Below are 141,870 nucleotides of genomic sequence, written 5' to 3'. Positions count from 1 at the left end.
CAGTGGCTACCTGGAAAAAATTGGTAAAAAGCTGATATTTGCACCAGACAAGCAGAATATATCATAGAACATCATAACCAAAATCCGAAGAAATCCTCCTTGGGGAATTCTTTTTATCCAATATGGCCGCCAAAATGGCCGCCACAACATATAATTAGCTGTATCTTAGCTTCTAAAGCAGATATGATGATGATTTTAGTGTCTTTGAATAGGTTTAAGAGGTCAGAGAATACAAACTATTATTTATCCATGTCATTAACCGTGTGTTTGGTTTTGATTTTTAATGTAGCCAAGCCTCATTCATGGACAGAGTGAAAAACGGGCACATTTTTAAAGGGGCATCTACAACAATTATGAGCGGATTGAAATAATTGTATTGGTCTATTAAAGCTAACGATTTAAGGTTTCTTTACATACCGTACCAAAATACATTTGATCAACTTTTTAGAAATAGGAGAAAAAGAGGGCGCAATGAGGGTTCTGTTTTTACTGGGACACCCTGTGTATTTCAAGCATTGCATAACGCTCCACGCGTTAACATCAAAATGGATAGGTATGTAAATTGAATTCCCATAATAAACAGTTTCTAAAATTTAAAATGTAGCCTATGTGAAGAAAAACAAAACATATAGTACACTCTATTAAACGCGTAGTGTCATTTTTATTCAGGGTGTCCACGATTCCAAAAATTAACTTACTGAAGTTGGGTATTAATCATCAGTTTTGTCTCAACATCTTTTTACAACCTATGGACTCAGCTAGTACTGACGTTGACATACTGTTCTTTGATGCGATGAAGTTACTAAAAAGTATTGACGCCGACTTTCCTGATTAAGTCACAAAAATATCAATATTTATGTTGACTTTCCAGTTCCCGAATTAACTCACACAAATAGTGACTTTCGATATCTCACAAAAATACTGCAGACTTTCCTATTCCCGGATTTTGTGACATTTTCCAGTAAATATCAGCAAAAAAAGCCTATTGACTTTTTTTTTTTTTTGAGAAAAGTGGGTGGGGGATGAAGCTGTGGATCATGAAATGCCCTTTTAAAATATTATTGACGCCGACTTTAATGTTACCGGACTACCTCAATAGTCGAGAATCTACGCCTCAGGATGATTCCTATAAGCATGATAAGTAATAACGTAATTTGGCAAAACCTTCTTATTTCAGCTTACCGAAGTCGTCTGTATCTGGAAATGACCATGTGACATTTGAACCGAAGTATGAGTAGATGCCTATGTAACAACATGTACAAATAGGCTCGTCATTGTGGGACTCCATATAAAGGGGAGTTGAACCACTGACACCATCCGAATATAATGTCATTCCATCATCTGAAATAATAATGATAATAATTATTAATGTAGCTATTGTCTGCACTTGTTTTGCGTTTTGTTTCTTTGTTTCTTTATTTATAAATTCCTACCATATTTTATTTATCCAAAAGTTTAGATGTAATGACTTGCGGCAGCGCAAAACAAGTCATTTTATCACCATTGACCAATATGACAATCTATCGTAATGCATCTAATCACGGTATTACAGAAAGGGAGCACTTTTAAAATCATATTTTTCCCAAATATAATCTTTTGTAGTAAAATCAATATGTATATGTGTGCTTCCATGGAACTAAATAATTGTTAGGGTTAATACAACCGGGAATACAACATTTTTCGAGCTTCTGACATAAAAAGTGATATATACTGCGCCAATAAAGTATCCTTACACTTGGAAAAATAATCACAATTTCCAAACTAAACAATATTGTAGTAAATTGTTTTTTTAATAGATGCACTATCTAATCCTGCACATTATGACACCACCACATTGAATCCAATGTGACTTCAAGAAGTAAAGTTACAAGCATTTGATTAGACGAAGGTCCAGTTTCAAAAGTGACAATTATTCAAAACTCCACAGGCCACAAATCTGGTTTGAGAGTGGTGAATGGCTAATGTATGCTTTGGCTTTAATTTAAAACAAAAGGAACAAAAGAAAAGTTATGAAAAGTACAGAGAAGTAAAACTGAAATAAAAACTGCTTTAAATAACGCTTCATTGAAGAAACTGTGTTGTCTCTTTGTTGCGCTTGTTGGAATCTTTTTGCGCCTTGTATAGGCCAGTTTGTCACTTTTAAAACTAGACCTTCGTCTATTCGATTGCTTGTAACTTTACTTCTTGAGGTCAAATTGGATTCAATGTGGTGTCATAATATGCAGGATTAGATTCTAACAAATTTACCCCCATATGGTTCAGTTTTGAAATTGTGATTATTTTTCCAAGGGTAAGGATACTTTATTGGCGCAGTATATAATGGCTGGAGTGCCATCTATTGGATACTTCAAGTAAAATGGGTGGATTTAAATCAACTGAGTAGGCTTACTTGAAAAATGCGAAGGTAAATATTTGCCAAAACATGTTCTTCTTAAACATGTTAGAATAGGCAATATATGGAACTGCCATTAGGCCTACTTTGGGCAGTGAAACATGTCCTCTAGTAGTCGGATTCTAAGAACATTTGTTATATAATTTGAATGCAGAGGCAGTTTTCAATGTCATTTCAGCACTGTAAAAAACGATCGTAAATTAACGGACGCCCGTATTTCGAAATTTCACGTCATTTTACGGGAACCAGCCGTAAGCAAAACAGCTTTTTGTGATTAGAACCACCTACCTACCTCCACACCCACCCACACATTTACATGTATTGCAAACCCATGTGTAACTCCCACTTAATCCTCCTTAAACACACTGAAAGTAAAATCTAAATTCTTTAATTTTACTGGTCCCCGTAAAAGTACGGGGAAACTACTGGCAGCAAATTTTCCAATTATCTCGTTATTTGTTGTTTACCCATGTATATCCTAAATGAAGATAAATATGTCGAAATAAGCAACCAATACCTGTACTCTTGAGCTCTGATTTAAGACCTTATTTATTGAAATTGGTGGAGAATTTAAGAAACGATGATCTAAAACCTGATAAAGAAAGGAAATCAAAACTTGCACTTTTGTGTTCTAATCAATGAAAGCAGACGCTAGTTCTCTTGTTCGCGAACGCTTTGTGTACAGATCAATAGGGCATGCAATGGAGCAAACTGTGTTTTTGGATAGTCGTGTCTTTATTTCTTGAACAATTTCAACAAATGATGTCTTAAATTCGCAGCTGGTTTCAATTATGTCATATCTATCGTTGTAAGAAGGATATACAGGGGTGAACATTTATTTATTTATTTATTTATTATATCATATTTACCCAGGGTAACCCGATCAGCAAAAATGCTGTTCTTACACGGGGCCCTGCATCATATAACAATTGCACAACAGAAATTTAAAATTACATATAATACAACAAAAATTATTAACACATATCAAATCAAACCAGCATGACAAAATAATATAGCACCAACTAGAGAAATAGTTATTTGACCAAAAACAAACAAACAAATGAACACCTCTATATATAAATACACTTAGCTTAAACCATGGAAGAACTTCTAGTATTTCCTTGCTTAAACCTATACATATTCTTAAAACATTTTAAATTTGAGGCGTTCCGTACATCATAATCAATTTTGTTCCATACCTCAACACCACTGTACGAGAAAGAAAATTTAAAATATTCGGTATCATTACCATTAGAGCAAGGTGGCAACGCTAGCAGACCAGCTGCAGCTTGTCTTGTATGAATGCCATGCTTATCAGATACATATTTACATTTAGAAGAAAGATATGATGGCACCAGGCCATTTAAAGATTTAAACGTCAGCAGTGCTTTAAAATAATTGCAACGATCATAAAGTGAATTCCATCCTAATACTGGAAACATAACATTGGACGAGGTTTGGGAATTAACGCTCAAAATAATTCTAGCACATCGTTTTTGTAAGACATTGAGTTTGTGTACATCATTTTCATATCGACCAAACCATACAACACAGCAATAGTCAAAACAGGGTTGAATCAATGACTTACATAACATAATTGGTACCTTAGTTCTTTGGCTTACTGTATTATAACATTTGCTGAGGAGGACGCCTTCAATATTTTTACAAATTCTGTTTTTTTACACGATTATATTTTGTACTTTATTAAACCAACATACCCTGCAAAAATCAGGACCCTTGGTGCTGTGGTTTGTCAAAATCCGATATTTTGAATAAAAAGCAGGAACCGTCGTTTTATTATTACGATGGAAATATTAGTCGAACGCATACGCTGGTCGATCCTTCATATAATTATTTCGTGTAAGCTAATCCTAACTCTAACCCTTATCCTAATCCTAATCCTAACCTAACCCTAATCATAATCATAACTCTAATCCTAACCCTAACCCTAATCCTAACCCTAAACTAACCCTAACCTTAACCCTAACCCTAATTTCGTGTAAAATTACATGAAGGAATAACCCATACGCTATGTTTATAATACAGTACGGTGACCTACACAAAAAAGGATTGTACCGTAACACAACCGAAGGAGTGATCGCATTGACGACATCGGCGCTAGTAGTAAATTCCTATTTTCTTTGCTTTGCCTTAGTTGTTCGGTTCAAAATTAAAAGGGATATATCTGACAGTAAAAGCTAACATTTTATGGCAAAGAAATACTAATCTATTTTTTATGAAAATGTTATAATATGGCTTTAAGCATAGGTACAAAGTTTGTATGTCCAAACTACATCAGAGATGAACAATAGTAACATTTCTTGCAACGAGGGATTTTTATGCTAAGCTGTGTTTGAAATGTTTATGGCTTGATCGAGGGCTTGATCTGGCAATGTGCTAATTGCCCTTTGATTATTTGATATAGCGGCAGTAAAAACTATATGTAGAGCAAACATTGATATTGATTTATTTGTAAAAGAACTTTTTAGGCACAAATTTGAACATGTTGAATATCTGAGGTGTTGAATACATTTATGTACATCAAAATGGAAAACATGGACAAGATGGGCGGAATTCAAGAATAGCCTTACTGATTTCCTATGCTTCAGTACAAGACACCACTTTCACATTATCTTGCCAACTGAATCCAGATTTTATTATCATCATAGATTTGCATTGGCTTATTTTGGGGATTCACCCTGGTGCACACCGACATCGCCTGGCTAATAAGGGCTAATAATTATTTGGTGCATCAGAGACACTAAAATGAATACACGGGATCGATACACGTGAATTGCTATGCACGATTTTGATATCAGACGAAAATCTTCGGATACCGGGTTAGAAAATGATGAATATCTCCTGTAAATGATTTTTTTCTCAAGAAACCAGATTTGGTCTCATAAACTTGGAAATACGTGTTGAACAGATATGAAAGTCGTTAGTTTGCGCTTTGACAAACGGCCATGCGTCTTGAACTCAAAATCTGACCAAAATTCTAATTTTATATTGCGTTGGTCCTGTATGGACTACAGCGTGTAGTACAGCTGCACTCACTACTAGGCAGTATAAAGTCGATGACCATTGACCTCAATGGGGTATACAAGCTTATTCACGCACAACCAAGATCAATTACCGGCTATTGTGAGTAGCCTTAGTCATGTCCCTCGACTAATTATTCGTCTCAAAGAGCTTCAAAGGTCTGAACCAAATGGCCAATCGTGGCTGTGGATTCAACCTACCATGGCGATTTCTGCCATGAAGATATAGGGTCGATGACACTGTGTGGTGTTAGAAATTTTTTCAAAATATGGGTCACAAACATCCATTTCCCTCTATTTTATCACAATTTTTTAACTTCACCTAGGATTATTGGGGGGGGGGGGCTGAAAGATACTCCAGCCCCGCATCAAAATTATTGAGAGGGATGAGCCCCCACAGTCAGCTCCCCGGTTCCTAAGCCTATGATTTGTATACAAAATCAAAAACAAAATCCCATATTGATATAAAAACAGGTATACAATTTCCATGGTATATGTGATACGACCGATATTTAAGATACCGTATGATTTATACTGACTTTGTAATGTAAGGGTGAACTCCACATCCACTCCATCCTGAATGATAGTATTAGACCCTGCATACTCGGCATCCCGACACATCCAGTTATAGCCTAAAGCATGGCCTCGTGGAGGCCAGGTGCAACCAAGTAAAGAATTGATTGCTGTTGAGAGCCAAAACGAAAAGAAAAAGACAACAATAACAGATCAGTCCTTAAATTTATGTTATTACATTTACATACATTCACCAAATGATATCACGGGGCTTACAAACAACATAATTAACATAATTATACGCAAACCAATCAAAAGAAACAAATTCAAGCGATCCAAGCGCAAGTTAAAAAAATTGTTTCATGATGCAGTCATGTCTACAGTAGAATTCACCACGACCTTTGCAGGACTTAAACCCCATTAAAAGCTATTAAACCAAGATAACACTCATTGAAAACAGCTCAACTGATTAAATCAGATCTTCTCTGGTTAAATCTACACTACACATGTTTCTGTTTTACCTGTGCAATGAGCAATGAGCTGGTATTATAGTTTCAGTTGGGTGAACGATTATAAAGCGAACGCAAGGTAACAATATTGTGTGGGCTTTGGTTTACGAAATGAGACAATAGTGTGCTTATTGTTAACCAGCGTTCTTGAAAATGAGAAGCATAATGGTTTGCAGACTTAACACGGTTTGGAAATAATTTCTTCATATTTTTTGGTGTTATCTGTCGTTTACATATCCTTCCTAAAACACAAAAGTGCAAATATTTCTAAACACCTAAATTAGCTAAATATTTAGGACATATTACAAAACTATATTTTCTAGAATTTCAGAGAATACTTTAAATATTGGCCGGTTATTTTTCACACATTGACGTTAACTAGGCAACGGTCCTATTACCTACAACATACACTAAAACACCAAAGTGCGAATATTTCCAAACACCTAAATTAGCCAAAAATTTAGGACATGTTACAAAACTATATTTTCTAGAATTTCAGAGAATACTTTAAATATTGGCCGGTTATTTTTCACACAGTGACGTTAACTAGGCAATTGCCTATACTTCTAACATACACTACTTGTAGAGGTCACGCGTGAATTGTGAGAGCTCTGTGTATTGTGTATATAGGAAAACGGACAGTAACTGCAGTATGTATAAATTGCCTAAAAGTGAAGGATAAGTCATTCAAATTGTCATTTGGTATTTTTGATTTTTTTTTGAAAATTTGTCAAAGAAAACAGCATCGCTGTCACCCAAAGACCCCATATTTTTTACGAACACATGCTCTGTCAACCAAAGACCCCCTATTTTTCCATTTGATCTGTCACCCAAAGACCCTTACAAGTTCAATTTGAACAGCAACTTTCATTTATCACTGATTTTGTTACTTATTTTGAAAAAAAAACCAAGAAATTTGAAGCTATTTAGAACTAGAAATTCGATTTCTGTAGCGCTATTTCGATTCTCACCCAAAGATTTCATTTAAAAAAAAGTCATGTTCTCACCCAATGACCCCATATTTTTTACATTTTGCTCTCACCGAATGCCAAAAATCATGCTCTCACCCAACATGCCCAATGACCCCATATTTTTTACATTTTGCTCTCACCAAATGCCCCTTAGTGCGAAGGTGCCAGCCCTACACCTATATCCATTTCAAATTGAAGTGCCCCCCCCCCCGGGGGTAAAATGCATTGCAGTAGTAAAGGCGAGATGATATGAATGCGCGGACTGCATAAAAATGTATGCCAAGATGATCTGGATAACAGAATTGTGGAGTTGAACATTACACTAATGTTCCGGCACAAGTCTTGACACATGGTCGATCTGGTGTGTGTTGTGATAGAAGCTACAGATTGGCCAAGTGTTTTTTAAAATGCGTAAAAATAACTTGATTTTAATTCTAATCTATTGCACATGCTAAGGAAACCTGATTACCTTTTTGAAATATCCGAATGGGTGGGTTTCGATGAAATATTTTTTGTGTAAAAAATGAAGCATCCTATGTATAAAAGAATGAATATTAACTGCACATCATTTATAATGATTCGTGATACTCAATTGTGGTACTCGTTTTCACCTTCCGCGAAAACACAGGTAGACAAAAGAATGATTAAAGTTTACAACACAATACAGTTCCCTTCGGCAAACCACACAGCTTCTACATGGTCTATTCACTGTTGAAGTGACATAATAATCGGATGAATATTTCCAATTTCAGCGTGCAAATTGATCAACCATGGCGGTCTCATACACCATATCAAACGATACAAATGGATGTACTTGCGAACAAAAGGACTATGTATGAATAGATGCGATGGGATTACCTTCGGAATTATCTCTATTGTATTATATTATTCTATTAACCCTCCTCGTCCTTGCATCTTCTCTAGGTGTTAGGCGGCTTTTATTTGAACAATTGACGCTCAAAACACCAGGTTGGTGCTAGAGGGTACCCAAAGATGGCCGACCAAATCCTGACCATGACTTGGCTCGTTGGATTCGTCTATATTCAAAAATTGTTTTCACCTATTGCTATGGTAGTTAATCCTATTATTATGTAACTTCGCCAGCGTATACTGATCTATATAGATGAGTTGACTTCGATGTTTATCAACAAAGGCAAGGGACCGGTATATGCTTGAGTGACCCCATGCAACCACTACACTGTTCAATAGTCTTGTTGTGATGTGGCGGGAGTTTTAAAAACACGAGCCTTGAACAAAATATGATGCGCGCCCATACTGCCAGGCAAAAAACAATGGAAATTATGATGATGCGTGCGCATTCTGCCAGGCATTGACGTCAGAAGTCAACTCATCTATAGCCAGTCCCGTGTGCCGTTCGGCGAGTCAAAATCGATAATCATATTTCTGTATGTAGAAAACGCAATTCTAGGCGACTCAATAAAGATTCACGCTCAGAAATAATGCAATGGTGAGCTGACAGAAAGGTTTCGTCAATTGTATTGTACACTTCGACATGATCGAATAAAATGCCAATAGTTTGTGTTTTGGAACCTCAACATGTTGAACACGATTGGTAGACAAGATTATGTCGGAGAACGTAAATGTCAGATTTGTGCTGGTTCATAAAAAGAACTCTATACAAGTACGAATACAATTAAATACTTCTGAAGAGGGGGGCTATACCCAAAACAAAAAATGTCCTATACCTCAGGGATTATGTGAAACAAAGGTGTCCCAGTGATAGTGTGTCTGGGATAGTTTGTTTTGATTTGATTTGGTGTATTATCAATCTAGTAACCCAGCTAATAATTGATCTAAAGGCCAACTGATTTTTATTTATCTCATGAAATCTGCAAAGAAAATAAGTTATATATATCTCACCAACTAAGTAATGCCGAGCAATCAAATCAGGCACGGGTGATATTACCAAGAGAACGTCACGATCTCCATTGACGGTAAACTTGAACGTCCGTGGTGGGGAAACATCAGTCCATGCTAGAGTAAAGTTTACTTTTTCTTGATCTTCGAAAAATCCAGAGTCTCCTGTAAAGAAATCTCCTAAAAACGAAAAACAATAAACGAAGAGCTTATTTCCAAAACCGTGTTAAGTCCACAACCACAAGTTTCTTATTCACTTGTGTGATACAATCACAATTTATACCGTTGTTTTTGTACAAACGTAATCGAGTATTTTTACCCCTAAACGCAAATAGTTTTATTTATAGGACGTCATCGATCTTTTGGTTTGTTCCCTAATAGCTATAGCATCACAACCTATGCAATCTACCAAAACACGTTTCAAAACGTAAAAAGGGGCCAAAGTTTAAAAAATCTTTCCTGTGTGGCTTTTCACCCTTTTTTAAACTTGGTCCCATTCAGTAAAGTAGTAATAACATGAAGAACGAGTCCTAATTTCTACATGCAACAATTAGGTTTAAGACTGTTCGAAAGCATAGGCTATGTATTATCAAAAACATTTGAATGCTTATGTTTTATTATATTGCGTGTTCATAAAGAGTAGTAGAGTATTATATATACTTAGCAAATTGACTGTCTGTCAACCTGCTACATATAGGCCCTACATCTGTATATGAGGCGCAGAATCGCACAAAACGATGAAGAATTTAACAAAGTGAGTATTTGCTACTTTTGCTTAAATCAAAATACATTATAACGTCTTTACGGAAAAACTTCAATCACGTACGAACATTAATTCATTTACTCTACAAAAAGAACACTGACAACTAAGAAAACAAACAAGTAGCCTAAATATGACTTCGTATGGGTCTTTAGAAACTTTCATAAATGGGACCAAGTTTAAAAAAGGGTGAAAAGCCACACAGGAAAGATTTTTTAAACTTTGGCCCCTTTTACGTTTTGAAACGTTTTTGGTAGATATTAATTCTTTTTTGAGGTAAAAATATTGCGCAGTAAGTGGTTCTTTGTAGCCATGCGAGGCGAACAAGTTGGATATCCATATTTCGCGGTTAATGGTTCTTTGTAGCCCTGCGGGGCAAACTATTTCGCGATGAGTGATTTTTTGAAGCTTCGAGGGGCAAACTAGTTGGATATCCATATTTCGCGGTTAGCAGTTCTTTGTAGCCCTGCGGGGCAAACGAGTTGGATATCCATATTTCGCGATGAGTGGTTTTATTGAAGCTTCGAGGGCCAAACTAGTTGGATATCCATATTTCGCGGTTAGCACTTTTTGTAGCCCCGCGGGGCAAACTAGTTGGATATCCATATTTCGCGGTTTGTGGTTCTTTTAAGCCCTGCGGGGCAAACTAGTTCGATATCCTCATTTCGCGGTTAGTTGTTTTAACGACCCGTAACCACGCCAATCAGCTGCATGGGGTAAAAGAATTATTACAAAAATTAATAATTAAAAAATTACAAAAATAAACCCAAGCGGAACGAGAGCTGCTAAGTACCGGCTATCCGAACTAGCTCGAGATACTCTAGCTAAAATACAGGTTTACATTTACTATCTTACATTATCTTGCTGTAATGGTGTTGTTCAACGTTGTTTTAATATAAAATTATACACTGACGTTTCGTACAAAAGTACTTTATCAAAGTGAGCAAAAACAACCATGACACTCCCATCACGCGCCACTACAACAAGATTCCCCATATTCCGTCTGATCTTAATGTCACTGGCCTTCTCCAAACCTCAGGTTCAGATCACTGGCGTTGGTTGAAGGAACAACATACTATATACCATTACGGCACCCTTGCTGGCCCTGATAGCATCCAACTTAATGTCCAATTTTCTGCATTCAAACTTTAATTTCCTTTTGGTCACGCCCTGCCCATTTGGTAGATCTTCATTCTCTCCATTATAGGAGTTTTTTGTATTAATTTCCTGTGTTTTCTCATTTTCTTTTTTCCTTCTTTCTTTCTCGCTTTCTTTCTTTCTCTCCTTCTTTCTTTCTCTCTTTCTTTCCTCCTTTCTTTCGTTTTTCTTTCATAGGCCTACTTTCATTATTCCTTTCCTTTTTAGTTCTTTTTCTTTTCTTTTCTTTATTTCTTTCTTCTCTTTTCCTTCCTTTCTTTTTTCCTTTCTTTCATTCTTTCTTTCTTTCTCTCCTTTCTTTCTTCCTCTCTTTCTTTCTTTCTTTTTTTCTTTTTTTCTTTCTTTCTTTCTTTCTTTCTTTCTTTCTTATTTTCTTTCTTTCTTTCATAGGCCTACTTTCATTCTTTCCTTTCCTTTTCTTTTCCTTTCTTTATTTCTTTCTTCTCGTTTCTTTTTCCTTCCTTTCTTTCCTCCTTTCTTTCTTTATTTCTTTCTTTCTTTCTTTCTTTCTTTCTTTCTTTCTTTCTTTCTCTTTCTTTTTCATTCTTTACTTTCTTCCTTTATTTTCATCACTCTCTCTTCCTCTTTCTTTGCATTTCATTTAATATCTAGAGTTTGTCTGTGTTGTCTGCGACCGCTTTCGCTCGCGCTGCTTTAATTTGCGTGTTGCGCCATTTCAGTACGCACCTTTAACATCGCGTTTCTCATTTTTGTTTTCCGCGCTCGCAGACATTCTCTATTTGCTCACTTTGATAAAGTACTTTTGTACGAAACGTCAGTGTATAATTTTCACAGAATAATTTTATATTAAAATATCGTTGAACAACACCATTTTGTTCAATTACTTTTCATTATTTTGTGGCATGGTGGTGATTTCAGGATGTCACCAATGGAAAGAGCGCCCTCGCATTACCCATGATATGGATTTATCTCAAAATGTCCAAATTTCAAGTTATTGTCAATTCATTTTAAGTCGCTGGTAACCAGTATTTAAAAAAAGAGCGTAGCTTTGAATTTTTATTCAATATCTATGCTGACCAACAGATCGTTCTACGGTTTCACGATTTAAATTACTATAGGCCTATGGCCCTAGATTGCCGAGAAGGCATTGATGCAAACATCATGCATGTGAAATGTTCCAAAGGTTAATGAACGAGAATGAAAAGAACAGATTAACTTTATCATGTTTGTCTCCGTATGCGTATATTTATGGCCTTTACAATATTTCCTTATGTTCTTGTTAGGTATGGGGTATTATTAAAATAAAAAATAGTTATATTAAATGAAATCCTGGCACAAATGAATCGTCTTCATTCAATTGTGCTCTCTTTAAGGGCTGGGGTATGAACGTTTGGACAGTATTTATTGTGGGACATTAGAGCACATCAGACATATCGAATTTCATTCTGAATACGAAGAATGTCATTCTGATATCAAATAATTTTGATTTTTTGAAATTCGCAATTTAATAGACATTTTATGGCAAATCATTAAAATTGATATTTTTGATATTTAACAGTACTTGAAGTAAACTTTATAAATCTGATGATTTATACTTAAAGTGTATGTAGGTGGGATGAAAAGCCGACGATCAATTGAAAATTTTGACCTTTCGTATTGAAGATATGGATTTTTTTCCCAAAACACCAAAAAAAAAATTAGGTCTTTTTGGAAAAAAAATCCATATCTTCAATATGAAAGGTCAAATTTTTCAATTGACCGTCGGCTTTTTCCTCCCTGCTACATACACTTTAAGAATATATCATTAGATTTATATAATTTACTTCGAGGACTGTTATATATCAAAAATTTGAAAAATATCAAATTTTTATAATTTGTCATAAAATTTGTATTATATTGTGATTTTAAAAAATGAAAATTATTTGATATCAGAAAGAAATGCTTCGTATTCAGAATGCAATTGATAGGTCTGAGGTGCTCTCATGTCCCACAAAAAATACTGTCGAAACGCAATAAACGCTCATTTTGGATCCCTTAAAGCAAGTAGAAATAGCTTGTACACTTTCAACATGGGAACACGTTTTGACGTATCAACAAAAAGAAATTGTCTATAGTAGGCCCTATACGAGAAACAAGATTTTCTCTCTGAATTGGCCGTATTTTTACGTGTAAGAAAATCAATCGCATTATCGAGTTCACTCAAAAATTTAGAAAATAAATGGGCACTTCTGGGTTGGGTATCTATAGATTCTATTAGACTATGCCATAGTCGAATTTTATTAAAAAATATGTTATTATTAGTCATGATGAACCCATTTCGTTGAACTCAAAATTATACTGATGTTTATTAAAATTAAAGTATTCAATAGTAAAATGGTCATAAAGAGTTAAACATATCAGACGATTAGTGACAATAAAAGTAATTGAATGCAACATTATCTTGCATAATTATAACGGCTCACTTTAATACTGAACAATTCTGATTTTGGAATCTACCAGTTTATTGATAGCGAACCCCGAAAGCTAACAAACAGAGGGAAGGGAGTAGGGTGACTGATCAGATGTGAAAATCTATCAATTGAGCAGACATTAATTAAATCAGAGTTTTAAGCTTAAATACAGTATCCAGAGTATGCACAATGGGCAAGTGGAATACGGGGTAGTCTATAGATTCTATAGAATTTAAGTATGATATATTTTCGATGGTAACATATTTTCACTTGAAAAGTTAGTAGTTTTCAGAATTGCAATTTCTGAATATTATATAAAAAGCACTAATAAGACTATAAATGTAAGAGTATGGGATCATTTTGAATGTTAATAAATGCGAAACGCCGGCGGTAGACACCAGCAATATCAGGGATTGCCGCGATTCTTGCAGTAGCTTTTATGAATAGAATACAATAGTGGATACAATAGCGGATACAATAGCGGAACAATAGAGCTCTCTTACGGGCAAATAAACCTCGTCGCGTTTTGCTAAATTTCACTTCTTCTTTTTCATGAACTAACCGTTATTTTTTAAACTTGTGGCAAAACATCGACCGATGTTTTTAATATCGCACAGGTGTTTGTGGACTTAACGCGGTTTGGAAATAAGCTCTTCAAATATGTTTCACGGGATTTTATGTACAATCAGACTTTCATAATCGCAGGAGCCGGAGTAAATCTGGAATATCCATACTTATTTCATTTGTGAAACTATATGGGAAGTAAAGAAGCCTTTAATTGCCTGACCAGCGTACACTTCTTAAACTCAAAATGTGAGTACTCAAATGTCTGTCTAGTTTCATGTCAATCGAATCAGTTGTTTCAAAGCACCGGAAGTTATTTACCATCAACATAAAATAAATAACTCAGATTGGTCTGAATGCAAATATTGTTATGCAAGAGCCTTTGTTTTAACCATCAGTGAAGCGAAGTATACAAAAATGACTGATTTTAGGAAATCCTAATGGCTTTATGAATCTAATGCAAAACCTTAATATTGAAGAGATTTGTTTTCAAAACCGGTGAACCGAATCGAAGCTGCTGCAAACTTCCCAGAAGCTTAACTTTCTGTAAAAAGAAACATATGGATAAGCTTTTGCTTCTACCCCCAGACGGACACTTTGCTTCATACAGGATATTTATATTGATGTGCGCCAGGATGCAGGCTGCCATCTAAGCTCTGATTAAAAACACATCTTTTTTATGTAAATGTAATTTGTAATTATTTCCTTATGTATTTTTTTGTTTGTTTTTATTCCAGCCTTGGCTGTAGTTTGTATAGGCGCTTTGACCTTTAATTAGATAATATGCGCGGTATAAATTGTATATGTATGTATGTATGTATACAGGCATAAGGGGCTGTGCAATGATTATGAGCCCTGGGGGGAGGAGGGTAAATTGGGGGGGGGGTGGGGGGGCAAGACATTTTGCGAGCCAAAGGGGGGGACAAGCAATTTTTGGCAAGCCGAAGGAGGGCAAGCAATTTTGGGCACACATTCTTGGGGCGCCTTTAAAATAAAACGCTCTGAAAAGGCTTAGGAAAACCGTACGGAAACGCTTAAATATGCAAATTGTTCTGCTCGCTGCGCTCGCAACATGCATATAGACCTTATTTTGTTGGTTATCTTTAAAAATAAATAATTGCAAACGCTTTAACCTTTCACGTGCGAATAAGAAAACAATAAATATTTGTTTTTGTTCCAAAAGGAGCTAAATCCAATGGTAGGCATTTTAAAACTTTACATTGGAGAGTTTTTAGGGGTCAATAATGATGTTGAAAATAGTTAGAAAAAACATATTCATTCCAATCGTTAAAATGTAAGAAAATATAAGAAAATTGTGACACTATTGATGCAGCTCTTGGATTTAACGCCTTTTGGAAAAAACTCTTCAAATAATAAATAATAATGAAAAAAATAATGACAATAACAACAACAAAAACTACAACAACAACGAAATAAAAATAACAAAATAAAAATAATGTTAAAATGTCCTTATACAAATTACCGGGTGCTTTTATTTTGTTATAGCTCCAAAAGAGAGTACATACCGAATCACAGAAAAAGTAACATAAAAAATACAAATTGGCTGGGTAATTATTGCTATTGCACATAATCATGCAAAAAGGTTGGGAACCCAATTTTTTAAACACGCTACATTTTTCTTGGGAAGAAACGGCGAGTTAACTATCTTAATTGAGTACTGGTTAAAGGGATCATTTTTGAAAGGTTACATCGAAATATAAAGGGATGGGGGTATGAGCGTTTGGACAGTATTTTTTGTGGGATATGAGAGCACATCAGACATATCGAATTGCATTCTGAATACGCATAATGTCCATTTTTGATATTTAACGGTCCTCGAAGTTAACTTTATAAAGCTGATGTTATGTACATAAATTGTACGTGTATGTAACTGGGATGAAAAGCCGACGATGAATTGAAAATTGTGACCCTTCGTATTGAAGATATGGATTTTTTTCTCAAAAACACACACACAAAAATAGGTCTTTTGGGAAAAAATGTATATTCTTCACTATGAAAGGTCAAAATTTTCAATTGATCGGCTTTTCCTCCCAGCTACATATACTTTAAGTACATATCATTAGATTTATAAAGTTTGCTTTGAGGACTGTTATATCAAAAATTTTAAAAATATCAAATTCTAATAATTTGTCATAAAATTTGTATTATATCGCGAATTTCAAAAAATGAAAAATATTTAATATCAGAAGGACATTCTTCGTATTCAGAATGCAATTCGATATGTCTGATGTCCTTTCATGTCCCACAAAAATACTGTCGATTATGAAAATTAGGCCTACGCGTTGGCCGTAAAATTCTTCTTTTTTTAAAAATCTTTTTTGCCCATTATATTCATTGATAAAAATATTTTTTAGCATCGTATAGCAATCCAATTTTGTCTTTTTTTGCAGTTTGGTTGTTGTTTTTTGTACACATTTGTCCATTAATTCATTAATTCATTCATTCATTAAGTGTTTATTACACAATTGCCATAGCAATATAAAAACAGAAATGCAACAATTTTACAAAAGCACACATATATAATAAATATTAAAATACATATAAGTATAAATGTTTTAACATTTACAAAAGTACTAATAAATACAGGAGATTTCATAGTTAAAACATCCACACGTTCATTTTCACCCAATCGCCATGATTGTAAAAGAGACAAACAAAACTATTCATTTTGTAATGTATATTACTATGTTTCTGTATTTGAATATCAAAAAGTACATAATATTGTCCGTGACTATAAAAAATATATATCGCTTATCGCATAGCTTGTTTTCTTAAAAAAATTAAAAAAAATAAAAAAACGCATAGCACTTTTTTTACCAAATGTGTCTGAGACATACTTTTTTTTTTGGTCTTACAAAAAAATGTTCATACCATCCACAAAACCAGCACAGCCGACACTGTATTCTCATGGTATTGAAAAAAAAAAAAGGTGAAAACAGTGAGGCCAACTATACCTCGCCCCCAAAACATATAAATTGACAGGGTCATAATTGATATTGAATATAACAACAAAATAGTACACATGCAACATAAAAAGCAGCAGATGACGTAAGGAAAACTATAAAATGCACAAATCTAACGAAATATGACTATTTCTTAATACAATGAATTTACCAATAATTATGTAAAAACTTGATACAAGTTTTTCGTTGGATACGTAATAAGCACATAGCCTGTATCATGTACAATACATACCTTGTGCATAAGTGACATAAGTCCAGACCCCAAGAAGTAGCGTCAGCCTCCAAAGCCACGTCGACCCCATTATGGGGTCTCTTATGGGGTTGCTAACGCGCCTTTGATCTAATGGAATTGAACAAGGAAGATACGATGGCTTGTAAAACTATCACATTTAATATGTTAACATTAAGACGACTGGAATATTATGGGCCAACTAATCAAGCAATATTTATTTATTCGTTATTTATTCAGGAAATACCATCAATACAAATGTACTGGTCTCCCTGGAAGACCTGATTTTATTTATATATATATATATACATAAACATGATAATAAGAATTACTGAACATTTTCCTCAGGACTGTTGTTGATAAATAAATGAAGAGATTTCATACTTCTAGTCCAATAAAACAGTACTCACTGTGGACGTTTCGAAGTCTTGCAGACTTCTTTTTCAACACTGATGTTGTTGTGATGATCTTCTGTTTACCGCTGATGATACAGGTTGCTTAGCGTAAGGCTACGGTGGTTCTTGATAAAAAGGATTATGAGGAGAAAGTTAACACCATGTTGGGAGATGAAAAAACGTACGAGACTTTTCCCACTGACCCCACTCCAAAATATAAAAGAAAACTGGTTGGCTTTCTTTCAAGACTTGTGAATGAGGAAAAGATCCCTAAGGAAAAGTACAAAAAATTGTATCCAACTGCAGAAAATGTACCAAGACTTTATTGCACGCCGAAAATTCATAAACCCAATGCGCCACTGAGACCCATAGTAGATTATACTGCCACCATTGGCTACGAAACTTCTAGATGGTTAGCTGACATTTTGTCTATTATGGTCGGAAACTCCACCCATCATGTGGTAAATTCTAAACAACTTGCTGAGGAGTTAGGAGACTTAGTTATTGAGGAAGACGACATCTTAAATTCTCATGATGTTGTGTCTCTATTCACGTGCACTCCGATACACAAGGTTCTTGAAATTGTGAGAGAGATTAGAGAAAGGTTACATGAAGGAGTACAATAAGACCTCTGGTTACAACTTGTCGGTGGATGATGTGATCGAGTTGTTGGACTTCATCTTATCCACAACATATTTTACCTTCAGAGGTAAGATCTTCAGACAGCTATTTGGGGCAGCTATGGGGAGTCCTGTCTCACCGCTTGCTGCAAATATTTTCATGGAACATCTCTAACAGTCTGCTATCGCCACGGCTCCATTGAATTGTAAGCCTAAGCTCTGGAAAAGGTACGTGGATGACATTTTGGAGGTTGTCAGCAAAGACGGAGTCATACCACTCACAGATCATCTCAACAGTATCGACGATTCGAATTCTATAAAGTTCACCTTTGAGGAGGAGAAAGATGGCAGGATTCCATTCCTGGACACCCTCATCGTTCGTCGGGATGATGGCTCTGTCAAACTGTTGGTGTATCGTAAAGCCACACACACCGACCAATACCTGAATTTTGCGTCCCACCACCCGTTACACCAGAAATTGGGCGTAGTAAGAACTCTAATGGACAGAAAATATAAAATCATCACAGAATATGTGGAAGGGGTTTCTGAACGCATAGCCAGGACTTTCAAAAATTACAACATTGCAACAGCTATGAAACCTCATTGTACGCTCAGAAACATGTTGGTTCATCCCAAAAATAAGCGTGATCCACTCAACACCACGGATGTCATATACTCCATTCCATGTAAGAACTGTGAATCTACGTATGTTGGAGAGACAGGCAGGACGTTTGGCAAGCGTATCGAAGAGCACCGGGCAGAGGCGGAGAAAGCAGGGGCAACAGTAAGAACCAGAGCTAGCAGAAAGGCATCAGAATCAAAGGTCAATAAATCAGCCATCACGGACCATGTTATGGACAAAGATCACATTATAGACTGGGAAGAGGCTAGGGTAGTAGGCAAGGAGGCGGACAGATATAAGCGATGGATAAAGGAGGCAATTCAGATCAGGAAGCAGGACAACATCATGAACAGGGACGAGGGGCAATACAATCTTACTCACGCATTTGACGATCTTCTTGGAAAACCAACTGGCAACCGCGTTGCTAAACAACCTGTATCATCAGCGGTAAACAGAAGATCATCACAACAACATCAGTGTTGAAAAAGAAGTCTGCAAGACTTCGAAACGTCCACAGTGAGTACTGTTTTATTGGACTAGAAGTATGAAATCTCTTCATTTAATGATAATAAGAATATAAGAAATATATATATATTACAAAATGAAGGAATTAAACATGATACAAAACAATATATAGCTCAGATTATTATACAAAACTTACAGACCAATTGCATTTTTAAATTCACCCAAACTCATTGAATTAAAATTGACACGAAGATTGGGAGGAAGCTTGTTCCAAACAACTGAAGATCTATAAAGGAAGGTTTTCTTTCCAGAAGAGGTTTTCCATATTGGAACAACCAAACTGTTGTGCGCTTGACCCCTTGTGCATTTGGAATGAGTAGAATGAGTGAAAATAAGAAAGTTAAGGAGCAATGTGTGTGAGACATTTAAAAGTTAAAATAAGTAATTGATGCTCCCATCTACAGCCAAGTTTAACCCAGTCCAGGTCTTTCATCATACTGTCCACTCATGGAGGTACTACTTCCATGGTCCACTGAAGTTCTGATATCTGCAGAGAGCAAAACACGGGCCAGCCTATTGTGCAAAATCTGGAGCTCATTATTGTGACAGGCACTGAAATTGGACCAAACAGAACTGCAGTAGTCAAAATGAGGAAAGACAAGGGCTTGCGAAAGCATTTCGACAGTTTTCCGTGGAAGGTAATGCTTTACTCTACGAATGACTCCAATGCGTTTAGATATGTTAGAAGATAAATAATTAACATGTTCATTCCATGATAGGTGTGAATCACAGGTAACACCTAAATATTTATACCTTTCAACTCTTTCAATTTTTTCATTTACATAGACAAGAGAAACATAAAGTTAAACTTGTGAAGAGCTTGCCTTGTTCCAAACAGCATTAGTTTAGTTAAGTGAGTAATTGAGTGTTGTTTAAAATAAACACTTTAGTGAAATAAGAGAACACCGTCGTCGTTTCAACTGAGTGCATAAAATGGTAATTATAATGTAGTACAACCATTTAAAATGTTCTATACAATTTTGCTTACACTGCCTTACAACACTGTTTTTCGATTACACTTAACTTATTCTTACTTCTTTAACCGCATCCAAAACCAAAGTAACTAAAATCCTTCCCCCTGCTTCAAAGAACAATATTTAGAAAGAGAAATGGGTACTAAACTTACCAGGAAAATTGTGTTCCAGATGTTTTATTTCTCCATATCAAAATGTACGAACCATACATAAACCACTGCAGATCGGCACCGATTTATTATTGTGCATTACACGTTATAATTCTCACTAATTAACATCGATTGATAAAATAGTTAATTGCAAAAAGGTGCCTATTAACGATAAAAATATAGTACGAGAATACGGTTTGAGAAAAATATTATCTGAAACTCCCTTTAAAATGTTTTAGAAGTAATATTGATCAAAATTACACAATATATTCAAACCTTTACATATAAGCAAAACTAATATGCTATACAACTTCGTCATTTATCGGTTGACACCCAACTGGTATTGTTCAAACTTTATGGCTTTTGAAGGTCTTGGTCAGTTATTGTCCTGCACCATTGAGTTGCCTTTATATATCTTACTTTATGGGTCAATGGTTTAAAAAGACTCTCATTTTAAGATAAAAAACAATGTTATGTTATCGAAGTGAAACCGTTACTTTTTCCATATTTTTTTAGGAATATGCACTCCTTTGAAATATACAGCTGTGGGCAAGTTTTAAATTTAGTTATAAATTCAGACAATGCTAATTCTAATTTTGAGTTGTTTCGTGATAATAGGGGTGGGTGGGGGTGTGTGGGGTTGTGGGGATGTGTATATGTGTGTGAGTTTTGGGGTTGGTGGAGTGGGGTGTGTAGGGGTGTGACTGTGTTGTGTGTGGGATGATGGTACGTTTTAAAAGTACACTGTAGGGCTTAGTGTATTAATTAAAACAACAAAACAATAAACAAACATTTGCATTTAAAAACAATAAGTAGGGTCGGTCGTTTGAGCGGACTTTGTTATTGCACAAATATATTGACCATTAAAATCCCCCCTTAAAAAGAAGAAACCCCAACAAGAACAACAACAAACAAAAAAAACCAGCAAAGATATATAAAAAATATAGCAAAATGAGGGTCGCTTTGGACCGAGGAACAAGGTTTTTTCGTCGCTTTAAGGCCAACTATTGTTCGATGATTCAGATGAATAATCATCACCACAACCTCTTTTGGAATGCTTAACCAAGCGGGGAGTGGTGACAATTGCGTCTGTCCTTGCTGCCAACTGAATTTGCCTTCAAGTTCACAACTTATTTAGAGCAATTGTTATTGGTGCACAGTAAATGCAAGTTCTACGTTATCTTACCAGTAACGTACATGTATTTTTTTGTATACGTATACTTACGTATACGTGTAGCTATATACTGTACTTACTATAATTTGCGCGGAACATAAAATGTTCTTGGCAAAAGGAATATTTATACTTTTCAAGATTTTGTAATTTTGTAAATGATACATTGATATTTTTGCAAAATTGCTAGTCTCCAACTGTCAATTATTGTTTAGACAAATATAACATATTAAATGATAAACAATTTGGATTTAGACCAAAACATTCTACATATATGGCAATTTTAGAATTTATTGACAAAGTCAGTAATTCAGTTGAAAAAAAAGAAACAACCTTGGGAATATTCCTGGACTTATCAAAAGCCTTTGATACTATTGATCATAGCATATTATTATATAAATTGGAATACTATGGATTTAGACGTAATGTCTTAAAATGGTTTGAAGATTATTGATCAAATCGAAAACAGTATGTATATTATAATTCATGCAAATCTCAATATAAAAATATCCAATGTGGAGTGCCCCAAGGATCAATCCTGGGCCCATTATTATTTCTTTTTGTATGTAAACGATATCACAAACACCTCATCGATTCTTGAATTTGTATTGTTTGCCGACGATACCACCATCACCTATTCACATACAGACATTTTGTCTAAGTATGATCTAGTTAATAAAGAATTACTTGAAGTCAATAATTGGTTTAAGGCGAATAAGCTGTCAGTAAATGCTAGTAAGACGAATTATATGGTACTTGGAACTAACCATAAAACATCACGTATATCAAATAATGTAAAAAAAGATATCATATTGGACGATACTACCCTAGAACGGGTTGACAAGACCAAATTCCTAGGGGTGACAATTGACGAAAATTTGACATGGAAAACTCACATTGATAATATATCAAAGAACATTTCCAGAGGTATTGGAGTAATAAACCGTATTAAGCACTTTGTACCAGAGAAAGTTTTATTTTCACTATATTGCACATTAATTCTTCCTTATATAAATTATGCTATTTTAGCATGGGGAAATACATGTAAGAAATACTTAGAGAAGATTTTTGTACTGCAAAAAAAGGCACTTAGAATCATTTCAAATAGTCATTATTTATGTCACTCTGCTCCTATTTTTAAAAAGTATGAATTACTTAATGTTTATGACACATATCATATGGAATTAAGCATATTTATGTATAAACATTTTTCAAATCAGCTGCCTGTAGCATTCGACAACTATTTCATGCAGCAGATAAATCGACATAAGTATCCCACAAGAAATGCCGATGACTATAATATATGTCATACAAAAACAGAATTTGCTCACAAAACTATAAGAGCTGCCGGCCCTAGGATATGGAATATTTCTGAAAAATATATAAAGATGGCAAAATCAGTAAACCAGTTTAAGTTACAAATAAAGAAAAGTCTAATAAAAAATTACATCTAATATTTAGGCATTATTTAATGACCTCCCCCCATCCCCACCCATTTTGCACCACAACTATCAATTTCTTGTGTGAACTGTGGAATGTCTATTTATTGAAATGTTATAAATATTTATATTGGTTCTTTCTTTGCATGCTCTTCTCCTCTTTCTTTTTTCTTTTATTTGTTAAGTTTGTGTAATTGTATGTTGTAACTTAGGGCAGTGTAAGGGGGTGCTCGCTTCAGGCCTTTGGGCCTTTTGAGCATATCCTCATTCAAATTTTGTGTCTTTTATATATATTTTGTATGTTGATTTGAATGAAATAAAATGATGATGTATGTATGTATGTACATACCTGGCGACTTGCTCCGGGTTTTGTTGGAGCTGGTCACATATTAAAATATGTTGCATAAATAGTAAGGTTACATATTGGTTAAAACAGTCTTGACATAAAATAAGATAAAACAACAAAACACAACACACTATAACAAAGATAACATAACGTAACGTGTAACTTAACATATCGTGTAACATAACATCACATAACACAACATAACATAACATAACATAACATAACATAACATAACATAACATAACATAACATAACATAACATAACATAACATAACATACCATAACATAACATAACATAACATAACATAACATAACATAACATAACATAATATCACACATAACATGTAACATGGCATAACATAACATAACACATAACACATAACACATAACATAACATAACATAACATAACATAACATAACATAACATAACATAACATAACATAACATAACATTTTTTACCTATTCTGCCGCCACGTCAAATTTATAGAATTTCATGTAATGAACTAAAATCAGCTTCCTAATAAGAAAAATCGCTAAACTTTTTACGATATTTCCTGCTGACCAATTCATTTTAAATTTTAGACTCCGCATAGGCTACTCATAATTTAACATCCGAAATAAAATTATTATTTTATGCTCACAAAATGCGAAAAAATCCACCGATACAAGCATTTTGATTTCGAGTTTTTTAAATCACCAAAACGGTCTACAAAGGAGACTTAGCAACAAATAAATTCTGCCCTCTATTTGTTCTATATACTTCTACATGACAATATGAGCGGTGGCGGCGGAAGCATTAAAGTTTAGGGGGGGGGGTGGACGAGAATATTTTGTGCCTGTTTTATAGGTGGACATGAGAGGCCACTTTCTAGCTACATATATAGGGTCCTCGTATTTAGAATCCAATACGATATGTCTGATATAATGCGCTCTTAGCCTAGGTCCCACAAAAAGTATCCGATCCCGTAAGCGCAGATTTTAAATGGCTCGTTATGTTATGTTATGTTATGTTATGTTATGTTCTGTTATGTTATGTTATGTTATGTTATGTTATGTTATGATAAGGATAATTCACTGAGCAGCGTGCATTAGTCAAGATAGTGACCGTGGAGTTATTGCAGTTACGCTCGAGAGCCAAATCGAGCCTGGTCAACAATTTTCAATAAATGAGGAATGAAAATCAATTCAACTTGAGTAGTAATACATCATGTCTGTGATACGTAGTGTTTTAGTTGAGACCGGCATGTCGGAGACCACGACCAAGCCCGAGACTAGGCAATCCGAGACCGAGACCAAGACCCAGAATGGATGGTATGAGATTGAGGCCAAGACCTAAACTGGCAGGTCATAGACTAAGATCCAGACCAAAACCGGGCTGTGAAAGAATATGCGCTTTATATTCCACCACATGGGAAGAGGAAACCAGGACGGCCGCGCACACTGTACTTACAGTATGTCTAGCACCTCCTGGGAGATACTGAAGGGATGCTGCAGCAAAACAAAATTGTTTCGCTTGCCCAAGATCGTATTAGTTGGAGAAAGCTTGTAGTCGCTTGCTCCGCAGCCGACTGATGATGATGATAAGATATTTGCGGAGACATTTGGGCAGGATTACAACAATTTAGAAAATAAATGAGCACTTCTGGGTTGGGTATTATAGATTCTATAGAGAATTTAAGTATGATATATTTTCGATGGTAAATATATTTTCACTTTCAAAGTTAGTGGTTTTCATAATTGCAATTTGTTAATATTATATAAAAAACACATATAAATATTTAATTGTAAGAGTATGGGATCATTTTGAAAATTATTAATTGTGAAACGCCGGCGGTAGAGATCAGCAATAAATGTGTATTTCAGGAATTGCCGCGATTCATGCAGTAGTTTTTTATGAATAGAACACAATAGCGGATACAATAGCGAATTCAATAGAACTCTATTACGGTAAATAAACCTCGTCGCGTAAATAAACCTCGTCGCGCTGCTAAATTTCACTTTCTTATTTTTCATTAACTAACCGTTATTTCATTAACTGACCGTTATTTTTTAAACTTTGGAAAACTTCGACCGAGGTTTTTAATATACTTTAGATCAACAATTTAGCAGTTATGAGGACCGAAACCTTCCATAATTCCAGGGTTAAGGGAAGGGGTATGAACGTTTGGACAGTATTTATTGTGGGACATTAGAGTACATCAGACATATCAAATTGCATTCTGAATACGAAGAATGTCCTTCTGATATCAAATAATTTTGATTTTTTGAAATTCGCAATGTACTACACATTTTATGGCAAATGATTTAAAATTGATATTTTTGATAACAGTACTCGAAGTAAACTTTATACTTAAAGTGTATGTAGGTGGGCTGAAAAGCCGACGATCAATTGAAAATTTTGACTTTTCGTATTTAAAAACACCAAAAAAATTCCATATTAATATGAAAGGTCAAAATTTTCAATTGATTGTCGGCTTTTCCTCCCAGCTACATACACTTTAAGAATATACCATTAGATTTATAAAATTTACTTCGAGGACTGCTATTTATCAAAAATGTGAAAAATAACAAATTTTAATAATTTGTCATAAAATTTGTATTATATCGTAAATTTCAAAAAATTAAATTTATTTGATATCAGAAAGACATTCTTCGTATTCAGAATGCAGTTCGATATGTCTGATGTGCTCTCATGTCCCACAAAAAATACTGTCGATACGCTCAAAACGCTCATTCCAGATCCCTTAAGACCAACCTTAAGACTTATTATAAACATGCTGGCCTGTATGGAGAGAAAAGAAAGAAACACAATTGAAGAAAAAGAGCAAGGAAAAGAAAAAGACCCTCCCAACAAATCACAGATGAACTTATCAAGTCTTTGCCATTCTAAATTCCAGGGTTCAGACCAACTTAAGGGGAAGTTGGTACTCCTTGAAGCCTTCCTGGATCCTCCTCAAAATGTGTATTTGATGAGCACAGCTGCGACCCGATGGTTTCTTCTCAGTAAAGGATCAATGTGAGGTCGGATCCTGTTCAGAAGGATCTTGTTGTATACTTTTGCGGCAATGGACATAAGCGAGATACCACAGTAGTTTGTCATGAGGGAGGGGTCACCTTTCTTTGGTAGAGGAATGATTACATACGTAACCCATTGACGTGGCGGTGTCAGCGTTGAGAATACTTCCATACAGAATTCGAGAATCATATCAATCATGCTATCCCCTCATCCCTGAAGTGCGTCTGCAGTAATAGCACAGTCCAATTCTGCTGCCTTGTTGGTCTTCATGGCTGCTATTGCTTCGACTACTTCTTCAAGAGTTGGGGGCTCAGTGATAATAGGAAGATCTTCAACAGTCAGCTGATGGTGCAGGAAGTTCTAAAGCTTCTGTGCCACTGTCGTTGTTAAGGAGTGAGCTAAAATATTCCTTCCCTTCCTCAAGCAGTTCATGGTCACTGGTTGGAGCTGATCCATCTCTCTTTTTGACTTTCACCCCTTTCCTTGAGTTCTTCCCAGAAAGCGAGTGTATAATTTTCCAGGTGGTGGTATAATTCCCCATCTCGTCGGCTAGCTTCAGGTCTTCCATCTGCTTATTGAGGGTAGCAAGCTCATCAGATTCATAAGAGTTGTTAAGGATGGTGTTCAAGTTCCTCCATCTTTCTCTAGATTGACGAGACATTGAAATGGAGTACCACTTTTTGGCCTCATCCCTTTCAAGTTTAAGTCTGATGGTTGCATCTGACACCCAACTTGGTAGTCCGCATGGCTCTTGCTTTCCAATAACCTTCTCAGCAACTTCACGAACCGCTGTTTTGATGGTCTCATACCTATCAGAGATGGGTGTTGTGTCATCCATGCTCAAGACCTGGAATCTGTTTGATAGTTCCAGCTGAAATTCCTCCTTTGTATCAGGATCTTGCAAATTCTTCCAGTTGAATTTTGGTCTCTTGCAAGGTTTTCCTTTGCTAGTTCGGAGACTGGCAGCTAGACGGATGCTCACAATACGATGATCGGAGTCCACTTCTACTGAGTTGTATGCTCGACAGTTGCGGAGTGAATTTACTCACTTGCTGTTTATTAGTATGTGATCTAACTGTGCATGGGTTGATCCAGCTGGATGGGTCCAAGTCCAGAGACGGTTCCTGGGTTGTGGGAATCTCATCTGAGCCGGTCTGAGATTTTACTCTTGGCAAGTGTTGACCAGACGCTCACCATTGGCATTTGTTGAATCATGGTGGCAGTGTGGACCAATGAAAGATAAATAAGAATTCCTAATTTCTTATTTCGCGACTATAGGCCTAAGAACTAAAGTGCTTACTTGATTTGTTGAGAAATGAAAGATGGGAAAGATGACTATCTGTTCCTATTCTGGCATTAAAATCGCCGAGGGTGAGATGGATGTTGTGCCTTTTCATACCATCCAGGTGGTCAGATAGAGATGAATAGAATTCCTCCTTGTCAGAAGATGTTGCACACTCAGTGTGTGCATATACAACAGTGATGTTAAGCTGAGGGTTGCCATGGAATGTTACAAATAGTATCCTCTCGAAAACAGCTTCAACACTCTGTGAATGTGCTTCGACATGACCAGACCAACTCCTCCGTGCCTTTGCTTGGTAGCAGAACTGAATAATAAAACCCAGCTCCTATATCATCTGACCAAAGTTCATCGGTTGGGCTTGGTGTAATGAGACGATGTTCTTGAATTCCGGCAATGTCAATACCTGCATCAGCACAGCCCATGAATAGCTGATGCATTTTCCCTTGTTGGTTTACAGTACGGACATTATAAGTAGATATTACAAGAGGTTTGAAGGTAGACAGGCAGCAATAATCAGGGCCAACAGTTCGTGATGGTGTGCCGAGTTCCCGCTGGTCCGTAATGAAGTCAACAGTAGACTGCCGCTCATCTACCCTCGGTATTTTCGAAGATTTGCTTGTAGTTTTCGTAATCATAAATTTTGTTGGGAATTATTTTGGTCCAGTCCCAACAGCTTTACGGGTGATCAGCCCTGCTTCAGCTTATTTCTGGACACACAGCAGCCGAGATCTACCAATATGCAGTAGTTCGCCCCTGATCTGGAACATATTGGCCAGTGTTGGAAGGTTGACCAATGATGACATGTTCAACACCAGCCTAATGACCGTTGAGAAGTAAATCTTCCTCTTCCGCTCTTTAGCCCATGATGAAGATTCAGAGCCATTGGGACAGGCTACTCCAATATGAAGAGAATCGCTACCGTCCTTGACCCCTTACGAAAAATGAAGATGGAGTTTTGATGTTCATCAGTGGCAAGGGACCTTGGAACTAAACTAGCCCTACCAGAAAAACAGCACCCGATCTGACCGCACTGTTCTCCAGCAGTTTAAGGACAAAGTCCGGCCAGAAAATAACTCACAAGTGCTCTTGAAAGACCTGGTATTATATCTAATCCTATACAAATGCCATGAACACCATAATGATCCTGTGTCATATACTGGGGTACCCAAAAAGGTGGTTTTGTTACATTTTGATGTGCAGCTTGGATTTCAAAACACTGTCTATTGAGTATTCCTTCACTTAGAAGATCAAAATTCGTGCTATTTTGGTGTTTGAAAATAAATCCCGTGAATAGAGTGCCCTCTCAACAATATCTACTATCTGACACACTCTAGAAACGCCAACTAAAATCATCCAACAACTTCATTTTACGAATTGTTTCAGTGTCAAAATCAATAGGAACAGAAACAATATGGTATACACATTCCAGGAACATGTTTCAATTGTTTCTTCCATCATTCTATATTTCCCTAAAAGGATCACATTTTTTCTCCAAAATCTTATGGAAATGATTCTCCACGCTACGCAGAAATTATGTGAGATAAATCATTCAAATTTTACACAATTTTACATAACTTTAGACAGTATTGGAATATCTTGATGATTTTTAGGCATTTTGAAGGGCAACATAAATATATTAAGAAATCAAATATCGCGCCCTCGTCGCAACCTCCATGTAATCGAAGATCGTAAAAGTCAATCCGATAACAATAGAGGGTATTCATCATTTATGTGGTTGCTCATGCATAAAATTCCTCCACAAAGGCTGTTTAGCTTAATCGGGAAGTGACCTCTTGAAATAATATCACGCTGATCAGACTGCTCTTTATGTTATTACAGCGAGGCCCACATACAATGTTCAACACAAAGTGACCGATGTTATAACTTGGAGGGCTAACAAACCAACACCGCCAAATTCGACTGACGTGTGTACAACGTGGAATGCTATGAGGCTGAACTAAAGACTGCACAAAAAGTAACGCAGCTGTTATAAATACGCCTACAGCGGCAGAACTGATAATTGTGTTCACAATATTTTAACATAGAAAGAAGGCTTATTTATTTACGCGCATTTTGATACCCCATTTGTCCATATTTCGTTCAATATTAACAACACAGCAGTGTTTTTAAAGAGAAATGCCCGGATTTAAAAGTTGCAGCTATTTGTATTGATTTGAAGTCAGCGCGAAGATAAAACCCCGGGTTTTACGTGCCACAATGCTTGCGTAACTGATCGCTGTAAACTGCAACTTTTACATTGGGGTATTTTTCTTCAAAGGCACTACTGTGCTGTTAATATTGAACGACATGTGACAAATGGGGTATCAAAATCCGCATAAATAAATCATCCTGCATTTTATGCAGAAATATTGTGGAAACACTAGTTCTGAAGATATAGGCGTATTTATAACAGCTGCGTTACTTTTTGTGCAGACTTTATTTTGTTCACCTATTAGATTTTTTGATAATTCCTTTACCCCATAGCATTAAAAAACTAGTATTTGGCATGGAAAATCAATTTTGGCGCTTTTCTCAAAAAGTGCTCATTTTTGCAGAAATCTGCCGTGCTAGTTGGATTCCTTGCGTCATTTTCTTTCTGAAAATGTATACTTTTAAGTACTTATCATCATTACTTTTAAAGATACAATACAAAACAATGTCTAAAATTTCCCACTTTGAGTGATCCTGTGTGCCACCTTAAGAAAAAGTATCAAATACTCACTTTGTTAAATTCTTCATCGTCATGTGCGATTCTGCGCCTTATGTACAGATGTAGGGCCTAGTCAATTTGCTAAGTATATATCATATAATACTACTCTTTATGAACACGCAATTGAATAAAACATAAACCTTGAATTTTTTTTGATAATACATAGCCTAGTCATATTGCACCGCTTTCGAACAGTCTTAAACCTATAAGAGCACATTGTTGAATGTAAAAATTAGGACTTATTCTTCATGTTATTACTACTTTACTAAATCTGACCAAGTTTAAAAAAGGGTGAAAAGTCACACAGGAAAGATGTTTAAACTTTGGCCACTTTTTACGTTTTGAAACGTTTTTGGTAGATAATCGTATACATATTAAAAATGGCAAAGCCTTGATATATTCATCTGTGAAGTCAAAAAGCTAATTTTTGGCCCCAAATCCCCAAAACCAATGCCCGATACATAGGTTTAATTGTTGAGAGTTATGTTTATATGTTATGTTTCGTACTTGCCACGTATTATTTTGCCATCATTTGTAACCTGATTCAAACTGATATGCAACAAAACAGATTTAAGATATATTTTGGAAACATTTTATATGATAAAATTCGAATACAGAAACAACGTATATCGTAAATTGTTTAGTATTATTGCAAACAATAAGAGGCTAATACAAGTACGTGTAATTTCCATTAGCTAGGAACACTTACGTGCTGTACACCATGTACAGCTATGTACACAGTGTTCCAAGTACAGTTGTACGTACTAAGTATTTTACTGTTAAGTTAACTGTGAACCTTTTATTTATGTGAACCAATAATAATTGCTCTGAAATAAGTCGTGAACTTGAAGCTAAAGTCAGTTCACCGCAGGGACAGACACAATTGTCACTACTCCCCGCTTGGTTAAGCAATCAAAGGAGGTGTAATGATTATTCATCTGGAATTAAGAAAAATATAGCAGTTGCCATTAACAGAAAAAAAATATTGTTTACATCTGGCATTAACCGAAAATAATTATTGATTACATTTTTTAATTTCAAGTGCTTTCGTTGTAAAACACCTACCTCTGCAAATGTTCCTTTAAATGAGTTTGCATTTATGTTGTGTTATTTTCACGTGTATACACCCCACCCTACTCGTATTTTCACAAACAAACGACAAAAATTAAATTTGATTACAAAATATTATGGAATTAGTATGAACGATACCATTAGCATTATTTTATTATTATTATTACAATGCATTAATTATCATTATCATTAATTTGTAACTGAATTCATACTATATTTCACTGGAGCATATATTCCTAATAATTATACACAAAACAATGTTTTCGCTTCGACAACATAGCATTTTTATTCTCAAGCTAGTCTTTTTGAAACCATTGACCCACAAAGTCAAATATAATTTGAACAATACCAGTTGGGTGTCTACAGGTAACATGATGAACTTGTGTAGCATACTAGTTTTGCTTATTTGTAAAGGTTTGAATGTATTTTGTATTTTTTGTTTATATACCTCTAAAACATTGAAAAGGTACTTTCAAACGATATTTTTCTTGAACCGTACTCTCGTCGAACACTTTATTAACAGCAAACTGCTTTTTGCCATTTTGTAGTTTATTAACCGAGTACTAATTAAAGAAATTGAAACATGTCATGCGTAATAATGAATTGGTGCCGATTTGCAGGTGTGCTATGATGTGATATGGTTGGTACATTTTGATATGGAAAAACAAAATATCTGAGACAAAATCTTCTTGGTGAGTTTAATCTGTTTTTTGTTTTCTTTGTAAGTTCGTCATTTAAAACAAGGGTAAAGATTAGGGATGGTTTTGTCTTTTGATAAGGTTAAAGAAGTAAAAGCAAAGTGATATTAAAGCAGAGTAGTGATATATTGTAATGATATATTTTGCAAGAAAAATGGGAAAACAACACTTTACGTGTTTGTTTGCCTCTACTTACCATTTTAGGAACCCATTTGAACACGATGATGGTATTCCGTTATTTCTTTCTCTAATTGTATTGGTAACAAACCACAACATATAGGCCTATATGTTTATTTTAAAACAACCCTTCATTCTTAGTAATAATATTACTGATAGCGCATAATATTCCCGTCTGAATATAAATTATGTTAACATATTAAATGTTTTACAAACCACCGTATCTTCCTTGTTCAATTCCACTAGATCAAAGGCTTGTTAGCAACCAATAAGAGACCCCATAATGGGGTCGACGTGGCTTTGGAAGCTGACGCTACTTCTTGGGGTCTGGACTTATGTCACTTATGCACAGGGTATGTATAACAGAGCAAAATAAAAACACATTAAGAACCTTAATCATTATTTTATTCTTAAAGTTTTGGTTAGATGTATTCATGACCCAATCCTTTAATATTATATTTTATTATTATTATTATTATTACTATTATTATTATTATTATTATTATTAGTAGTAGTAGTAGTAGAAGTAGTAGTAGTAGTAGTAGTAGTAGTAGTAGTAGTAGTAGTAGTAGTAGTAGTAGTAGTAGTAGTAGTAGTAGTAGTAGTAGTAGTAGTAGTAGTAGTAGTAGTAGTAGTAGTAGTAGTAGTAAGTAGTATTAGTGTTATTATTATTATTATTATCATATCATTATCATTATTATTATTATTATTATTATTATTATTATTATTATTATTATTATTATTATTATTATTATTATTATTATTATTATTATTATTATATAGATTTTACAGGACAAATTCTGTCACCGGGAGACCCTGGATTTATGGAATTTCAAGAAGAATTTAACTTTACTCAAGCATTTACATGGAATGATGCTTCACTGCCACGGTCATTGAGGTTTACCATCAATGGAAATCGTGACGCATGGTTGGCAATTTCACCTGTACCAGATTTAACTTCACGCCATTACCTTGTTGGTGAGATCTAAGTTTATAACATCTCTTTACATATTTCATGAAGAAGAAGAAGAACTAGATGGCAGTTATAAGAATTTAATTGCAAGTTATGTGATGTGATGCTCATAGCATCTTTTAAAACATGTGCCCAATTGAGCGCCAAATCCAAAAGTTGTTAACCACTAAGTGAATTTCGTGTTTAATTTTCTTTCATTTGACACCATCCAGTGGGTCACACCCTTTTCTTAGGTGTCGAGATATTCAAGTTGTTAATAAAGCTAAATAGTCGCCACCTTTAAACTTTAGGACGACCCCCTGTTGTTGTTTTATTTTATTCTGTGTTTCTCTTTCATTTGACACCACCCAGGGTTACAACTTTTTTCGAGATATTCAAGTTAAACAAAGCAAAATAGACGCCACCTTTTAAGGTTGATGATGACGTTGGACTTCTGTAGCATGGCTCTCAAGAAGTTCATCACCCAGCAAACACAAACATGTTTTTGTTATAAAGGTGTTAATATAAACGCGTTTTTAATTTGGCCAAAACGTTTTAATAACACTTAAATGTCGTGTTAACCATAGAACTACGAAGGGGGGGGGTTACTCCTAATGCGTGTATTTACGCCCAAACGGAGATCCATCCTTTGGGCTCATTTTAGTGATAACATTGTTACGCCAGCACCAAAGATGGTCGTAGAGGGTTTGGGAGGGGGGTTGTGAGGCACACCACAGGTTTCTACAGTAAAATTCATGATTTTCATTTTCCTCTAGTAGAATCTTTAGCCGAAAATCAATGCTGCCTATAATTTTGTATATAGCCAGAATTTCTCGATTTGTCATGGGGGCGCTTACATTATGACGTCATAGCAACATTATGTGGGGCAATATCTGTACTTATTATGGTATAACTGGATAGAGGAGTCCCATAGCTATACATATAGTACCAAATATGACGATATGACTTTAAAAATCGAAAATTAGGGAGGGGTAACAACCCCCCTCTTCGTAGTCCGTGTTACAAAATATGGCTCAGTAGTTCTAGGGTTAAATAAAGGTCATGTTTTACGTTTTAAATTTTTTTTAATGTTGTCAAAATGTTATTGCAAAATGTGTTTTGGCAAACATTTTGGGAAAAATATTTTGTTATCACTCAATAACATTATTTGCATTAAGTTTTCGAAAATGTTTTCTAAATCTTATTAAAACGTTTTATATAACCCGACTTTTAAACGTTTTCTGTAAAGCGGTTTGTATTTACTGGGCTCGGACTTAAGATATACTGCTGAAGTAGCTCGTCAAGCTTTTTAATTATAATATTATAGGATGATCTTCAACCAGTCGTGTCTTACATTAGGTCCAATATGAAGTCATCAGCCTTCATGCGTTGAAGTATTTTATAATAGTCCCTATACTTCGAGTCAGTAAAGTCAAATCAAATTTTGAGATTTTCTCAAAAACTGTTAATATTTGCATGAATCTGTTATGCTAGTGGATTCCTTGCGTCATTTCCTTTATGTAAACGATCAGTATTAATTATATTTGTTCGTATTTTGATCTCCTTATTGTGTTTTCCATTTTGTCTCTCAACAGCGATCAATTCTTTAAATGGTTGCGGCTGGCCTTACAACTCACATGTTCTTGTCCGTGACTATCAGTGTGAAGATGGTGCGTATGCTACTTCTAATCCAATCATACAGGAAGGGCAGGATGTGGAGTTCGTCCTTACATTGGAAAGTGAGTATAATCAAATAATTTAAACTAGCACATGCTTAACTAGCTCTATTGGATTTCTCCCTCGATTTCCATGAATTGACGAGGGAGGGAGGTGTTTTTGCCTTCAATGTAAAATTAGCATAGTTAATAGTTTTCGGGTTTTTTCCCAACAGTGCTCAAGGAAAACGAGGAGCCTCTGTTTCTTTTCTTTTGGTAAATGTGCGATTCTGATAGATAAACCCATAGAATTCTACAAAAATGAAAATGATTTTTGTTCTCTTTTATTTTAAACTTATTTTTTCCTGCATTATGTCTTCCTAAAGCATTCAAAAGTCTATACATTTTTTGAAAAATCTAAAAAATCTGACTAATCCCAAAAATGTAGGCGGAAGGGGACTAAAATTTTATACGGCCTTCTGTAGCACGATTCGGTATACCTGCAGCATTTTATGATATTTCTTATGCCAAGTACTATAGTTGAGCCAAATCACATGCACAGGTGATTTGAAAGTGGTATATTAATTCATCAAAAGCGTTTGCAACCTCGTCAAATGGTGGGGAACTACATAGGGCGCTTTTAAAATGGCCACCAAATTGCCTAAAAATAATGACCACAAATTGATATGTTACTATGTATTAGATAAATGGTGAGAAACAGACCATTATCAGAAATAATGGGCGTGTTGTTCATGACTGGTGAGATGTTAGTTGGTTTGAGGTTGAGACCACGATAGGGGTCGAAACTTCAAACCAACTAACATTGAGCCAGTCATGAACAGCACGCCCATTATTTCGGGTAATGGTCTGTTTTGAACCGTTTATCTTACATATACGGCGAGCAAAATTAAATTGTTTACATCAAAATATGTAGATATAATAGAAATTTAATGCCAAACTTTAGTTTATTGAATTAAAAACACTAATACCTCAAACGCCAGCATCATCAAATCAATACAGAATTGATCTCAATTGACATCTGTATTTAGTGGTTTGGTAGGTTATTCACTTGCATAGTTAATCATTGTGACTGAACGCAATGACGTGTGACGCTATAATTTGTTCCATAGGTGTAAAACAAATAAGGCTACACATGTCATTTTACAAGTTTGCTTTTTGTCAAATATTTTTCGATTTATTTTAAACATGTTAAAAAGTATTTAGGGGGAACTTAGAACTAGTGCTATGGGCTTAGGTGCAACTTTTAAAACGGTCTCTTTTCTTACATAATTAACCATTGTGACTGAACGCAATAATGTGAGACGCTATAAATTGGTCCACAGGGGCTATACATATCTTTTTACATTTTTACATTTCGTAACATATTTTTCGACTTATTTTAAAAAGTATTAGGGGGGGGGGGCTTAGAAGTTGTGTTACCTGTATACATGTACTGAGTATAAATTCAAGCGAAACGGTTACTTTTATTTATGAATATTACTTCGTTATGCTAATTAAATTTTAATTTGCATAAATTTAACTGAGCACTAGTGGTGTTATATGAAATATTACTGTTATTTGGGGGGGGGCAGGGGGCAGACAGCCCCCTGACAAAAAAAATGAAAGAAAAAGTGCCCCTCTGACCAAAGGGCAAAGGAAAATAAAAAGGGCAAGGAGCCTTTTTTCCATCAAAATTCACCCCGATCATGGGCCGAAATAGTGTAAAATACCAAAAATTTTCGCGCTACGCGCGCACATTGTCACAATGAAGCCTCGATCATGGGCAAAAATAGTGTCAAATTCAAAATCGTCCCAATAAAGCCTTTTTTGGAAGCTCGAAGACATGTACAGTCTCTCTAAAAACAAAAATTGCAACTGCAATTTTTTTTTTCAGATGTGCCCCTGTAATTTTATTTTGCCCCCCCGACCAAGAAAGCTGGCTACGCCCCTGTCAAGCTGGTTATGGAGGAGTGTTTGTGTTTGTTCATTTGTGTATGGAGAGCCATTCTTGGAGTCTATAATGACTTAGGCTACGCTCTCAGCTAGAGTCCGACGCTGCATTGTCTAGAAATACCTTTTCTGTGAAATCGCTAATACCCACCCGGGAACACGTATTCATTTAAATATATATAGCATTAATTAAGTATCACCCTTGTGGCCCCCGTGCAGTGGAAAACCTTAATTCTTTAATTAAAAAGAAATGAAAATAAAAAAAACACGGATCCACCTGTGCACCTATAAAATGGGCACAGCAATGTGTCTCAAATATGAATGAATTTTAAGAAACATACGGGGTATGATGAACCATTGACCTGACGCCAGGATCTATTAGTCGTTTTATAGACAATGTATATATATATATATACCGTATTGTCATAATGCCAATATTTGTCATAATATATAATGAGTAATATTTAGCATCGTATATGTGCAGTCCATATGCACAAACGTATACTGATCTTTATGATATTCAGGTTTTTGTACATCTCACATAACATGTCACGTAGGAGGTCATACGTGTTGACCTTCATCTATTGTATTTGTTCATCTGTGTATGGAGAGAAGAAATGCCATCATGATGCAGTCATGTCTACAGTAGAATTCATCTCGACCTTTGCAGGACTTAACCCCATTAAAAGCTATTAAACCAAGATAACACTCATTGAAACAGCTCAACTGATTAAATCGGATCTTCTCTGGTTGTGCACAAGTGACTGTTTTCATGTGCGATATCACAATAAAGCTGGTATTCATAGCTTCAGTTGGGTAACCGATTATAAAGGAAACGAAAGGAAACAATGTTATGTGTGGCTTTGTTCACGAAATCAGACAATGTCGTGCTTTTTGTAAACCAGACTTAACACGGTTTAGAAATAATTTCTTCATATTTTTGGTGTTATCTGTCGTTTACATATCCTTCCTAAAACACCAAAGTACGAGTATTTCCAAACATCTAAATTTGCTAAAAATTTAGGACATGTTACAAAACTATATTGTCTAGAATTTTAGAAGAGTACTTTTAATATTGGCCGGTTATTTTTCACACAGCGACGTTAACTAGGCAATGTACTATTACCTATAACATTAACTAAAACACCAAAGTACGAATATTTCCAAACATCTAAATTAGCTAAAAATTTAGGACATGTTAAAAACTATATTTTCTAGAACTTTAGAAGAGTACTTTTAATATTGGCCGGTTATTTTTCACACAGCGACGTTAACTAGTCATATCCCCATACTGTTAACGTAGGGCTATTTGTAAAGGTCACGCGTCAATGGGAAAGAGCACTGTGTATTGTGTATAGGAAAACGGACAGTAACTGCAGTATGTTAAACGCCATTAAAACTCCATCAGTATTATGGCGTAGTTCATTGAACTCGCCCGATTGCTATTCCAAGTACTTTGATAATACAAATAATAATGTACTAATGGGTCGAGGCGATTGCATTGAAAAACCTGATAAATTATTCATAACAGTTACGTAATCAATCGATAGTGCGGACACTTTTCACTTGCAAACCACCAAAATTCGTAATCGTTTAGCGTTGGAAAAGAAACCACGTGAATAGAGTGCCCTCTCAAGGATAGGTGCTCTGTGCCGTTATCTTGAGCTATTGTGTTGATAATGGTATCTGGGCAGCTACTACCTCCATTACTCTAGGTAATGGTCGATGCAACGAACCTTGAACAAAAGAAATACAATGGATAATATATGAATAGAAAATGGATACCATGATGCTGACAAAGTTATCTTTTAGGACGAAAGTTATAATTTAATCAATAGAAATATGGTGGAAACATGTTAAAAGCATTACATGTCAAAACATCTTATAGTAACCTACAACTCTCTCATACTACAAAGATTATTTGAGAATAAAGTTATGATTAAAAGGCGCATTCTCTCTCCAAGGCTCTTTCTCGGTAATACGGTGGCCACGTCGTACTAGTCATAATACATCAAACATGTGAAAGGTAAAAGTAAAAGTGTTGGAATCAACAATATTAATAATGATAATTATCATTGCAGATGATGGAATGTCATTATCTTCAAATGGAGGTTCAACTCTTTCGTTGGATTTCGACGATGACGAGCCTATTTGTTCATGTTGTTACATAGGTGTCTACTCAAGCTTCGCTGCACCTATAACATGGTCATTTCCAGACGCAGACGACCTAGGTAAGCATAGACGTACGGTAACGTCAATAATGTTATTGGTTGATCACAAAGGACATCAAGTCAACCTTTTTGTGAGAATGTGAGATACTGCGTATTGTGAGATAAACCGGAGAGACGAAATTTAATACCTTACTATTATTCGGGAACTGAAAAGACGGCATTAATATTAGAAAATGAAAGTCAGTGTTAACAATTATTAGTAACTTGATCGAATCGGGGAACTCTGGGCCTCATGGAAGAACAGAGACCCAGGCAAAAGAAGAAATAAAACAAAACAAAACATCACTGGCGACCTAAGTATTTTTGTCAAATTATCCGGAAATAATTCGTCAATCTTGGTATAATTATGATTTGTGCGAATTAATTGGGAATCGTGAACAGGAAGTTAAACCTTAAAAAGTAAACCTTAGTATTTTGTGAGTTCATCATCAGTAGTTTGCGGGTAGTTAATCCGGGAACAATAATTGCTTGGTATCGTCAAAAATATGTTTGTCACCTTGTTTTGTTTATCATATTCCATTGCTTATATTAATCATTCAAACAATGCATGGGCATTATTTTATTTTCTTAATTTAACATAATGACAAAAATAGCGAAATTAGGTGAAACTGCGCTACAAATATACACGACTCATCCTTAACTTAGCAGTACCTCTTTTCATATACTTTCTCTCTCGTATTTTATTTTGAAATGCCATTTAAACTATTGAATGGATGTATGAATACGAATGTCCAATTTCTGTAAAATTATACCATAAGTCCCAATCCGCCAGCTTTATTAAAGACGTGTCATCTTGTTTGTCTCTATTTCAGTACCTGTCATCAACCTTGTCGGCAAAGACTCTATACAAAGTGATACTACAGACGGTGTTGCAGTTTCTGACCGTGCTATAGACGGGAATGAAAACACAGACACAGATGATGACTCGTGTGCCATAACAAGTAAGATAACTCTCCTCTACAGTATCTACTTTGCTAATTAACTACCAGATATTCAAGTATTGTTACAATTGCCCGGGTCATGTTTTCATATTTCATTTCTTATACTTACCGAAATTTGAATGACATCTTTATGATTAGCGCAAGAAATCGTGAAAATTCTCTTTTGTAGAGATGAGAATCAGATTAGAATGGCATATTCTGTCATTTGATTGGATAGCAAATTTGTGATACAACAAAGAAATAAAAATCAATAGTAGTACAATCATGGACTAAGTATATAGAGCACGTAGTGCGATGGACTTGAAACTCCGTTCTTCGACGTGAGGACAGCGACGTCACACTTGGAACATGTGGACGTAGGTGGCAGGAGCATTTTTCTTTAATTAGCATAAGTCTCCACAGCACTACGTATATTTTTTAGGTAGCCTTTAGTACTATCGTGGTGGCAGCATCATTTTTCTTTACTTTTCCAATATGGCCCCGCCCGGGCGACGCCATCGGACGCCATGACAGGGTAATACGCAGGGGAAGCCGCCGCTGTTGCCATCTTTTTGTATTGCGCTAGTATATGAGTTGCAACGGCCTGGCACAATCGAAGTGCTCAGGCTGAAACAAAATATGACGTTAAAAATGGAAGGATGAAATGGCCCATTTTCCCCCACCCGTCCGTCTTTGCCAAAGACTACTCTAACGCATTACAACATAACAAGAGAATAATTATGTAGCAATGTGCCTGTTATTTCTATAATGCGCAAGCACCATTTTCCACGTCTAATCCAAGAGGTATTAATGAGATCACCAAGATACGATTTCAGTTTTAATTCCTATTTAAAGTTCTCGGGTTGATTTATTTTCTGTTTTTCAGCGGATGCCAGTGAAGATGGTGTCGGTCCGTATTGGCGAGTCGATTTAGGTGACGAATTCCGTGTTGATCAAGTAGTTCTATTTGATGCATGTAAGTATATATTTTGGTGACATGTCATGATAAAAAGACTTTATCAGGAAAAGTAGTAAGGCAGAATTTAACAAAAACGAGGCATTTAACAAAAAATGGCATTTTTGATGAAAAAGTACAAAACAAGATGTTTTGTATTAAGGACTTGCTTGTATAACTCATCATCACAAGCTATGCCATACTATGCTTATTCTATCTCTATATTGATTTTACATGGGAGTTAATATTAAGTAAAATAACGTTTTAAGCAAGGTCATGGTAAAGATGAAAAATATTCCGAACTTTTGTCCATGACTTTAGCTCTATAGTTCTAATAGTAACGCTTTGGCTTTTTCTCTCTCATTTTAGTTGACTGCCCCACTTGCTGCCCGGATGCCACTTGGGCAACATTTGGACAGTACTGCTACAAAGCTTTCACCACCGCAGGCACACACGACGGTGTTGCGTGTGCCACTGGTGACTTAGTAAGCATCCATAGTCAAGCAGAGTTGGACTTTGTTTCAGGTAACTATTTTCTCAAAATGTTTTACTTTGAATTGGCACCTAATTTGAATTGATGAAAGGTGATAAAATGCACATGCTTGGGCGACAGATGTAAAATGTTATACTTAACAAAGGATGAAATGGCACTACTAAGCCAGCAAACACAAAAACGTTTTTAAATTTGTTCGTTTGTTTTTGTTTTGATCAAAATGTTTTAATAACATTAAATGTAGAGTTAGTTATTGGGTAATGAAAACGTTTGAAAGGTGGTTGAAGGAAAAACACTACAATAACATTTTAAAAATATCAAAATGTTATTTAATTGTTTTTGCAAATATTTTGCAAAATATTTTGTCAATACTCAAGGTAACCCTGTCAAGATGATTAAGTAAAATGGGTAAAATTGGCATTAGATAATTCGATAAATTATGTGAAATTTCACAGTGATCATGGTGATAATGGAAATACTTCTTCTAAAACATTAACCTCTTCTTCTTCTACTTGCATCTGTCGATTCACTTTCTCACAGCCTTTACAGCAGCAGCACCCTTGTGGATTGGTTTGAGTGATGCAGCAGACGAGGGAACCTTTGTATGGGATGACGGAAGTGATGTAAGTGTTAACTTTTCTGACTTTTCCATCGGAGAGCTTATTTTACTGTGATCATGGTGATAAGAAACCTGGACAGCACTGTAAATGCACCCATGCACAAATTCCAATGTGAATGACTAGAGAGATTGCTATGTTTCATACGGCTTGCATGGTTGGTGCGCTTATAAGGCGTTCAGACGTGCGCACACACTGCTAGTCTCGGTTCCAAGATGGAATGTGCTCCGTCACTAAGGAGCATAAACCAGCTGGGTCTTGTATTTATTTTAATTAAGCATCTTTTTGATTTTAAGTAAAGGGTTAAAAGAACCCCCCTAAAATTACAAAATAGAGAAAACATTTTTCCACCCTCACCCATTCAACCATCTTTCAGGTGATTCAAAATAGCTAAAATAACTATAGGAGGAGAAATACCATTTGTGTGGTAGACTGAAACAATTGCAACAATCCATAGCGACGACTCTAAAATGCGAAGTCAAAAGACAAAATTGCCATCACAGATTGGTTGAATTAAGAGGTTGGATGTCAATATCCAGTCATATTGTAACATTTGCTTAGGGTAGCTTCCTCAATATTTTTCAAAATTCTATTTTTTACGCGATTGTAATTTACTTTAGTAAACCAACATACCCTGCAAAAATCAAGACTTTAGGTGTTGTAAAGACAAGATTTTGAATAAACCGTCTGAACAATTATTACGATAGAAATATTAGTAGAACGTGTACGCATGCAGGTCGATCATGCACACATCAAAGGACTGTACTGTAGCACGACCGACATAGTGACACGCATGGGTAGTAAATTCCAAAGGTAAATGGGGACATATTCAGACATTTTATGGAAAAGAATAAATCTATGGTTTCCAAAAGTTCTTGTATACAAACCCAAAAGTATTTCGGTATAAAGGTGTCAAACATACCTCAATGACGTTTCGTACTATCTCGTCGTGCTTTCTAAAAATGACTGATCAATTCTCCCACTCCTCGTCTGTTTCCTGTTGGAACTCGAAGTTGGTGGTGTTTTGTTGTGGAGTAATTGGTCATAAATGTGGGGTAGGAAGTGGTTGCACTCGTCTCGGTTGAATGTGTTGGCCCCCATTTTCGGATCAAGGTAGCTTGTTTGATGTATCTTAACTTTCTGCTTTGTTCTCTGTCTTTGAATTTTGCGTCCTCCCAACCTATAACATACTTTTCCTCTGCTACGTGGTCCGTTATGGCTGATTTGTTTACCTCTCCTGTGATAGGGACCTTTCTCTGTGATCTTCCTTTCCTTATAAGTGCCGACTCATGTGTATGAGTATTATCGCACTGCGTACAGAAAAAGCTGTACATATTTTTACTCTGGAACCTAGAGTAGATGAGTGTATTTTTGAAGTACAGTCAGCAGAATCGGGATAATCCCCTGCTCTTTTCGAATAGCCTGTGACGTGAAGCGTTCACATTGCACTAATGTCAAAAATACATGTACACGGGGCCGACGGCTTTTAGATGCCCTCCGAAGCAAGTAGAGTGAAGTGTCTTGCTCAACGACACAAAGAGCCAGCCGAGCTCAGGCGGACCTCGGATTCGAACCCTCGACCCTTGGATTCACAGTCCAACGCCTTAACCGTTGAGGCTTTGTCAGCTTCGGTGTTATGTTCTTTGAGATGTGTTCCGAATACTCCACTAGTTCCTACCCCACATTTATGACCAATTACTCCACTCCAAAACGCCACCAATTCTCGAGTTCCAAACGAGGAATGTGAGAATTTATCAGTCAATTTGAGAAAGTACTACGAGGTTAGTACGAAACGCCATTAAGGTATGTTTAACATCTTTATATCGAAATTATTTACGAATACTAATCTATTTTTTATGGAAATGTTACAATATGGCGTTAAATACAACACAACCAATGTCTTGTGGCCACATTATGACTGTTACGCGTTTATCTAAGAGGGCCATCACTTTAGATAAAGATGCAATATGCTTCAAATATATGGGCTAGTGATTTTATCATTTTGATACAACTGCTGATTAAAAACTTTGTTCTGAATAATGGTTTTATGGGTAACTGAGGAATCAGAGACGGAAAACAAACAATTAAATCAATCATAACATTAATATTGAGAACGTTTTGTACATTACATGTATGGAATGTAGAGAAGGGCAACTTTTTCTGAAAGCATCATTTTTGGAAAATGTGACAAGTTGTTTTTGGAAATGGGATAACTTTGGGAGGGTAGCAAAACGATTCTTCTATTCACAGATTTTGAAATTTTTCAATTCAACAAAATGCATGTTAAAAGGGCATTTCTTGATCCACAGCCTCATCCCCCACTTTTCTCAAAAAAAGTTGAGATTTTTATATCACTGGAATACTCTGGCTACATAATGTTTATGTACAAAATATTTGTTGCAGATTAATTCGTTTAGCAAAGATATCATGAAATTTGAATTTCGTTCTGGTGCACCAGAACGAAATTACAACGTATTGTCTATGGAGCAGTGTAATACACATAATCATGCATAACTCGCAAACGCAAAATCGGAATCAACTGAAATTTTGGGAATATGCTTTTTTCGTGGAATATGTACTGAAAAATGTCATAAAAAGAGGATGCTAGGATCACGAAATACTCCTTTAAGTGATGCAAAGAAATGTTTTAGGAGGGGGGGGTATTATTTTTGAAACCTGTATAACCAGGGCTAACACAAAAGTAATTTGATTTCAGTGCAAAATGGAAATGATTGGAAATTTACCGCGTTACATGAATCGCGCGACGCTGTACAAAACTGTTAATTTCATTTCAGCGTCCTCCGTGTGTTTGTATCAAAGATGCAACCATCTCTTTTATATATTTTTCTATTTCAATTTAATGGACAATCTGCACGTATGAACGGTCCGCACTTATAAATGGGGTCAAATGTGCAGATTTCACTGTTTTTTTTTAAATAAATATTTCTTACAATCAAAATGGAGGTTGAATATCCTTGACTGTCGTTAATATATTGTAAACCGGGCATATTTTGTGCATTTTCTACGGTGTCCGCGTGTATTAAGCGACCACGTCACAGGAGAGTGAATTTGAATAGATACATGGGCTTACGATTACGGCGTTTGGAAATCGCAACCTCTCTGCCATTTACATGAAAATGTGGCGGCGCGGCGCAGCGTATGTTGTAAGTGTTACAGCCGTTATGCCGAACGTTCACTTTAATCCTAACCCTAATCCTAACCCTAAACCTAAACCTAAGCCTAACCCTAACACTGTTTCATATTCGACGAAGGAAAATATAGACATAGACATAGCGTAGTGTTATAAAATGCATTCTCGTCTCATATTATATTATATTATATCACCCCTCACAAAACATGGTTCTACTGCTGGAATCGCCATGCCCACATTACAGGCATGTGCACTGCGGCACAATAAACAGGCAAATTTCGATACACTGATATGTTTTATGTTTTGTTTGTTTTGTACCCTACTCCACTTGACCGACTTGAATGTCACCAACCTAACTGAAATATCGCTATGTGAAATATTAGCACTTAGTCATGTTCCTGGTTATTTGTTTCAGTTCGATTTTACTGCTTGGGATGAATTTCGTCCGGACACAACCGGCATTAACGTCAATGATTGTGTTTATTTAACAACAAGTGGATTATGGTATGATACGGAATGTGCTGGTACAACAATGTACGGATATATCTGTAAAACTCGCCAAGGTAAGTTTGGAAAAACATCTTGTTCATGAATCCAGGAAATGGACATGAAATGCCAGAAAAGCGTGTGAGACAAATTTCGGGTATAAAACCCGGGTACTTTTAAAAGTTGCAGCAAAATATTGTTACATATTTTTATTGAATAAATACCTGGTAAAACGTTTTCCAAAAATATTGCACAATAATATTTTGACTACATTTTAAAGCGTTTCTTTGTAGTGTTTTGCCATACAAAATGATTTAAAAAAACAACGTTTTTACCAACAAAACCCCTTTTGAAATACTTTAAAATATTTCAAGTTTGCTGGGATGAGCAGGGAATCGCTTGACAGTATAATTTGGAGTTCATGTTGAGTATTGAATTGAGTTAATATGTCCGGAATTATAAAAATGATGCACATTATGAAATCTTATTATTTAACTCATACAAAGATTGTATTAAAACTGTTCTTCGTCTCGGCGAGGCAGTTGCATTTACGCAATGAGGTAGCTCTTTCTTTACGCATCTATGCGTATGTAGGCCTAACAAAGCGCATTGAGCGAACGCTCACGATTAGAAGCTGAAGCACTCAATTTGAAGTACTGACGTCGCTGCTTTACCACGGTGAATAATGGTATAAAAATCAATATTGAATGTTTAACCCTAGAACTACGAAGAACGGTTGTATCACCCCCTCCCCTAAGATTTTTATCCGTCATTAAAAAAGCGAGTGTTTACGCCCAAACGACGTAAGCTAATCGTAGATCCATCCTTTGCGCTCATTGCAGTGATAAAAGTTTAACCCCAGCGCCTTACCCAGGGGTAGGACCGACCATCAAAATGACCAGGACCGGGGGGTGGGGCTCATTTCACTCTTTTCAGAAATGTTCATATTTTATAACGTGTAGCTTCGTCAGCATTGTCAGCATTGTTTACTAATTTTACGATTAAAAACATCATTCCGCAACGCAAAAGTATCATTTATTACTTCTGCAATTTTTAAATAAGATTGATTTTCATTGAAACTAGAATGCAAAGCAAATTTATTAATCCTATCCGATGAAACAAAAATAAGTTTCAAAAAGTCTAATTTGCGGTGGTAAAGACCAATTAAAATTGCATCATTCTGCAACGTTGCGGAATGATGCATAAGTCATAATGTAGCCGTTTGAAAAAAATTATACACAATTTTTGATTTAAACTGTCTGAAATGCATTGCACAAAACTATTAATTAAGTAATTGATGTTTCAGCATTACCTTAAGCATTAAGTGACATTTCCCCACAAAACCCATTGCATCTACAACGCGATAAGGATTCATGGATTGCAAGGATTTTTCTTTAAATTTACGATAAAATGAAAACGGTGATGATTATTTCTTGATAGATGGTGATAGTGGCTAGTACCTCCTATGGCTAACATCCAGTGCTAAATTTCACTTCAAAGAATTTTAGACTAGCAGAATGTTGACACATTTTAATTTCAAAATGTGAACTTGCAACACAATTTATCGGGATAAATATTGATATTTGTCAGCTAACATGAGTAGCTAAGTATAACACAATTTACTCAAATGTATTGATACTTTTATTTTTATTTTCAAATAATGGCCTGCTTTTCACTTTCTATGGGGTTTTAAGGTCCGTTCATACTACCACCGCATTTGCGATGCGTTGTTTTGCGATGCGGTGCGGTGCCGCACTGCATCATACTGCAATGCAATATCACAATGAAGTTAAATACACTTTAACTTTTAATTGCGACGAGTTTCGTCGAGTTGCGGCAAAAAGTAATCGATATATATCGGCATCACAAAGCAACGCATCGCAAATGCGGTGGTAGTATGAACGGACCTTTACACACAGCATGATTACGCAAAGCTCCCTGCATCATTCCGCAACGTGACCTGGTGTCGGAAAATTTGACATTTGACGATTGTTTTTCAAAGGGATACTGACAATTGTTAGTTTATATCATAAGGTTTACATTAAGTGGCAAATTTAATATTTTAGATTACTAAACTCACAGAGTTTGCCAAAAATGTTTTAGTGAAAACAATACTGCTCTCGTGCGCATCATTCCGCAACGCGAACTTTGCATATGCAAATTAGGAAATTAGAGTGGTTTGGAAAAGTTTCTCCAACCTTAATCATTCACTTACCAAAAATAGTTTAACATTATGCTATTCACCTTATACTGTTAATACATATTTGGCTGCTGCATTAAAAAGAAATTCGTACGAAGGCATTTCATCATTCCGCAACGCTTGGAACTGCCCATAAACACAACCAGATATTTGCTTAGCACAATCATGACAATAGTTTGAATAAAGCTATTATATACCTATGGTCTTCTCTACACTAAAGTTTAATTTATTACTCTATCACTGAGCGAAAAGCGGTTGGTATTTGACCAATGAAGCAGAAGCTCTTTTCCCAACGCAACAAAAAGCGCTCTTCCTCATACAATCCACAAATTATCGGCTGGGTGCACCAAATCCACGTAAACTTCCTACTTAAGTACGTTACTTTTTAAGTAGCTACTCAGCGAATGCCGAGTATCTTACCAAACTAGTATTTTTGGGAACTGATCTGAAGCGTTCCTGGCGAGTAACTACGTCTTTAATAATATCTTCATCAATGGAGCAGTTAATTTGTAAACATTCTTAATTCTTTGTTGAAGAAAAAGCAGAAAACAAGAAGGTGAAACAGTAAGCTTACAATATGTCTGATAAAAGTAATTATAATTGCTATATTTTCGTGTGAAGCAAAAAAAATATCGCACTCAATAGAAAAAATATTGAATTTCGAATGGTTGAGAAGTCTTGTATATACTTTTTATCGTGCCTGGTAGAGGTGTGACAATATTGCTCTTCGCCAATTTCATGCCAAGATTCCTGCTCAAAACATTTGAATATTCCAATTCGAAGGTGCACTATTCCAGAATTTCAATAGGTTTAGAATATATCAAACCGCGTATTTTCGTTCCGTTATCTAGTTGCGGGTATAGTATTAAATTCAGAATGTTCAGTGTATGAGAGTGTGTAGGTGGGGTGGGGGGTGTTGGGTGGGGTGTGTGGGTGTGTGTGTGTGGTGATGTTGGGGTTTGATTGGGGTGTGGTGGAGTGTGTATGAGTGTCTGAGGGGTCGAAATGGCAATATTCCCGGAGTATTAGCGAATATTCGCCTTTATTTGACTTTTGTTTTCATTAAAGATGGTTGTGGTATAGTTTGTAATGTAAATGTGGTGATAATTTAAATTAAGTCTTGTTCATCATTCATATTTTAGCTAATGATAATTGATATGCGAATGGGGCTTCTGTCTAATTATAGATCCTGTGCTAGATGGTCTTGAAGTGTATGTTGGTTCTTGTGATCATACGGGAACTGTCGATTACAACGGTGATACTCCTTTGATTACTGATAATAACCAATGTGGGGCAGATGTTACCACTGCCATGGCTGAAGAACTCTATGGTGCTGTAACAATCAAATGTGATCCTCCACGATATGGTCGATACATCTATGTATATCATCCTGAAACTCTCTTCCCGGATACCCTTGCACTATGTGAAGTCCAGGCGTTTGGTAAAGCAGGTAAGAATTCAACATCATTGACATTATTGGTGTTTAAGCTGACGCTAAAAGTGTGAAAGTAACCCGTGTTATTATTGGAGAAGAAGTATGGCATTCAAATAAAAATATCAATACATTAAATGTACAGTGAAAATGTTTGAATCTCCTATTAGTGGAGGGGTTTTAGTAGAAATAGTGGTCGGGGTGTAGTGGTGGCTGCTGGTGGTGAGTGGTGGTAGTCGGGTGGATCCAGGATTTGAAGATGGGCGCAAGCACTTTCTCCTTCTTCTTTTCTTTCTATCCTTTTTCTCCTGTTCTTGTTGTTATGCCTCTTTGGAAAGCTCGTACTCATATAATGTGGATCCGCCCTGGCAGTAATAGTAATGGTATATCGTATTAATAGTAGAACTGGAGTAGTACCAGCGTTAAATCTAGTTTTCCGCCTTTCATATTTTCAGTTGATTGTCCCAATTGCTGTCCTGTAACATGGTCTACGTTTGACCAGTCGTGCTATAAAGTTTTCTCAGCAGCAGATATCTACGACAACATTGAATCCTCCTGTCCAGCTGGAAGTGACTTAGTAAGCATCCATAGCCAAGCGGAGTTGGAATTTCTTGCTGTACAAGGTACGGTACTTATATTTCTTTAATAATAGAAATGTATACTTTTTTCCATGAATAAACGAAGAGATAAGATTGGAATGCGAATCCTTTCTTTTGTCCGGAACTGCTTGAATGAATAATGTACATCACCTGCCACGGTACCATCATGGACCAAGTATAATGTTTCTGCAAGCACAAAGAAAAGTAAAGAAAAAAAATGGAAATAGCCGAAAGTTTAATGTAGCACAATGTGATTTACATCCAACACCCGCGAAACAGGGCAGTTATTACCGGATCTGGAACTTTACCGAATCTGGAACAGCATTATCAAATCTGATAATAATTGTTGAATTTTACCCTCTTGTCAATTTAATCGGGAAAACCTTTTTTCTTTTGTTTTCATAATATACATGGCATTCGCCACAAATCTATTATGTGGTTTTAATTTTTTTTTGCGTTAATGTGTTAATTAAACCAATAATATTAATAGGATTATGTAATCAATTAATTTGATATTTTATTTGTATTCACTTTTTTAAATTGGCCGATTGAAATATATCAATCTTTTAACGATTGATGATAGGAATCAATCTAAATAGATTGCAAAAATAGTTTACAATGCCATTTCAAAAACATTTTAAAAATATTGTTGTAGTGTGTTTTCATACAAAACGTTTAAACGATTTCATGACCTTTATATAACCCGATAGTTTAATGTTATTAAAACGTTTTTACCTAAACCAAAACCCAAAATATAACTTATGTAAAACGTTTTAAAAACGTTTTTGTGTTTGCTGGGACCCTGCTCATTTGAATCAGTTCTGATGATGACATTGCCATATCCGGCCGTGTGACTTGAAAGAAACTCATGTCTGCATGATTTCTGAGACTCAAAATATGGCTATAGAAAATTCTTCTACATGATGAGAATTTCGTGACAGAAAGCAAACGGACGGTGGTGTTTTAATCGATAAAAATTGCAAAATGTATTTCATTTGCATAATTAGTTACACGATGAATATGATGACCGATTCATATCTCAGCAAAAAGCATGTTTAATTGTTTAATGCTATAATGTTTAACACATGCCAGACGTGCAATGCGAGAACAACAGTGACAATAACTTCTTTTTCATGATATACTCCTTGAGTAATCCCAACACTACCTAATTAAATCTAGTTCATATATACTTTATAATGAAACTGTAAATGCATAATCAACATCAATTTTCGCCTTTCATTTTTCAGTTAGTTGTCCCGATTGCTGCCCTGCAACATGGTTGACTTTTCAACAATCGTGCTATAAAGCTTTCCCAGCAACAGGTACATATGACGTCATCGAATCCTCTTGTCCGGCTGGAAGTGACTTAGTAATCATCAATAGCCAAGAGGAGTTGGATTTTGTTGTACAAGGTACGGTGCGTTTGTAAAAAAATCTGCTGCCTTATATTTCTTAGTTTCAAATCTGCTGCCTTATATTTCTTAGTTTCAAATCTGCTGTCTTATATTTCTTAGTTTCAAATCGGCTGCCTTATATTTCTTAGTTTCAAATCTGCTGCCTTATATTTCTTAGTTTCAAATCTGCTGCCTAGTTATATTTCTTAGTTTCAAATCTGCTGCCTTATATGTCTTAGTTTCAAATCTGCTGCCTTATATTTCTTAGTTTCAAATCTGCTACCTTATATTTCTTAGTTTCACATCTGCTGCCTTATATTTCTTAGTTTCAAATCTGCTGCCTTATATTTCTTAGTTTCAAATCTGCTGCCATATATTTCTTAGTTTCAAATCTGCTGCCTTATATGTATTTCTTAGTTTCCAATCTGCTGCCTTATATTTCTTAGTTTCAAATCTGCTGCTTTATAATTCTTAGTTTCAAATCTGCTGCCTTATATTTCTTAGTTTCAAATCTGCTGCCTTATATTTCTTAGTTTCAAATCTGCTGCCTTATATTTCTTAGTTTCAAATCTGCTGCCTTATATTTCTTAGTCTCAAATCTGCTGCCTTATATTTCTTAGTTTCAAATCTGCTGCTTTATATTTCTTAGTTTCAAATCTGCTGCCTTATAATATTTCTTAGTTTCAAATCTGCTGCCTTGTATTTCTTAGTTTCAAATATGTTGCCTTATATTTCGCAGTTTCAAAACTGCTGCCTTGTATTTCTTAGTTTCAAATCTGCTGCCTTGTAATATTTCTTATATAGCCAAGAGGAGTTGGATTTTGTTGTACAAGGTACGGTGCGTTTGTAAAAAAATCTGCTGCCTTATATTTCTTAGTTTCAAATCTGCTGCCTTATATTTCTTAGTTTCAAATCAGCTGCCTTTTATTTCTTAGTTTCAAATCTCCTGCCTTATATTTCTTAGTTTCGCTGCTTTCTATAACTAAATGAAGAGACAACATTGCAGTTAGACCCCCTTTACGTGACCCGAACTGCCTGTGATCAATTTTTTCTAGCATATAGCTATAACATCAGATATCTCAAAGACATCTGCATTGGTGGTAGCACTATATTGCAATCTCCCATCATCAGAAACATTGGTGTTATATTTGATCAGACGATGTCAATGACAGAACATGTGAAACACACGGCGAAGTCCGTCAATTTACACCTCCGTAACATCTACAGGATCCGTCGGTACATCACTATTGAGAGTTGCCACAAACTTGTCCCCTCACTGATTTTATTCAGACTTGACTATTTAAATGCTATGATATTATGACATCACATCCAAAAATCTGAAGAAGCTTCAATCTCTGCAAAATAGAGCGGCGCGACTTATGTTTACACTAGATAGGAGACATTCATCAGCTCCATAGAGGTTATCCACTTTACTCATGCGTGACTTCTAACAAAAGGCGCTGATTCTAGTAGTATTCCTCATTCAAACCAATTCAATGCACGACTTCGGAGTTACCTGCATGACTTTGGCGGGCTATTTTGAAGCAGTCATGGTTGCACATGCATGTACTTCTTTTGAAAGTCCTAAACAAGGTATAGCAGTCGCTGATAGGATATGCAACTTATAGAACACGGATAACCTCTATTGCTCAGAGAACTCCATTGGCTGCCTCTTGAATCCCGGATAGTTTTCAAACGCATGCTGCTCGCGTTTAAAGGTATCCATTGACTACTGCCGTCTTATCTCAGCGAGTATATCATTCATTATGTTCCATCAAGAGAGAATTTGAGATCTGGTGACGACAAGTTACGTCTTGCCATACCACGCACAAAACGAACACTTGGTGATAAAGCCTTCACGGCAGCTGTTCCGCGCTGAACGCTCTGCCCATTCACATCCGCCAAAATCCTTCCATCTATGCAAATCTCTCAAACCCACCTTTTCCCAGTAAGTTAATTTTCTTCTCGCCTCATTTATATGTTTTTATCATGTGTAGATTTAATTTGTTGCTTAACCATTAACAGTGCATGCATTTTTTTCCATGTGTAATGTAAGTTGTAAATCGCCCAATTTTTTGCAGTGTGGGTAGCATACTACGTAACTCTCTTCCAAATAAAATTCAGAACTCCGATGTGAACATAAGTCATCTTCATACGTATTCAACAAACTACCGGTACTTGTACACTATAATTATAATTGTATAATTGTTTTCGCTGTGTTTCATGCTATTCTTTTTCTCTCTGAAAGCGCTTTGAAATTTGATTATGCGCTATGGAAATATTTGTTGTTTATACAATTTGCCATATTCTTCAGAATACGTTTGTGAAGATTATCATTCATCCAGGTAGTAAACAATATTAATATTGAACTATAATCTAGTGAAAAGTTCCCACTCAAAAATAGTAAGTCCAGTTGACTAGATTATAGTTCAATATTAATATCATATTCTGCAGATTTATTTTATGCGGGGAGATGTCTTCAAGGAAAATGTTAAATAGGATCGCATTGCTTGGTGAGTCCCGATCCCGGATTATAAAATTGAATGAACAATTTATTTAAATATAATAAAATGTGTAACTTTCCACAGCTGTTAACGCAGGCGCATCTGAATTGTGGATTGGTTTAAATGATAAAGGTATTGAAGGAACTTTCGTATGGGAAGACGGCAGTGCTGTAAGTATAGTAGGCCCTAAACAACAGTAGCGTAGCCAGGGCTTTCCCGACCTGCTAACCCGGAGCAGAAAAATGAGAAAAAATGTGGAAAAATCTTAAATGTTAATCAAACTGGCTTGTATCCAACTTCCTGAGTTACTAAAATCATGGTTATGAATTTGCTATATTTTCTGACTAAGGGTTAGAGTTTAAGGTTAGGTTCTCTTTTGATTAAAGCCTCCTTTACCATTACGAGAATGTTGTTTGTATCAAATGTGTTAGAGACACGTGTGGTCGCGGAACACGCTGGCGCATCAAAGTTATTTTGGCTCCATTTTCAGCTGTAATCAGTGGCGTAGCCAGTGGAGGGGAGCGGTGGTGCCCCCTGCTCATGATGGTCATCGGTTCATGCGAGGCCGTCGGTAGACGGAAGGCGTTGGTGCAAAAATGTGGTTGAACAATGGACTATTTTTTACCTTGCTTGTGCACGGTGGTGAGAGGGCGAGTGCGGGAGGTCCCGAGGTCGAGTCCCGGTGCGGCTGGAGAATGTTCTCGTGAAAATAATGGCGCTAACCTGAAATTATCTCGGTGTATATTCGTATTTTTACTCGGGGTTATTATGTGGGTAGACTAAGAGACTGCGCCGATACTGAGCTGCGTCCCTGAATGTTGTTTATATGGTGTGTCTTATGCCATAGTGGTCAGTGAAAATCTGTAAAGTGCGTAGAGGCCTGTGAGTTGGTATACGGTATTGCTCTATAAATCAAAATTAAGTTACTTAAGGGAAGGGGTATGAACGTTTGGACAGTATTTATTTTGGGACATTAGAGCACATCAGACATATCGAATTGCATTCTGAATACGAAGAATGTCATTCTGATATCAAATAATTTTGATTTTTTGAAATTCGCAATGTAATACACATTTTATGGCAAATCATTAAAAATTGAGATTTTTGATATTTAACAGTACTTGAAGTACACTTTATAAATCTGATGATTTATACTTAAAGTGTATGTAGGTGGGATGAAAAGCCGACGATCAATTGAAAATTTTGACCTTTCGTATTGAAGATATGGATTTTTTCCCCAAAACACCAAAAAAAAAAAAAAAAGGTCTTTTGGGGAAAAATCCATATCTTCAATATAAAAGGTCAAAATTTTCAATTGATCGTCGGCTTTTCCTCCCAGCTACATACACTTTAAGAATATATCATTATATTTATAAAATTTATTTGGAGGACTGTTATATATCAAAAATTTGAAAAATATCAAATTTTAATAATTTGTCATAAAATTTGTATTATATCGTGAATTTCAAAAATGAAAATTATTTGATATCAGAAAGACATGCTTCGTATTCAGAATGCAATTCGATACGTCTGAGGTGCTCTCATGTCCCACAAAAAATACTGTCGAAACGCCATAAACGCTCATTCTAGATCCCTTAATGTGCATGAAATTGTAAAACAAGGGATCGCTTCAATCCTCGTTTTAAATGCATATCTGACTAGTAACACATGACTGTGTCCAACCCATGCTTTGACCAATTTTACCACAAAAAATTCACTTTCCGTATTTTGTTGCTGATAATGTTTCTTTTGTTTTTTAGTTAGGTGCTTTTCGACCTTGGGCTACAGGACTCCCGGACGCGATCGTAGGTAACGCCAATGACTGTGTTTATTTAGGAGCAGACGGATTGTGGTACGATACGGACTGTACCGGGTCTACATATGGATACATCTGCAAACAACCAAGAGGTAAGCCGTTTTAAAACAGGTACCACAGGATGTGTCAGGACCTCAGATAGTTAATATGCAGTTTTGGATGATAGACAAGAGTTCTTGATATCTCTTTGTTCAGAGCTGCTTTTAATAATACCATGACTATTAAAACGTATTGTAACGGGACCGAGCCTGCCCCTATTTACTTTTGTAAACGACTGACGGAGAAGACTACCCTTCTAAACATACAAGCGGTAGCGTAGTATCAAACACTAAAATTCTCCCCAAGACATGTTAAATGGGTGTGATTAATAAATGGAGTAACAGGTAAAAATGATGCGTGACGAATCTGTTTATTTTTTGCTTCTTTAGTTCATTTCTTATCATATTTTGCTTTTTTATAGGCCTATGTCTTATCTAACAGAAACATATACTAAATCACCTTTAATTAATTACTATGATTCTCAAAGCATTTATATTTTAATTAACTTTACACAGTAGGCATACCGCTCATCACCGGGACCTGCGCCTAGCTAGGCTTGAACAGAGCATCAATGTCTGTGCACCCAAAAACGAGCTTGCCATGCAGCAATGTACCCAAAACACTGCATTTCGATTGGACTTGGGTCATGTGGGTCGGGGATATTTCACGCCCGATCTTAGTCCAAGATTTGTGCAGTGCAAATATTGTTTCCACCAGCCAAGGCTATTCCTGAGGCACTTGCTATATAGTTTGCATTCGCTTGTCTTGAAGAGCCAAGGGGTGGTGAAGGATTCCACCAGATCTTTCTGCGGGCGGCATGGCATTATATACCCTCCTGAACGCGTACATGGAACTTATTGGCGGCCGCGTACAAAGCATAAGCTGCGTAACCATGGGATATCGCGCATTTACTCCGCCCACTTGCGCAATGTCGAACAGATTGGAACTTCTGGCGTGACGAATTTCGAAATCAAAAAGCTAATAACTAGAAACACTGGCGCATGAATTTAGGATTCATACTCGCTATATACCGGCGCGCGTGATTGGTCGAGAGCCGAGCATAAACAACGTTTATGCCCGGTGGCCCGGATGTGCAATCGCAGAGTAGGCAAACGAAGAAAAATCATGTTTTTCAATGATGTTACTTGTTAATTTTTGTTATTATTTTGATGAAATAAGAATCACAAAATGTTCTAGTATGTATGAAGCGGCCCCTCGGGCATAAGCAACCGTTTAGTCATGAAAATATGTGAATGAACCCCTAAATCATATCGGACCCAAAATACTCTTGTACCTAAGTTTGATCTACGAAAGTCGTTTTAAAAGAATTTTGTTCAAAATGGCAAATACTTAATATAGTAAGAAACACAAGAAAACAAGAAAACCCCGGATTTCGTCCTGAATATCTACTCTTAGAAGGTATGTTATACCTCATTTTGTTCCTGACAAAATGATTTACACAAATATTATAAGATCTCAGTACAAATACTAGCGGAAGTAGCGAATTGAGTTTAATTGAATTGATTTGAGGCCAAATTCGCACGGACGTCATACATAATACACAGTGCTCTCACCATTGACGTGTGACCTCTACAAACAGTGTATGTTAAAGATATAGGGCATTGCCTAGTTAACGTCACTGTGTGAACATTAATCGGCCAATATTTTTTTACTCTCTGAAATTCTAGAAAATATAGTTTTGAAACATGTCCTAAATTTTTAGCTAATTTAGACTATCACTTTTTTGTGGACCACTCTCTGCCGAAGAGCATTAAAACTAAACCACTTGACGGATATTTTTTGTACTTGTTGTCAATCAAGAATAATGTATACATTACATGTAGGCTAAAAACTGAGTAGATGGGGCATCTGCAAATGGTCGTACCTCCCTGATATGTAAATGACAGATAACAGCAAAAACAACGCCCAAATCTGTCCATAACTTTGGTCAGTGGAGAGAGTCAGGGGATTTCAAGTGGGTAATTATTGATTGGCAAGTGACATATTTGGGAATAAGTGCAGCCCACCATTTAATGTGGAGGATGGACTAGACTTTATCGATTGATTTTGCTGGAGTAATTTCCTGTTAACCAAGTTTTTGACCTTTGCAGTACTTAAAAGTACTGCAAAGGTCGAATCATGTTTTATGTGCAGCATAATTGCACTATGCACGCAAATGTTGATATTTGAATATCTGGATGATCAGTAGTGATTGCAAAGTTTTCAGGCCTACATGTTCTTTTTCATATCGCATTTCTTTTAACCTTTCAATCATAGTTTTATGCTAGAGAATGCATCATAAGGTATAATAATGTGTGTAATATGCCACCAAATCCCAAATCGTACCTGAAATAGACACGAAATAATGTTTGCCGACTAGAATGGTCAATTATTGTTAACCATTTGTTTTCGCCTTCGAGAAAAAGTGGGGAAGGGGTGTGTGTAATACAACGTTTAAGGGTACTTTCTCTTTTGGTTGAAATTTTTGGCGGGAAATAAATATCATAGTCATGAAATTAATGATGCATCTGGTAGCTTAGATCATAACGTTCATATGCTTAGTTGCAATTATCCCAGATAATTCTTGATTTGTCTTTATACTGATTCTCAAATTAGCCCCAAATCATAATTTATTATACACGCGTTTAGCAAACCCCATTGGGAATAATTGGACGTTGTTTACGGAGCCTGAATTTGATTCGATTTTATTTCACAATATTTCTAGGGTGAGAATTTTGACCTGACATTTTTTTTCGGATTTCCTATTCGGATTTTATAAATATTTGATATTTTGAATAAATAATGAGTACGCTTACCTTTCTGCAACACTTCCTGATACCATTGGGCATCTGCTGACAGCCAACACTTTAGCTGAAAACAGTCCCTTCCTATAATTTTTGAACAAAATATGGTTCAAAATTACGTACACTACGCGTATACTGGTATACTGGCACAGCAGGGTAATGAAGAGAGCTACTTACGGTGGGGTATCTATTGTAAGCTATTAGGGTATAGTATATCTTCCCACAAGTGACCAGATGTGTCAAGCAGATGCATACATAAGGGCGCCGGCGGTATATTCAAATGGTATTGTCTGGATCATTGAGTATCGATCGTATGTGCGTGGTCCATCCCCAGGTTTTGACATGAATTACAATGACGTCGTGAATGACCCAGCGTTTTCATTTTATTATTACAAAATTAATCGTCTTTTATCACAAGTCCTAAGAGTTATACCAGTTCAATTCATCAAAACTAATTTGTATCAAATGAAAAACAAACAGACAAGTAGAGTCATATGTCTTTCTATGACTGTATTCCTATCAAAATCTGATTTTCAATACACTAGAAACGTGTTGATATGTATATCTTTGAAAATCGCCGAATGTTAACTACAGTCACCGTGACACAGTAGGCATCTTTAGCATTCATAATGCCTTGGCAGTGGTTCGAACCCGGGTTCGAACCCTGGTATAAATTTTAGTATTTTTTATTCTTTTTACTAAACACGCCCCTGAATGAAATTGATGGGCAAGTACCCTTAATACTACCAGAAACGAAAATTGCAAAACAGGAGGCATGTAAGTGGGAAACACATTCATTTCATGAAATTCTACCTGGCCCTTTTGGCAGGTGGCAGACTGCCTGCGTGCGGCAAACAGCATTTATAGAGATCCAATTCCGGAAATGTAAAATTCAGTTGATAAAAACAAGATCGTAACAGATTAAAATGATCTTTTGAATATACATAAAAAGACAACATTTTGACCACCTAAAAATGAAACTACTCTTAATAAAATATTATTTCGTTATATATATATGCCTAATTAGGTCAGTCCATATCTTGTTTTATACCTCTTATAACAACACGCGGGCGCGATACGCAGGACGCGATACACGAAAGCGATACGCAGGACGCGCACGGTGAAAGGACGTAATAATAAATACGGGAAAAAGACATCATGAAGCGGTACTAGAATAAAAAATAGAAGAAAAATAAGGCAACAACGGTACGGGTATGGGTTATGGTTACAGTAATAAAATGAAAACGGGAACAAAATAAATAGAAAAGAGAGAAACCAATCAGAAAAAAATCAGGAAGCTAAACTAATGGGAACAGAATTAAATAAATAACATGGAAACGGGAAATCACAAGCTAAGCAGCCAATATAAACATTGGAACAAAATATGTAGAAAAAAGAAGGAAAGAAAGAAAGAACAGATTAAAAAAAATACATAAATAACATAGAAACTACTAAGACGTTTTCCAACCTGTTCAAGAGAGTAAGGTCTGCATTTGACCAGATAAGGCTGATAAGATCACGATAATCAAAGGTAAAACTACCCAGAGCCGGATTTACTATTGGGCCAGATGGGCCCGGGCCCCAAAAATTGCCCGGCGTCTTCCTTTTAACCCGAAAAACACCACGTTTTGGGCCCAAACAGGATAAAATTACAAAATTTTGCTACTCGCGCACTGCTCCGTTATATCATAGCAAATTTTACATCGATTTTAATTTTAAACAAGAAATGTCTTTAAAAAGACAACGCCATGGATGGAGATCATGTTTCATAATTTTACATTGACAAGTACTTGGAATGCGAGTAAGTTTTTGTGTGTAGCACATGCACAACTAGGAAATATCGCTACCACCAATGACATATACTAGGTAATTTTCAACTCAAGAAGTTTCATGTTGAAAGCTAGATCTACACTAATTCATACTTATAACAAAGGGATCAATGGAAATCACATCCACCGAGTTTTGCAACAATCCAACAATCTATATTCAGATGACCTTAAGAATGTTTGATGCCTGAGGGTGATCATAAACAATAGAGGTTATCCACTTCACTCATGTGTGACTTCTAACAAAAGGCACTGGTTCCAGCAGTATTCCTCATTCAAACCAATTCAATGCATGACCTCGGAGTTACCTGCATGGCTTTGGCGGGCTATTTTGAAACAGTTATGGTTGCACATGCAGGTACTTCTTTTGAAAGTAGTAAACAAGGTATAGCAGTCGTTGATAGGATATGCAACTTATAGAACACGGATAACCTCTATTCATGACAATCCAAATATCTATTCGCCAGCAAAGTGGTTACATAACTCCCTGGTAACTGGATCACTTACTTTGACATTGGTACTACATGCCATAGACTTTGTGTTGCGATCATTTCCATCGTGGTGCAGAACTCAAAAGCGTGATCCAGTTGACATAGAGGTAACAGTAACTGTAAACTTTGATATGACCATGATGGTTTTAATGCTTAATTTTGATTACGTTTAATGACACGACTTTGAACATTCTGAAAATCCAATCATATATACTTAGTCGGCCTCAGATAACCTTTAACAATTTGGTGCACAATTTTCGTGCTTTTTACACCCATTATGTCCATAAAATTTTTTTAATCTTACAACTTCCTGTCAACTCTCTAATTCATAACTCTAAACTTTTGTCTGTTTGCTTATTTTGTCTTTTTATAGTACACTACAGGTTTTTTTTAATTAAAGGAGTATTTCGAGATCCTAGCATCCTCTTTTTATGACATTTTTCACGAAAAAAGCTTATTCCCAAAATTTCAATTTAATACCGATTTTGTGTTTGCGAGTTATGCATGATTATGTGTATTACACTGCTCCATAGGCCACTGTTTGACGATATTTTTACTAAACGAATTAATCTGCCCAAGACATTTTTGGTACATAAACATTTTTTGAGAAAAGTGGGGGGGGGGGGATGAGGCTGTGGATCACGAAATGCCCTTTAAAAAGACACAGTTCACGGATCAGGTGTGGGCCTATAGTAATATGTTCTAACTTTCCATATCTAATCTACTATACACTGATCTTACAATAAATTAGTGATTTGAGGCATAATGATACCAACATCCTGACCCTGGCTTATATATAACTCGTCAGCAAGGAACTCGTTGAAATACAAGCTTTTACAATCAATACCACTATTATAGGCCTATTCAAATACCATGCAGATATAGCATTGACCCAATTAGGGTTCCAATTAAGATAAGCAAACATTACTGGGTAGACAGAGTAGATAACAGGAACAAAGTTTTTGAGTTGGCAGTGTTCAAAAGTAGAATTCATAGTCATTTATCAAATAATATAGGTCCTAAAAACTTTATTTGTGAATGGATTTTTATCGTTGACAAAACAAAATGTATGTTTAATATATTCATTATTTTATTTATAACAATTTTCTTACTTTTCATCCATAAATAACCACAGAGCATTATCGGTTTACAAAATAACTGTTTATGTTCAGATTGCCAATCAGTCATATTATCAGTAAAGCTGATAAGAGGTCAAATTCAGACTTTGCTCATATTTACATTGTTGTAGTCAAAAACAGGTACTTTGTCTGGTAGTCCCTGGCAATCCAGTCTGCATGTGGCTAAGTCGCAAACATACACGACAGAAACCGGCTGTGAAGGAGCCTATATGCACGTAAACAACTTTCTAGTATAATAAAATCCGTTTTTTGAGTATAATAAAGAAAGTCATGCATTGGCAACATGAAGGAAATACCTATTGCCAACTTGGTAAAATGCATACTCGTAGCCCAATCTTGTACATCATAGCACCCAGTTTGGGTTTGTGGTTTCGAAATATTGCAAATAAACATTAGTTCTTTCAAATATGAAACGCTAAACCCCAAATATAGAATACAAACAATCATCATATTCAAGATATTTGGAAAGATATAGCAAACTTTCCATGATAGAGATTCGACCCAAGATAAATTACACCTAAATTAAGTGCCAGTTCAGTATTAACCCCGCATGGCGGGAAAAATAAGGCTGAAATTGAATTTTTTTTCGCGCGCTACGCGCTCGACTCAAATATCCTCATAAAATCTAAGCTCGCCTCCCTTTAACAATGTTTAAATTGTAATGCTCCCACCGCTACTGCCGATCTTATACTAAAGCGAAACTTGAACACTTAAGTGCACATGCCCTCGCGGTGAGTTGGGGCCTCCAAATGTTGGCCTGGCCTCCAAAAAGGTAAATCCGGCCCTGAAACTACCTAAAACATCTTAGGAAATGTTGTTTACCATCACAAACAGGTCTGGAGTTCAATTCCAGGCAAGTATGTCCGGAGTTTTTATCTGGTTTATCTACCTATGCATGTTAATTTCATGTTTAATTGTGTTAGTGTGTGATGTGTTTTTCTTCAAACTGTGATAGGATGGCATGGTGTAGTGAGTCCGAGATTATTAAAATCAAATTGATTGAACAAGATATCTTTTATATAAAAAACATGTACAACTTTTCACAGCAGTTGCAGAAGGCGCATCTGAATTGTGGATTGGTTTAAATGATAAATCCGGAACCTTACAATGGGAAGACGGCAGTGCTGTAAGTATAATACTTATTATAATAATTATCATTAATAATGACAGTACAGCGCAGACAGGGACCAGATTAATAAAACTAATTTTTATATCTAACCTATTCTGCACTGCATTTTGGGTTTCAGGCCACATATCATGATATAGAGGCCTTGCATGTGACCGGGCATGTGACGTATCATCCCGTAAATATGGCGGACTACTCAAATGCATTCAACAAAAGCATGATTGCAATCTACCGTGACAGTTCGTCTCACACACATAACCCTGCACTGCGATCTATACCTCTATACTAGACTTCTCCATAGTCCACTCCCGGGGGCACTCCCACTTTGGAGGTGACGCGTATGTAGGGCTGTTAAGACCCCCTTTTTCAGCGTCGCTCTCACCCAAAGACCCCATATTTTGTTACGAACACATGTTCTGTCACCCATTTGATCTGTCACCCAAAGACCCTTATTTTTCAATTTGAACAGCAACTTTCATTTATCACTGATTTTGTTACCTATTTTTGAAAAAACAAAGAAATTTGAAGCCTTTTTGAACTAAAAATTCGATTTTCGAGGTTTTTTGACGCTGTTTTTTGTCATGTTCTCACCCAATGACCCCATATTTTTTACATTTTGCTCTCACCGAATGCCCCTTACTGCGAAAGTGCCAGCCCTACACCTATATCCATTTCATATTGAAGTGCCCCCCCCGGAGTCCACTTGCCATTGTGCATACTCTGGGTATTACGTTTACAGTCCATTTATAGATTTTCCTGATTTTTTCACTCACCATACTACCTTTGTTTGCTTGAGTGGACTACTTTAATACTTTATTGCGGTTATAATGCTTAATACTTGGGGAGCTAAATCCCATATTTTGCTCGCAAGTGACATGTTGAGTTATAAAAAGTTGGCTTATCTAGGTGTTTTCTATGGCTCATGGGCAATAACGTCTGGGTGGCCAACTAAATCAATCCTCTACAGGGGGTCCCAGCCTGGGGTCAAAAGTCAGTTTTTCTCCGGGATCTCCGGTTTCCCCCTGCTTTCAAAATCGCCTGGTGGGTGATAAGTGTACATCGACATCTAAAGCCTCCTTTATAGACCTCTTTGTTCGAAACAATGGTACCAATTTTATGAATAGCCTGTTGGCAAATGAAATCGGCATTAAAGGGACAATGCGTTACGTAATCTATTATTTCTCCTTCGATATCAATTATCCTTGCAAATTAGCATCGAACCTCCAGCCAATGTTCCTTGCCATGCTAGTTACGAAGCAAGGTCACAAAAGCAGCCACTCCCTCAATAGTCGTCATTTCAGTGATTGACAGTGAGTTTCAATGACGTAGTGCAAATACGGCACTGGCCATCTTGTCAGGTGCGTATTTATAAAAGCGCATTTATAAATATAGGCCCAACCCGAAGTACACTTATGAATATTATTATTATTATTATTATTATTATTATTATTATTATTATTATTATTATTATTATTATTATTATTATTATTATTATTATTATTTATTATTATTGTTATTATTATCTATTGATGATTTAAATCCTCCGAGCACCAACTACAGCGTATGCGGCGCTTTGTGTTGGCGCGGAAGTTAAACTCTCACTTTGGAGCTATTGCTACATGGACGTACGTGCTTGCATAGGTTGTAATTTCTTTAGCTACTACAGAAGATCTGTTTCAGTAAAATCGGTGGTCTATGACTAGCGCAGATATGGAAAATTGTGTAAAGTAGTCCTAAAATAGCTCGGGCCACTTTATGTTGCAAAAGTGACTGAATTGAGTTGAATCATGAATCATCTGGTCGGTGCTTGCTTTTACAATGGAGGATTTTAAAGTGGTATTTTGATTTATGATTTTAAAATAAATATCATATTTTTTATTTACTAATGTCAATTAAGTGAAAGAAAAACATGAAAAACCTTTTGCTTTTGTTTTGCGGTCTTTGACGACAAGCATACGTGTTCGTGTTCATTTTACGCGGGACAAATCTGATGTGCAAAATTAATAAAATGTTGCACAACTCGAGCGATTATGTAAAATCGAGAATAGCGTTTGAGCCTGAACCAGGAAAGACACGAAGGAAAGTTTTTCTGTTAGCCAAGATATTGCTGATTCTACAGCATATTACATTTACGCCATGACCGCTCTTATATATTTTTTTCTGAAAAGCAAAGATGCAATTGAATACATGAATACAAAAGCCACCTAAGTCCATGGGAAGTGATTTTGAGAGAAAAACCTGTGTATCATTTTAATTCCTTCAGTTAGATTTACCTGGTCAATATGGTAAGTTTTACGTGCAAATGAGTGGATTAACCTGTATTAGGTATGACGATTAGCATTTCAGGGACTTCGTGGGGTTCATTTTAAATTTTGGACTTGGGTGGTTTTTTGAATCATATACAAAGACAACAATGTTAGAATGAGATTACCACTAGTAAGATAATACAAAATAAAGCACACAGGTATGTATAATGTTGATAAGCATTCTGCCAAGTAATATAAACCACACACTTTCCTTTATTAAACCCATTTTTTTTTCAAAAGTCACTCTCTAGCAATGAATGTGTTACAAGTGGACTTTTATACATACTGGATTTCAATCAATGTGTTACAAGACTTAAATCATGGAATTGGGTGATTCTTTCATACATGCTATTTTTCACATGCTCAATAGACACAGAGGATGAATTTGAGTTGTTCTTTCATACATATGACAGGCCTATGTATAGCAATAATTTCCCATGCTTAACTCAAATTGGCCAAAGTATGGACTTGGGTGGCTTTTGTATTCATATATTCAATTGCTAACCATGAATGTAGATTTTAAGCCATGCAATTAAGCTTGACATGCGCGAAAATGTCAACTCGGTTTTTTTTTCTGGACGAATAAGTTAATTGAGCATAGCGTATGAGCCCGAACTAGTAAAGAAACCAAGTAAAGTTTTTCTTTCAGCCAGCCAAGATGTTGCTGATTCCACTGCACATAACATTGATGCCATGATCTCTTTTTTTTCTGAGAAGCGAAATTACAATCGTATAATTTTTATTTTTACACTCTGTAGATGGCGAGTATGATTGGCAGTGTGTGTCAAAGTCCCGGGAAAAGGTCCTGCTTAAATCAAGCGAAGTCCTGCTCAAAAAAGAAACGTATATGGAGGGTTAATCGTTTTTTGCCTACTAAAATTAATCATGATGTAATAATTTACATATTTAAATGGACCTGGCTTGTGATTGGTCGCCCAGATCTAATGATGATTAAAATCCTCCGAGCACGTGCCATCACCACTAACAACATCGTATGCAACTAATAATCTGTGTAATTTGCGGCGCTTTATTTTGGCGCGAAAGTTAAACTCTTACTTGGAGCTAATTGGTACATGGCGAGTATGATTGGCAGTGTGTGTCAAAGTCCCGGGGCAAAGTCCTGCTTAAAATCCAAAGGACATAGTTGCTCTAAGGGCATAATAATTGAGGAAGTCAAGAACAACAATCTGAATGCTGCAGTAATATACATCGATTTCAAGAAGGCATTTGATATCATCCACCTTGGGAAAATGCTTGACATAATGAGAGCATACGGAGTCCCTGAGAGCCTACTGCCTGCCATAGGATACATATACCAACATACTATAGCTCATGTCACATCACCTGATTGTGTCACCAAGGATTTTGAGATGCAAGCTGGAGTTCTGCAGGAAGACACTCTGGCACCATTCCTCTTTATGGAAGGCAATGAAAAGCGACTTGGTTCACTCTTGAGCCCAGGAAAAGCAGGCGAATAGGCCCGCGCACAATCACAGATCCCTAGAAGGATTACATAAGATGTTGGCAGATGATACGGGATTAACAGGACCAGACATCAAAATTTGTATGCTGGATAGAGCAGTTTGCAGAGCCATTATGGGAGTCCGATTACAATAGTCGACCTAAGCAAGCAAGCAAGCAAGATAACATACATATACTTTACTTTACTGAAACTAATTGTATAAACCGTTCTTAAAATACTTCCATCATGATTAATAAAGTAACGTATTTTTTATTTATCAAAAGTGGGCTAGTCTAGCCACATGCAGATAACAAAGCCTATACTTTAATACTTTTTAGATATAGATATTGTTAGGTTTCATTATACTAATATTTATAATTCAATGGACTAGGGTTGATATTTTGCGATGATATACTTTCCACAGTTTGTTGCTAAATGCTGTTTCTTTCTCTTTGTAGCTTGATTTTACAGCTTGGGCTGCAACAAGCCCGCACGCACCAGGTAACAACTGTGCTTACTTAAGATCAGACGGAGTTTGGTACGATACGGACTGTACCACCACCCCCACATACGGATACATCTGCAAACAACCACGAGGTAAGTCGTTTTAAAAATATACCGCATAATGTGCCAGGATCTAATGCAATTTTAATTGATTAATCGAAATTATTGTACTTCATCTAATCATGCTATTTAATGAACAATAAAATTTTCCTGATATCAAATAAATCAGTTCTCAGAATGAAATGAAATGTCTCAAAGCCCATGGCAGTTTCAAAAACGAATGCGGAATGACGTTGTTTTAATTTTGAATTAATTTAAAAAAAATGTGCGAGTATCGAATCAAGTAAATTTTCTTCAAAAGAAAAAAAGAAATAAAAAGAAATAGAAAAAACGAACGCGCGCTGACACGCGAGGCAAAAAACCATGTCGAGTTTTTGCCTAACTTCGAGTTTCACACTATATATCCGTTTGTATGTCAACAGACTAGTCTGTCTAGTTTCACACGTTATATATCGAGTTTATGCCTTTATAATATCGCGTTTTACTGAGATGTCTGAAGTCCAGTTTACCACGTTATACGTATCGAGTGGCAACAGTAACAGCACCTGATCGATTTCTGGAAAAAATATGATTGTGAGGAAAAAGTGTCGCTGAGGGTTGAGTAACGGTTTGTGGCTATTGCCGTCAAAGTCTTGGCGTCATTTCTACTCGAAGTTATTTTGTCTACAAATCGATAGATAGTGCTGAATAAACACATCTACAGCTTCAATATCGATTTTTGTGCGATTTTATTTGGAACTATTTTCTTTGCACCAGCTTTCTATGTCTGGTGAATTCACCTGTCATGTTCACTTCGTAGTCTCAACCAAGACCGCCGATTTTACAAGGGGAACGTACATTTTTACATGCGCGAACGACTAGTCACTATGACGTCACTCTCTCGAGCAAGCGAATCGGGCCATAGTGTGTTTAATTGGGCGCGCACTCCGCGTACTATGCGAAGCGATTTCGGACACGTTCATTCTTCTTGCGGGTTGATGTATTTTTCACATGTTAAAATTTTAGTGACAATTTTGTTATATAAATAGCAAAAATCAGGGGATGTTTTTCTTGTGTATGAAATATGTTAATAACTCCGTATTGTTGCTAGAGAAATTGTACACAATAACCCAGCAAACACAAAACGTTTTCGACATCATTCGCAAAAGGGTATAAAAGGTTTTCAGAAAACGTTTAAATGTTGGGTTATATAAAGGGTATATTAAGGGTATAAAACGTTTTTATAACATTAAAAAAGATTTGTTGATAATCTACTGGCAGCAAACACACAATATTTGACAGAAAACGTTTAAATGTCGGGTTATATAAAGGGTATAAAAACATTTTAATAACATTCCAAAAACATTTTTGAAAACTTGATACAAAACATTCTAAGCTGAATGTTATTTTGAGGTTGAAAAAATATTTTGCGAAATATGCTTGCCCAAACTATTTGCAGTAACGTTTTAAGAACGTTTCCATGACCTTTATATAACCCGACATTTAAATGTTATTAAAATGTTTTGAAAAAAAAACATTTTTAGAACATTTTTGTGTTTGCTGGGTGCAAATATTTTCACATGTTATTAAAGTGTTGACAAAATATTTGGCAAAAATGTTTGCAAAAATAGTTTACAATAACATTTTTGTAAACATTTAAAACATATTTTTGTAGTGTGTTTTCATACAAAACGTTTTAAAACGTTTTAAAACGTTTTCATGACCTTCATATAACCCGACAATTTAATGTTATTAAAACGTTTTTACTTAAACCAAAAGCCAAAATATAACTTATTTAAAACGTTTTTAAAACGTTTTTGTGTTTGCTGGGAATCCACTTATACTGAGATGTTGATGCGTCTAATGCATTCCCCCCTTGTGCATTTACACATCAACATCTCAGTACGCGTGCAGCATTTTAAACAATCACTCCCAACAAGTAATACGCAGTTATACCTATAACTATTTGCCACAATGTTGATTAAGGTTTTACTTGACATTTGTTCTCTTTGTGTTTTAATTAGACTTATATCGCAGGAATGTTCCACTGCTTCGTTTTCCAATGGAAGAGATAACTGTTTTTGAAAATGTTATTTCGGTACCAGTTGAAATCGCTCTGTATTGGGAAGGACTGGGTACGATTGTGCCACCAAGCTCACCAAACTCTTTTCCAACTTGCTATAGATTTGGTAAGCCGTTTCTATTTTGTTTATTTCGTTACGTTCACTGGGGTTCGCTATAGTCAATGCATAAACACACACCCACACGACACACGAAAGCATCCCCATACACTCACCCACACCCCCTCTATAGGCGAATCCAACGAGCCAAGTCATGGTCAGGATTTGGTCGGACATCTTTGGGTAGCCGCTAGCACCAACCTGGTGTTTTGAGCGTCCAATTGTGCAAATAAAAGCCGCCTAACACCTAGAGAAGATGCAAGGACGAGGGGGGTTAATAGAATAATAATAGAGATAATTCCGCAGGTAATCCCATCGCATCTATTCATACACAGTACTTTTGTTCGCAAGTACATCAATGCATAGATTAATAGTTAATCCGATTATTATGTATTGAGGTGTAAAACGGGCGATGGAATGCAGTTTAAAATTTCCGCCAAGGCCGAATTATTTCACATTTTGAGTGCATTGTAGCCGACGGCTACCTGCGGCTACCCAACTAAAGGCTGCTAGTCAGTTGTACTTGTAGGAATGCGTGAATTTAGATTCGTCTATACACGAACAAGAAAACAGAAACAAACACACTTACGCCGCTCACCACCAACAAAATATACAAACAATCCTTACTCCAGAACCCCAACACGTCATCCCCGTGCGCACATATGTGACTGGACGCGACGAATCAGCCGTAAAGTCAACCCCGGTCAATTTTGTTTTATTTCGTGTTTAGAAAATATATACCATAAGCTTTAAAATGGTATATCATTTGACTAAAAACGATATCCAAAAGCGGGGTTATGATTTGTTGAACTCTGAACCTTTGACAAAATTGTATTTTTATCGGTTCTACATGTGTCTCTTTTTCTACATTTCTGGTAATAAATATCCAACAGTCATAATTGGCGGTCATTTCAAATCATCCCCAAGTCAACGAGGTTCAGAAATATCCTCTCATTGTTCATTGTTGATTATACATACCTAGATAAAATACAATGCTTTGTTATCTACCACTTGAACAGGATTTAGCCAAAGCAAACAAAGACAAGAACTATTCTATAGAAATAGGTAGAAGCGTATTATCCTCTTCAGCAGTAGTATTATTGATTGATTTATACAGCGTTTGATAAGATACTTGTCGCAACGAATTGATACACCTATGAATACGACCTTCACATACATTATACACTTTAACTCAGAATACAATTTGCCGAGTTTACGGCTGATTCGCCGCGTCCACTCACATACACTTTCCAACAACAGCAGCACACACGTTTTTGAATGAAATAGTCAAAATAATACAAAATGCGAATGAAGAAAAGTATTATAGACTAATGATCACCAGTACCAGATTTGTAAATACTATAGCGATAATGTGGCGGTTTGTAAATGGAGCGATTGAAAAATTGCGGTATTCACTTCTATGTTGGAGTGATATTACAGAAGACTAATATTAAACTAATAATAAAATTGTAAAATGTCAGATCGCCGATTCCGAGATTATGTCGAGCTTGTTGTCCTGATATGGCAGTGACGTCAACACGTTGAAGCACCTGTTCTTGCGCGCATCTACGCTGCGTCTTTAACAGTGGCGTGCGAAAAGGGGGCAAGAGGGCCCGTACCCCACCCCATTTTTGTCATTCAGTCGGGGGAGACCCCTCCCCCACTTTTGAAAACCTGCGGACGCTACTGATCTTTAAGCGCCTGCGTGTGTATACCACCGCTTTGAGCGAACGTTAACGATTTGATGCGGCGCCCAATGAAATGCGAACTGACGTCACTGCCACATCAGGGTGAAAAATGTCACGAAGCCATAGGGATATGGAAGGGAGAAAATAAATCCAAAGTCATCAGACAAAAATGAGACATTGAACTTTTTAACAATAATTTATTATCTTATTGATAATACAGTAAGAAAATACCTTTTGCTGGTTCAGTTCTTTTAAGCACAGTAAGATATACTATTGTTGAAGTAGTGCCTTAATCATGTTAAAATGAGCAGTATCAGTTTCTCTTATGCGAGAAATATGGTTCTTAAGTAGAATGTGTAATTTAAGGTAGCTGTGTACTCTCAGACATGCATGTAGTAAAAGTGCCATAACTTCGTAATTATTCACGCAAGACATATAAAAGTATACATTTTTATAAAGGCAAGACATCAATGAATCTCAATATAAATACAGATTTAGTGTAAAACCAACAATTATGAAGAAAATCACAAAAAAGTGAATTTTTGGCAATTTTTGTTCGGTACATCATGTTTGTTTTGTTTTTTCTTAATCTTGAGGCACCATTCCAAAAACGTTTTTTTAAATTTTTTTCATAATGGCCTTATTTTTTGAGATATTGACCATATAAGGCATCAATATGAACTTTTTAAAATTCACAAACGCCTATTTGCACAAAATGATGCCTAAAATCGGAAATAGAACAAAATATAAAAAAAAAGAAAACCGTTTCTTAAGTCGTTCATGCTTTTTATGATGAGCATAATTGCTTACCTATAATAGATGCTGTATTTATTGAGTTATCGTGTACCTAAATCGTCATTTTACCGAGAAAATGAACATTGAAATAAAGGCCGTTGAAGTTTAAAGTGGTCACATTTTGCACTTTGATCGAAGCTCACAGGAGAATGCGACATTTCTCGTTTTTCTACCTTAAATTACGTGAACATCGGGTAAATCCACAGCCCCTTGAGAAGTTTGGGTGAAATCTATTCATATCTTGATGTTTAAATCGGGGGAAAGAACTTGAAAAAAATATCAGCTAAAACGGAGCCATTTGACCGCTAGGTTTTTGTGAAATTAGTGCTTCCGTGGTGCTTCCATAAGATGCACCGCGCATGCAGATAAGCGTTGCGTATGCGTAGCGTATCTGTGCGTTAACAAATTGCGAGACTACAAAACGCGATGCGTTGTTGCGCGCGTGTACCCCGATAGTACAACAAAGATTTTCTTTCCTTTTGAATTGCGAAAACGAGTGAAATAGTGAAATAAAATCCATAAATAGAGCAGTTGGAATTAACAAATCTGGATTTTTTTCCTTGTATTTATAAAAAACATAACAAGGTAAATATATTTCAAAAAAGCTCAATTTCGTGAAAGAAACAATGTCTTGAGTACACAGCCACGTTAAGTTGAGTTGTTTTCTATTATACTATACTATGATCAGCTCTTAATAGGCGGAAATTATTCGGTTTTTGTTACTGCGTGAGTCAATAAAGTTCCAACTTACGCACGCGTAGATTCACAAAAGCACGCGTCATTCACGCACAACACAAAGCGCAGTTCGCGTAGGTGCTGCGCCTAGCTGTGTGTACGCCATTCTGTATCAATCCACGATGTTATGAGTCCCGCCGATTAAGAGCTGATCAGAGTATAGTAATAATGATAATACTGTACAGGGTTCCCATTCCCTTGGAAAAACCTGAAAAATCGATTTGACTTTTCCAAACCTGGAAAACTCGTGGAATTTGAAAAATCAGCAAACAATCATGGAAAACTCATGGAATTTGAGTGGCCCAAAGCAAAATTTCTTATGGAATTTGGGCAATTTCTCCTGCAAATATCATGGAATTTTGTTTCCCCAAAATGGGAAACTAATTAACTTTCCCCCGTTTTTTTTCTCTTTTTTCTGAGATTGTCGGGGTGGGGTAGGGGGTTGGAGGGGGCGCCCCCTGCCCCCGGCAGCTGCGGCACCGTTCTCGACTTCAAAATGTTTTCAATGTCTTTGAGTAAAATTCTCAATTTTGCAAATTATTATTTAGTCGTTATGGTATATTATCCTTTAGCGTACAATATAGGGATTTCGAAATCGATCCCAGGAATAGAGTTAGAGCACACGTCAAAGATGGGATATATTAATTTGACTACCTTTGTAGGAACTTGTCACCAGATTTTTCGCTAAATGACTGATTTTCAGATTATATACCACTCAACAGTTCATGTCTACTTCTTAGAAAAAGACACTTCTCAAAGGTGTAATATAAATCGCATTTTACGCACTCGGTCATTCGCCCATGCCCTCAGTCTGTTCGCAGACCATTTTGACATTTAATAGCCCTTTTCTTCAAGAAATCAAGAAATGTGAACGAATATCACCGGGGCGGGGTCTTTCTGCAACCTTTGAAAATGTTGGGACATTCCAGATTGAGTGCGCTTTTCAAATTGGCCGCCAAAATTCCACAACGTGTGTGATTTAGATATCATAATGCTAACAACATATCCTATTCATAACACGGTGTATATTTTCATATTTTGACAGGTTTTTTCTTCTTCCTATGTATGTTTTATGTGCAAAAGTTCCGCGCAATCTCCGCGCAATTTGCTGATTTTTCCGCACAATTTGATATTTTTTCCGCGCAAATCTTTTGTCCCTGGAACTTATCCCCGCCCCACTAACGTTAGCAGTATTGCTCCAATTATAGCTAATTCTTATTTCACTTACGCTTCATTCCGTGATAGATGTAACCACTATCGCTGGTTCTGCCGTGACTGGAAACGATTTCATGGAAGTTATGGAAACATTCTCTCACACCCCTAATCAGCCAGCTACGTTTGAAGCATGTGATGATGGAAGGGCCGAATGCTATGAAATAAATATCCCAATAACAGATGATTTCGTGAGTGAAAACATTGAGAATTTCACCGTTCAGTTTTTAAACGTCATTGGATTAGATGTCGCGCAACTGAGCTACAATCCATATCAAATTAATATACAAGATGATGGTAAGTACTACCAGTTCACAATATTTCATTCAATTTTATGGCTCTTTTTTTCAATTGTTGGAAAATGAGTATATACCAGTACTTCATGCGATTACAAGTCCAGAAGTAAATTAAATATTCAATTGCATTTTGGAAATAAAACGAGAAAGTACATTTGAGGGTGGTTTGAATTTCATCTTTTGGGCAAAACGGTGAAACTCATGATATAATGGGTCCAATGGGTCTCATATGTTGACCATTGCCTTCCAATGTTAGTGAACCTGAAATAAGTTAGTGTTTGATTAGTGTTTTCATTTTGTGCCTGGGCATAGTTGTCTTTTTCAAAAAGATCAGTTTTCTTTCCAAGAACAAAATCATTTGGTGTATATGATGTCCGAGCCAAATTGAGGTGACATAATTTGGTTATGTTGGTCCAAAATAGTTCTGTCTTGGTTTTTAACACAATATGACTGATTTTGGTATCAACTTGAAATTGAAGCTGAAAGTATTATGTTATCTAAAACTCATTAAATATGATCACTTTTTGTAGGGCCAGGATCGGATAACATTTCGGTTCATTCATATTATGTTGCACACAAAAGTCGATGTCAATCATGTCAATCAATAGTATTATAAATACGTACTTTTAAATGTAACTCAATATTGCATAAGATTAATTATTGTTACAATGTGACATAATTCCAAACCTGGTTTTGTTTTTAACGTGGGGTATATTGAACGTAAATGTCAAATTTTGTGGTACACGTCCAGAATATTACTCACGTTTTATACATTTCATCTTTCTTGCGGGATATTCCGGACTTGAAACTGACATTTAATTTATTATATCAGTACGTGAACTTATTCAAGAGAAGAGTCATTGAACTTGATTGAACAATCTGATTTATTTTTGTGTTTATAGATGGTTGCTTCGAACTGGTTCGAAATGTGTATACAGTGATTGAACCAAGTTCTAGTCCACTGATTCACAAATGGATCAACATAACTGTTGTATTCAGAGCATTAGAGGGCGAATTACCAACGACTGCCGCTGGATCTATTAGTAAGTACATCTAAAGAGGTAGCAACATCTGGAGAAGCCTTCTTCAAGATCAGGACTAAAAATTAGTACACTATTTTGTAACATGCGCAGTACCCAACTTTAGCAAATCAAATATCGAGCTATTGCAAAACACAACATGTTTGTCAGGACCATATGAAAATATTTGACTACATAAACGAATCTCCAAAATTTGAAGGCCCAAAAGCACCGCGAGAAAGGCATATGCACTCATGTGGCCAAGTTTTTATATATTTTATTAGGACATTTGCGCGCGCGAAAAATGTCAATTTGAGACTATTTTAGCCCGAATTGAAACTAATTTTGCTATATAATAGGCTAGTGTGCGCGAAACGTGCAAAATTTTGCAATTTTTGTATGCTATTTTGGCCCAAAACATGGTGCTTTTCGTCTAAAATGGAAGATGCACACTGCACAGGGCAATTTTTTGGGCCCCTAAAATCTGGCCCTATGGTAAATCTGGCCCTGCATCTACGCACAGTTTCCACCTCGATATACCAAAGTACACAAACAAAAGTCAAAACCTCAAGTGTTCCTTACAATATTTTTCAAATTTTATGTCATTAAATGAAAGAGCACACTTATATTATCCATATACTAGCGTCATTAGAATGAGCAATGGCCAATTCGCTTTAAATTGCAAATCTTGTGCAAAAGTAACTGATTTCGCCTGTTTTGTCATACGGTTGTAAATACAATGAACTTTGACTTTGCTAAAGAGCGCTTACAAATTAATATGAGGAGTGGCGCATGGGGGCATCCTCCGGCGCATCCACAGTAAGGTTCAAGTGTCGTAAAGAATATGCAATATTTCAACTCTTTTTCAGTAAAAAGAAGGTAGAAGACAACATAATAATTATTATGAAAAAAATGGACACCCATCTTCTATTCGTTTCATTCACTTCCTCTTTCAGGATTGAGCACGCTTCCAATCGACGCTACAGCAGCAGCTGATTATGAGGTTTATACTAATCACCTCGTCGAGTTCGGACCTGGTGTCAGATCTGTTAATGTACCTGTAGGGATTACAGACGATAGGGTAACAGAACTTAACGAGACTTTCAGAGTGGTTCTTTCTGGGCCTTCTGGGAACTTCCAACTTTGTGATACTATTACTGAAGCTGTCGTTACTATAGTGGACAATGACCGTAAGTGTGTAAAGTGTGCTGAGGCTCAGTGTCATAATGGTAATAGGGCCTCCTTGTTTATGTCACTGCATGAACATTTACAAGACAGAACATGTTGGGGGCTCTCAAACTGTTAAGCACCTCATGTTTTGAAGGGGTTAAAATCTAACTATTTTTGTCCAAATCTAACTTTTTTTGTTTGTTTGGCTTTTTATTTTATATTTATTTTACGGGGGAATCCTTAAATTTTCTATGCGGCTTTTAACCTTGACTAGTCATTCCCCAACAGTGAATTTCATATTTTCTAAAAGATTACAGGTTCAATCACATCACTTAATAGTTTTCTGCAACCTCTATCTAGTGATGATGCGTCAAAAATAACAAAAACCATATTGGTGATGAATAACTACACAAAATTAATAATATTATTCCAATAAAACCATACTCGGTAGAGAGTTACATGTAAGCATATGTCACCTGAAGAACCTTAGTAGGCATCCGAATTACTTGTTAAGATAGACCTAAATTGTAGATAGTTTTGTCTTTCTATGAAATGGCGAAAATTTCCAACATGATTCTGATTTAGGGTTTGTCATTCATCTGGTTATTTTTTCTAGATACATGCTCTATCTCCCGTCCAAGTTTCAGCGCATTGGAATCTCAAGGGACTCTCGAGGTGACCGTTACTTGCGAGAAACTTCTTGAAGATGGAACATCTATTGGTAAGAATAATTCATCTCGAGTACGAGGGTGGTCAATAAGATTGCGCAACCATTATGCATCTCCACTGAAGGTTGACTTTGATGACAGGATAGGCTATACAAATTTGTACCTTTGTCTTTTCAAACATATGTATTTTTGAGATGTTGAATACTTGATTACGTAATGCCATTAGCATAAACACAATAGCATTCCGATATCATGGACATTTATGGTTAAAATAGTGGAGAAAATAATGAGCCAAATTAATAAGATTTTGTTACATAATTCCAAATATTTCGAGATTCAAGTGTGAAATCTGGCACGGTTTGACACTGTATTCTTTTTAGACACCTCCTTTTTTTAATATCTGCAACCCTGATTGGTGGAAAAAAAGTCTTCAATCTCCCGCTAATTTCCAGCCATGCCAGCATGTCTCTGTTGTTCAATTGCTTAGAGCGTCCTGCAAGTATTACGAAGGTCGCCGGTTCAATTCCGGCCAGATACACTGTTTTTTTAAATGTATGTGCGCTGGCTGCTCTGGGTAAAGATTAAATGTGTTCATCCTATCAACCCCGATTTCATCATATGATTTCGTGTACTTGTTATAATTATGCAGTTCTAATACCTTCCGATAGGAATGTGACAAACATCATTCGAACCTAATACCTAGTATTACCCAATATTACGAAAGTCGCCAGCTCGAATCCAACCAGATACACTGTATTTATTGTCAACGTAGATTAGGGGCGAAAGTGCTTCAACTAAAGCATGCACATTGTATCTTTTTTCAAATATCGAACAATATTAAACTTGACATTGCATAATGCTTTTACAGGACTTAGTGCTCAAGGAATAACTGCCTTGGCTGGCTCAGATTACCAGTTACGAAATACGTGGGTGATTTTCGATGGTACCACCCTGACGGGAACCTTTATCATTGATATCTTTGATGACGCCATCCTCGAAGATGCAGAGACCTTTAGGCTTCATCTACTTAATGGTGATGGTGTGATTATTGGCGATAGTAATGAAGCCACTGTAACCCTCATAGATAATGATGGTACGTAGGGGTGAATGGAGGTGGGGGTGAACGTAGGTAGGGGTGTATTATGTTCGCATATAATATGCATATGGATTCAATGATTGCCGTACTGTACAAAAATTGGACACAAATTATTTCATATGTAACAGCAATTTTGCATTCAGAGTATTATTGGGCCTTCGGTATATAAAGCTTAATAGACCTACGACCTTATTATTTTCCCTATTTCGGCCACCGTGGTATCTTGTGATAAAACTTGAGAAATCAACTGATGCCATTCAGTTATACACCAAGTTCGTGGCACAGGATCGGATCGCGCTCGAAATGTCTATCCTAATTTTTAATGTTTTGAGCTATTATATTTCATTTCTCAACAGCAAGTTTGTCATTGGAGTTTCCTTCGTATTCCTTCAGTGAAGGCGGAGACACACAAACAATGACCGTAGTGGTAGAGCGAGACGGATATCGCCAACAAGCTAGTTCTGTTTGTAAGTATAGAAATGTCATAATTATAGGTTAATGAATGCGTTTCACTTGTTGGGAGTGAAATTGTACAAAATAATACACGCGTACACATGTTGATGCGTCTAATGCACGATCCCCGAAGGTGGGAGTACATTTGACACATCAACGTATCAGTACAAGTGCATTATTTTGTACAATTTCTTGAGCAAGAAGTGATACGCATTTATTGAACCAATTTCATACACGAGAAAAATGTTCATGGTTGATCCTTTACCAATTCTAGACATTGGTGGTATCTTAATAAATAAAGATGGTGCTTCTTGTTTATATTTGTATAATTCACGACTCCATAAAGAGTAGGTTTGAACTTTCAAAATGTCCCAGGAAAGGCGGGCCCAACAAATATGACATTTTATAATGTGTTTTCACTAACAATTGTAACAATTCATCTCACTTAATAAAACAGTTTTGAAGATATGATCTCCAATTTATAAATTTTGCAATCATTTTGACTTTAAATCGCACCACACTGGTTGATTGTGTGCGTACAATTATGATTTCAATAATCTGGTAAATTCAATTAATTTAAAAATGTGATGTACTTATAGCATATACCAAAATTGAATGATCAAACAGATTGATTGATTGATTGATTTGATTTTATTCGAGATTTTGTTTCTTTGTAAATGTAATCAGGGATTCGTAGCAGAATTGAAGATACGGACAATGCTATACCTGCTGATGCCAGTGATTTCACCGCGATTAACCAGGAAGTCAATTTTGAACCCGGTGATGTAGAAAAACAAGTTCAAATTAACCTCATTGATGATAGTATACGCGAAGCATTGATCGAAAGCTTTTTGGTTGAACTGTACAATCCTACAAATGGTGTTATAGTGGATCCAGACACAGCTGAAATTTTTATATATGATGATGATGGTAAGCGAATTAGGCACAACATCAATATAGGGATCAGGAAATGATTCTAAAATGTGTCGCTTTTCTAAATGCATAATTTTAATATTCAAAATGTATTGAACGAAAACACAATTGGTAACACCCGTAATATACACACTTTTTGTTTCTGTGGGAAACGAATGACAGAGAATATCTTATTGACATGCATAATTATGACTTCACTTCTGCTTTGAGTGAGGTTCCGTTTAACTAACATTTACCATAATTTATAATTATGTTCTTTACCTAAAAGCTTCAGAGGAAGAGCAGAGGTTCTTCTACTTGGACAACGACAAGTATGAAGTATTGGAATCTGAGGGTGACGTACAGGTGACCGTGTTAAGGACAGACGCACAATACGCTGGATCTGTCAGTGAGTGGCTCAAACTATTTTTTTTTAAATTGTATTTAATTTTTGTTACATGTATTAATACCATACAGGTATAATTTATAACTACATTTTCCATTATCCTGTCTTGTACGGGAGCGACTTTAATAAAGATAAGGATATTAATTAAAGGGTAAAAAGTTACGCATACCCACATTCAGCACATAAACACCCCACAATCAACCACCCACAACACCCTGCCTTCCCCACAGCAGATTAATTCATTGCTTAATAATACTTTAATTTGTTACTTATTTCTCAGTACTATCTACTGGTTACTTTTCTACTCCTGGTGACGCCAGGGCATCTGAGGATTACATTCAGCTCAATGAGAAACTAGAATTTGCACCTGGAGAGACGTCAAAGTTAGCAACCATTCAAATCATCGGAGACGACAATGTCATTGAAGGCCCCAAACAATTCCACGTAGATTTGTTCTTCCCACTTGGTGGAAAGATTAGAACACCAGAATCAGCAATAATTTGTATTATTGATGATGATGGTAAGTACTATAAAACACGCATCCGGAACAGGTACTGAACGAATAGAGCGCGGGCAACTATGCCTCCTTTCGGCCTTAATTTGGTTCTATATGCCTACTTAAAATAATGTGCTATGTGGCAAAGATGCACAACAACTCTACTACTATTCTCATTCTTTAAAGGCGATTTTGACAATAAACAGGATAATAACAAAAAACCACTTTGAAATTTAATGTTTTTGTTCTATGAACATGAACATATACCAAAAGTATACTAAAATATACTTGTTGGAACTACAAATTGCGTCAATTAAAAAGTATATATACCAAATTATTCCTCTAGTGATAAGGATTCAGAAAAAAGTACAGTTTGTCATATCTATGATGTACCGTTCTCAAGTTATAAGCAGAAAGGTCAACGGTCATATTTTGGGCTACACGTGGGTCAAGTTCGAAAATGCTCCGATCTCCTTAAAAATGGTCTCAATTTGTTCGTTCTCGAAAAACACTCCAAATGAAAAATAGTTTGCCACATCTTGGATGTTTTGTTACCTAGGTACATATTCATATTTTTCATATTCATATTTATTTCCATAAAAATCATATGGAGGAAAAGGCTGGAAGACCAAAAAGGCCTGAAAGTTAGCCTTTCCCTAAAATCAAATGAAATTAGCCAAAAAAAAAACCAAAAAAAAACCTTTACCAAACATAACCAAAAGACAAGACAAGGGACGGGGACGTGCTCACGGAAATGATTAATTATATTGAGAAATACGGGTTTTTTTTTAATTCATTGCAGAAATGTTTGACAGATTTTGAAGCTCTCAGATTTTTATCTAAAGAATTCCAAAGAATGGGACCTCTAGTGCAAATTTTCTTTAATGAATTATGTTCAAAACATAAAAATTAATTGAGACTATTTTAGTTAAAATCAGATAATTTTTAGTTTTCGACCTTGGGGAGCCCAACATTTAACTCAAGAACCGTAGATCACAGATGTGGCAATAATGTGGTATAGCTTTAAAATGATTGGAGCAATTTTGAAATTTGACCCCTGTATGACCTTTTCCCGCCAAAACTACATTTACACCAAGTATATGTACAGACTTGACATTTAATATGGAATATTTTTCACAAAATTCCAAGACTGGTGTGGACGTAGTCTGCATAGACCGCACGTGCTAAATATTAATTGGGGTATGTCGGGAGATGTTGTAAAATAATTGTTTGATAGAAAATGTGCTTTCCATATGTTTACATTATGGTGCTCATAATGTTGCAAATTTGCCTAAATTGGCGGATTTAGGGAGACTGAATTTGAGCTTTGTGGGGAACACAATTTTGGACTTTATGCAACACGGTTCTGTTATTATGAAATTTATAGGGGTTTGAGGTGATATTTCTTAAACTTCGTCAGCAACTGGCATTCATCACAGCTGAAATAAACATACAATGTACCAAGTTTTTGAACAGGGGAGGAGCTTAAAAATAGGGCTCTTAAAAGCTCTACGTACTCAGAAAGTTTGAATGGCCCCTGGGGTCAAATATTATAAACTTACGGTACAAAAACAACTGTGCGGATTCTTGGTTGTCCAATGAACTCACACTGTTTCTTTGTGTACAGTAAGTTTAAAACATTTGGCTCCAGGGGACCATTCAAACTTTCTGAGTGCGTACCACTTTTAAGAGCCATATGTTTTAAAGCTCCTCCCACTTTCAAAACTGGTAGATCACAGGTGCATTTCAGTTCTGACGAACACTTATTGGTATTTAGGTTCAATAAAATCGCCTCAATCTCAATAAATTTGATAATATCAGAATAATGTTGCTCAAATTCAGAAATTTTACCCCCACAAATATCAAATTCAGTGTCCTTAAATCCGCCATTTTAGGCTAATTCACTACATTATGAGCGCCATAATGTAAACTAATGGAAAGCACATTTTCTGTCAAACAATTTTACACCACCTTCTGACACACCCCAAATAATATTTAAAATAGCCCGTGCCGTTTATGCAGACCTCTACCAGAAAAAGTATTCCATATTAAATGTCAAGTCTGTAGTATACCTTTGTATGCTGTTCAAAGGACACCTCAGAAATGCATAGTACTGAAAAAATTCTATTGAAATTAGTGGTGTGTCAAAACCCACTTTGATTGGACTAATTAACATGTGGCCTGTGGAATGTCAAAATACACTTCGGTCGGTTTATCATATTGATAATGTTTTATTTTTGAATAATAAACCTCAAAGTTATATCGTACATGTATTTTGCCAACAAAATTGTTTTGTATTTTTGTGGCAGTGAAACTTTCCTTCAAAGATACCCGATATGCTACTCTTGAAGAAGATGGTGTTCTTAATATACCCGTCAGACGTGAAGGGTTTATGGGTCCTATCTCAGTTGGTAAGTGAAAGACTTCACAGTTGGTAAGAGAAAATACGCAAAAACTTGTAAAGAATTCAATTATTTTACACAAGTTTCAAACCACATCATTGTAACCAGGCCTGCTATGATAACAGAACTTGAAATATGAAGAGCTTTAGTTGCAAAAGCCCTTTCATCCACTTTTTGACTTGCTTTTTTAAATTGTGCAATTATGACTTGTTCGATTTGATTCATGTTGGTGTTGGATAAAGTGTTAATGAGAAACTAAAAGAATAGGTTTGGTACAATTTTCAAGCCTTCCTATTTATTTTATTATTTCTTTTATATCGCGCCTTCTGTGGATGAAAAGGCCATTGCAACTAAATAAATTTACCTCTTTTCTATAAACCACCTTTGCAATCAAATTTGAGCCCATTTTTACACTACTTTTTGTAACTTGACTAATGCATTCAAAATCAAAAAGAAAAAATGAAATATCTCATTTACGTTTTTTAATTATAAATTCTAATTAAATTCGGCAAAATGCCATTTTTTTGAATATTTCCAAAGCTACAACTTTTCTTAATTAAAATGATTTATTCAAACGTAGTGACCCCATAAACAGTTCCTTTTGGTTTTAGTTAAAGAACATTCAAGGCTACTATTATACATCAAAACACCAAACAAAACTATTAATTTTAAGTTCAGATTTCAGGAATTTCCTAAGATTGCTCAAACAGGAAATGTACAACATCTCCGGAAGGGAAGGTGATATGAAAGTCAAAGAACCACCAAAATGTGTATTTTTACCCACACTATAATGTCATACCAATAACTCAATTTCAGCCAGAGGGATTTTGCAAGTAAGCTCATCATTTAGCTTAATAGTCCGCAGGTCATTTTTAGCTTCATACTTCTCTACCATGCTCTTGCAGTTCAAAATGGTTTTAAAATATCTTCTTAAAGCATTCTAAAATATTATACTGTACCACACATTTCATATTCAGATGCCATAGTCTCATTGGATAATCCCGGTAGTGCAGAGGAGGGTGTGGATTACTATGCTCCAGCGACTATCATATTTGGCCAAGATGAATCAGAAGCATTTTTGCAAGTCACTATCGTTGATGACGATATCGATGAAGCTACTACCGAGTCGTTTAACTTAGAACTGGTAGCTCCATCCAATGGGCAGTTAGAGGATCCATCAAAGATACAAGGTGTTATCTTTGATAACGATGAAAAGGATGAAACTGATGGAAGTGGATATTCCTTAGGTATGACATTAATGTTTTGCATCAAAATTTTGGATTGAAGTACATGAAGCAAAAAGACTGAGCAAATCACGTGCTTCATATCTTAATAGCTCATTTGTGTCTTTGTTATTGTTGGTAAGCCTTTGTTTGGTTTCAGGATAATTATTAACATGTTGAGCCTTTCCTTGGAAATGCTTTGTATGGCCGATTTCAATTGACTTAAAGATTAGCAATGATAACGTTGTTTGGAACAAAATGCAGTCTAAAAATTAGATGCACAGATAACTGAGGTGCGTCTCATCGTACAAAAAATGAGGCTACATAATGCACGTACAGCAGAGTAATATACATCAGAGGTACATACATATTGGAGGAAATAAGAGATCGTGTAGACAATGATTCTACTAGCTTCTACTTCATGGGGGTGAAGAAAACAAGTCCAATAAAATTGTTTAAATATTTTTTGTTACTTTCTTTCAATAGGTTCTACAGCCATCGTATTCATTGGTCTTGGAGCTGGCTTTGGATTGCTAGCATTGGTTGCTTTGGTAGCAGGCGTCTGTATTTGTATGCGCATAGCCAATGCAAACAGACTCCGGAGATCTAGACAATACTTGGCACCTGCACCTAGGCCATACGAACTCACTCCAGCAGTGGCTCCCCCGTACGAACAAAGAGGAAGACCGTATTATTTGAGATAGATTTTACACAATTAAATAGAATTATACTTTGTAAAAAAAGTTTCTTTCTTGTAGACAGTAAAAGTGGATAGTAGATTGAGGTATTTCTCAACAAATAGCACGGTGTATATAACATTATTTTTATATTTCATTATTTTTTTTTGATTGCATAAATATAAGTAGCCTACGTAAAGTAAGAGTCTGTTTTTTTTCTTACCAGGCGGAAGCCGCCGTTTTGGTACTTGCCATTTTGCATATAACAGCAAAGAAAGGATAAAGGCTCGGTACGGCCGGTTTAATTACGCACTGTGCCAACGTTGCGGCAAATCCAAATCGGCAATTTCAAGACTTTTTTAAAATATCGGAGTTTTATCTGGTTCCCCTGTGATGCAATGCAGGTGAACATTGACAAGGATTTTGTACCAGCTTATTTTCATCCCAATTTGTAAATAAATTCAATAGATCATGGGAATGTGGTGGGAATTGCACTTTTTGCTCGCTACAAAAACAAATAGTCAAACAATAGTGTAAATCAAGTATTCCATTGTGTAATATTGTAGATATTGTTCTTTGGGTTTTGTAATAAAATAATATTACGTAAAGATTTATTATAAATAAGGTGAGTTTAACTTGTGATAATGTGTTCATTTCTTGTACCTTGTGAATAAATAGTATCTAATAGTAAAGAGGTAATTTAATGGGTCATGATTAAAAAAATTCTGCAAAGTGGCCACCCAGCAATAGTAGAGAGATTGCGAAGTTCTATACACAATGCGCGGTCCATGCTGTGTACGTGCGTCGTATTTTGACTATAAACCAGGCCTAACATGCCGCTTTAAATGTCAATATTCTTTGTATTTCAGTGCTTCCCGAATATTATGGTTGCCCCAAAACGCTTATTTGGGTAGATTAAGGACTACTACTAGCAAGACTTTTATTTCAAAATTATACTATTTCTTGAGGTAAATTAGTCACATGGCAAGAACCACGTTTTAACGTCCTCCATGCGTTACAAGTTTGAATCAAAGATGCAAATCACAATCTCTTGTTTGTATACCGTAGGTAGATAAGATATCACACGATTTCTGGTCATATTTTACCAGAAATCAAATCAAATTTTACTAAATCTGTTAAATTTGACAAAGATTCTTGTCAAATTGTAATAGAAATCACGTGAGATCTTATCATATTTTACAAGGATTATACAGTCAAATTTGACTGGATTGTAAAATGCCATAATCGCATCAACATTGACATAAACGACAACACATGTTAAAGTAAGAAACACAATATACTAAGAGAAGCGCCTTATTGATGTACGATTGTTGTTGGAAGTAGATAGTATTAGGGCGGGTGTAGGGGAACCCCCATTTCTACGAAATATATTTGCCGTTATAAAGCGAAGCAGGCCGGACAATTTACAATTTTCATAACCTGGATTCGCGGGATCCGGCCCAATATCATAATTTGCTTCCACAACCCTCGTTGCTGCAACTTCCCGAATTATTTATGTAGTTTTCAATTGTAACAATAACATAGCTCAAGTTGTTTTGTGAGCCACTAGATGTAAAGTAATTGATTAAAGGTGTCAAGATTAAATTTACCCGAGTGATATGTGTAATTCTTGGTTCATTATGGTATGAGGGAACGAAATCCGGAGTCTTCAACAAATTCAATGTCCCATGCAATAATCTTAGTCTTGTTTGTATTTATTTATCTGATAGGCTACATGTTAACCATTCCTTGCTTTTCTGGACCTATAGGCCTATTACTTTCTATAAACTTTGTATTTTGTCCTTTGTTGATAAAATGTTAACTTATTTGTGTCAATACATTTGACCTCTTACCACATCTGGCTTTAAAAATATGAACAATCCCTAATTTATGGCAATCTAAATCACTTACTTTTAAATGCATTTTTATTTGATCATTTAGCGGGAATTGGCAAATTCAAAATGTACTCATTTAGAGACAGCTTAGATATAGACACCTAGACCTTCGTGAACAACTCTAAATAGTGAGGGGCGTTTTTATTGTCATTCCATACTGCAGTTACTGTCCGTTTTCCTATACACAATACACAGTGCTCTCACCATTGACGCGTGACCTCTACAAATAGTGTATGTTAGAAGTATAGGGCATTGCCTAGTTAACGTCACTGTGTGAAAAATAACCGGCCAATATTTAAAGTATTCTCTGAAATTCTAGAAAATACAGTTTTGTAACATATCCTAGATTTTATGGCCTGTTGGTTCCAAAGGTCCATATTTGGAATCTTTTCTGAAGTTAATCATAGCGACCGAAATAATCTACCTGTTCAGACTTGTGATTTTGTCAACTCTGTCCCCGAATAGTTTGTTACCCTGCTTCCTTAAGTGAGTTATCACGCATGATTACAAAGCGGAGGTCCAGCATTCGCGACCAGTTCAGCCACTAGATATTTCCATCGTACTAGATATTTTTCTTGAGACTTTGGTGAAGTTTTGTGTATATCCTTGTTTTATCAGGGAACACCATCACTGCATCGGTGTCAAGGAAACCTACCACATCTAGATCTTAAATGATCCCATACTCATGGTACTGTGACACTTTCTACCATATATATTAGAACGAATGACGGTTAACCCTGGATGAATATGCATTATTTTATTTTATTTTTTATTTTATTCATCTGGCAATTAACGACAAAATTGGGAAAAAATCACAAATTGGGTCTACTGAGTTGCCAGGGAACACTGAAAGCACAAAAGAGCACTGTCACCACAAGGCGCAGCGCTCCCAACTCAGCAGACCCAACACATACAAATCATATTGAAAAAAAAAATACAAAAAGGCATCAATACAAATTAATCATCATTCTCCATATAGTGAGATTTGAGTTGAGATTTAAAAGTAGACTTGCTACAGGTGAGATATGAGTCTCTGATATCGGATGGAATTGAAGACCATAACACTGGAAAATTAATTAAAGGAATCTGTTTTAGGAGTGATTGATTGTTTAAAAATTAAAGCTTCATGTCTCGTATTAACACACCACCTGGAAAAAAGAAAGGGATTGGCATTAGTAAGACATGAACAAGCGAATGAAACAGACACATAAGTCCTTCTAGTTTTCAAAGTTGTGAGATTTTGAGTTCTGAGTCTGTCCTCATATGATTGAGCCCCCTTACGTTGACAAAGAATTGACCTAGTAGCACGATGCTGTATTTGTTCCAATTTATCAATATTACATTTCTTGTAAACATTCCAAACAGGCGAGCAGTAATCTAGTATTGGCAAAATGAGCGACTGGTAAAGTTTGAGTAGAACATAGGAGTTCTTCCCGCGACAATTCTGGTAAAAGCAAGTAATTTATTGCACTTTTTGAAAATGTTGTTGACATGACAATTCCACGAAAGATCACTGGAGACTGTTACACCTAGGAGACAAAGGTTATCAGTGGTAGCAAGACAAGTGTTATTGACGTGGTAGACTGGAACAGGTTTGTTTGTGCGCCTGCTTATGCACATGACTTGGCATTTAGATGGGTTTAATTGTAGAGCGTTATTGTTACCACCAGTTTAATTTGTCCAGATCAGATTGCAATATAGTAATATCCGTGTCATCTTTAATGATCCTGAAAATGAACGTGTCATCAGCATAGCGTACATGGGAGACTGAAGATGAAGATCGTTAACGTATATATTAAACAAAGGTGGGCCCAAAACAGATCCCCGAGGGACCCCAGATAATACATTGCTCCACTCAGAACTAGCACCCCGAAACGCATTATCGACGGCCAGTAAGGAATGATGTTATCCATTGCAATAAAGATCCGGGAATGCCGTAGGTCTTATGAAGCTTTTAAATGAGCACATGGTGTGAAATAGAATCAAATGCGCGACTGTAATCCACGGATATAAGATCGATACGCTCAGTTGGATTAGACCGACGATCAAGGGCGCCAAGCCATTCTGTGGCTTTATGTGATATAAAACAATTTCCCGTCTAGACTCAGAATCAGGGATTTCCCCTCGGCCCTCCTAACACTCAATTAAATTTACATAAAACATATTTGCTTTCATCATTATTTTCATTTACTGTCATTAGTAGCCGTAATGGGTTTTAAATGAGTGAAAACATTAGTGAAAAAATAGTTGCAAATTGCAACTATCAATTTATGATGGCCCAATGTATGAAGACATCTCTTTTATGCTCAAAATTATTGATTAACATTAATAAGTTTGAGGGTTGCATTCTGTGTATGTCCGTGAATATTTAGCTACATGTTGTAGCTAATATGTTAACAATGTTAAGGGCTCTGGTATGAGCGTTTGGGTAGTATTTTTGTGAGACATGAGAGCACATCAGACATATCGAAATTGCATTCTGAATCCCGAAACATGTCCTGTATATATTCAATATATATAGATCAAAATGTTTAATTGATCGTCGGTTTTTCAACCCAGCTACATACACTCACTTTAAGGGGGTACTACACCCCTGTCCAATTTTGTGCCTATTTTTGCATTTTTTCTCAAAAATTATAGTGCATTGGTGTCAAGTAAGATATGTATATTATAGGGGCAAGGACTATGACTACTGCACTGGAAATTTTATTTCAGCACAGACAACAGTTATGGAGTTACAGTCAAAAATGAGGGAAAACCAATATTTGATCAATAAATCAATAACTGCTTGCCTTGAGTTGCTGAATTTTTAGTGCAGTAGTTGTAGTTCTTGCCCCTATAATATACATATCTTACTTGTCACCAATGAACTATAATTTTTGAGAAAAATGCAAAAATAGGCACAAAGTTGGCCAGGGGTGTAGTACCCCCTTAAGTACATATCATTAGATTTATAAAGTTTACCTCGAGGACTGTTATATATCAAACATTTTACAATATCAAATTTTATTAATATATATATATAAATTATATTATATATATCGCGAATTTCAAAACAAATCAAAATTATTTGATATCAGAAGGACATTCTTTGTATCAGAATGCAATTCGATATGTCTGATGTGCTCTCATGTCCCACATAAAATATTGCCCAAACGCTCATACCAGAGCCCTTAAAGTACTGAAAAGATTTCTCATGACTTTGCACTTTACAGACAAATTAATGTCTGAAGTACTTTTGGCTACGATTAGCTCGTGTGATTAGCAGCTCATTATGAATGGCCAAGTGGTCCAAAAAACGTGTAAGACAAACGTGTATGAATGGCCAAGTGGTCCAAAAAAACGTGTAAGACAAACGTGTAAGGTTACACGTGTAAGAGTGCATCTTATACGTGTAAGGTTGCATCTTACACGTGTAAGAATGAAGCGGGATTCTGAAGTTGACGAATCACAGAGTAAGAAATCACAAACAACCAATCATCTTACGCGTTGCAAACTTCGACCAATAATATGTAAAGACGTTTTTAGATTTTGAATTTAATGATGGGCGATACGCGATATTATTGGCCGAGGATAAGTATAGAGCTCGTCACCATCATCGAAAACAAGGCATTTTCTAAATTTGTATGAGTGTCCTCAATGTCCTGTATTGTATACCGAAATTCTGTCAGGAATTGTTCCGATTGTTGGACTGTCATGGTCACATTCCGATTACTCTCACTTTCTGGTTACTTTTTCTCTGTTATCTGGAGTTAATTTGTACTCAATATCTACCGTGGTACATATCGATATTGTGGCTGAGATTATTCGACGCTCGTCGTATGTATAAACTGGAATACCGTCCATCCCTAATAGGCAATTCTTACGCGTGTAAGAAATGCTATGGCAAGATTTCATTGGTCAAAGATGAATACGCGTAAGATGATTGGTTGTTTGTGGTTTAAATATGGGTTCTTTATATATGATTCGTCAATTTAAGCAACTCGCTAGATTCTAAGACGTATAAGATGCGATCTTACATGTATAAGATGCAATCTTACACGTGTAAGATGCATCTTACACGTGTAAGGTTACACGTATAATCTTACACGTTTTTGGTCGCCTTGGCCATTCATATTTCTCACTTGACACAACCTGTGACATGTTCTATTTAAAAAATATTTTGTAGGGCAGGTGTTTCAAATTGTCTGGAGAACATTTTCTGCTATATTTTTTTTTAAATTTGTAACCTTCGAGTTCTTTTCCGTTTTCATGGCAATGGTTACACTTTTTGAAAATGATGTCATTTTACCCCCAAAATGTCACATTTTAACTAGCTATTTCTTTAAAACTAAATGTAGTAGCATCCCGGCAAACACAAAACGTTTTAAAACGTTTTAAACGGGTTATATTTTGGGTTTTGGTTTTGGTAAAAACGTTTTAATAACATTAAATGTTGGGTTTTATAAAGGTCATGAAAACTTTTAAAAACGTTTTGTATGAAAACACACAACAACAAAATTTTTAACATGTTGCCAAAATGTTATTGTAAAATATTTTTGCAAACATACATGTATTTTGCACAATATTCTTTTAACGCTTGAATAACATTGTGTTAGAATATGTTGCAGTACATTTTGCAATATGTTATGAAAACGTTTATACCCTTTTATATACCCTTTATCTAACCCAACATTTAAAATGTTTCTGGCAATAAACCTTTTGCGAATAAGGGACTGTCCATAATTTTCTCCATTTTAAGTTACGCACAAAGCGAGCGTAAGAGGGGGAGGGGGTAAAACCTTTGGGCGTGGTGCGTAAAGGGTGAGATGGAGGTATGTGTGTATCGAGTGTTTGGAATACAAATGTTTGTCATTGCGTTGTCTTTGTGAAGTGCATGACCATTTGCAAAATCTGACTCATCGATATTTAATTACAGATATCAATTTGGCTCTGAATATAATCAGCAGCAGGTGGTAAATGCCAAATGACAAGCAGCCCTTCCGTCTTGTCAATACAGCGATACCCACACTATGATCTATCATTTATTAATTATGATATTATTATCTTGTATGCAATTTTTAAAACAATGGAATTAAAACTGACATAATCTAAATGAACAAAGCGAATTAGAAAATGTAGTAGTTCAACACAGCAGTGCATAAAGTTTGAATGAGATACTGCAAGGTTATTTGAAAAATCAAACTGGTATTGGTTTACTTAAAAGGATGTTCAAGAGGCCAGCTACAGGTGTCCTTAAAGCATAGACCATAATAGATGGTCTATAGACCATATATTAGATGGTCTATGCTTAAAGCCCGAAGCTCATCTTCCTGGTTATTGATCACCGTCTGTACTATGTTATTATTATAATTTAAATAATGTAACTATTACGTGTGTTCCGTGTATGAAGCTGTGACTATAATTATTTTAACGACACACTAAAGGTGAATGCACCATATTCCTGGCTGCCGGGCTTCGATTTTTGTGTGGGTTATTAAATAGATGCGATGATGCTTCAACCGTTATTATAGTGTTTCCTGCACCAACAGGTAAGATGGCTTTTCGTGTCTCAGCATTTGCATATGGCTAATAATAAGACCGGGATTATTGGGGTGTGGAAGGGGTGTGTTTGTTTGTGCGTATGTTGCACATGGATGAAGATGATCAGCACTAGGTGTTTATCAATGCTGGATTTGCTTTGTTAAATTGATGAGAATCTACATATAATATAAACAACTTTGTATTTCAGTTCGTATTCCAGAAAAGTCGGTGCTACTGACGGTGGAGATCTATACATCTCAGGCAAAACGATATGGGTATGTGTGAATACTCCAATCTAGTAATACAACGTAAATGTGTCATACAGAAAAGAAACTAACAATTACTTCCCAATGGATGAAAGAGAATTATCACGTACTGGGTTGTCGTCTGACGCCGATGGCTGTGGCAGTATTGACAATAATCATGACAAAGAAAACGGAAAACCAATGGCTCATGAGGAAATTAAAGACACTTGCCAATACACACCGGATGATGAACATGAAGCACAATGTTCATCAAATGAATTCACAAATGCCTTGCAAGAAACTGGAAGAACAGGAGGAGATACCAGACGACCAGAAACTAACCACATTGAATCTGATGATGATCATGAATCAGCAAGCGAAGATGGCGAACATGGACCTCCACTAAAGGATACTAAAACGACAGAAGAACAGTTTATGCTGGCAATTGAAAGTGGCGAGGTAACTACTTTCATGGATATGCTTTCCTTAAGGGAACAACAGCTAAATTTGAATATAAACTACAAAAATGACAATGGACAGACTCCCTTGCGTCTTGCTATCACAGGAGGCAGTTCTGGTAAGTTAGTACTTTTATTTATAGTATCATCACCACCAATACTATTGTATATCAGTATAATACTTGTAAACATAAAATTATGACAATACATGGAGTTGAATATATTGCTGTGTGAAAAATAACCGGCCAATATTAAAAGTACTCTTCTAAAATTCTAGAAAATAAAGTTTTGTAACATGTCCTAAATTTTTAGCTAATTTAGGTGTTTGGAAATATTCGCACTTTGGTGTTTTAGGAAGGATATGTAAACGACAGATAACACCATTTTCAAGAATGTGGTTAACAATATGGAATACTGGACACTTCATCCCCTGGACACTTCATCCCCTGGACATTTCATCCCCTGGACATTTCATCCCCTCGTGTTAAAACGCTATTGTAGCGCGTAGCTTTGAGCGTGACAGTGAATCAAGAATGATGAATATAATAATTGTTTAGAATCTTGAACTTAGAAGGAACTAATATAAGGAAATTAATAATCTTATTTATCCAATGTATGCACCGTGTTCTGTTTGAGCTATCACCAGCTGATCACACACACGTATAATAATCGATCAATGTTGAATGGCAGCAGGGCCTATAATAGACTAATAGTTAATAATAGTTTATACATTCAATGAATTTACCTAAATTGAACAGTGCATACGCGCATATCTTTTGTTATTACTGTGAGTATTGTTATCATTATATTATTACTATTATTGTTAATATTATTAGGCATATTATTATTATTATTATTATTATTATTATTATTATTATTATTATTATTATTATTATTTACTGTGGGTTTTTTTGTTGATAGCTCAGACTATTTATTATTGTTATGTTAAGTGTATTCTCTTTTTTCCTGTTATTTATGTATTTATTATGTATTGTTTATTCATATATTTATTTATTTATTTATTTATTTATTTATTTATTTATTTATTTATTTATTTATTTATTTATTTATTTATTTATTTATTTATTTTTTTTTATTTATTTATTTTTTTTTTTTTTTTTATTATTTTATTATTATTTACTTAAAGTTGTTCATCTAACAAAATTAGTACATTTTTAATACTATTTATCTGTTTATTGTACCCGGTATATTGATAAATATGTCTGCATATGGAAGGATCATGGCAATATTTTTGTATTGTCCACTTGATGAGGTGATTAGCGCAATGTCATGTTATACAATAGGAACAATAGCCGAATGGTTACAGGAAGTTGAATTCTTTCAATCATTGACTGGTGTGCTATTAATCAATGGAATCTATAACTATATAATCAGTCGGGAATCTGTAATATAACCAGAGACTTATCACTGATAAGGTGCGATTAAAAGGTTCTAAAAGTAGTCAAGTACAAGGATAGTTAGAACTTATACTTGTAGGAGAATTAAATTAATACTAAACGGTAAAGACTAAGGAGTACTATACGCAAAATACTGGAATTCCATCAGTTCAACTGATAATAAATATCTGCATTATATTTTTTCTTTTTCTCCTGTTTTTGCCCATTTATTTTTCTTGCTTTCCTCCAAAGATCCCCTTCAACACCTCCAAAGATCCCATTTTTTCTTGTTTTCACCAAAAGCCATTTTTTGCTCCCAAGACCATTTTGTGGGGACACTCTAATACTGTTATAAGATCGGCAACCAAGTTTTAGAATATGGCTCAAAAACCTGCAGAAAGAACTGATTTTGGGGGTTTTCCGCACATGCATGTCATTTTACTATTAGAATCCCCCCCCCCCCCTCCCCGGAAACTTTAAAGTTTGAACTACGTGATTCCCGACAGAGTTTACATTCTGCATCTGTATGGATTACAATCCATGGCCCCTAAAGACCGGGTTATAAAAAATCGCACGACCGGCGACCGCAAATATTTAAATTTGATTTCTCTAAATTATATTTTCTAGATTAATTTTTCTAAAAGTAAGACAAACTCAGTTTCACCCCATACAAACTTGCTCAAAAATATTAATCAACATAATTTGTCAGTCGAGTATACATGTAAGTCCTATTTGTTCACCTGAAGATCATGTGGTTACTTATTTTGTTTATTTATTTGTTTGTTTGTTTATTTATTTTGTAGGAACTATTGCATTTGTTTGTTTATTTATTTATTTATTTATTTATTTATTTTAGGAACTGTTGCATTAATCCAACAATTCAAACAACATATATGTGTATTTACTTCCAAATCTTGGACCCCATTGGAAATAAGTTTACACATTTGCAGCTAGACTTTATGGGTTATCCTGGCATTCAGTTCGGCTTTTTGGTGTCTTTGCTTGTATCCATGTATTTCATATATGCTAAATTTGTGATAATCTGTGATTGATTGTATATTGTTCTTGTCGATTTTGCCGAATAACTATGAATGAATGAATGAATGTGTTTGATATACCTAGATTTGGAAGACGTGTGTGCACTCTATTCATTATTTTAGTTGTGCATGTCGTGTGTAGAGGCCCTGTACGGGTGTTACTGATAATGATAATCATAATAGTCATTATCAAATTTACATTCGTGATCGTAAGTTATTACGTATAGTCTATAATGTGAAATTCATGAAAATCCTATCATTCAACAAAGAATTTATCGGGTAACGCGTGGTGAGAAAAGCGCAACTTGACTCAGATCATGCAGCTAGCATCTGAGCTCATCTGTAAAATGAGTATTATGTGAGGAGGAGGTGGTCCAGGTTTTGGTACATTTATACCACTAAATCAAATTAAAAGACTAGAACAAAAGACGAACGATCAAGAAGGGCTCCCGTGTAAAAACTATAGACTTTGAGCATTTGTCCCCAAAAGACCCTACCATGCATAATCTGAGACGAAAATACCTAGTTAGTCTCAGACCATCATGACCATCTTATCTAGCTGTATCCCCATCATCACCATGCACTACATAATAATATTTGTAAATGAATGAAAGAAAGAAACTTGAGAAAAAAGGACTCTGGCGGGGAAGGACTCACAAAGACTGAGCTTTTCACCAAAAGACCCGTAAATACCATAGAGCTGTAACCCGTGCCCAAAGAACCCATGCACAGTATGTCAGCATTGATAGGCCTACTGAGGAGGTATGATAACTTGAACAATGTTAGTAGGAATGACCTTGAAAAGTGTCTGAAAAATAGAAGATGTCAGTTATATTCCGGTCTGAAACTATCAGACAATATTTTAAAAACATTATTAACATCAACAATTTGCAACAAACCCAAATTATGAAAAAATCACCACAGGGTAGTTTTATATTTCTCCATTTACGATCCTGCCCAAAAGTGTCTCCTTTTGATATACCACGTCACAACTACATGTATTTGAATGGGGCTTAACTTTGTCATATGTGGTGTCCTCATTTTTGACAAATGTTTCATTTCGAAAATACCTAAAGGATTTGATCCGATTTGTGCATGATGATGGATGCATCATAATATTTCGGGTCGTGCTTGTACACGCCGTACTGGAAGTCAAGTTGTCATTAACCGATCATCATATTTTTTTTTATTTCATGATAAATTTATGTGAGACCTTATACTTTGGGACGAATATACTTTCTTGCTGATAAAACGTTAAATCAAAAATAGTATAGGCCTACCATTCCTTTTTATACAATTTTTTATAACCATGAGTTTTAAGTTCAGTCAACTTTCAATCAATCAACCCAGAAACACCCTCCCGGGTCCGTGGATAACGACTGGTAATGTAGTCTAAGCTATTTTCTATTTTCATCGATTTGCCACGATCCTTCCCTAGGGCCTATATGCAGACATATTTGATGCTATTATCTTTTATCACTATCTTAATTAATAATATTTATTTATTTATTTATTTATTAAAACCATATTTATACAGGGTTACCCTTCAGATAAATCTGCTATTACAGGGGCCCTGTTTCATGTCATAAAATATAAAGTACATAGTAATTGGTAGAATTATACATATTAGAATGATTAAAAATACAAACATCCAAATAGAACCATATATCAAATACATCAAATATCAAAAGTCATTAAAGTCATAAAGTAAAAATCTTTGGCTAGTTATTTACATTTCTCTGCGTCATAAAATATACATGTAATACTAGTATACATAAAATAATTAAACTTAAAACATCCAAACATACATCAACTTATACATAAAATAATATCTAAAGTCATTAAAATCATAAAGACCTTGGCTAGTTATTTACATATTCACTGGGTCATAAAACATATATTATGTAAAATAATTAATAACACAAACATTCAAATATAGAAGCATACATCAAAATACATCAATCTTTAAAAGTCATAAAAGTAAAACTTTGGCGCATTATTTACATTTTTCATATATACATTTTACAAAATATTAAAAGTTCAGAAATTATTGTGAAGTGCCCGTTTGAACAAGTTTGAGTTGTAATTTATTAACCTTAAATGTTGTGGCATCTCATTCCACGCTGTAACACCTCGATAATGAAAAGTTCTTTTTCCTGCTTCTGACGAGACCTTGTTATGGTAAAGACATAGACCTGAGCTTAACATACTATCCACATATACATGGTTCCCATAAAAATGTACGGTACTAATAATAGATGAACAACTAAGTAAATAATAATAAATAAATAAACAAACAAAATAAATAATAAATACATAAATTATAATAATTATAAATAAATAAACAGCCTATACATGTAGATACATAAACAATACACAATAAATACATAAATAACAGGAAGAAAGAGAAGAAATACACTTTAGCTTAAATAGTCCAGGCTAATATCAACAACAACAAAAAACAAAGTATAATAATATAAATAATAATAATAAAAATATTAATAATAATATAATGATAACGATAGGCCTACCCGGTAAAATAGCAAAATAATAATACTTTTAATAATAATACTTTTAATAATAATACTAGGCGTAATACTGAATTAGAATCATCCGTGTAGGTGGCCTACACGCACTGTTCAATAGGTAAATTCATTGCACTATTGCCATTCAACATCGATCGATTTTTATACGCGTGATCAGCTGGTGATAGCTCATACAGAACACGGTGCATACATTGGATAAATAAGACTAATTTTAAATAAAGATTAAGTTCCTTATATTATTTCCTTCTAAAGATCCTAAACAATTATTATATTCATATGCAATCTTTTTACTGTCACGCTCAAAGAACGCTTTTTAACATGAGGGGATGAAATGTCCAGGGGATGAAATGTCCAGGGGATGAAATGTCCAGGGATGAAAATGCGAGGGGATGAAATGTCCAGTTACCACAATATGCTAATTTAGATGTTTAGCTAATTTAGATGTTTGGAAATATTCGCACTTTGGTGTTTTAGTGTATGTTATAGGTAATAGTACATTGCCTAGTTAACGTCGCTGTGTGAAAAATAACCGGCCAATATTAAAAGTACTCTTCTGAAATTCTAGAAAATATAGTTTTGTAACATGTCCTAAATTGTTAGCTAATTTAGGTGTTCAGAAATATTATTATTATTCAGCATCTTGCGAATGTTAGATAGCTTTGACAAAAATTTAATTGATCATTTCATAGCGAGTGTGTAGAAGAATTCAAATATCACAGATATACTTTTGTAGGTCCTGTGGTTTTTGAGTTATATTGTAAAGAGGGCTGTAACAACAACACTTTTGTAAAACGTACATAACTAATTAACAACAATAAATCAAGCAAGTTTTCAAAGTAACTTTTGCAAAACATTAAAGTGTTATTTTTCAATAATATATTGACTGCTTCGACCAACAATACATCGTGTACCCTTAAGGACACAATAGATCACCAAACCTTAGTCAAAACTATCCCTACTACGACTTAGTGGTGCAACCGTAGATCTCAGTATCAATACAAATTGATGACTATTCTGTCGGTCCGTGCCACGTCACTTCCGGTTGATGATGCGACTCACGGTCGAGTGAAAACCGTTCGCTTTTTGTTGATGATTTCTGTCATTGGTGTTATGTAAATTTCGATCGCAAATAGTCAGTGGAATCAAACAACCGTTTCTAAGTCTTCTGAGTGGAGGAAACTTACTTGATTTACCGTTTATATACTAACAAACTTAAAATTAAATTCCATGGTCGAGTGTCGTTTTTTTTTTTTTTGAATGTCACTCCAGCAACATCGCTATTTAGCCTCCTTCACAGCCGGTTTCTGTTGTTCATAACAAACCGTGAGCCACATGCAGTTTGGGCCCGAGACTAGAGATAGCCCGGATGTTGGACCGAGTCAATTGTCTAATGTTTAATTTTATGTTTAAAGCTAAGAGCTCTAACCTGGATCTTAAGGTGAAACTTCAGAAATAACATCGCAAATGATTATACTGGCACTATTTTAATATTCAAAGGTCAACCCCAATTCTTTCCTTAACGTTACTTCCTAGTTATGGTGGAACATTTGCTGTTACATGGAGTACACGTTGGCGATTCATTGCTACGTGCGGTTGATGTTGGTTTTGAGGAGACTATAGTGGTAATCTGTAGACATGCTTCGAAGCATCAGGTAACTTCCGTCAAATATCAAAACATAGAATCCCTCAGGAAACTAGAGGCCCAACGATTCCCTTACATGCAGTTTATGTGTTATTTACAATTAAAAAACAATCAAACACATTTAAAATTAAGAATAAATTTGGTGATGTTTGTAGAGAACTGTAATTTTATTCTCAGCTTTTTTCCATTTCAATGACCTTCGCTTAGTTGTCAATTAAATGCCACATGTGTCAGGAAATTGGTGTCGTGCTAGAAGTATTTATTTTCTTGTCAGAATATGGTTGAATGAGTTACAGAGGGTTGAGTGAGTTAATACCCCCTTCCTTTTTCAGGCTAGAAATTGGTAAAATGTGACAAATTGTGTGAGGAGTCTGTAACGTGGTAAATAATAAGACAAACTGTAACATTGTTAAGTTCCATTTTCACCCTTTACTTGCATTCTGAATGGAACTGCACAGACACCTGAAGCTCGTCTTGCCATTCTTAATGGTCACTGTGAAGATGACGATTATCACCCAGATGTCACACCTATTGCCTTGGCGGCTCAGAGAAATGACTTCACTCTTGTCAAGGTAATGAACAGTACAAGGTATTATAACTAGAAAGTTATTGTTTTACCATGCTAGGCAACATTTGAACTTGCAGGACAGGTCTAACGATTAATTTAATTGAACACAAGCTTTCGCTTGAAATTCAGATTTCATGCGCTACGTTCAAAGTCGTTTGCATCGATGAACGATTAGAACACATGACTCCGTGGAATTGTGTATCGTGGGATCAAGATAGGTCTCTATCAGAGGATGTTTAAAGACATTCCCACAACCCAATGGGGTTTCTGACCTTGGTATGTCTGGCTTTTGTACACATGTGGTATAGTTGACTATACCTTGCATTGGGATTGTGTGCAAATATCTGGTGTTTTCATCCTTTTATTTAACATTCAAAACATTGAGACTTATGAATAAAATTAATGCAGTGGGACAATATGAATGTTTCCTGTAAGAAAATCAAATATCGAAATATCGGTCATAAGTCTCAACTATTAGCTCGTTGTCTGCAGTTTTAAAATTACCATTTTATGTGTGTGGCAATGGGGACTTTGCCTTTAAAATTAGGTTATATCGATCAAATTTCCCAATCATAGTGCATTGTAGGAATGCCTTTAAGCCTCCTCTGGGTCTATATTGAACAGCGATATATTTAAATGTCGATGTCAAGGGCTGTAAGGAAACATTGTTGGTGCAAGATTGTTTAATCACACTCCTAGGTCCGTATGCACAAAATAAGTTAGACCAGGTCTAATGATCTAAATAATGAGGTCGGGAATGAGGTACAATAAAGAGTACCGACTTCACCATGTGTGTCACTCATGGAGTGCAAAATGGTGCTCCTCCGGATTATTTACAGAGCGCGTAGCAAAATAATCCAGAGGTAACTATTTTGTTCCCCATAAGTGACAATCACGCATGGTGAAATCGGTTCTCCTTGTTGTACCTCATTTTTAGACCTCGGTTAACCTTTTAGTGCATATGGGCCCTCAGAGTCTGTGATTTAAATCAGCATATTTTACAGCATAATTAACACGTATTAAAAAACTCAGTGTTTGCACATAAATTCCTTCAAAATAGTACAATGCGTGCCCAGACCACGAGATACGAAGCACCCTTTACATCCCAGTAAACAATAATACTGACACTATCTTGTATTTGTGCTGTTACACTTGCATTAAGTTGCTAAGAGACTATGGATGTAGGATTGATACGAAGAAGTCTTCGTCCAATGCAACCGATGAATTGCAGAAATCAGTTGGCTCACTGGAGATATACAAAGCCCTCGCTAGTGAGGCATATCTATCGCAAGTCAATGAAGATCCCATCGAAGCCTCTTTCAAATTGTCTAAGAAGCTGCGGAAACTAAGTCAGGTTAGTCAGGCCCCTATGTCCAAAGGGAGTACTCCCACTACTTCTGTCAGTCAGGGAAAATGTTCAGTCTTCACAGTCTTTGAAAATTTGGTGAGTTGAGAGAAAGTCAGTGGAAATGGGGGTGGGTGGGGTGAGATGAGAGTCAGTGGACACGTGCCCCTTACGTTTTTTCATGGTGGAATTCCCTCCTAAAAATCCTAAAAATTAAAGCCCTTTTACCTTTATTTTGGGCTACAATAGTAAAATTGGTCCATCAAATATCAACATTCACCTTCATTTTGAGCTCAATTAGTCTGAAATTGAATATTTTCCTCCGCGCAAACGTCCAAGTCAAACCGGCACAAAATATGCTCGTCCCCATAAATTTTAATGTTTTACGCTGCCTCTGCCTTGATTTTGACCAAATTAGTCATATTTAGGCAAATTATTGGACGCAATGTATCCCGGCAATGTATTCAGGAAGAGTCGTTATTGGAGCACCTCGGCTGTTTCTTCCTTTACGAAGGGGTGGTATATAGTCATATCCTTGCCCACAAACCCCAACTACCCTCCTGGGCATTGCCCCGCATTGCTTTTATTTTTTAGGTCAGTCAGGGCATGATCAGGGGGAGGCGGCATATGTCCCTACTCATGAAACCAGCGCACGCTGCGCTACTTTACAATGCCAATAAATTCCCAATTGGTTACGCGATCACAATTAGTGCATTTTGTTTCATCTTTGATAACTGTTTTTGGATCACTTTTATTTCTACATGACTCCTCTAAAATAATGATTTATAGTACCAATTTTGTTTGAGTAGGATGTGCACATTAAAGCCATATTGTAACATTTGCTGAGGAGGACGCCCTCACTGAATTTTTAAAATTCTTTTTTTTACACGATTATATTGTACTTTATTAAACCAATATACCCTGCAAAAATCAAGAATCTAGGTGCTGTAGTTTTGTCAAAATCCGATATTTTGAATAAAACGACGGAACCGGCGTTTTATTATTACGATGGAATTATTAGTCGAAGGCATACACGATGTTCATAACACACAGTGTGCGGGACGGTGATATACACAACAAAGGGTCGTACCATAACATGACCGAAGGAGCGGTACGTATTGGCGACATGTGCGCTGGTAGTAATTTCCAATTTTCTTTGCTTTGCCGTAGTTGTTCGGCTCAAAAATAAAGGGGATATATCTGACAGTAAAAGCTAACATTTTATGGCAAAGAAATGCTAATGTATTTTGTTTGAAAATGTTATAATATGGCTTTAATTATCGTTTGTTGGATTGATGATATGTTTTTATTTTGGTTCAAAAGATATAAACAATAATTGTATCAAGTCGCTTATTTTATGCAGACGGATGTTGAGTTTAAGCTGAGCTACTTGGAAATGGCGGAGGCAACAGATGTGGTCGGCACAGAAATCATTTCCTTTGCGAGAGACACGGAGGAGGTAATCAATACTTTATTGGCAAAGTCCGCTGTTTTGTGCTGTTCAGTGGCGTAGCGTGGGTCATCATATGGGGGGGGGGGGGGCACCGACCATGATGGGGGAGATCACCGGGTCTGATGGGGGGCACAAGCCATTTTCGGCAATTTTGCAATGGAATTTTCTAAATTTTGAGATCGTGTCCCTCCCCCCGTACCCCTATGGTTTGTTTTGTTTCTATTTCAATTTTTGTAACTAGTTGATCCCTTTCCATCCACAATAATGTACACAATTACTGTTATAAGTCGCTATGACTATGTAATATCGTGATATAATTGATCAGAAGACGAGCAAACAAATTTTGTTGAGACGACGCTCAATGTTCAAGAAACAGAACAAAAGAATAAGTCTTTTGTGTTTTTTCATTTTGCAGTTGTTAACAGTCCTCAACCATCGCGAAGAGAAAACAAATGGAAAAAGTGAGGAAAAAGTGCCACCACTACCAAAACTTTCCCGAGCAATATATTTTAATCAAAAAGGGGTAATTAAAATTTTCTAGATATTGGTTTGAACATAACCCCACATATTAATTGCAATTTGTAAATCATTAAAACAATGAGATTGTATAAGTAGTATAATGGCCTTTTTCGACATTAGGTCAAAGGTTATGCCCAATTGATAAATCAATAATCGATCGATAAATCAATAAATCGTAGTAAACACTGCTGCAACAGTGTTTAATCGATAAATCGATGCTTCGTCTTAATTTTGTATTGAAATCATTAAAATAATAAAACTCTGAAATCTACTAACACAATGAGCTTTCATTCAAACTGAGCCCTAATTCTCATAATTATATCCAGGTATGATTCAAATAGTAAATAACCACAAGTTACCACAAACTTTCTTTCAACATTTTTAGTTCCAAGGCCATACGTTGGCGATATAATTCTAACCTGATATATGTGCCGTGAAAGTCAACGAGTAACATTCTTTTTTAAAATTCATTAACGCCGATCTTTTTTCTTCATATACATATTCTACATAGTTTGTGGCTCAACAAAACTGTCAACAAGCAGTCTTGTCGCAGTTCTATGGTCATATGGCTTTCCTGCGAGACAAGGGTACAACGAGCAAGTTGCTATTTTTTCTGTGCATGGTTATTGGTTTCCCAATAATATCCTTAACATACCTGTATATACCAACCAATTGGGTGAAAACCTACATTGGATCACCGTAAGTTGAATTAAAAGCATTTTTGTAAGTTAGATCGATCATACATTAAAAAAATCATAAATGTGATGCGATCAAGCAAAAACAGTCGGAACTCGGAAATATTAAATTTTGATTTTCTTATATGATGGAAAAAAGTATTTACAAAGCTGCATTGTGCAGAAATCTCCATTGAAATTGAGCAACCTGTTCTAAAGATATGAGCAACTCAAGAGTTTCCAAAACAACAGGAAACAAAAGGAAATAAAACCTGCGTTTGGCTATATCTCAAAATCAACATTTCCGAGTTCCGACTGATTTTGCTTGATCGCGTCACAAATGGGGCAGGCGTTATCACAAAAAGTGTCGTTAATCGTGAACTGTTAAAAGAGAAGCTGAGAGACGTCATGATTTAAAAACCAAAAATGTCTTACATAAGTTAAGAACGTCACTGATGTAGCAGTTTGTTCTGTAAGTTTAAATACCTCTTTTGTTGGGCTTTTTGATATCATTGAGCAAGCAAGATTATAGGCATTTGAAGGGTAAAAGGTTGGATTTCAAAAAGACAAAAGAGTCTATTCAAATTATCTTCTATTGATTTCTGAATGAGTGGTCACGGGGAGGGGGAGGCGAATTTGTACCATAAACTTATTATGTCGCCGAAAAGTACTGGGTTCACTATACTTCAAAACACCTTTTTCCAACCCTATTATCCCTTCTCGCCTCCACATTTCAAAAAAAGAAAAAAAGAAAAAGAAATCTACGCCACTGTGAGTGGTCAATGCAGCACCTACTTATTTAACGCCATCTTTTATTCCTTGTACCTTCATAAATACTTCCTAGCTAATGACAACAAATTAAAACAATACATGAATAGAATACACTGCCACATTGTAACTTTGCCATACTAAATAGATTAGTATTTCTTTTCTATAAAATTTAGCGTTTACTGTCAGATATATCCCCTTTTAATATTGACCCGAATAACATTTGAAATTTGAAATTTGTTACCAGCGCCGATGTCGCCAATGCGTGTTACACCGTATGTCGTGCTACGGGACGGTTCTTTGACCTGTGTATGACCGTCCCGTACGTCATGTACGTACTGTGATATGAACTTCGCGTATACGCGTTCGACTAATATTTCCATCCTAATAATTAAACTACGATTCCTGCGCTTTATTCAAAATCTCGGATTTTCCCAAAACTACAGCACCCAAAGTCTTGATTTTTACAGTGTATGTTAGTTTAATAACGTACATTACAATTTTGAACAATATTGAGGGCGGCCTCCTCAATAAATTTTACAAAATGGTGTAATGTACCCTGTATAATCCCATTTCATGAAATAGGGGAGTGTACCTTATAATCATGCAAGAGTTGTGTATTATGACATCTAGGGGAAACCCCAGATGGTTGCAACAATTACATTATTTATCAAGACTATTTATGTCAAGGGGAAAATCCCCTAATATCAGTATGTTGTAATAGTGAACAATGATGGCAATGTCTATTAATAGAACATTTGGAAAATCCCCGATGGTTTACTATATAAAAACAGAATTGTAAACAAGAATTCTTTGCAGACCTGTATCGACTTAATTGTAATGTGAATGGATGTAGCTATAGCTCTCAAAATGAGAGTAAATAATGTTAACCAGTTAAAATCAGGATACTCAAGTTGTTTGTGAAGGAGTATTACTGAGTGTGGCCATGGAGATCATGAATTTCCTACAGTGCTATTTAAAACAGCTTATGAGCGATGGAGATATAATGTAGATGGATCTCATCAAGTACGGATACCGTTGTGTGCCCACAGAGCAATTATTTTGTTTTCACCGACAAGCTGGAAGTATGGTTACATGTATTTCAAAGCTACGAAAATGGACCCAAAGTAAGACAAATGTTCTACTGCGGATTGTGAAGGACTTTATGGAAAATGTTACAATTATTATCAAGCAGCGCAAGGAGATCATTGTTTGGAGTAAGCAGCACCATTGTTATGTGAGGATACGCAAGGATATTTATAAGTGCAAGTGTACAAAGGACTTCGCTGATTTTCCCCGGACATTAATTGATTAAGGATATTTACATCAGCCGTCCAGAACATTACAAGAACTTTGTTATCTTCAAGAAGAAGAATGCTGGTTAAGTACTGAGTAGTTAAAATAATTATTGTGATTGTGTGATTATTTTTGTATATGCATTTGTTGTCATTTATTGTACCAATCATATTTTGCTTTCAATTAAAGACTTAGATTTTGTTAGCTTAATCAAACAGTGTATTTGTGTGGGCATTCTTGTGAGTTCGGGTAAAAGGTGATTTTGGCCTTGAGTCAAGTACGACTCGTAACAATGGCTTAAGAAGTTAAATTACACTTTGTTTAAAGAATAAAAAAAAGAACCAAACTATCTGCTTTTTATACTTTTTTTATAACTTTACAGGTACATGAAATTTGTTTTGAAATTTGCTTCGGATCTCATTTTTGTCGTCTTGCTGACTGTTGATATTGTTTTACTGGATAGATTCAAACAAGATCTGTCTCTGGAAAGACCAACACAGATTCTTTTATTTGCTTGGATTTTAGGTAAGATTATGGTATCAGTATTTTTCAAAAGATTATATATTTTATATTATAAGTGACTTCCAAAAACTTGAATGGATATATTTTCCTTATTAATAATGTGTGCAATGTGAGGTGGCTATGTTCCATACGGCGTATACCCTTTGCGCCTTTTCATTGGCCCGTTCATACGTCCGTTCGTACCGCATTGTGATTCTATATATATTATCTCAGTTCAACACATTGTATAGCATTATGTAATATTATGCTTGCAAAAATATTTCGGTAGATTAAAGACCACCGCGTGCTAATATTATTATCCAAATTATACTTTTGTCGCGGGGAAAATAGTCATGTTGCATAAATCGTACGGTGCAAATCTATTTCGATGCCTTGTCTTTTTATACGGCTGATCTCACACATATATTCAACCTTCAAGTATTAACCACATGAATGAATGAATGAATGAAGTGATATTTTCTAATTTCGAACAAAATGGATCATATAAAATAGTTGTTCGTATAGTTATATAATTTTAATATACTATATATTTAATTTATTGTAAAACGGACAAATGTTGTGCGTTTATCTCGTACGTGCAAAATATTAAATACTGGCTAATAATAAGCAACATTGCAGCGTCTTTTTTGTTTATATCGCGCACTTTATTGATGGTTTGTAATATACGTCACGGTTTCTCTGGCATGAGAGAGGGCGAGTTAGCGCAGCGGTAGTTCCCTCGCGCGGCCCAAGGACTCATGTGCACTTGGTTTATCCCGATTCCATGCTCGCTCTCGCAGGTTTTCTCCGGGATCTCCGGTTTCCTCCTGCTTTCAAAAAATCGGTGATTAGTTGTTTGGTTATCAAAAACTTCCTTCACCCAATGGAATTTGGGGAGCTGCACAGATAAATGGTGGATGTTACAATCTAAGTGCGGATAGGTTTGCGCTATTCTGGCTGTACAATGCCTAGCTGATGCAATCAGATTGTGATGATTCACCATGGCAGCGAAATTACAGCGCTTTGAACACTCCGTGATCTGTGGTAAGGCGCTACATAAATACCGAAATGTATTTATTTTTAATTTTAATTACGTTATTACTATTCATTATGTTTCATTTGGCTCAATCACACATTTTTAGGAATCACATGGCGTGAAATAAAGAGTATCAAAAGTCAAAAGCTAGCTGTTTTGACGGAATTTAACCACTGGCGTGATATCCTACTGGTGACACTATTCTTGACGGGAGTCATTTTTGACATAGTTAGCTATAAAGAGGTATGCCAATTCGTGAAATATGTTTTAAGATATCTGACGAAGTACAGGTTGTAACAAAAAGTATACAATTTAGAAAACAGAATTAAGCAATTATGTCACTTATTGATTGTGTAGAGTTTTATTTGGCCGTCAAGGTAATTTCCTAAGCTACTACATGGGCTTTGTTTCAATAAAATCGGCGCTCTACAAGCCAATTGTGTAAAGTAGTCCTAAAACAGCTTGGGCCACTTTTGTGTAGCAAAAGTTTAACTGAATTGACGAACCATCTCGTCGGTGCTCTTAAGATGAGTAATTAAAAATAATGGGGCATTTGAATGGGTAATTTAAAGCAATGGGGGCATTTGTAGTGATATTTTAATTTTATAAATTGTATACAGTCTGTATTACTAAGTAGAATTTGTAGTTTCCAGTTATTCCCCTAACTCATCCTATATCATACGACGGTTAATGTTTGAGCGTATTTTGTTCGGTATTTGTAATTGTTGTTGTTTTTGTTCTTGTCGCTGTTTTTTTTATATTAGAATACAGACAAAATAATATCAGTTTCAAGGAGGGATACCTACTCTATGAGTATTGATGCAGATCACAATCTACATAACGCAAATGTTACTGAGTTTCACAAGAGCTATAACACATTTTATGGCGAACCAGTTATTTTACATCGCGTGACTCGTCAAATCAGGAAACCAGGGAAAGGAGCTGGTCCTCTAGTTGGAGGAGGAGAGGGAGAAGAAGATACAGCCATTCCGCGAACTGAGTTGCACATAGAGTTTCTGGAATACTATTGGTGGCATCCATATTTATTATCCAACGCCATGTTTGCTATATCGACTGTGATTTCATTTTTGCGCATGCTCTCTTACGTTGTTGTAAGTAACGTCATCGGCCCGCTCCAAATTTCACTGGGCTCCATGGTGACCCGCTCGGCGCATTTCTTCTTGGTAGTTGCTGTTGTTTTGTTTTCATTTGCTGTTGGACTCACCTATATCTATTCATATTATGAGGAGACAAACTCCATTACTTGCAATGGAAGCACAGAAACATGCCGGAAGGGGTACTTTGTGAAGTAAGTAGTATCATTATGCATAGTCGTTTTTGATAGTTTTACCCAGTTTGTTGAGGAATTTGCATGAGAAGAATCAAATTTCCCTAAGACATTTGAAAATAGTTTTTTCTTTGCGTTTTTAAAGAAATTTTAAAAATATAAAAATTAGTAGTAGCCTATTTTTTCACACAACCTTTCCAATTTACAATATCAAGCATCGCTGCTTTCGGTCTCACAAAACTACATCTTTTCTTAAACAATTAGTTTTAAATTTTTGTAATTTTGTAAAACAATTTTTGAGTTTAATAACAATGTATTAAACTCCCGGATTTAAAAAGTTCCCATTTAGCATGCTTATATGTGAGACTTTGGTTGGGATTTTATAATGAATCTGTATATTTCGATCATCTTATTTAAACAACTTATTAACGTAATCAAACCTCTACGTTAGAGTAAATGCTTCATCCCTATTCACTCTTCGGGTACATAATGTAACTTACTTCATAAAGAATGTTTATTTCGGTATTTATTCGTATAATTTTTTAAAATATTCACGTTTCTCAGAAAAGATCAAAATGGAATTGTTGCCATATTGTTATGAGGCTATAAGGGAACATGTTAGAAAATCTCATATCATTGTTCATTCGAATTTCATTTTGTCATTTATGGTGTGTCATTGGAATACAGTAAGGGTATTTGTTCATTTATATTATAAAGCAGTACTAGTGCAGAAGATTGCAGACTATTTCAATAGTTCAAATATAATTGCATGTTTCGTTCTTAAACCAATATCTCTACTACTTATTTTATTATTTTATTCCCCTAGTTTGTTTTTCGCCATTATCTACCTTTATTGGTCGGCATTGGGACTGGAAGACCAACGACCTTTAACGCTTGACAACCAAGCATTTGTACTGGAAGCAGCAGGATTGGTCCTGTATGGCATGTTCTATGTTCTCCTTATTATTGTGTTACTGAACGCTCTGATTGCTGTTATGAGTGAAGTTTATAATGAAGTTGAGGTGAGATTGAACCCGGAAATTTTTATCAATGTTTTCTAACGTTAGTTTAATGGCATGGCTGACTTTGTGTCAAATGTAAATAAATAAATGAATAAATATACAAATATATAAATACAAAAAATAAAAATAAATAAATAAATTTAAAAAAAAAAATAAATAAATAAATAAAAAAAAAAAAAAAAAATAAATAAAAAAAAAAAAAATAAATAAATAAATAAAAAATAAAAAAAAATAAAAAATAAAAAATAAATAAATAAATAAAAATAAATAAACAAATAAATAAATAAAAAAAAAAAATTAAAAAAAATAAAAAATTAAAAACACTCTTTTATTTTTTAATTTATTCAGTTATATGTCTTTGGTAACCAAGGTAAGACTTACATGTGAATAAGAGTTACCACTTACGTTATTGCGTGGGGGTCATTTTATTCGATAGACTTGGGTCATTGATCACATCTCTGATCACGTAGACTTGGGTAATTGCTTAAATCACATTATATCTCCCAGTATATACCTATTCTCATATTTTAACACCGCACACATTCCCGCACCCATACACTCCCTCACACACCATCAAAATCCACCCCGACCCACCGCCCCAATAAAAACCTGCCAACACCCATGTATACATCCACATGGACTTGGGTCGTTGTTTGAAATACATGCATGGTTTCTACGATGGCCTTGTATGAAAGAACATTTTCCCAACTAAATAAATTTGGCCAAAATAAGGACTTGGGTCTATTGTTGTATTCGGGTATTCAAATGAATAAATGAATTTTAAAAAAGAATGAAATTAAAAATATTGTTTTCTATAAGCTTCTATACTACCAATCCAAATTGGTTCACACGAAGACTTTTTTATTTGTCGTGACAGGAAAATGCTGATGTCGAATGGAAGTTTCACTCTACCGTCATGTGGATGGACATCTTACTGGACAACGATGTGGTTCCTCCACCGTTCAATCTCCTTCCGTCTTATGAAAGCATCGGGAATTTTATTCCCAAGTATCTGAACTTCAAATGGAAACGACGCAACAGTTCCTATCCTTCAGAAAGAAATACCGTTGTAAGTAGAGGCCTACTCGAGTACATATGGGGTACATGCGGGTTTATTATATTCGTGATATTAAGAATACTACTGGTAAATAATCAACTGATACACTGAATGTTTCCGCTAAGAAATCATACACATTTAATATAACCAATGTGCCGATGTGATCAAAAAGTGCGTACGTAATCTGTAGGACTCATTAGAGGGTAGGTATCTCTGGGTTTTAACGTTATCACCATAATGATTCAACCACCCATGCAGATACAGTATGTAGCCAAGAGGTCCACTAATTGTAGACCCATGAATATTCAATTTTGTTATAATTTTGGTAGTGATCTAACAGGATCCGTATGGTGACAGTGACTAAAAACATAGAAAATGAAGAATTTGGAAACAATAACAAATAATTGCACTCTACAATTCTCTATTACCGTGATTAAACAGTTTTCAATGGAAAAATAGGTAATTTTAAGCAAGATTTTCCCATACATGGAACTCTCACATTATCAATTAAAAGGTTGAATCTCCAAATGATCAAAACATTTCTACATACGATGATCTGAGACCCTTCTTGTTTAAACCAACTACAGTGCGCCCTTCTTTGTTGGACCACGAGAGGAACACACTGATTAATATGGGGGAACTTTTCATTAAAATAGCAAATTTTCGGCTACTGTAGCTTGGTATTTTTCAGTGATTTTGAAGCACCTTTTTAGATGGCCTACAAGAAAATAGTCCCATTTTTCCACTGCCGGCTCTAAATGTTTAACCTGAAGTTCAAATTGGTAAAGGCTGGCGACTAACATTTTTCCGTAGTCACCAATGGTTACTGAAGCTTCCTTTACTGTGTTTAGCACATACAAGCTGATTCAAATAAATGTAAACTCATGTTAGTGAAGCTATTGTACGAAATCTAGAAGAATCCACTGTAAATGTTTGTATTTGCTTACACCAAACCCGACTTATACTCATTTGAATAAAACCACCCATTTTTGTGGCTGTACATGGTTTCACTTCCCAAGCATGTAGTCATGATGGTAGTGTGTTGACTGGTATGGGCTTCAGGGTCCAGAAGATCGCGAACTGCTAGATCACAAATGAACATTACTCAGGCAAGCGTTGCAAATAGACCCAAAAATCAGCAGCTCAACCCCCTTCTTAACATTTCTCAAGCAAGTTTTAGTCTCGGACCATCCGGAGACATTGGTAATGAATTACACGAGTTATAAGAGTTATCATGGTTAATATACATCGTGGATTTTGCATTTGAATATGGCGCTATATCAATCAATACACTACGCATGGTAAGTGAAACCGTGTGCAGCTACAAAAATGGTTGGTTTTATTGACATGAGTATAACTCGGGTTTGGTGTAAGCAAATACAACAATTATTTTTAGTTAGACGTAGAGAATCTGCTCCGAGTTTTCAATGAATGTTCATTTACCGCGGATTCTTTCTAGGTTTCGTCCAAAAGCGCCACAAACATGAGTTTACCTCTTTTTGATTCAGCTTGTACACATAATAGTACACAAATATCATATCATTTTCAGTCATCTATTAAAGAAAAACAAAGATCAAATGGAGCAACCAGTAATGACGGGTATAAGGTAAGTTGGTTTTCATCGTATTCCATAAGTCCGTAATTAATTGAAGAGAGCTATATTATTTGATCAGTCAGTTGATACAAAACGTGAAATAGCCAAATAAACATGTGTAAGTTACTGCAATAACGCGAAATCAATCAGCAAGAATTAGATTTTTTTTTAAATCTATAATCTTTACCATGATAATTTATATTACATTAACATGAGAATGTGCTCTTTTCTTCATCAGCTGCGCAATCAACGATAAGCATGTGAACTATTTTAATGTTTTTGTTCATATGTGTTCATATTTTTGTATATATTTATAAAACAAGTTAGTACGTTTTGAGACACATTCGGTGTTCTTCATAACTTATTCGTGCATGATATGTTTAATGTTGGTCTCCCTTTTAAATGTTAAAACACTCTAAGATAACAAAGTACAGTATGCCAAAATATTCAGGTACCAGTTGTGTTCACCCCTGTATATCCTAAATAAAGACAAGTTAAAATTAAACACTCAGCCAATACTTGTACATTTTAGCTCTGATTTAAGACCTTATTTGTTGAAATTGGTTGAGAATTAAAGAAACGGTGATCTAAAACCTAATGAAGAAACGAAATCAAAAGTTGCACTTTTGTGTTCTAATCAATGAAAACACGACATTCATTCATTCATTCATTCATATTTATTTCCATAAAATCACAGACATTACATAAAAAAATAATATATACAAACACGGTACATATGGGGTAAAAGGCTGGAAGACCAAAAAGGTCTGAAAGTTAGCCTTTCCCTAAAATCAAATGAAATTAACAAAATAAATCAACATCACATAACATAACCAAAAGACAAGGGTGTGCCAAGTATCATGTAATTTGTTTTGGTAGCATTAATTGACAATTTATTAGCTTTAAACCAATTGCTTACTTCCTTTAATTGTTCATTAACAAGGTTTGTCTGGCGTTCTACGTTTTTATGGGAGTATAAAATGGTGGTATCGTCTGCAAAAAGGACGAATTCGAGTACTTTAGATGCATTGGTTATATCATTGACATAGATTATAAATAGAAGTGGACCCAGGATTGATCCTTGTGGAACACCACGTATAATATCGTGTGATTCTGATTCATAAGAATTATAATAAACATATTGTTTGCTGTTGCTTAGATAATTTCTGAACCAATCTACACAATAGCACGAAAGCCATAGTGTACGCTAGTTTTAACGTGCTAATCAATGGAAGCACGGCGTTTAGTTCTCTTGTTCGCGAATATTTTGTGTACAAATCAATAGGGCTTGCAATGGAGCAAATTGCCACTTTTAAATTGGCATCTTCCTTGGGTATTTGGATCGTCGTGGTTTTATTTCTCGAAGAATTTCAACAAATGTGGTCTTAAATTCGAGCTAAAAGATGCAGCTATTGGCTGCTGGTTCCAATTATGACATATCTGTCTTTCTTTAGGATATACAGGGGTGAACATAACTGGTACCTTAATTTTTTGGCTTACTGTATTGTTTTGCTATCTTTTATTCAGCGTGTAATGAGTCAGTTGGTAGAGAGATATGTGATGGCAAAGACTGCAGATGAAGTCAGCGTGGAGGCCGGGATCAGTTTCAATGATATACTGGGGTTAAGAAATGATATTCTTGCTTTGAAGTAAGTCAATTGCACCTCTTTGATGTTTTGTTTAGATCCAGAAAAAAGAGTGTCAAAATTGAGAGAAAGCTTGTAAGCAACGGGTTAGATAGACATATAGACACACAATTCATGCAAGGACTAAATTCACAGGTTATTCTATTATAGCATCTCAAATTCCGATTTATAGAGTCGGATATGATAATTTATTCTCGATCCTTGATTAAGCATGTTAAGGTTGCCCATCAAAGCTGGCATTAGTTGAACGAACTTTGCTTGTTAATAATGCAAGTGCAAGCGCCTTCAAGCATGGTCACCACAAACCGACATATTCCATCATGGCATCTGTGATTCGGTTTTTGAAAGGCTACTAATTTTACATAGGAATAACTATTTACAATAATTATTACAGTTTATTCTCAGTGATAAAAAGGAAATGCATGACAGGTATAAGATAAACAGGTAGTATTTGAAGTAACGAAAACCTTTTGACCACCTCACCTGAATCATGTCGTGGCGTTTTAAAGCCCGGGGGGGTTCTTCGAAAAAAAATTTGTACGGGGTGTGCCACGCAGACTTTCGGATGCTGACTTTCTCTATACCTACTTTTGCTGTTTTTGCTACCCATCAGTATACCAATTTTCAAGAAAAAGCACCCAAAAAGCACCCAAATTTGCCATAATTGGGCGCTTTAAGTGCAATTTTTCCGCTGATAACCCACCCATCGATATACCAAAATTGCTGAAAAGGTACCCCAAAACCGTGGCACATCCCCGTATACCTTCAACCAGGAAGGCCCCCCCCCCCCCCAGGTTTTAAAGTATAAACAGTGCTGATTAACCATGTTAACGGGGTGAATTGAGCAGCCAGCTGCTTAAAATTTTAAACAAGTTGTCTAATTATTTGTAGGTAACTGGTTGTTCAGTTCACCCGTTAATCTGCGCTGTTTGAAATTTTAAACAGCGTTTTAACAGAGTACATGGCTACCGGCATGAATTAAAGTAGTTTAGAAGCTTTTGCTACTCCCCCCCCCCACAGTGTCATCGTCCCGATATCTTCATGGCAGAAAATGCCATGGTAGGGTGAATCCACAGCCACGAATGGGTATTCCCACATGTTCAACACATAATAGGCTGAAGGACATCCGACTTAGGCTAATAATATTAGCCTGTGACTGACCTCTGTACGGTCAGCGAGCATACATACGCCATTGTCATATGCTTTTAACTGCCTTTACGATAGTCTCCTACACAGTCAGTTTGTGTCAGTCGGTCTGACACTCGTCGATCCTGTATGTTCGTGATAGCCACATACAGTCTGGGCCGAGACTACCTCCACGAGGGTCTACGTTGCGCTATATAAAATCTGATGATTTTGGTCACTTTTTCAGCTCAAGACGCACGCTGGTTTTTCAAAGCGCAACCTAACGACGATAATATATGTTGAACATAATATGTTCAAGTGCAAGGAACCACATCTGGTTTCTTTATACGAAATCATTTACGGGAGATATTCATCATTTTCCACCCCGGTATCAAAAGATTTATCGTCTGAATATCAATCGTGCATAGCACATTTACGTGTATCGATCCCGTGTATTCATTTGAGTGTCTCCGGCTGTACTAATGTAATTATTAACCGGGCGATGTCGGTGTGCCCCCCACCTCCAGGTGCGGACGCCCCTCCCCGGTGGCGCTGCGTGCCTCGAATGAGATCCATCAAATGCTTCAAACCCTGCTCTCTTTACGGGAATAAATTGAGCTTCTATCATAGTACTGTTAAAACCATACTTTAACCTTGAAGGGGGAGGGGGTGCTTAGAGTGGACAATACCTCCCCAATTGCCATCCACATACCTCATTGATATTAATAAGTTTGTGGTGCTAAATAATTATTAGAGAGATTGCGATGTTCCAAACGCAGCACGTGGAACGTACGTTTTCACGTACATTTTACGTACGTTAATACGGTGTTAAATATTGCTAGTCTCGGTTCCAAACTGGATTGTGTTCATTCGTCACGAAGGAGAACAAGTCAGCTGGAATAAAGTCTATAATATTTGATCTAATCTAATCTAGGTCGATAGAGGGCATAGTGATTGAAAAAATAACAGTAAGCTGAGTCTCTGCCTAATTCAAACAGGCTGATTTTGATTTTGACTAAAATTTTGACCTACATACTGATTAAACTTAATTGTTTTTTTGTGCTCCCCAAATATTATAGTTGCCCAAAAACATATATTTTGGTAGATTAAAGCTCACTACATCCATACATCATGACTTTACTTTCAAAATGAGACTTTGCTGTACCTTTATTATAATGATTTGTTACAAACAACAAGGATCATAATAATAATTAGACTTTCCTTCGTATGTTCATTATCTTTAACTGTCTTTAACATATTGTGAAATGGACAAATTTTGTGCATTTTCAACGATGTATTTACGTCGATTTCGCACGTGGAATATCTTCAAAAATAGCTAAATACGTGACTTCGCTTCGATACAGGAGATTGGGTTTGAATAGATCAACGCACGTCCGATGTCTACGTTTGAAAATCGCAATGTCTCTATTAATTATCTAACCGCCACCCTAACCTAATCTTATGTAAGTTTTTCGTGTAGTTAGTAACCCTAACCTTATTTTTATCTTCTTTGCACAGTGACACGGTGCGACTAAGATTCAAAATGTCCTTATTTAGAACGGTGCGAATAGCCATTTCGTATCACATTTTATTTTGTCTTACAGACTGGAGATGTTTAACAAATTACTTGATACTAAAACACGCACTGATGATACTACCGTAGAAAGTTCAGCCATACGAGATACGTCTGTCACCGCAAAACTTACACTTAACAAGGCTGAAGAAATATATCAACATGTTGACGAGGAGTTGTTAAAGCCAAATGTAACAGTATCAGAATTCGGCACCCAAACTGATCCCCCACCGACGGCTGAAAGCTCAAACGCAAGAGGGGTTTCAAAACTCGTTGGTTTATATGAAAAACGTCGCCCTTGAAGTAAACCACAAAATAATATAACTTAACACTTAGGGACGCATCATTACACAATTATCAAGGGGGGATGTCGCTGGGTCCATGACAATTTTTACTACCCCTCAGCAGACTGCCCCTCAGTGAACAATGTGGGTTTTTTTAATACCCCTCAATGAGCAAATGTTTTCTTTTACACCTGTAGTAAAAGTATAGTTGGGCAACTGAACTCGTGGGTGCATATAAAAGACCTCGTCCTTGAAAATAAATACGATGCCTGAACACCGATATTTCTATTAACATTTATAGATGGACTTGCATCAAACTACCACAAAGTTTGGATTAAGCTCATATTTAATGATGTTATCAATATAAATAACTTACTGTTTAATTTTCCTTCACGAATGGTGTGAAAAAGATGCAACGGGATGGAATTCGTTCGTAGAATGTTTTAATATTATGTTATTTTCGCAACTGCCAATTACAAATATAAAATATTTATTTAGGAGAGGTCTTACGGGATCCGATTATAGCAAAGTATATTCCAAAAATACCAATATGTCACTATACGAAATAATACAAGATGCGCGTGTATGACTGTTGCGTGTTACTGGTTACCATGGTTACTTTAACAATATCTTTTTCTGATCTTGAACTTTCTGATTTTCTTGCTATTTCTTTTTTTTATTATCATATGTCAACCACATGATGAAGTCTCCTGTCTTTGAAGTGTCAAAGGGACGTTTGTACCAATTTTCGCAAAGGGTTTCATGATCATGTTCATCCGGCATACACAAACATTTGTATTTGCACCCAAATAACTTACGCTAATCGTAGATCCATCATTTGCTCTCATTTTGTTGATAAAACATTAACCGGAAAACACGCTTCACGAATACAACGGGAAACCGTCATCGTTTACCCGTCAATTTCAAGAACGAATTTTCGTACCATACTGGTGATGGTTTTTGTTATGTTGAGCTGTTATGTATCTTATATGTTCATTTCGTATTTTGTCCATTAGGTCCAAAGAATAACCGGAGGCATCTCATTTCAAATACTTCAATCTTTAGCTGTTTAGGTGCTCCGTTTTCGCAGTGTCCATGAATCAGATCCATAGGTGACAACAGAAAGAACAAAACCATGCTTCTTAGATCCTGACTTTAAGTGATCTTATGATGTCATGAATGGTCCAGATGGTATTCTTTAATCTACCAAACATGTTAAATGTCAATCTGGTGCGCATCTTTAACATCTTCCTCTACTGATGGAACACTAAACAAAATAATCATCCACTTTGTCAATGGGTATATACTTCATTGGGTGTGTCCCGCGGTACATCTGACACGAATGGCATGTCGCATGGCACATTTTCATTCTCATGCTTTCAACAGTTCGTTTGCATGAGAGTTGCAGGTTTTGTTTTAAAATATAGGTTCCATGATGGTTGTATCATCAGCATATCGGATATTACAGTTATTTTGACAATGACCTGACAGAGTGATTGGTGGCAACACAGCTCCATCCCAGGGGGCGTGGTCTTGATGAGAGGGTCATACAATACCGGATACTGTTGATGAAAATCACCCATCTTAACTCCGGAGCCTAGATGATAGAAATGTTTTGTTTTTAACTCCAAAAATAGGTTTCACATTGCATGGAGAGGAAGCATCCCTGCCTTACATGTATTTCTCCTACTCAAATTCAAACTATACAAGTTGTATCAAAATGATTGGTACCCATTAGTTTTCATTGATAATTGGATGAGTCTGCCATCCAAACTCATTCGAAGGTCCAAATAATTTGTAGACTAATTTTATAACAAGACATAAACTATACATTCTGGACATTTCAAGGGTATCCAATGTTGCATTTGGAAGAGGTAGGCTTTTCAATAAACATCAAAATTGATGGGTACCAATCATTTTGATACAGCCTGTATGGTGAGTTTCCCATTGACCACTATGGAATATTTAGTTTGCTTGTACATTCCCTCGATGGGGTTTACCAAGATGTTAGCCTCTCCAAGAGATACATTCTCAAATACTTCGGAATCCATACTGCCTCTCTGCGATGGTCTCCTATGATGTCTTTGTATGGATTTTAGATTCCTGAATACTTTCCCTGCACATGTGGGATGGACAGTGGGCATGGTAGCTCATGGTAGGGTGATAGCTCTATAGTTGGCCTGATGTCTATTCCTCTTACTCCAGTCTTGCACGTATTTCCCCTTATTCTGACCAGCCCCATTGATGATTTTGAGTAGGAGCTATTTTACCACACAGCCACAGGCTTTGTTGTTTTGTTAAGTTTGCTATTTCTTTTACTGCGAACGGTGAATTTGGTATGTCAGAATCAGCTGCATCTGGGATCGAGTGAATCTTTATTCATTGTTTTCTTAAATTCTTCCCATCACTTCATATAACTTCAGTCGGTAGTTTTTTAATACATGCACCATCTTTGTTTTTTGATGCAGTTTGAATTTTGCCTTTTTTCCTGCTAGTTTTGTCACCACGGTCACTATGTGTTCTTCATAACTTCTTAATTGTTATCTCTGTGTTATAAGCTGGTGTTCATGACATGTTGAATATTGTAAAAACATTAGCAACATGTCTCCATTTCAAATATTAAAATACTTGAATAAGAAAATATTAATGTTTTACTCAGCGTGTTATGAGTCTGTTGGTAAAATGGAATAGTGGCCAAGACTGCAGAATGATGTCATCGTAGAGGCCGGAATCAGTTCCAATTACATGCTGGTGTTAAGAAATGATATTCTTGCTCTGAAGTAAGTCAATCACACCTCTTTAATGCATGCTCTATTTAGAAAGAAACTTTAGAGGAAAATAGAGAGAGGCAACACTGCAAACAAGTTCGTGAGCAGCAAATATCCCAGATATGTCTATTAGCCGGATACACACACGATTCTTTACAACGGTTTATTAGAACAGAAACGTAGGACATCCGTCTTATAGCTATTATGATATCTTGAGGAGCATGCAATAATAATGTCATGTTTAATACTATGTTTTTACGATACATTGGTGAAATTTGATGAAAGTGCTAAAATAATATTCCATTACATTAATTATCATCATGCCATGATGCTTGAGACCAATAGTCTTGTATTTTGTTTTGTCTTACAGAATGGAGATGTTTCACAAGTTACTTCATACTAGAAATCACATAGATGATACTACAGTCGACGGTTCAGCCATACGAGACACTTCTGTCACGGCAAAGCATGTTCTTCACAAGGCTGAAGAAATACATAAAAATGTTGACGAGGAATTGTTAAAGGCGGTAGTCAACTTCAAATTTAAAGTTGATGAACGAAAATCTGAAATACCACAACTGCCAGATGTAATAGTAGCAGAATTCTGTACCCAAACTGATCCACCACAAAATCCGGCTGTAGGCATACAAACGGAAGAACACGATATTGAAGCTGAAAGCTCTAATGCAAGAGGGGTCGTTTCGCAACTCGTGGGTGCATATGAAAAACTTCATCCTTGAAGTTAACCACAGAATTTGATAACTTATATTTTTAAAAGTCTTTAGACGATCATGTACCACTGTCAAACAGTTGGGAACAATGTCATAATACTGTTATTCGAATAAAATAACACATTTCATGGATGAATAGAAGTTAAAATCCATTTTTGGACACTTATCATTTACAATTGGTACATGCTACACTGCCTGTGATTACAGCAATGAATTGAGCAGTATAAGGTAGCCATATATTCCAAATTTCATAGTTATGAGGGGATGCGAAAATTTGGGTAATTTCGGTCATTTTTCCACATTTGTAAGGTGCTTTGTGGAACCTCAAGATATGCTTCAAATTATTTTCCAATGTTTTGCCAGGTTACTTATTTCATATGTAAGCAAGTTTTTATAACTATCCACAAAATATTATCTCAATTTTTGGGTTTTTTACTCCACCCTAATGCTGGACCCAATATTAATCTATTGGTAACGTATGCGGAAAGGATCTATAGTCCCATCATAATGATTTTCGTGTTTTTATAGAACAAAAGCCCTAGCATCTTCAATCTAGTCCAGTCACATCCTTGATCTGCATCTCGTTATTAAAGACAATTTTAATATTATATTATTATCATTATAAATAAAATAATGTTATAGTCCATCCGTCACAGCCTTGATCTTCATCTTTAATATTATACATTTCACTTTTAGCATTTTCATCTCAATATAATAGCATCCCAGCAAACACAAAACGTTTTCGACATCATTCGCAAAAGGTTATAAAAGGTTGTCAGAAAACGTTTAAATGTCGGGTTATATAAAGGGTATATTAAGAGTATAAAACGTTTTCATAACCTTTAAAAAACATTTTTTGATAATCTACTGCTCAGCAAACAAAAATGTTTTACAGAAAACGTTTAAATGTCAGGTTATGTAAAGGGTATAAAACGTTTTAATAACATTCCAAAAACATTCTTGAAAACTTGATACAAAACATTCTAAACAGAATGTTATTTTGGGGTTGAAAAAATATTTTGCGAAAAATGTTTGCCCAAAATATTTTCAATAACGTTTTAAAAACGTATTCATGACCTTTATATAACCCGACATTTAAATGTTATTAAAAGGTTTTGAAAAAAATATTTTAAGAACATTTCTGTGTTTGCTGGGTTCAAATATTTTAACATAATGTTATTTAAGTATTGACACAATATTTGGCAAAAATGTTTGCAAAAATAGTTTACAATAACATTTTTTGAAAACATTTAAAAATATTGTTGTAGTGTGTTTTCATACAAAACGTTTTAAAACGTTATCATGACCTTTATATAACCCGACATTTTAATGTTATTAAAACGTTTTTACCTAAACCAAAAGCCGAAATATAACTTATTTAAAACGTTTTTAAAACGTTTTTGTGTTTGCTGGGATCCTTGATCTTCGTGATTTTTTAATATGACGACTATGACAGATGGGACTATTAATTTTTATAATATAGAGATGTCTTTAATCATGTTAATAAAGAGGTGAAGATCAAGGCTGCGAGGGTGCTAAATATAGAGATTAAGATGCTAAAACAGTAAAAGGGTCGACAAGGACAGCAAGTGGTTCCAACTTGGAGTCAAGGAAGCAGTTCACATCACAGCCAACCAATCTTAACTGCCACAGACATGACAGAGTCTTATTTTGGTACACCATTTTAGCATGAACGTGCAATGTTTGAAAGTTACGTATATGGCGTAGTTATGGTTATTTTGATTTGTGTAACAATAAAATTCCATAAAAGCTTATTTCTAACCTGAAAGTTTCCGCTACAGTTTCGGCCATAGTTATCAGTGATCATGGTGATGACAGTTGAATGAAATATAGGGAACAGTTTTGCCACAATATTTAACTTTATTCAATGTGACAAATCTTCACCCTCATCATAACCTCATAAATTGCCTAAGTCATTTTTTGAGGTTTTGAGTTGTTTTTTGCTCAAGTCAATCTTTATAACAATTACCGCCTTGTAACAAAATGACTTGATCATAGAGCCATAGAGAGCGCCCTCAAAAACCTTAATGATTTTCTGCCTAAGTGATTGAGTGTGACTTAGGCAATTTATTTCAATGACTTGCACAGTTATTCCAGGACTTGTACCACTATATCAGTGACGTTGTCTTTATCATTAGTTTGAATACGTAAATCCTATGCACATAGGCCTATTTTAGTTTCAACACCACCAACACAACACCCACGGGCTACCAACACCACACCATCATTATGTCACCCTCATAACCAAATTGCTAAAGTCACAAAAATGACTTAGGCAAATAGGTTATGAGTGTGACGAAATTATATTACATATTGTGAAAAATCTAAATGTCAACTTATACTATTAAGAGAAGTTCAAGTTTCCCTATTAATCAGTACAGTGCATTGAATACATAACCTTGAGGTACTGGAAAATAGGCTCGTTGACATGTGACGATACGGTTGATAAGTTGTATTGTTCATTAACAAAAAAGTTAGTTTTCACTGGCAAATTTATCAAATAGCGAGTTATCAAGTATATTAAAACTTACTCTAATACTGTCTGGCCTACTATTAATCTTGACTACCATGCATGCATTCAGCAAAGGGACTGGGCAATTACAGCTGAATCTAAACGTTCTCAGCGACAAATATAGATGATTGCAGTTGTTTTCAAATCAGGTATGTGCTTGGTTTCATTTTAGGTGTGATGAGAATACTAACAGTTACAGGTGTAATAAACCTACACATTCTATATATAAATTAAATGGTTTTATGGCATGGGAAGTAATTAAGCTAGGATAGCGTTCAGACATGATCACTTAAATTTAAATTATTATATTTGATATACATACGAGGGTCATTGAAATTGAAATTACCCATGATTATACTCTTACATCTTGGCTACAAAAAGTTATTTGATTATAATGTGATTTTTGGTTGTTAAGTTGTGTTCGTTAAAGCGAATACAGATTTGATACATCTGTGTGGAAATCATTACAGATTTATTTCTGAAAATGATTAAATTGCTTTATTTTTGTTCAAATAATTTAATCAATATCTAATGCTTAGATTAATGAATGGAACATTTATAGAGTTACATAATTATAACGTGCTCACACGGTCGGACATAAGTGACTTATTACCGGCAATAAGTGACTTATTACCGGCAATAAGTGACTTATTACCTTTATTAAGTGATTTATTACCGGTAATAAGTCACTTATGTCCGACCGTGTGAATAGGACTTTACTGTTGAGTTATAAGGTACTTATAACTGGTGCATAGATTGGACTGCGTAGTATGTTGTGTCGTGTTTGTGTATATGAGTCCATGTGGGATGTGTTTGTGTTACAATTGGGGTGGGGGTGGGGGTGGGTGGATGTATTGTGTGCTGGGACATTTCTATATGGCCGTCTTTTTCTTGTTGATTTTCAAAATGTTTTTTGGTTTAATTTGTTTGTAATGTTTACCATATTATTTATTTATCATGAATATTATGATAACTATTATTATTTATACAAACAGATGGTACTTTAAACGGGGAGCACTATGGATGTGAAAAAGACCCTGACAGTAAATGACAGCACTAGTGATTACGAGGATTCCTCAAATCCATCATACACACCAGAATATATTTCGGAATCGGATGAAAATAAAGGTTTTGACACGAGCAAAGACGCATGCGTAAATCCCGATACTTATGATGACCCGAAACTGCACGTTCTGTCAAATGGTATCAAAGGTACTACAAGGGATAAAACATCCGACATCTCCAATTCAGACTTCCTAGATGCCGAATCTAAAGGAAAGGCCGATAAATATAAAGCAGATCATTCGGATACCAAGCACGAAGGAGCAAAGATTATGCAAAGCAGTGAGGACATAAATGATTGGAACAAGAACAAAGTGCCCGAACGAAGTCATACATTGAGTGAAGATATTGACATTGAACCACGACATACTTCTGCATCAGATGCAGTAGGTACCGATAATGCTGATAACAATGATCATATCATGCAAGAGGACAATTCTGGAGATGAAGAGGAGGCTTCTGATGTCAAGACCAAAGAACCGGCATGTGATGATATTTCTGAAGTGCATGCAACGGATCAATTACATTTTGACAACGGATTGGATGAAATTATTGCATTAGACGCGACAAGTGAAACCATCGGAGATGATAATCGTCAACAATCTGCCGAAGAGCAACTTCGAGATGGGTCGAATGAAGATCATCTTGACGATCAAAGTAGTTCAAAAGATATCGTAGAAATACTTCCAAATGACAATATTTACGAAAATATGAGTCATGAGGAAAACATTACTCAAAATGATGACGACCACAAAGAACAAGAAAACAAAAGTCTAAACAAGCAGGCATCTGTTGAGAAACATGAAGACACGAATACAGAAAAGCAAAGAGACACAACACAATCAGTTGTGAACTTAAAAGAATGCCATGACGACGAGGACGACGACGATGATGATGATGATGATGATGACGACGACGACGACGACGACGACGACGACGACGATGACGATGATGATGATGATGATGATGATGAGGTAGAAAGCATCATTCAAAACAAGCAAATATCTGTTGAGGAACATGAAGTCACGAATGCAGATATCCAAAGAGACGCAACACAATCAGTTGTGAACTCAAAAGAATACCATGACGACGACGATGACGACGACGACAATGATGATGATGATGATGATGATGATGATGATGATGATGATGATGATGATGATGATGATGATGATGATGATGATGACGATGACGATGATGACGACGACGAAGATACAGACAACGATGACGAGAAGAAAACCCCACAAAAGGATCCTGACAGGATTGAAGAACAATTTATATCGGCAATTGAGAGTGGCAAAGTTAGTATTTTCAAAGATATGCTTTCCCAAAAGGATCAACTAAATTTGGATATTAACTACAGAAACGACAGTGGGCACACTCCACTGCGCCTTGCTACCACAGAAGGGTATTCTGGTAAGCAAATTATGTCATTGTTTTCACAAGTGACCCATTCAGATATTGTCCAAAGTGATTGAATGCATTTGATTTGATTTGAGTTTATTAAGCATATCATCGTAAGAGTCAAATAACATATTGCACAGAACATAAATACAAGAACATAGTTATTATAAAATACAAATTAAAACATAAAAATTGACACGATAATACGCCAAGGATATCCCTTAAAGTCAGAGACTTATTTCCAAAGGAGTCCTTATAAATAACAATGAAAATATATATATATTACAACTATTTAAAACATGAAACACCTAAATTACAATATTAAAAACTATATAACCATGTGGTCTAAGAGGATAATTTTAGCATCTTTTTAAACCTTGATTTTATATTGCACAATTTTACATTTTCGGGTAGTTTGTTCCAATCATGGATTGCATTGTAAAAAAAGGAAGCAGAATCTGCTGTTTTGATTTTTGGAACTTGGAAGTTAAAATTGCTACCCCTAGTGTTATAACGATGAAGATGAGATAATTTGACAAAGTTTTCTTTCATATAGCTTGGGCAAACGTCATGAAAAATATTAAAAACATGCAACAAACCATGCTCCGCGGCTTGCATACGTAAACAGCTACTGTTACATGTGTGATATTTTTTAAAGCGGTAAATTAATGCGGTGATTAAAGCGGTAAATGATGATTACCATCCATATTGAAAGGGGACTATGCATTCTCAGAAATTCATTACAAAAGCTGCAACTTAATTATTCATGCAATACATATATTGAAAACGAAATTAGTCAAGGAATCTATATCAAAAACACAGATTCGGTGTAATAACAACAACGTTGGAGAAAATCACAAAAAGGCACATTTGTTGCTTGTTTTATAAACTCGCTACAGAAAAAGTAAACATCGGCAATTTGTCCTTTTTTAAGCCAAATAATCTAAATAAAAACATAGATTTGGTGTTAAAACACACAATTTAAAGAAAATAAATAATATAATGCTAGTCTCAATTTGTTGTAAACACAATGAAGAGTCAAAATGTGTTTATTTTTGTGATCTGTAGGCTTACACTGCATTCCACTTTTTTCTGTCCTTCTTTCTCTTTTTTCTCTACAAATGGTAAAAAGTTTTTGGTTTTTTTGTGTCTTTTTTTTTGCCTTAGATGGTCAATAATTCAAAAGAATAAGCAATGCATGCATAATACTACCCCTTGATAAATGTGTGACTATTTTGCATTTTTCTCAAAAATAATAACACATTGGTAACAAAAGTTATGTATATTATAGGGGCAAGGAATCCAGTTACTACACTGGAATTTTAGTGACTCAAGACAAGCGGTACGTTATTTATGATAAGAAAAGAGGTACCGCTAGAATGTACCTCATTTCTGAACCCCTTGTCTTGAATCACTGAAATTTCAGTGAAGTAATTGGATTCCTTGTCCCTATAATATACATTTTGTACCAGTGTGTAGTTATTTTGTGAGAAAAATGCACAATTACTCAAACATTTATCAGGGGTGTAGTACCGCCTTAAAGCAATGCATGCACAATACACTGGACCGGTGGACATCAGCAAAGTATCAATATCTTGCCCCGGTGTCGTGCGCATTAAATATCCAATCTGAAGTTAATTTTGCCATTTTCATCCAGTTATGGTAGAGCAGTTACTTTCACACGGCGCTTGTGTTGGTGATGCACTTTTGCGTGCTGTTGACGTAGGCTTCGAAGAAACTGTGGAGAAGATTTGTCATCATGTGGCACAACTACCGGTAATGTTTTAAATTGTTGTGTTTAATGATAAATTATAACACATTGCTATACTATGAAATGATAAGGTGTTTTATAGCTGAAATGTTTTAAATCACTCAATCGCAAAGAGGAATCTAAACATGAGAAAGAAAGGAATGGTACAAGATACACCAAGTGTTGGTTGTTTTCTTGACTGCAGGATTTTGCTACCTCGAGCGAGGCGAACTAACTATAACGGTGTAAGACCTACGGTACTTTTGATAACATTTATGCAAAGATTTATGTATGTAAATAATTCTGGAATCGAGAGTACAAAATAGTTTGCCGGAAACCTTGTTACCGGGCACCGGTTATTCAGAAACGCTCTCCGCAATAGGAGACAAGCACACAAACGATTAAGACGACGAACGCACACCGTACCAGAGATGTACCAGGCCCATCTTGGACACCCGAGTGTGTGTTCCTTGTGTTAACTCTATCCTATGTTTGTACATGCATGTTTATCAAAGTATTCTACATTTCTGTACTTATCTCCTGTTCTGCACAGACACCTGAAGCTCGTCTAGCCATTCTCAATTGTCACTGTGAAGATGACGATTATCACCCAGATGTCACACCTATTGTCTTGGCAGCTCAGAAAAACGACTTCACTCTTGTTAAGGTAATCTACACCTTATATCAAGTCCATTGTCCACGAAAACAACGTAAATGATTTAATTTGTGCAATTTTACATGATGGCATAAAGCACTAGAGTTTGAGACAGAACAAACGAGACAGAAAAGACTCATATGCATCACGTTTTGGAAATGTATAACTTTTTACTTTTAACCGGACAATTCGCAACATGAGATGCTGTTTTCTTCATCGAAACATCACATACAGAATGATGGTAATTAACATCAAATATCTGCATAATATTGTCTTTGATTTACATTTTACATGAAAAGCTACTTCGAGACCATGGATGCAAAATTGAGAGTGTTAGCTCAAAGAAGAATGCTTCGTCGAGTGCTACCGATGATTTGCAGAAATCAGTAGGTTCGTTGGAGGTATACAGAGGTCTCTCCAGTGAAGCTTATTTATCACAAGGCAACCCCGACCCAGTCGAAACTGCTTTCAAATTATCCAAACAGCTACGAAAACTCAGTCAGGTTAGTTTGTGTGTTCCAATCCTTTTCGTCGATCACGTGGATCAAAAATATTATGAATGATAATATACTAAACATGCTATATATAAAATCTGAATCGTTTTGAATGCCATTCTAAGCAGTTCTTGCAGAATGTAAGTGTGGTTTCATCCTAAAAGAGGTTGTGCAGATCAAACCTTGAGACAGCTGGTGGTGAAAGCTTGGGAGTATATACACCACCAGCAAAGAGGCCCCGTGGAAAGTAATACAGCAGTACAAATGTACAACATCTCAAAAATTGTTAGAGACCTTGTCCGAGTGAGGAAGATACCCATTCAGTGGGACAGCTGTGTGTTAGAGAATACGAATTTTTCTCTGACTGGTTCCATGTTGATACTAGTGCGCCAAGTTAATGTCGTGACACAAAACTCAGCGATATGTGATTAACAAATGAACCGCATCAAGATCTTCTACGGAATTAATAGACATCTTATCACAAGACAAGGGGGACAAGATGACCGGTACGCCGATGACATGGCTGTTCTGGTTAATAAATTAGTTCAGGCTCTGGAAAGGACCCACAGGATTGGGCTCTTAGCATCACCATCTGTAAAACAAAGAGTATGGCAGTGGACAGGAACCAAAATTTCATAATTTGAGGCCTTGAAATGATGACTATATCCATGTACTTCATAAATGTAAAGTCTTTAGAAAAAGAAGAGGGGTATTGATGAAATTCATGATATTATGTAACATGATATTATGTAACATGAACAACTGGTTCAATGGGAATGACGACTTAATGAGAATGACTCATTTGAGGATGACGACTTAATGATGATTTAATTTAAAGCACGAATGTCGTCACTTTCTTGCAGACGGATGTTGAGTTTAAACCGAGCTACTTGGAATTGGCCGAGCAAACAGATGTTGTCGGGACTGAAATAATTTCGCACGCGAGAAACACTGAAGAGGTAACGCTATACCATAATACACTAACAATAAAAATTATGCAATTGCAATTTCGCTTCTCAGAAAAAATAAATAAAATGTTATATGCAGTAGAATCAGTAACATATCTTGGCTAACCGAAAAATTTTACTTGCTTTCTTTACTACTTCGGTCTCAAACGCTATGCTCAATTTACTAAATGATCCTAAAAGTTGGGCCACTTTTGACATTTTCGCGCGTGTGTATCAAGCTTGCATTGCATGAAATCGAACTTTATGATTAGCAATGGCATTTTTGCTTTTCAGAAAAAAACAATAAGAGGGGTCATGGCGTAAATGTGATATGCAGTAGGTTTAAACGCTATGCCCGATTTACTTAATCGCCCGAGTTGAGCCACATTTTGCCAATTTCGTACATCACGAAAGTGGCCCAAGCTGACTATTTTACACAGCTATGTCACGATTTAGAGGGAATTTAGTATGAGGTTTTCATTTCTAATATTTTTCCTCATAATACAATGAAAAACAAAAGCAATAGCATTACAAACCCTAATAAAACAAAGTCAAACATAAGAAAAATTATAAAAGAATAAAAATATATTTCTTTTCTTTTTAATTGTGAGGAAAATTATGAGAATTGAAAATGAGCATCTAGAAAAAGTTATTCTTATGTTTGACTTTCTTTTATTAGGGTTTGAAAATATATTTCTTTTGTTTTACATTGTATTATGAGGAAAATGATTAGAATTGAAAATAAGCATCTAAAAAAAGTCATTCTTATGTTTGACTTTGTTTTATTAGGATCTGTAAATATATTTCTTTTGTTTTTCATTATATTATGAGGAATATTATGAGAATTAAAAATAAGCATCTAGAAAAAAGTCATTCTTATGTTTGACTTTGTTTTATTAGGTTCTGTAAATATATTTCTTTTGTTTTTCATTATATTATGAGGAATATTATGAGAATTGAAAATAAGCATCTAGAAAAAAGTCATTCTTATGTTTGACTTTGTTTTATTAGGATCTGTTAATCCATTTCTTTTGTTTTTTATTGTATTATGAGGAAAATTATGAGAATTGAAAATAAGCATCTAGAAAAAAGTCATTCTTATGTTTGACTTTGTTTTATTAGGATCTGTAAATCCATTTCTTTTGTTTTTCATTGTATTATGAGGAAAATTATGAGAATTGAAAATAAGCATCTAGAAAAAAAGTCATTCTTATGTTTGACTTTGTTTTATTAGAAAATGTAAATATATTTCTTTTGTTGTTCATTGTACTATGAGGAAAATTATGAGAATTTAGATTTACAACCCCATAAAACAAAGTCAAACGTGCGAATAACTTCTTTCTAGATGCCTATTTTCACTTCACAATTTTCTCATATTAATGAAAAACAAAAGCAATAGTTTTACAAACCCTAATAAAAACAAAGTCAAACATAAAAATAATTATAAAAGAATAAAAATATATTTCTTTTCTTTTTAATTGTGAGGAAAATTATGAGAATTGAAAATGAGCATCTAGAAAAAGTTATTCTTATGTTTGACTTTCTTTTATTAGGGTTTGAAAATATATTTCTTTTGTTTTACATTGTATTATGAGGAAAATGATTAGAATTGAAAATAAGCATCTAAAAAAGTCATTCTTATGTTTGACTTTGTTTTATTAGGATCTGTAAATATATTTCTTTTGTTTTTCATTATATTATGAGGAATATTATGAGAATTGAAAATAAGCATCTAGAAAAAAAGTCATTCTTATGTTTGACTTTGTTTTATTAGGATCTGTAAATATATTTCTTTTGTTTTTCATTATATTATGAGGAATATTATGAGAATTGAAAATAAGCATCTAGAAAAAAGTCATTCTTATGTTTGACTTTGTTTTATTAGGATCTGTAAATCCATTTCTTTTGTTTTTTATTGTATTATGAGGAAAATTATGAGAATTGAAAATAAGCATCTAGAAAAAAGTCATTCTTATGTTTGACTTTGTTTTATTAGGATCTGTAAATCCATTTCTTTTGTTTTTCATTGTATTATGAGGAAAATTATGAGAATTGAAAATAAGCATCTAGAAAAAAAGTCATTCTTATGTTTGACTTTGTTTTATTAGAAAATGTAAATATATTTCTTTTGTTGTTCATTGTACTATGAGGAAAATTATGAGAATTTAGATTTACAACCCCATAAAACAAAGTCAAACGTGCGAATAACTTCTTTCTAGATGCCTATTTTCAATTCTCACAATTGTCCTCATAATACAATGAAAAACAAAAGCAATAGCTTTACAAACCCTAATAAAACAAAGTCAAACATAAAAATAATTAAAAAAAAATAAAAAAATATTTCTTTTGTTTTTCATTATATTATGAGGAATATTATGAGAATTGAAAATAAGCATCTAGAAAAAGTCATTCTTATGTTTGACTTTGTTTTATTAGGATATATAAATATATTTCTTTTGTTTTTCATTGTATTATGAGGAAAATTATGAGCATCTAGAAAAAGTTATTCTTATGTTTGACTTTGTTTTATTAGGGTTTGAAAATATATTTCTTTTGTTTTACATTGTATTATGAGGAAAATGATTAGAATTGAAAATAAGCATCTAAAAAAGTCATTCTTATGTTTGACTTTGTTTTATTAGGATCTGTAAATATATTTCTTTTGTTTTTCATTATATTATGAGGAATATTATGAGAATTGAAAATAAGCATCTAGAAAAAAGTTATTCTTATGTTTTACTTTGTTTTATTAGGATATGTAAATATATTTCTTTTGTTTTTCATTATATTATGAGGAATATTATGAGAATTGAAAATAAGCATCTAGAAAAAGTCATTCTTATGTTTGACTTTTGTTTTATTAGGATCTGTAAATCCATTTCTTTTGTTTTTTATTGTATTATGAGGAAAATTATGAGAATTGAAAATAAGCATCTAGAAAAAAGTCATTCTTATGTTTGACTTTGTTTTATTAGGATCTGTAAATCCATTTCTTTTGTTTTTATTGTATTATGAGGAAAATTATGAGAATTGAAAATAAGTATCTAGAAAAAAGTCATTCTTATGTTTGACTTTGTTTTATTAGGATATGTAAATATATTTCTTTTGTTTTTATTGTATTATGAGGAAAATTATGAGAATTGAAAATAAGTATCTAGAAAAAAGTCATTCTTATGTTTGACTTTGTTTTATTAGGATCTGTAAATCCATTTCTTTTGTTTTTATTGTATTATGAGGAAAATTATGAGAATTGAAAATGAGCATCTAGAAAAAAGTCATTCTTATGTTTGACTTTGTTTTATTAGGATATGTAAATATATTTCTTTTGTTTTTAATTATATTATGAGGAAAATTATGAGAATTGAAAATAAGCATCTAGAAAAAAAGTCATTCTTATGTTTGACTTTGTTTTATTAGAAAATGTAAATATATTTCTTTTGTTGTTCATTGTACTATGAGGAAAATTATGAGAATTTAGATTTACAACCCCATAAAACAAAGTCAAACGTACGAATAACTTCTTTCTAGATGCCTATTTTCAATTCTCACAATTTTCCTCATAATACAATGAAAAACAAAAGCAATAGCTTTACAAACCCTAATAAAACAAAGTCAAACATAAGAATAATTAAAAAAGAATAAAAAATATTTCTTTTGTTTTTCATTATATTATGAGGAATATTATGAGAATTGAAAATAAGCATCTAGAAAAAAGTCATTCTTATGTTTGACTTTGTTTTATTAGGATATATAAATATATTTCTTTTGTTTTTCATTGTATTATGAGGAAAATTATGAGAATTGAAAATGAGCATCTAGAAAAAGTTATTCTTATGTTTGACTTTGTTTTATTAGGGTTTGAAAATATATTTCTTTTGTTTTAAATGTATTATGAGGAAAATGATTAGAATTGAAAATAAGCATCTAAAAAGTCATTCTAATGTTTGACTTTGTTTTATTAGAAAATGTAAATATATTTCTTTTGTTTTTCATTATATTATGAGGAAAATTATGAGAATTGAAAATAAGCATCTAGAAAAAAGTCATTCTTATGTTTGACTTTGTTTTATTAGGATCTGTAAATCCATTTCTTTTGTTTTTATTGTATTATGAGGAAAATTATGAGAATTGAAAATAAGCATCTAGAAAAAAGTCATTCTTATTTTTGACTTTGTTTTATTAGGATCTGTAAATATATTTCTTTTGTTTTTCATTATATTATGAGGAAAATTATGAGAATTGAAAATAAGCATCTAGAAAAAAGTCATTCTTATGTTTGACTTTGTTTTATTAGGATCTGTAAATACAGACTTGACATTTAATATGGAATACTTTTTCGCAAAATTCCAATACAGGTCTGGAGGAGGTCTGCATAAACGGCACGGGCTAAATATTAATTGGGGTGTGTCCGGAGATGGTGTAAAATAATTGTTTGACAGAAAATGTGCTTTCCATTGGTTTATATTATGGCGCTCATAATGTAGTAAATTAGCCTAAAATGGCGGATTTAAGGAGACTGAATTTGAATTTTGTGGAGGTAAAATTTCTGAATTTGAGTAACATTATTCTGATATTATCAAATTTATTGAGGTTTGAGGCAATTTTATTGAACCTAAATACCAATAAGTGTTCGTCAGAACTGAAATGCACCTGTGATCTACCAGTTTTGAAAGTGGGAGGAGCTTTAACAAATATGGCTCTATAAAGTGGTATGCACTCAGAAAATTTGAATGGTCCCCTGGGGCCAAATGTTATAAACTTACTGTACACAAAGAAACAGTGTGCGTTAATTGGACAACCAAGAATCCGCACAGTTGTTTTTGTACCGTAAGCTTATAATATTTGACCCCAGGGGACCATTCAAACTTTTTGAGTACGTACAGCTTTTAAGAGCCTTATTTTTTTAGTTCCTCCCCTGTTCAAAAACATGGTACATTGTAAGTGTATTTCAGCTGTGATGAATGCCAGTTGCTGACGAAGTTTAAGAAATATCACCTCAAACCCCTATAAATTTGATAATAACGGAACCACGTTGCATAAAGTCCGAAATTGTGTCCCCGCAAAGCTCAAATTCAGCCTCCCTAAATACGCCATTTTAGGCAAATTCGCTACATTATGAGCACCATAATGTAAACATATCGAAAGCACATTTCTATCAAACAATTATTTGACACCATCTCCCGACACACCCTAATTAATATTTAGCACGTGCGGTCTATGCAGACTCCGTCCAGACCAGTCTTGGAACTTTGCGAAAAATATTCCATATTAAATGTCAAGTCTGTATATTTCTTTTGTTTTTCATTATATTATGAGGAATATTATGAGAATTGAAAATAAGCATCTAGAAAAAAGTCATTCTAATGTTTGACTTTGTTTTATTAGGATATATAAATATATTTCTTTTGTTTTTCATTGTATTATGAGGAAAATTATGAGAATTGAAAATGAGCATCTAGAAAAAGTTATTCTTATGTTTGACTTTGTTTTATTAGGGTTTGAAAATATATTTCTTTTGTTTTACATTGTATCATGAGGAAATTGATTAGAATTGAAAATAAGCATCTAAAAAAGTCATTCTTATGTTTGACTTTGTTTTATTAGGATCTGTAAATATGTTTCTTTTGTTTTTCATTATATTATGAGGAACATTATGAGAATTGAAAATAAGCATCTAGAAAAAAGTCATTCTTATGTTTGACTTTGTTCTATTAGGATCTGTAAATCCATTTCTTTTGTTTTTATTGTATTATGAGGAAAATTATGAGAATTGAAAATAAGCATCTAGAAAAAAGTCATTCTTATGTTTGACTCTGTTTTATTAGGATCTGTAAATATATTTCTTTTTGTTTTTCATTGTATTATGAGGAAAATTATGAGAATTGAAAATAAGCATCTAGAAAAAAAAGTCATTCTTATGTTTGACTTTGTTTTATTAGAAAATGTAAAATATATTTCTTTTGTTGTTCATTGTACTATGAGGAAAATTATGAGAATTTAGATTTACAACCCCTTATAAAACAAAGTCAAACGTATGAATAACTTCTTTCTAGATGCCTATTTTCAGTTCTCACAATTTTCCTCATAATACAATGAAAAACAAAAGCAATAGCTTTACAAACCCTAATAAAACAAAGTCAAACATAAGAATAATTAAAAAAAGAATAACAAATATTTCTTTTGTTTTTCATTGTATTATGAGAAAAATTATAAGAATTGAAAATAAGGATCTAGAAAAAAGTTATTGTTATGTTTGACTTTATTTTATTAGGATTTGTAAATATATTTCTTTTGTTTTTCATTGTATTGAGGAAAATTATGAGAATTGAAAATACTGAGCATCTAGAAAAAAGTCATTCTTATGTTTGACTTTGTTTAATTAGGATCTGTAAATCCATTTCTTTTGTTTTTTATTGTATTATGAGGAAAATTATGAGAATGGAAAATAAGCATTGAAAAGAAGAATCTAGAAATTCTTATGTTTGACTTTGTTTTATTAGGGTTTGTAAATCTAAAAAAAATTATAAATTTATTGAAAAGTTAGAATCTTTATTTTAAAGTTTTGCATTTTGTCTTTTACTTTATCCCGCATTATACGGTATATTGTTTAGCGTTTCAAATGAGTATGAGGTATTAGGGTTTCTTTTCAAAACATGTCAGGTTTTTTTTCCGACCCTAAATCGTGCCGTATCTAATTTTACACAATTGGGCATATATCTTCGTTTGCTGATCACCGATTTTTCAATACAATCAATAAGCAATATCTAATACCATTTTTTTTAATTGCAGTTTCTTTTGGTTACAACCTGTATATAAAACATATGTTACTGACAGATATGAATTGAGCAAAATGTGCACATGCAGCTTAAATATTCTAATAATTATTTGTGAGTGCCTTAACTTTATTTTGAAGATATTGACTGTTCTGAACCATCATGAAGACAAAGCTAATGGAGAAAAAAGGGAAACGTGGGACCACTACCAAAACTTTCTCGAGCAATACATTATAACCAGAAGCAGGTGAGTCAATAATTTCGAAACTTGGTTCGATAATACCAGATGCATTTTGAAAGTAATGTTTACCTACGTCGTATTTATACTAATATTTTCTTAGAATTTGCCAAATTTTACAAGGATATTTCGAGATATGTTGTGACCAGTTATTAGAATCTTAGACGGAATCTTAGACAAAGATGTTAGTTCCATTGGGCTATTCCAGAGTGCACACCCCTATAGAGGAGTAACTTTTCAATCAAATAAAATATTTCCAAGTTTGCTTTATGAGAACGACTGGAATTGCAGTTCCCAATGTTCCTGGAAAAAGTTTGGAAATGCAATTAAATGAATGAAAAATCACGGAATTGTCCAAATGAGCCTCTCAAATTGAAGATTTCTGATTGGAACTATTTTTCTGCTGTTTTTTTTCCATTTGAATATTTTAAAATCTGGATTTCCAATAATCATGAAAAGTCCAGAAATCCAAACTACTCTGTGAATCTATTTTCAGGTAGCCCATTATACTGGGTCTCTGCCATTGATTTTGCTGTGGTTTACAAAGATTCAAATTCAAATACTTGTACTACAGGGTGTCCCAGAAAAAATACCGAGCGAATAAAAGTGAACTTTAATTAAAAATTTAAAATATATCGCATAGCCTAAAGTGTGTTTATCTCATTAAATTTAGTCCACATCATCTATTTTATAATCCAACGGTGTTATGTTATTCATGCTTTCACTGAAGATGTATTACAGTTTGTCCGAGAATCTGTTTGTTCTGCAATTGGAAGCTTTCCAACTTTAATTCTTTATGTTGTGCAAATATGTTATATTTTAACTTTCCAAGGAACATTTGAGCCAAGTGCTTACAGCTTAACGTGTGATTTTTGATACCATGCAACATTAATGTTGAAGTTTTAAAAGATTTGACCTTTGCATTATAATTTCTTATAAATATTCCCAAATTATTGATGTGTGTAAGCAATTTTTTAAGCCAGCTGGAATTCTTTATGCAATAATTCATGATGTAAAACATCTATATCAACATTAACGAAAAAACTTACAAGTACCGAGCACCATCTTACATGCAAGATTTTATTTTCAATATCGTGCAGGTTTTCAAATTTGAACAAAACCTAATTAAATGTTTTGCAAGAAACAGATTGTTTAAAAAAGAATGAAAAGGATTTCACGGAATAAAATATGAAGCCCATTGGCAAATAACCACTAGTGCGCATTGTGTTGAATAATCTTTCTTTCAAACTTGGAATGAAGTGAATTGACGCATGCGTTATGTAATCGCTCATTTCTTCGCGATCAGTCAACCAATTCTAGTAAAAATGGCGTATAAGATGCATAATAAGATGGGCTATACGCTGATGTTTAGATATGTGGATTCTGATGTCTATTTCTCGACTTATGTTCAAATTTATTCGCCCGGGCCGGTAATTTTGTCTGGGACACCCTGTATGTTTTTGGATCAAAAATACCGCGGTATCTACGCCATAGTCGCCGTCCTATATTCACTAGCTTTCACTGTCAGATAACTTTCAATTTTTCATTTCTACGATTTTCAGTTTGTAGCTCACAAAAATTGCCAACAAGCCGTACTCTCACAGTTCTATGGTCGTATGGCATTCCTTCGAGACAAAAGCACAGCGAGCATGTTGTTATTTCTTATATGTATGGTACTTGGATTCCCGATTCTCTCACTATTATATCTGTACATACCAATCAACTGGGTGAAAAACTACATTGGCTCACCGTAAGTTCTCTCGCTTTTAGAACGTAAACGCCAGTTACCATATTATGTTTCATTTTCACCCATTGCGAAGATAGTTACTGAAACTTTGTAGCCGGTTACGAACAAAACCACATTTTTCGCCGAATTCGGTAAATTCAATTTAGGTCTACATCATGCTTAGCAAAACAAATGACAATGAGTTACACGTTTATCAAGACACTACAAATCTAGAAACCAACAAAGTGTAGAGTAATTGATTTTTAATAAATTTTGTTTATATATTACAGGTACATGAAATTCGTGTTAAAACTTTCCTCTGATCTTATCTTTGTGGCTTTGTTGACTGCCGATACCGTTCAACTTGACGGATTTACAAAGGATCTTTCTTTACAAAGACCAACAAAGATTCTGCTGCTCTTTTGGGTACTTGGTAAGATTATATTCATTTGTTATTTATACATTTGTCATTGTATATCAACCAATAGAGAAGTGAAATGCGTGTTTAAATCGTTTTCAAACTTAATTTTTTGGCATATTTGTAATGTTTACAAATGTCCCAACTTTCTCCTGAATGGAATCAGCAAAATCCGCTATGTCAAGAAGAATGTTCATATGATGTCATAGTTCAGACATTTAATTCGCATACTGGGAAGACTTACATTTGCTGAAACAAACTCGTATAACTCGGGTTATCAAGACAGTGTTTTGTTTGGTTTATGAATTGATGAAACCAGTGGCGTTCCATGCGGAACATACTTGGGTATTGATATGACTGCTCTCCTTCCTGGAATTTTTTAACAATTTCAGGAATTGTGAAACTAAACAAAATCTAAAAATACTCCGATTTGTAACATGCTTTTGACTGTGATTAGTGCATATTGCAAAAATTCTTCTTTGATCCATATCATTCATAGCTTGAATGCCTGAAGTAATTAGTGTTTCACGTCTCCTCAATAATGATTTTGTTTGTTTGTTTGTTTGTTTGTTTGTTTGTTTGTGTAGGAATTGCATGGCGTGAGATAAAGTGCATTCATAAACAGCATCTTGCTGTTTTAAAACAACTCAACCACTGGCGTGATATACTGTTGGTGACATTCTTCTTGATAGGAATTATTCTTGATATTGCAATCTACTACAACTATTATGAAGAGGTATGGTACTTTTTCATGTTTGTATACACCGTCAAATTGTGTAAAACAACTTCACGAATAGGCCGGAATAAGTTCGATGTGCGTCTGCGACTCTGCGTTTTGCCACCAGGGCGACAAAAGCAAATATTCTTATATTTCCGTAGCGTTTTCCACAGTCATGACAGTGGCAAACGTCAGAAGAAAATTCTAATCTAAATCAGCCGAGAACCGAAAACCACTACAGAAAAGTGAATATCTTTCGAAACGGAAAAAAGACAGCAAAAATGTCGTACCATTTACTAACCTAATAGTTTTATAAGAGCTGTTGATTGGTTACATACTTGTAATAGGGCAGACAGATAAAAGTTCCATTTGCAACGTTAAGCAAAGAGATGAATAAATATATCAATGTTTGTACAGCTAACCATATTTTGGTCATTCTGTTTTTCGAAACACACAGAGTACTCAAATAGCAGTATCAAAGAGGAACACATATTCCATGGCTCTCAATGCAGACTATTTACCGTACAATCAGAACCGTCACATGGACAACAACATTGATTCCCGTAACTCAAATTCATCATTTGAGGAACCTGTTCTACATCGTGTGGCTCGGCAAGTTAGAAAACCCGGAAAGGGGGCCGGTCCTCTGGTCGGAGAGGATTCTAGCCCTACAATTAATTTGAATGCAACAAGTGCAGAGTTTCTTTCATACGATTGGTGGCATCCTTACCTTTTGGCGAACTCATTGTTCGGTTTATCGGCTGTAATTTCATTACTGCGTATGCTTCCTTACGTTGTGGTCAGCAGCGTTGTCGGACCGCTCCAAATTTCGCTGGGATCAATGGTGACAAAGACAGGTCATTTCTTTTTTGTAGTAGCGGTTGTCCTTTTTTCATTTGCAGTTGGATTGACATACATCTACTCATATTATGAACAGACGAATGCCATGACTTGCAATGGTGATGCGGAAGTATGTGGGAAAGGATATTTCACGAAGTAAGTTTCAAACAAGTTTGTTTTACTATAAATTAAATTATTTCAATTTTGTTTATCGATAATATAAGGACTTTTGCATTTCTGGTAAATTTGCCACGCGGAGCAATTCTCAAACAATTTACACACCTATTTGCTATTTGAAAATAATAACTCATCATTATTTACATCATGCAGTGATGGGCCTATTTACCTGTTTGTTTGTAGGTTGTCGTAATATGCCTCGGTCATGCATTATAATAGGCGTAGGCTTATCGTAATCATGGTAATTATATACCCAAAGCCCGGGAGTCAAAGCGCCGGGCATGGCGTCACAGGCCACATTGGTACACAACGATGCATCGTACGCATCTTGTAAGTTGTAGGCCTACTTGTAACGCATTACACAATTGTTAGGAGAGTATCCCGTGGATAAAAAAACACATCTTGATTTGCGTCTTCCGATGATGATGTATGAAATACCACGAATTCTTGTCAAATCTTGTAAAACTAAATAACTAAGCGTCTGCGACTCAACGTAGAAACCAACACGGGCGTTTTTGCTCTCATCAGCATCCATGCAGCATTTACATTATTGATCAGTGACGTAGCGTCATAGGGGCGCGTGCCCCACCCCAATCAATTTGAAAAATACAGAAAATCCCATAGGAAAATTGCCGAAACACGGCTTTTGCACCCCTCAGCAGGCCTTGTGCCCACGCCATCCAATCATGGTCGGTGTCCACCCCCTCACATAGGATGATTCACGCTATGCTTATTTTAAAAACTGTTGTTCCCGTAGTTTATTTTTTGCCATCGTCTACCTGTACTGGTCAGCATTGGGTCTTGAGGACCAGGAACCTTTGAAACTTGACAACCAAGCGCAAGTAATGGAAGCAGCAGGCTTGGTCCTATATGCAATGTTCTATGTTCTCCTTATCATCGTGTTACTGAATGCCTTAATTGCTGTTATGAGTGAAGTTTACAATGCAATTGAGGTGAGTTTTGTTACAAGATGATTAGGGGATGTGCAATAATTATGAG

The 141,870-nt window shown here is 35.3% G+C and overlaps 3 protein-coding genes across 4 annotated transcripts in view; all 3 read left to right on the top strand.

Moving 5' to 3' along the window:
* The first annotated feature begins 32,312 nt into the window (after window positions 1-32,312).
* LOC140155948 (uncharacterized) lies at window positions 32,313-86,750 on the top strand. Of its 2 annotated transcripts, none has more exons than XM_072178982.1 (30): window positions 32,313-32,443; window positions 32,873-32,979; window positions 33,410-33,604; window positions 35,174-35,317; window positions 39,265-39,414; window positions 40,227-40,355; window positions 41,221-41,310; window positions 41,659-41,814; window positions 42,323-42,405; window positions 45,966-46,113; window positions 49,423-49,686; window positions 50,124-50,291; window positions 51,515-51,679; window positions 54,250-54,335; window positions 55,926-56,073; window positions 63,330-63,406; window positions 67,633-67,771; window positions 69,742-69,906; window positions 74,361-74,624; window positions 75,526-75,666; window positions 76,599-76,832; window positions 77,429-77,533; window positions 78,349-78,573; window positions 78,933-79,043; window positions 79,717-79,959; window positions 80,231-80,350; window positions 80,628-80,867; window positions 83,153-83,254; window positions 84,223-84,492; window positions 84,955-86,750. In XM_072178982.1, the coding sequence occupies exons 2-30, from the start codon at window positions 32,910-32,912 to the stop codon at window positions 85,170-85,172; spliced, it is 4,650 nt and encodes a 1,549-aa protein (XP_072035083.1). In that variant the 5' UTR covers window positions 32,313-32,443; window positions 32,873-32,909; the 3' UTR covers window positions 85,173-86,750. The 2 variants fall into 2 exon arrangements, with proteins under 2 accessions (XP_072035083.1, XP_072035081.1); XM_072178980.1 differs by having other exon boundaries at window positions 63,327-63,406.
* A 5,709-nt stretch (window positions 86,751-92,459) lies between these two features.
* On the top strand, window positions 92,460-121,853 carry LOC140155947 (short transient receptor potential channel 5-like). Its single transcript, XM_072178979.1, has 16 exons — window positions 92,460-92,571; window positions 92,772-93,385; window positions 99,780-99,898; window positions 100,347-100,460; window positions 101,619-101,810; window positions 103,165-103,260; window positions 103,670-103,777; window positions 104,285-104,472; window positions 106,894-107,036; window positions 108,155-108,291; window positions 108,813-109,357; window positions 110,163-110,358; window positions 111,236-111,427; window positions 112,965-113,021; window positions 114,537-114,658; window positions 120,776-121,853. The coding sequence occupies exons 2-16, from the start codon at window positions 92,914-92,916 to the stop codon at window positions 121,143-121,145; spliced, it is 3,051 nt and encodes a 1,016-aa protein (XP_072035080.1). The 5' UTR covers window positions 92,460-92,571; window positions 92,772-92,913; the 3' UTR covers window positions 121,146-121,853.
* Window positions 121,854-123,455: 1,602 nt separating this feature from the next.
* The window catches only part of LOC140155946 (uncharacterized), a 21,631-nt gene continuing 3,216 nt past the window's right edge, over window positions 123,456-141,870 (top strand). The window contains 13 exon segments of the mRNA XM_072178978.1: window positions 123,456-123,818; window positions 124,665-126,147; window positions 127,793-127,911; window positions 128,439-128,552; window positions 128,840-129,043; window positions 129,898-129,993; window positions 136,895-136,949; window positions 136,952-137,001; window positions 138,555-138,742; window positions 139,009-139,151; window positions 139,724-139,872; window positions 140,312-140,850; window positions 141,629-141,824. Coding sequence (XP_072035079.1) covers window positions 124,689-126,147; window positions 127,793-127,911; window positions 128,439-128,552; window positions 128,840-129,043; window positions 129,898-129,993; window positions 136,895-136,949; window positions 136,952-137,001; window positions 138,555-138,742; window positions 139,009-139,151; window positions 139,724-139,872; window positions 140,312-140,850; window positions 141,629-141,824 — 3,312 coding nt within the window. The 5' untranslated portion in view covers window positions 123,456-123,818; window positions 124,665-124,688.

This window comes from Amphiura filiformis, chromosome 6, assembly GCF_039555335.1.
Source record: "Amphiura filiformis chromosome 6, Afil_fr2py, whole genome shotgun sequence".
Lineage (NCBI taxonomy): Eukaryota > Metazoa > Echinodermata > Ophiuroidea > Amphilepidida > Amphiuridae > Amphiura > Amphiura filiformis.
The sequence above is the reverse complement of the archived record's forward strand: the minus strand, read 5'-3'. Positions and strand labels throughout refer to the sequence as shown.

What these genes read in the sequence shown, in the direction of transcription:
- LOC140155948 (XM_072178980.1), top strand. Translation starts at nt 32,910, where the DNA reads ATGGGGTCGACGTGGCTTTGGAAGCTGACGCTACTTCTTGGGGTCTGG. An exon ending in TGAAGATGGAACATCTATTG is followed by an intron (nt 77,534 to 78,348) that starts GTAAGAATAATT and finishes ATGCTTTTACAG; the next exon opens with GACTTAGTGCTCAAGGAATA. An exon ending in AACCCTCATAGATAATGATG is followed by an intron (nt 78,574 to 78,932) that starts GTACGTAGGGGT and finishes ATTTCTCAACAG; the next exon opens with CAAGTTTGTCATTGGAGTTT.
- LOC140155947 (XM_072178979.1), top strand. Translation starts at nt 92,914, where the DNA reads ATGGATGAAAGAGAATTATCACGTACTGGGTTGTCGTCTGACGCCGAT. An exon ending in AAAACCTACATTGGATCACC is followed by an intron (nt 104,473 to 106,893) that starts GTAAGTTGAATT and finishes ATAACTTTACAG; the next exon opens with GTACATGAAATTTGTTTTGA. An exon ending in AAGTTTATAATGAAGTTGAG is followed by an intron (nt 110,359 to 111,235) that starts GTGAGATTGAAC and finishes TTGTCGTGACAG; the next exon opens with GAAAATGCTGATGTCGAATG.